General features: G+C 45.8%; 6 protein-coding genes across 34 annotated transcripts in view; 3 read left to right on the forward strand and 3 right to left on the reverse strand.

The window, feature by feature from the left end:
* LOC130457883 (zinc finger protein 624-like) overlaps nucleotides 1-7,149 on the reverse strand; it is a 10,180-nt gene extending 3,031 nt beyond the window's left edge. Inside the window, exons 1-7 of one of the 11 annotated variants that reach the window (XM_056820393.1) lie at nucleotides 5,450-5,599; nucleotides 4,784-4,871; nucleotides 3,880-4,042; nucleotides 3,247-3,373; nucleotides 2,655-2,753; nucleotides 2,439-2,561; nucleotides 1-1,737 (exon numbers count right to left, since the gene is read on the reverse strand). The exon at nucleotides 1-1,737 is cut by the window's left edge and continues 3,031 nt beyond it. In XM_056820393.1, the coding sequence (XP_056676371.1) occupies nucleotides 590-1,737; nucleotides 2,439-2,561; nucleotides 2,655-2,753; nucleotides 3,247-3,280 (1,404 nt within the window). In that variant the 5' untranslated portion in view covers nucleotides 3,281-3,373; nucleotides 3,880-4,042; nucleotides 4,784-4,871; nucleotides 5,450-5,599 and the 3' untranslated portion in view covers nucleotides 1-589. The other 10 variants (XM_056820388.1, XM_056820391.1, XM_056820390.1 and 7 more) reach the window with 10 other exon arrangements.
* Nucleotides 7,150-12,687: 5,538 nt separating this feature from the next.
* Nucleotides 12,688-20,851, reverse strand: LOC130453520 (oocyte zinc finger protein XlCOF6-like). 5 transcript variants are annotated; one of them, XM_056820372.1, is made up of 6 exons: nucleotides 19,416-19,657; nucleotides 18,486-18,573; nucleotides 16,919-17,045; nucleotides 16,327-16,425; nucleotides 16,111-16,233; nucleotides 12,688-15,405 (listed from the first exon to the last, which is right to left on the reverse strand). In XM_056820372.1, the coding sequence occupies exons 2-6, from the start codon at nucleotides 18,543-18,545 to the stop codon at nucleotides 13,598-13,600; spliced, it is 2,217 nt and encodes a 738-aa protein (XP_056676350.1). In that variant the 5' UTR covers nucleotides 18,546-18,573; nucleotides 19,416-19,657; the 3' UTR covers nucleotides 12,688-13,597. The 5 variants fall into 5 exon arrangements, with proteins under 5 accessions (XP_056676350.1, XP_056676349.1, XP_056676347.1 ...); XM_056820371.1 differs by lacking the exon at nucleotides 19,416-19,657 and adding an exon at nucleotides 19,152-19,321; XM_056820369.1 differs by lacking the exon at nucleotides 16,111-16,233 and having other exon boundaries at nucleotides 19,521-20,115.
* Nucleotides 20,852-26,389: 5,538 nt separating this feature from the next.
* LOC130457881 (oocyte zinc finger protein XlCOF6-like) lies at nucleotides 26,390-33,709 on the reverse strand. 6 transcript variants are annotated; one of them, XM_056820374.1, is made up of 5 exons: nucleotides 33,306-33,709; nucleotides 32,271-32,358; nucleotides 30,705-30,831; nucleotides 30,113-30,211; nucleotides 26,390-29,191 (listed from the first exon to the last, which is right to left on the reverse strand). In XM_056820374.1, exons 1-5 carry the CDS (start codon nucleotides 33,707-33,709, stop codon nucleotides 27,300-27,302), a joined length of 2,610 nt encoding a protein of 869 aa, XP_056676352.1. In that variant the 3' UTR covers nucleotides 26,390-27,299. The 6 variants fall into 6 exon arrangements, with proteins under 6 accessions (XP_056676352.1, XP_056676355.1, XP_056676354.1 ...); XM_056820377.1 differs by having other exon boundaries at nucleotides 33,201-33,326; XM_056820376.1 differs by lacking the exon at nucleotides 33,306-33,709 and adding an exon at nucleotides 32,937-33,086.
* Nucleotides 32,907-63,359, forward strand: LOC103105776 (zinc finger protein 345-like). 5 transcript variants are annotated; one of them, XM_056820385.1, is made up of 5 exons: nucleotides 32,907-33,004; nucleotides 36,915-37,033; nucleotides 52,286-52,412; nucleotides 57,181-57,276; nucleotides 59,161-63,359. In XM_056820385.1, the coding sequence occupies exons 2-5, from the start codon at nucleotides 37,001-37,003 to the stop codon at nucleotides 60,927-60,929; spliced, it is 2,025 nt and encodes a 674-aa protein (XP_056676363.1). In that variant the 5' UTR covers nucleotides 32,907-33,004; nucleotides 36,915-37,000; the 3' UTR covers nucleotides 60,930-63,359. The 5 variants fall into 5 exon arrangements, with proteins under 5 accessions (XP_056676363.1, XP_056676361.1, XP_056676364.1 ...); XM_056820383.1 differs by lacking the exon at nucleotides 32,907-33,004 and adding an exon at nucleotides 33,742-36,097; XM_056820384.1 differs by lacking the exon at nucleotides 32,907-33,004 and adding an exon at nucleotides 36,134-36,495.
* A 7,625-nt stretch (nucleotides 63,360-70,984) lies between these two features.
* Nucleotides 70,985-108,873, forward strand: LOC107652075 (zinc finger protein 471-like). 6 transcript variants are annotated; one of them, XM_056820411.1, is made up of 5 exons: nucleotides 70,985-72,631; nucleotides 77,591-77,717; nucleotides 80,375-80,470; nucleotides 102,148-102,274; nucleotides 102,605-102,715. In XM_056820411.1, exons 1-5 carry the CDS (start codon nucleotides 72,485-72,487, stop codon nucleotides 102,681-102,683), a joined length of 576 nt encoding a protein of 191 aa, XP_056676389.1. In that variant the 5' UTR covers nucleotides 70,985-72,484; the 3' UTR covers nucleotides 102,684-102,715. The 6 variants fall into 6 exon arrangements, with proteins under 6 accessions (XP_056676389.1, XP_056676388.1, XP_056676384.1 ...); XM_056820410.1 differs by lacking the exon at nucleotides 102,605-102,715 and adding an exon at nucleotides 103,793-108,873 and having other exon boundaries at nucleotides 70,989-72,631; XM_056820407.1 differs by lacking the exons at nucleotides 102,148-102,274; nucleotides 102,605-102,715 and adding exons at nucleotides 77,307-77,482; nucleotides 81,306-83,018 and having other exon boundaries at nucleotides 72,492-72,631.
* Nucleotides 108,874-123,821: 14,948 nt separating this feature from the next.
* Nucleotides 123,822-130,264, forward strand: LOC103099753 (gastrula zinc finger protein XlCGF57.1-like). Its single transcript, XM_056820402.1, has 4 exons — nucleotides 123,822-124,016; nucleotides 125,812-125,938; nucleotides 126,433-126,531; nucleotides 127,440-130,264. The coding sequence occupies exons 1-4, from the start codon at nucleotides 123,957-123,959 to the stop codon at nucleotides 128,990-128,992; spliced, it is 1,839 nt and encodes a 612-aa protein (XP_056676380.1). The 5' UTR covers nucleotides 123,822-123,956; the 3' UTR covers nucleotides 128,993-130,264.
* Nucleotides 130,265-140,029: the final 9,765 nt, after the last annotated feature.

The following is a 140,029-nucleotide window of genomic DNA, read 5'->3' on the forward strand; positions in this document are numbered from 1 at the left end:
TACCAACCATACTGCATTTGAAAGGAACATCATCCATCCCAGAACTATCAGTTTTTTATAGAATTATATAACATGGGGGTTGAGGCTTTTCCCTTTATTTACACAGTAAATGAAGGGTTGTAGATCCACACCTAGTCATCAAGCCAGAAGCAACAGACATATGTGGTAGAGGACCCTTGTGAACAATGGAGCATGAAGAACACAAAGGACCACCCTGAGGACCCAAGCCACAGAATCCATGACTTGGGGACAAGCCAAAAGAACAGTTCATGTCAGAACAATTCCTGGAGTTGGCAAGCCTCCTCAAGACTGATGAGTCTTAACTAAGCCACTTAATTAAGCCACATTTATCAGCTTACAGAAAACTGTCTAGATTCAATGAGATAAACCAAACCCTTTGTACCAAACCTGTACATCATTACCTTCCATTGTGAATGTGAAAAGCTTACCTAAGCTTGTTTCAGACTCTCCATATAATGGAAACGATAATCAATAAACTTTGCCTTGATTAGCTACCAGCTTATCTCTGGCCCTCCTTAACCCAAACCTATTTTCTCATCTCCCCCACCCTGTCCTGGGGTCCCTTCAATTATTTGGTAGGGCTAGTCTCTCTCATCTCTCCAGTATGAATTGTCTGGTGTAGGGTCAGTAAGCTTCTCCAGAGAAAACCTTCCCCACAAATGTTACATTGAAAAGATTTCTTTCTAGTATGAATCCTATTATGCCTGGTAAGATCTGAGTTACTGTAAAAGGCCTTTCCACATTCACTGCATTTGAAAGGTTTCTCTCCAGTATGAATTCTACTGTGATTACTAAGATCATACTTCCGAGAGAATGCTTTCCCACATACACTGCATTCATGAAGTCTTATTCCTTCATGACTACTCCTCCTGTGTCCTGAAAGGTGAGAGCTTGACCAGAATGCCTTCCCACATTCATTGCATTCATATGGTTTCTCTCCAGTATGAGATCTCTGATGTAATGTTAGGCTTGTGCTCCTAGAAAAGGCTTTCCCACATTCACGGTATTTAAAAGGTTTCTCTCCAGTATGAATTCTGTAACGTGTTTTAAGAGCCCCCTTTTCCTGGAAGGCCTTTCCACATTCATTGCATTTGTACCTTCTCTCTCTACTCTGACGATGAGAGTAAAGTTTAGCACGACCTGTCTTCCTCCATTTAGTTAACTCATTACACTCTTTCCCCCTATCAGTTGTCTGGTGTGGACCAAATTCATTAATACGAGGGAATGAATTCTCCCTTTCATGAACTGTCTCTTCAGAAAGAATTCCACGTCTTTTTATGCAGCCCAAATCATGACCCAGCACTTTCTGACATTTGTTAACCTTACGACGTTTCTTCCTGGAATGGATTTGATCTCTTTGTCCTTGGTTCAAATACATGGTGGAACGCCCTCTCTGGTTATCTCCTTTCTGGCCCTGCATAACTACAGATGCTCCCTGTTGTGGAAAAAGGCCTGGCTCTGGGCTAGGGGTCTGACTGTATTTACCATGTTCAGAAACTCCAGCCTCATTGGGAGGTTCTGCTTGGATTATTTTTATTCTTCTAGAAGGTTTCCCCTCCATGCTCTGCTTTTTCTTCAACCGGCCATGACACTCCCAGGCTTTCTCCATCTTGCAGATCCTTGGATCATCCTCCAAGAAATTTTCCTGGAATAAGACTTTCACAGAAATACTCATCTTGGGAGCTGACTCCTTGGTCTGCGGCCTTGATTCCCAACCTGAAAGAATATGAACACAGCTTTTTCGTGGATGAATCAGCTTTTGTCTAGGAGTCACTTTCCCCAATAATCAGGCTGCTACAAACACTGTCCTTGTTTTCATGTAAATGGAAATCAGTTTACGTGTCTTCTAAAATTTCTTTGCATTCACCAAGCTTATCCTTTGATATGGGTCAACAATATTAAATTAGCTGAAAGTGGGTAAACTGATGAAGGACCTCAGAATCATTGTATGTGGGGATGATTGCTGGCTGCCCTACACTATATATGAACAACATAACCTGGAACATATGTGTCTATACACGTGTATGTATACTGCTGATATCCATTACAGACAAAGACATGGACACACAAGACTGCCTCAGAAGCAGTACATAGCAACAGTTTAAGACACAAGGTAAGGATTTAAAAAGAAGAGCCCAAGGAAGGGCCGGGTCAGGAAAAGCTCTCAAGGCCAACAAGGAAGGGCTGTAAAAGGACACACAAACCTGGCAAAATCTTCACCTGAATTAGACCTCTGGAAGGAGTCATGAGAATATGATCAGGGGGTCTAAGGAAAAGAATTCATGTGTAGCTCTGACACTGAAGAATTCCATTTTGTTTTCCACAAAAGACTGAAACAACCCAGAGCTCCACCCACAGTGGAATTTCTTTTCCATACTATGAAGGTACCAGCAGAACCTGGTCATTTGTATCCATACCTTTTGAGGGAAAATCATTCAAAGTGGAGGAGGCAGAAAGGAATTCTATGTGGGATCTGTGGCAGAGAGAGGAGTTCCTGGCCCAGAAGGTCACTGAGGGGATCACCCAGGAGCCCATTCTCTCTGTGTGAGAGTGAGAGATGAATGACCAGCAGAGCTGTGTATGGGTTGTTGTGTCCTCACCAGGGTCAGGCACTCATCCACTCCCTCACTCACCTGGCCAGCAGCTTCTTAGGACACCACCAGTTGGAATCCAATGTGGTTCCCCTGACTCCAGCTCAGAGATCCTCACATCCTTGTTTGAATCAGCAAGGCCTAGTCATGGGAAAGGGCAAAGAGATGAAGAGGGAGGATGATATCTCATGCCCTTAGGAACAAGCTAGTAAAGAGCCTGGGTGCCATGGAGGTGCTTAGAGAAAACATCTCAAGGCTGCTCTGGTTTGTTTTCCTGGGAAGACACAGGACTGGAACAAGGAATGGAGAGGAGTTCTGAAAGACAAGGGTTCATTTGATCCATTCAATACTGAGGTATTGGGAGCTTGGCTGACTTCAAGTACTTCCCCTGAGCCTTGAGAAGGGCCCTGTGGCCTGAGGGAGCAGAGCTGGGCTGGGACCATGCAGTAAAGCCCTTCATCGCTAGACAAACAAAACGAGAGCCTTTCAGCCTGGCTTTTGGCCTGGTTAGCATAAGAAGTGCTCAGGCCATTACAGGCCAGAGAATCCCAGCTGCACCCTGGACAGGGCCCAAGAGAAGGAAGCAGATCCCCTTCCATGGGCAGATCCCAAGGCCCAGAGGAGCCCTCCTCACCCAGGCAGACCAGGTTCCTGTAGTTCTCCAGCATCACCTCCCAGAACAGCTCCTTCTGGGGAGGGTCCAGGAGTCTCCACTCCTCCCAGGTGAAGTCCACGGCCACATCCTTGAATGTCACGGAGGCCTGAAACAACATATAAATGGGCTCAGCCCAGGACCACAGCCCAGAGGGCCCTGGGAGGGGAAGGGAAGTGGGCAGGAAGGACAAGGGCTGATTCGGACCCCAGCCTGGGCTCCCACCCTCAGGCTGTCCTGGATGCAAAGTCAGGACACACAGAACAGCCACTGACCAGTCAGCCAGCACTGAGGGAGAGTCTGTCCTGTGCCAGGCTCTGGGTCAAGCCGTGGGCATACAAAGAAGGGCCAACACAGAGCCTGGCCTCAAGGAGCCCCCAGTCTAATGGGGAGACGCCATGCACATGACTGGTGACAGCCAAGGTCTGGCCAACACTTCTCTCACCACCCCCTCGGGAAGGCAAGTCCTCTCTTGTCCCTATTTACAAATGAGCAAACTGAGGCTCAGAAGGGGGGAGGGATTGTTCATGGTCACACAGACAGGGTCAGAGCTGGTCCCCTCCCTGACTCCAGTCCCCTCCAGAGCCCTTCCCAGCAGGCCATGCTGCCTCTCACTCAACAGCTCAGCTTCCCCTTTGGACATCTCCCAAAGGCAGCAGAATCAGCAACAGGCACTTGTGAGGGGCCAAGCACATGCCAGGCACTGAGGAACCGGATGGGGACACCAAGAGACGGGACATGGGGGTGATGGAGGGCCTCCACCAAGGCCTCAGGCTGCCTGGAAGAATACAGGAGGAGGAGGTGATGGAGGCCTGGCCATGGGGAGGCCTAAAGGAGTCTCTGTTGGGCTGTCGAGAGAGCAGAACCCAGGCTGAGGGGGACACAGGGTCAGGCGCCATTTTAGGACAATGGCTGGAGCCAGAGTGGGCTGGAGCAGCCATGGGGTATCCCGTCCTGCCTGGAAGTGTGTCCTCTGCATCTGCTCAGGAGCCCTTCTTGTCCGTGTCCTGCACTCAGGCCTGATTCTGGCCTTCAAGGCCTCGATGCCAGCTGACAGTGGGCTGTCCTAGCCTGGCCCTCGGTGGAGCCCAGAACCCAGAACCCGGCCTCGAGATCAGCTGCTCCTGCTTCCTGGACGTCCTATTTCCTCTGGGCCTCGCCATTCTGGCTTCCCCAGCCTGGCCTTAAGCCTCCCAACTGGGCCTGGGCACGTGCTGGGCCCAAAAGAGACCCGACTTCTCGGCCCAGGAGAATGGGAGAGGGGGGGGGGGGCGGAACCTGCCATCCACAGGGAAAATGCGGCCAACCAGGAAGGAGCTGCAGGTTGTCCTGAAGAGGAGGCCCAGCAGGAGCCCCAGGGGGGGCTTCAGGGAAGGGTTTGAGTTCAAAAAGGGAAATGAAAGTGACTTTGGAGCCCTAGAGAGAGAGGAGCGTCTACACCTGGGGCCTGAGCCTCCTTGTCAGGAGAGAGGAGTGTCTACACCTGGGGCCTGAGGCCAGGGGAGAGGCTGCTGCTTACATGGGGGGTCTTGCAGGGCTCTAGCCCGGTGCCCTCTCCACACTCCTCCAGGCTCTCCATCACAGATCTGAGGGTTCCCAGAAGGCAGCTGGAAGGGAAAAGATATGGATGAGGGGGCTCAGCCCCTCCTTCCAGGAAGATCCCAGAACCACCCCCTGAAAATGCCCCCAGGCCCAATGGGGGTGGGGGAGCTCCTTTGCTCCCTGCTCTCAGGTCAGCCCCAGAAGCCCTGAAGCGCCCAGAGGGTGACCTTCTGGGTTCTGGGTGCCAGAGAGGCTCATGGGAAAGAGGAGCTGAACTGTGCTAGCGTCAGAGGCTCTTGTGCAGGGGGAGAAGCCCCAGAAATGTAGGGAGGCAGGGGAGGGGTCTGGAGGAAGGGGGAGTCCCTGGTGGTAGCCACATGAGAACAAGGATTTGGGGAGCGGGAAACAGAAGGAGGAAGGGAGAGGGAAGAGTGGGACAGGATGGGGCTTAGGGGAGGGGCAAGTGGGGGAACTGTGGTTCTCTGGGGGCAGGCAAATGAGAGCAGCGACTTGGGGAGCGGGAGAGGGATGGAGCGAGGGAGAGAAGGAGGAAGTGAAGGGGAGGAGGGGTGGAAAGAATAGAGTTCGGGTGGGGGCGGGGCGGCTCCTTTCCAGAGCCCGCTCACAGGGACAGGGGCCTCACCTCCTTGGGGATAGGACAAACTGTGCAGGAGCCCAGCGCCACCGGAATCCGGGACGGGGAAAGCCAAGGTAAAGAACCCGGAAAAGCCTAGTTTAAAATCCTCAGAGCCCGCCCCCAAGCCAGCCCCGCCCCCTGCCCAGGCCACACCCCCAGATGGAGCCCGTTTTGCCACACCGACACGGGCCCCGCCCCAGGCGAGAGAATTTCCTCCCTCTTTCTCTGCTGTTCCTCCAGGCTGAGTGCTCCTATGCTGGGGTTTCTTACCCTGCCCCTCCCCCAGCCCCCACCGCGCCGTCTTCCGAGTGCTGTCTTCCGGCGCGCTGTCCCGGCCTCTGCCGGTGGGGAGGGTGCCAGAGAGGCTAATTGTACCCTGGTAGCCTCGACTCCTCCCGCTGTGGGCAAAGCGGGGCCCCCTCAGCCTCTTCCCAGGACCCGCCTTCTGGCCCCTGTTCCGTTCCGCGGCAGAATCCCCGTGACCCGACGGGGCTGTGCCGGCCTGGCTTCCTCTCGGGGGAGCTCGTCTTCCGGAAGCTCCCAGCCTGGCCCCGGGCCCCGAGGGAAGCCGAGGCCGCCCAGTCCCCCCGAGCTCCCAGGAGGGAGCTGGGAGAGCCGGCTCGCCTGAAGGACCCTCTCCGGGTTTCTGGGCTTCTCTTCTGAGACTGAGGCCTCTCCCAGCCCCTTTGCCGGCCCCCTGGGGCGCCCGTCCCCGCTTTCTCCGGTCCTCCTCCCTCAGGCGGGGGAGGAGAGCCTGAGCTCTTCGGTTCTGCGGACATCCCCAGGCACGGGCTCCCCCCAGCCCCAGGGTGTCCCAGGCTCCGAGGCTGCGTTGTGGGGGCCTCCCCCCACAGCAAGGAATCTAATGACACCAGGCCAGCATCATCTCAGCTGCTTTCACCAGCTCCCTCCTCCATCTGAATGTTTCAGAATCAGTCCTTCCTCCATCTGAATGTTTCAGAATGACTTTTAGCTCTTCTGGCGAGCTCTTATTTTTAAGGGCAAAATCTCCTTTGTCACCTCCCCTAAGTTCTTCCATCTACCAATCACTGTAGATGTTTTCCAAAAGACAGCCCATTTTGAATTCACAGCTGAGTAGATTAATCTCTTTAGTAAGTAAAAAAAAATGCTGCTCTGTCGACTAATTTCATTAAGAGAAAACCTCTGAGTGAGTTTTCACCTTTTAGGTCTAAGTAGTTTACAAGTTGCCCCACCTTTATAGGCACCTAGCATCCCATTGTATCAATTCCAAAAATAGGCATGGCTCAAAGAACTCCTTTCCTTTATAAGTATGGTTTTCAAGTACTTTCATTGTTTAGCAAGGAGTTTTCTGCCCTAAAGCATTCTTAAGTACGGGTGGAATAGAGGTCCTCCCATAGCAAGGAGTTTTCTCCCCTAAAGCAGTCCCAAGTAGGGAAGGGGTAGAGATCCTCCCATAGCAAGGGGTTTTCACATTCACCTAGAGTCCTAACTTGATTCTTGTTGAGACTCAACCAGCAGCCTTTGCTATTTTGTAATCTGAAGGCAAAGTTAAGATTTATAAGTATAATAGTGGTAGTTTTTATGTAGTTAGCATAAATTTGGGTTTGTCAGATCATGGAAGATTAGTGTAGCCAGTGAAACACAGGAGAAGCAGTTGCTTATGGAACCTGGGAGTTTATTTGGGTGGATTTAGAATCCCTTAGAATTAGAAACCCTTTATTTATCCTTATATATTTCAATAAGCATTTGATGTTTATAATAAGAGTCTCCTGAGCGTCCTTGAACCTGGACCTGAAGGGAAATTCATATTTGAGCTTCACTTTATCACTGAAGATTCCTTTGATTATCTCTATTAAAAGTATCCAAACAGTTTGAACCTGCTTGGCAAGTTAAACAGTTTTCAACCTATATTGGAACAGTTTTTCCATCTAAATCTTTTATTTTTTTATAACTCACCAAATTTTATTTTTAGAGTTTCTATTCCCACAGTTCTTCCTCTGAATGTGTATAGTATTCTTTCTCATAAATTCTGGCCATTTTAAATGAGTCTCTGTGCACAATTTGCCAATCATAGTTTTAAGTTCTTTATTCATTCTTTCAACTTAGTCAGAGCTCTGGGAATGATATGGTATATGAAATTTAGGAGTTATCCCCAAACATGAATAAATTTGCAGTAAGATTGAATCAGTAAAATGAGTTCCCCTATCCAAATCAATACATGCTGGCAGGACAAAACAAGGAATAATTTCTTTCAAAAGTACTTTGGCAACAAAAGCCACTGTGTCCTGAACAGTAGGAAATGCTTCAGGTCACTAAGTCAGCTGATTGACTATGACCAGACAAAATTTATATGAGGTAAATTTAGGGGGTTTTGACTGAAATATAAATTTAGTTGGCCACCAGGGATTAATTCAAATCCCAATAAAAATACTCAAGTCAGTTTTGAATTTTTGAGTGGTTTAATTAATATAGAGGGAAGGAATTAAGAAGAAAGAGGGGAAAAGGTATAAAATTTCTCCGGTCTAGCCTGTGCCAAGGGGAGTTCAAAGACCTCCACCACAAGGTCTCCTCAGAAGATTAGGGGCTTCCTAAGAGGATAGTGTTTTGGAAGGTAAAGGAAAAAGGAATCAGTCTAAACTACTCACCTAGCATGCCCACACCAAGACCCAAGATGCTAAACGCTACCCAACACCCCCCAAGTTGCTGACAGAGACCAACGTCTCCACTACTGGGAGACAGAGTGAGAGACATGTCTCCCTGAGAGAGCCAGAGCCACATCTTGCCAACGAGTCACGTCTCTGCAAAAAGAGGCCAGAGAGAGGAAGTGATGGGAAATATATAGAACATTTTTTACATCACTTCCTGCATCTCACATGTAGCAATGGTAGCTTAAGCTTGACTTAGGACAGTCCAGAGGGTCTGTCAGTTGTTTCTGATTTGTCATTTGCTAGCATATGTTTGTTACTGACCATCCTTCTCAACACTTAATTCTTTTTTTTTTCCATTTGAATTAATTTAGTCATTTTAGAACATTATTCCTTGGTTACAATAATCACATTATTTCCCTCCCTCCCCTCCACCCACTCTTTCCACTGCCAACGCGCAATTTCATTGGGTATTACTTGTGTCCTTGATCAGAATCTATTTCCATGTTGTTCGTTTGCACTAAGATGTTCATTTAATGTCTACATCCTCAACCAACATCCCTTCAACCCATGTATTCAAGCAGTTGTTTTTCTTTGGTGTTTTTATTCCCACAGTGTTTCCTCTGGATGTGGACAGTGGTTTTTCTCATAGATTCCTCCAAGTTGTTCAGTGTCACTGCATTGCCACCAATGGAGAAGTCCATTACATTCAATTGTACCACAGTGTATCAGTCTCTGTGTACAATGTTCTCCTGGTTCTGCTCCTCTCACTTTGCATCAATTCCTGGAGGTTGTTTCAGTGCCCATGGAATTCCTCCACTTTATTATTCCTTTGAGCACAATAGTATTCCATCACCAACATATACCACAATTTGTTCAGCCATTCTCCAATTGAAGGGAATAACCTCATTTTCCAATTTTTTGCCACCACAAAGAGCACAGCTATAAATATTTTTGTACATGTCTTTTTCCTTATTATCTCTTTGGGGTACAAACCCAGCAGTGCTATGGCTGGATCAAAGGGCAGACAGTCTTTTATCCTCCTTTGGACATAGCTCCAAATTGGCCTCCAGAATGGTTGGATCAATTCACAACTCCACCAGCAATGAATTAGTGTCCCAATTTTGCCGCATCCCTTTCAACATTTATTACATTCCTTTGCTGTTATGTTGGCCATTCTGCTAAGTGTGGGGTGATACCTCAGTGTTGTTTTGATTTGCATCTCTCTGATTATAAGAGATTTAGAACACTTTTTCATGTGCTTATTGTTTTGAGTTCTTTAACTGAAAATTGCCTATTCATGTCCCTTGCTCATTTATCAATTGGAGAATGGCTTGATTTTTTTGTACAATTGGTTTAGCTCTTTATAAATTTGAGTAATTAGACCTTTGTCAGACGTTTTTGTAATGAAGATTGTTTTCCAATTTGTTGCTTCCCTTCTAATTTTGGATGCATTTTGTTTGTACAAAAACTTTTTAATTTAATGTAATCAAAATTATTGATTTTACATTTTCTGATTTTTTTTCTAGCTCTTGCTTGCTTAACATTTAATTCTTAAGTAGGGGTGTAGACATTCCTGTTTTGTTAGTATAAGCAGGGTGGATTAAATCTAAAATTCACATTTATACTGTTCAGCTTTTGTCATAGAGATAAAATCAATTTGTAAATGCTGAAATGGTGTATAAGTGAGGATGTCCACCAAAAGCTTTGCCACAAAAGGTGTGTTGGTTAAATGCTTGGCAGGTAGAACAGGCTGTACACACTTTAGAGGCTATAGTAGTTATACCAGGGGCTTTCCATACTCTTTTAACAGAATCTACAATTCCCTGGGTGCCAAAATAGCCATTTTATGCATCGATCATCAAATTGGTTGATAAAAACTTCTAGGGAGCTGGAGTTTTCCTTCAGAAGACAACCATACTACACGAATCTATTTTGCTTTACATTTTTGCTTCCATTTTTCCATTTCCTTTTCATTATAGGAAAGTGATAAATTTAAGTCATCAATGGTTGTGAATGTTAAAATTAATTCAGGCCCTTCTATGGCCACTAGTTTTGCAGCAGAATCTTCTCAGACATTTCCCCTAGAGACAGGGTCAGTGCCAGGTGTGTACAGAGCAGTGACCAATGGCTATGTCTTCAGGGAGCTAGAGGACAGAAAGAAGTCGATTTATAAGGCCTGTGCTGGCAATACATTTTCCAGTTGATGTTAAGAATCCCCTCTGAAGCCATAGCATGCCAATGGCATGACATATGACAAATGTGTGTAGCAGAGGAGGGGGTTGAGGTAGTACAATGTGCCAGAATACAAAAGGTAAGGTGGACAGAGATAAGGACTGAAGTTTTTTCTAGACCACCTCGCTAGGTTTTTGCCCAGCAAGGGTGAGAAGGATTAAGGCAAGGTTCCTGGGCTGGGTTTAGAGGGGAGGACACCCTATAGCTGTGGTGGAAAGAGGGCTTAGCTAGGAGGGAGGACCAGGACCCCCTTTGGGTCAAAGGCTGCCTGGTAGGAGAAAAGGATCCCCGCTGGGCTGGGATTGGCAGGAAGTATAGGAAGCAAGCTAGGGTGGGTGGAAAAGACAGGTTGGGGCAGCTTACCAGAAACAGCAACAATAAGCCGCAGTAGCAGCAGGAGGAGGAGCAGGAATGGCTGCTAGGGCAGCGGCAGCTGCAGTGGAAGCCAAGCAGGGTGAGCGAGCAGGAGATAGAAGCAGTGACCGACCTCCAAACCTCTCCCGACTCCTGTGATGTGACAAGACCCCACCGCTGGACAAACTTACTGACTTCCCTGAGAGGCTGAGAAGAAATTCTGAGAATTCGTTTCCCAAAGTGGTAGGCCAAATAAGTAAGGTTAAATATTAATATCCAAATACTTCAAGTATTACGTTTTATATAGTTTATTAAATATTTGAAGAATAAGGAAAATAATCTCAGTTAAAGAAAGAAAGCTTCCCACGACCCCACTCATAGCCATCAGAGCACAGAGCGCCATCAGAAGAGAGAGAAAGGGTGGAGTTACACACAACTTATTTACCAAATGTGAGGATGTGACATGGATGAATTAAAAAGAATTCTGGGAGATGAAGTTCAAGAATTGAAGATTTCTAATTACACAATACGTCTGGCTCTCCATCTACTAAACCACACAGCTGGTGGGCTCCAGCCCCATACCAATGTATTTTCTTTTTTCTTTTTTTTTTCCCCCTCTTTAAATTTTTATTTGGTCATTTCCAAACATTATTCATTGGAAACAAAAATCATTTTCTTTTCTTCCCTCCCCCCCTCCCACCACCTCTCCCATAGCCCACACGCAATTCCACTGGGTATCACATGTGTTCTTGATTCAAACCCATTTCCATGTTGTTGGTATTTGCATTAGAGTGTTCATTTAGAGTCTCTCCTCAGTCATATCCCCTCCACCCCTGTAGTCAAGCAGTTGCTTTTCATCGGTGTTTTTACTCCCAGTTTATCTTCTGCTTGTGGATAGTGTTTTTTAGAACTCTGCAGATTGTTCAAGGACACTGCATTGCCACTAATGGAGAAGTCCATTACCTTCAATTGTACCACAATGTATCAGTCTCTGTGTACAATGTTTTCCTGGTTCTGCTCCTTTCGCTCTGCATCACTTCCTGGAGGTTGTTCCAGTCTCTATGGAATTCCTCCACTTTATTATTCCTTTTAGCACAATAGTATTCCATCACCAACATATACCACAATTTGTTCAGCCATTCCCCAATTGAAGGGCATCCCCTCATTTTCCAATTTTTGGCCACCACAAAGAGTGCAGCTATGAATATTCTTGTACAAGTCTTTTTCCTTATTATCTCTTTGGGCTACAAACCCAGCAGTGCTATGGCTGGATCAAAGGGCAGATGGTATTTTAGTGCCCTTTGGGCATAGTTCCAAATTGCCCTCCAGAATTGTTGGATCAATTCACAACTCCACCAGCAATGAATTAGTGTCCCTACTTTGCTGCATCCCCTCCAGCATTCATTACTTTCCATAGCTGTCATGTTAGCCAATCTGCTAGGTGTGAGGTGATACCTCAGAGTTGTTTTGTTTTGGATTTCTCTAATTATAAGAGATTTAGAAAGGAAAGACCCTTCTATTACTATGCTTTCTAGTGTTTTCAATAGAAATGGGTGTGAGATATTGAGATAGTCATGTGATTTTTGTCAATTTGCTTGTTAATATGGTCAATTATGTGGATGGTTTTCCTAATATTGAACCATCCTTGCATTCCTGGTATGAATCCTGCCTGGTCATCCGACCCTTGTGATGACTTGCTGGAGTCTTTTTGCTAGTATCCTATTTAAGATTTTTGCATCTATATTCATTAGGGAGATTGGTCTAGAGTTTTCTTTCTCTGTTTTTGACCTGCCTGGCTTTGGGATAAGTACCATGTTTGTGTCGAAGAATGAATTTGGTAGAACTCCTTCTTGGCCTATTCTGTCAAATAGTTTGTTTAATATTGTGATTAGTTGTTCTTTGAATGTTTGATAGAATTCATTTGTGAATCCATCTGGACCTGGGAATTTTTTCTTAGGGAGTTCTTTGATGCTTGAAGGATTCTTGCAGCTCTTCCAGGCTTATTCTCAAAGTTTCCAGATTTCTCTCTCGGCAGATCCACACTAACATCAGTTCCATCTAGCAGCGACACCCTACATGTAATAATGGATTTGGCATCTCCAGCTGCAGGAATGTGTGTAGCAGCTCGCTGGGCTTCTCTTAGACGTTCCTTCTCAGCATGCTTTCGCATTGACCGGCGCCCAAGTGTTCGACGGAAAAAACTTAACATCTTCTTTGCTGGTGGCGGCGGCCGCAGCCGCGACAAAAGAGTCCAAAGAGGCGGTGGCACAACCGGTGGGGCGGGGAGCAAGGAGATCCTGGGCCCGGAGCAGCGAGCTCCGCTCCAGGCAGGGGTCCTGGCCAGCCAGGCGCATGCGGCCTGGGGGCCACCAATGTATTTTCTTATGAAAGAAAAGACTTTTATTGTGGGTGTAGCCTTTCCACATACATCGCACTCATAATGTTTCTCCCCAAGAATATGTTTTCTGATGGGGAGAGTCAGTGCTGTTTTCTGGGGAAAGGCTTTCCCAAAGCCTCCTCATTCAAAAGATTTTTCCCCCAATATGAATAGTAGAGTGAGATGTAAGATGACTTTCGAGGAAAGATCTTTCCTCATTCACTGCACTCAGAGGTTCTCTTTCCAGCATGAGCTCTTTGATATGCAGTCAGAGCTTTTTTTTCCAGGAAAACCTTTCCCACAAACACTGCACAAAAAAGGTTTCTCTTCAATATGGGTTTTCTGATGACGGTTCAGGTTAAATTTAGAGAGAAGTACTTTTCCACAAATATCACATTGAAAAGGTTTCTCTCCAGCATGAATCCTGCTATGGTGGGTAAAATATGACTTACTGGAAAAGGCCTTCCCACATTCACTGCATTCATAGGGTTTCTCTCCAGCATGAATTCTAGTGTGAGTAGTAAGATCATACTTCCCAGAGAATGCTTTCCCACATACATCTCATTCATGAAGATTAATTCCTCCATGAATTCTCCTCTGATGACTTAAAAGGTGAGAATTTCTTCGGAATGTCTTCCCACATTCATTGCAATCAAAGGGTTTCTCTTCAGTATGAGTACTCTGATGTCGTTTTAGTGTTCCAGCCCTGGAAAAGGCTTTCCCACATTCACTGCATTTAAAAGCTTTCTCTCCAGTATGAATTCTGTAATGTATTTTAAGATCCCCCTTTTCCTGGAAGGCCTTTCCACATTCACTGCATTTAAAAGGTTTCTCTCCAGTATGAACTCTGTAATGTATTTTAAGATCCCCCTTTTGCTGGAAGGCCTTTCCACATTCACTGCATTCAAAAGGTTTCTCTCCATTATGAATTCTGTAATGTATTTTAAGATCCCCCTTTTGCTGGAAGGCCTTTCCACATTCACTACATTTAAAAGGTTTCTCTCCGGTATGAATTCTGTAATGTATTTTAAGATCCCCCTTTTCCTGGAAGGCCTTTCCACATTCACTGCATTTAAAAGGTTCCTCTCCAGTATGAATTCTGTAATGTCTTTTAAGATGCCCCTTTTGGTGGAAGGCCCTTCCACATTCACTGCATTTAAAAGGTTCCTCTCCAGTATGAATTCTGTAATGTATTTTAAGAGCCCCCTTATGTTGGAAGGCCTTTCCACATTCACTGCATTTAAAAGGTTCCTCTCCAGTATGAATTCTGTAATGTATTTTAAGATGCCCCTTTTGCTGGAAGGCCTTTCCACATTCACTGCATTTAAAAGGTTTCTCTCCAGTATGAATTCTGTAATGTCTTTTAAGATGCTCCTTTTGGTGGAAGGCCCTTCCACATTCACTGCATTTAAAAGGTTCCTCTCCAGTATGAATTCTGTAATGTATTTTAAGAGCCCCCTTATGTTGGAAGGCCTTTCCACATTCACTGCATTTAAAAGGTTTCTCTCCAGTATGAATACTGTAATGTATTTTAAGATGCCCCTTTTGCTGGAAGGCCTTTCCACATTCACTGCATTTAAAAGGTTTCTCTCCAGTATGAATTCTGTTATGTCTTTTAAGATGCTCCTTTTCCTGGAAGGCCTTTCCACATTCACTGCATTTAAAAGGTTTCTCTCCAGTATGAATTCTGTAATGTCTTTTAAGATGCCCCTTTTCCTGGAAGGCCTTTCCACATTCACTGCAGTTGTACCGTCTCTCTCTACTCTGATGATGACAATAATGTTCAGCACGACCTGTCTTCCTCCATTTAGTTAACTCATTACACTTTTTTCTCCTATCGGTTGTCTGGTGTGGACCACATTCATTAATACGAGGGAATGAATTCCCCGTTTCATGAACTTTCTCTTCAGAAAGAATTCCACGTTTTTTTATGGAGCCCAAATCATGACCCAGCACTTTCTGACATTTGTTAACCTTATGACATTTCTTCCTGGAATGGATTTGATCTCTTTGTCCTTGGTTCAAATACATGGTGGAACGCCCTCTCTGGTTATCTTCTTTCTGGCCCTGCATAACTACAGATGTTCCCTGTTGTGGAAAAAGGCCTGGCTCTGGGCTAGAGGTCTGACTGTATTTACCATGTTCAGAAACTCCAGCCTCATTGGGAGGTTCTACTTGAATTATTTTTATTCCTCTAGAAGGTTTCCCCTCCATGCTCTCCTTTTTCTTCAACCTGCCATCACACTCCCAGGTTTTCGCCATCTTGCAGATTCTTAGATCATCCTCCAAGAACTTTTCCTGGGATAAGACTTTCATAGAAATACTCATCTTGGGAGCTGACTCCTTGTTCTGAGGCCTCGATTCCCAACCTGAAAGAAAGAATATGAACAGAGCTTTTCATTGGATGAATCAGCTTTTGTCTAGGAGTCACTTTCCCCAATAATCAGGCTGTTACAAACACTGTCCTTGTTTTCATGTAAATGGAAATCAGTTTACGTGTCTTCTAAAATTTCTTTGCGTTCACCAAGCTTATCCTTTGATATGGGTCAACAATATTAAATTAGCTGAAAGTGGGTAAACTGATGAAGGACCTCAGAATCATTGTATGTGGGGATGATTGCTGGCTGCCCTACACTATATATGAACAACATAACCTGGAACATATGTGTCTATACACGTGTATGTATACTGCTGATATCCATTACAGACAAAGACATGGACACACAAGACTGCCTCAGAAGCAGTACATAGCAACAGTTTAAGACACAAGGTAAGGATTTAAAAAGAAGAGCCCAAGGAAGGGCCGGGTCAGGAAAAGCTCTCAAGGCCAACAAGGAAGGGCTGTAAAAGGACACACAAACCTGGCAAAATCTTCACCTGAATTAGACCTCTGGAAGGAGTCATGAGAATATGATCAGGGGGTCTAAGGAAAAGAATTCATGTGTAGCTCTGACACTGAAGAATTCCATTTTGTTTTCCACAAAAGACTGAAACAACCCAGAGCTCCACCCACAGTGGAATTTCTTTTCCATACTGTGAAGGTACCAGCAGAACCTGGTCATTTGTATCCATACCTTTTGAGGGAAAATCATTCAAAGTGGAGGAGGCAGAAAGGAATTCTATGTGGGATCTGTGGCAGAGAGAGGAGTTCCTGGCCCAGAAGGTCACTGAGGGGATCACCCAGGAGCCCATTCTCTCTGTGTGAGAGTGAGAGATGAATGACCAGCAGAGCTGTGTATGGGTTGTTGTGTCCTCACCAGGGTCAGGCACTCATCCACTCCCTCACTCACCTGGCCAGCAGCTTCTTAGGACACCACCAGTTGGAATCCAATGTGGTTCCCCTGACTCCAGCTCAGAGATCCTCACATCCTTGTTTGAATCAGCAAGGCCTAGTCATGGGAAAGGGCAAGGAGATGAAGAGGGAGGATGATATCTCATGCCCTTAGGAACAAGCTAGTAAAGAGCCTGGGTGCCATGGAGGTGCTTAGAGAAAACATCTCAAGGCTGCTCTGGTTTGTTTTCCTGGGAAGACACAGGACTGGAACAAGGAATGGAGAGGGGTTCTGAAAGACAAGGGTTCATTTGATCCATTCAATACTGAGGTATTGGGAGCTTGGCTGACTTCAAGTACTTCCCCTGAGCCTTGAGAAGGGCCCTGTGGCCTGAGGGAGCAGAGCTGGGCTGGGACCATGCAGTAAAGCCCTTCATCGCTAGACAAACAAAACGAGAGCCTTTCAGCCTGGCTTTTGGCCTGGTTAGCATAAGAAGTGCTCAGGCCATTACAGGCCAGAGAATCCCAGCTGCACCCTGGACAGGGCCCAAGAGAAGGAAGCAGATCCCCTTCCATGGGCAGATCCCAAGGCCCAGAGGAGCCCTCCTCACCCAGGCAGACCAGGTTCCTGTAGTTCTCCAGCATCACCTCCCAGAACAGCTCCTTCTGGGGAGGGTCCAGGAGCCTCCACTCCTCCCAGGTGAAGTACACAGCCACATCCTTGAATGTCACGGAGACCTGAAATATTATATAAATGGGCTCAGCCCAGGACCACAGCCCAGAGGGCCCTGGGAGGGGAAGGGAAGTGGGCAGGAAGGACAAGGGCTGATTCGGACCCCAGCCTGGGCTCCCACCCTCAGGCTGTCCTGCATGCTGAGTCAGGACACACAGAACAGCCACTGACCAGTCAGCCAGCACTGAGGGAGAGTCTGTCCTGTGCCAGGCTCTGGGTCAAGCCGTGGGCATACAAAGAAGGGCCAACACAGAGCCTGGCCTCAAGGAGCCCCCAGTCTAATGGGGAGACGCCATGCACATGACTGGTGACAGCCAAGGTCTGGCCAACACTTCTCTCACCACCCCCTCGGGAAGGCAAGTCCTCTCTTGTCCCTATTTACAAATGAGCAAACTGAGGCTCAGAAGGGGGGAGGGATTGTTCATGGTCACACAGACAGGGTCAGAGCTGGTCCCCTCCCTGACTCCAGTCCCCTCCAGAGCCCTTCCCAGCAGGCCATGCTGCCTCTCACTCAACAGCTCAGCTTCCCCTTTGGACATCTCCCAAAGGCAGCAGAATCAGCAACAGGCACTTGTGAGGGGCCAAGCACATGCCAGGCACTGAGGAACCGGATGGGGACACCAAGAGACGGGACATGGGGGTGATGGAGGGCCTCCACCAAGGCCTCAGGCTGCCTGGAAGAATACAGGAGGAGGAGGTGATGGAGGCCTGGCCATGGGGAGGCAGCCAGGCTGTGGAGGCCTGTGAAGGCCTAAAGGAGTCTCTGTTGGGCTGTCGAGAGAGCAGAACCCAGGCTGAGGGGGACACAGGGTCAGGCGCCATTTTAGGACAATGGCTGGAGCCAGAGTGGGCTGGAGCAGCCATGGGGTATCCCGTCCTGCCTGGAAGTGTGTCCTCTGCATCTGCTCAGGAGCCCTTCTTGTCCGTGTCCTGCACTCAGGCCTGATTCTGGCCTTCAAGGCCTCGATGCCAGCTGACAGTGGGCTGTCCTAGCCTGGCCCTCGGTGGAGCCCAGAACCCAGAACCCGGCCTCGAGATCAGCTGCTCCTGCTTCCTGGACGTCCTATTTCCTCTGGGCCTCGCCATTCTGGCTTCCCCAGCCTGGCCTTAAGCCTCCCAACTGGGCCTGGGCACGTGCTGGGCCCAAAAGAGACCCGACTTCTCGGCCCAGGAGAATGGGAGAGGGGGGGGGGGGGGGCGGAACCTGCCATCCACAGGGAAAATGCGGCCAACCAGGAAGGAGCTGCAGGTTGTCCTGAAGAGGAGGCCCAGCAGGAGCCCCAGGGGGGGCTTCAGGGAAGGGTTTGAGTTCAAAAAGGGAAATGAAAGTGACTTTGGAGCCCTAGAGAGAGAGGAGCGTCTACACCTGGGGCCTGAGCCTCCTTGTCAGGAGAGAGGAGTGTCTACACCTGGGGCCTGAGGCCAGGGGAGAGGCTGCTGCTTACATGGGGGGTCTTGCAGGGCTCTAGCCCGGTGCCCTCTCCACACTCCTCCAGGCTCTCCATCACAGATCTGAGGGTTCCCAGAAGGCAGCTGGAAGGGAAAAGATATGGATGAGGGGGCTCAGCCCCTCCTTCCAGGAAGATCCCAGAACCACCCCCTGAAAATGCCCCCAGGCCCAATGGGGGTGGGGGAGCTCCTTTGCTCCCTGCTCTCAGGTCAGCCCCAGAAGCCCTGAAGCGCCCAGAGGGTGACCTTCTGGGTTCTGGGTGCCAGAGAGGCTCATGGGAAAGAGGAGCTGAACTGTGCTAGCGTCAGAGGCTCTTGTGCAGGGGGAGAAGCCCCAGAAATGTAGGGAGGCAGGGGAGGGGTCTGGAGGAAGGGGGAGTCCCTGGTGGTAGCCACATGAGAACAAGGATTTGGGGAGCGGGAAACAGAAGGAGGAAGGGAGAGGGAAGAGTGGGACAGGATGGGGCTTAGGGGAGGGGCAAGTGGGGGAACTGTGGTTCTCTGGGGGCAGGCAAGTGAGAGCAGCGACTTGGGGAGCGGGAGAGGGATGGAGCGAGGGAGAGAAGGAGGAAGTGAAGGGGAGGAGGGGTGGAAAGAATAGAGTTCGGGTGGGGGCGGGGCGGCTCCTTTCCAGAGCCCGCTCACAGGGACAGGGGCCTCACCTCCTTGGGGATAGGACAAACTGTGCAGGAGCCCAGCGCCACCGGAATCCGGGACGGGGAAAGCCAAGGTAAAGAACCCGGAAAAGCCTAGTTTAAAATCCTCAGAGCCCGCCCCCAAGCCAGCCCCGCCCCCTGCCCAGGCCACACCCCCAGATGGAGCCCGTTTTGCCACACCGACACGGGCCCCGCCCCAGGCGAGAGAATTTCCTCCCTCTTTCTCTGCTGTTCCTCCAGGCTGAGTGCTCCTATGCTGGGGTTTCTTACCCTGCCCCTCCCCCAGCCCCCACCGCGCCGTCTTCCGAGTGCTGTCTTCCGGCGCGCTGTCCCGGCCTCTGCCGGTGGGGAGGGTGCCAGAGAGGCTAATTGTACCCTGGTAGCCTCGACTCCTCCCGCTGTGGGCAAAGCGGGGCCCCCTCAGCCTCTTCCCAGGACCCGCCTTCTGGCCCCTGTTCCGTTCCGCGGCAGAATCCCCGTGACCCGACGGGGCTGTGCCGGCCTGGCTTCCTCTCGGGGGAGCTCGTCTTCCGGAAGCTCCCAGCCTGGCCCCGGGCCCCGAGGGAAGCCGAGGCCGCCCAGTCCCCCCGAGCTCCCAGGAGGGAGCTGGGAGAGCCGGCTCGCCTGAAGGACCCTCTCCGGGTTTCTGGGCTTCTCTTCTGAGACTGAGGCCTCTCCCAGCCCCTTTGCCGGCCCCCTGGGGCGCCCGTCCCCGCTTTCTCCGGTCCTCCTCCCTCAGGCGGGGGAGGAGAGCCTGAGCTCTTCGGTTCTGCGGACATCCCCAGGCACGGGCTCCCCCCAGCCCCAGGGTGTCCCAGGCTCCGAGGCTGCGTTGTGGGGGCCTCCCCCCACAGCAAGGAATCTAATGACACCAGGCCAGCATCATCTCAGCTGCTTTCACCAGCTCCCTCCTCCATCTGAATGTTTCAGAATCAGTCCTTCCTCCATCTGAATGTTTCAGAATGACTTTTAGCTCTTCTGGCGAGCTCTTATTTTTAAGGGCAAAATCTCCTTTGTCACCTCCCCTAAGTTCTTCCATCTACCAATCACTGTAGATGTTTTCCAAAAGACAGCCCATTTTGAATTCACAGCTGAGTAGATTAATCTCTTTAGTAAGTAAAAAAAAATGCTGCTCTGTCGACTAATTTCATTAAGAGAAAACCTCTGAGTGAGTTTTCACCTTTTAGGTCTAAGTAGTTTACAAGTTGCCCCACCTTTATAGGCACCTAGCATCCCATTGTATCAATTCCAAAAATAGGCATGGCTCAAAGAACTCCTTTCCTTTATAAGTATGGTTTTCAAGTACTTTCATTGTTTAGCAAGGAGTTTTCTGCCCTAAAGCATTCTTAAGTACGGGTGGAATAGAGGTCCTCCCATAGCAAGGAGTTTTCTCCCCTAAAGCAGTCCCAAGTAGGGAAGGGGTAGAGATCCTCCCATAGCAAGGGGTTTTCACATTCACCTAGAGTCCTAACTTGATTCTTGTTGAGACTCAACCAGCAGCCTTTGCTATTTTGTAATCTGAAGGCAAAGTTAAGATTTATAAGTATAATAGTGGTAGTTTTTATGTAGTTAGCATAAATTTGGGTTTGTCAGATCATGGAAGATTAGTGTAGCCAGTGAAACACAGGAGAAGCAGTTGCTTATGGAACCTGGGAGTTTATTTGGGTGGATTTAGAATCCCTTAGAATTAGAAACCCTTTATTTATCCTTATATATTTCAATAAGCATTTGATGTTTATAATAAGAGTCTCCTGAGCGTCCTTGAACCTGGACCTGAAGGGAAATTCATATTTGAGCTTCACTTTATCACTGAAGATTCCTTTGATTATCTCTATTAAAAGTATCCAAACAGTTTGAACCTGCTTGGCAAGTTAAACAGTTTTCAACCTATATTGGAACAGTTTTTCCATCTAAATCTTTTATTTTTTTATAACTCACCAAATTTTATTTTTAGAGTTTCTATTCCCACAGTTCTTCCTCTGAATGTGTATAGTATTCTTTCTCATAAATTCTGGCCATTTTAAATGAGTCTCTGTGCACAATTTGCCAATCATAGTTTTAAGTTCTTTATTCATTCTTTCAACTTAGTCAGAGCTCTGGGATTGATATGGTATATGAAATTTAGGAGTTATCCCCAAACATGAATAAATTTGCAGTAAGATTGAATCAGTAAAATGAGTTCCCCTATCCAAATCAATACATGCTGGCAGGACAAAACAAGGAATAATTTCTTTCAAAAGTACTTTGGCAACAAAAGCCACTGTGTCCTGAACAGTAGGAAATGCTTCAGGTCACTAAGTCAGCTGATTGACTATGACCAGACAAAATTTATATGAGGTAAATTTAGGGGGTTTTGACTGAAATATAAATTTAGTTGGCCACCAGGGATTAATTCAAATCCCAATAAAAATACTCAAGTCAGTTTTGAATTTTTGAGTGGTTTAATTAATATAGAGGGAAGGAATTAAGAAGAAAGAGGGGAAAAGGTATAAAATTTCTCCGGTCTAGCCTGTGCCAAGGGGAGTTCAAAGACCTCCACCACAAGGTCTCCTCAGAAGATTAGGGGCTTCCTAAGAGGATAGTGTTTTGGAAGGTAAAGGAAAAAGGAATCAGTCTAAACTACTCACCTAGCATGCCCACACCAAGACCCAAGATGCTAAACGCTACCCAACACCCCCCAAGTTGCTGACAGAGACCAACGTCTCCACTACTGGGAGACAGAGTGAGAGACATGTCTCCCTGAGAGAGCCAGAGCCACATCTTGCCAACGAGTCACGTCTCTGCAAAAAGAGGCCAGAGAGAGGAAGTGATGGGAAATATATAGAACATTTTTTACATCACTTCCTGCATCTCACATGTAGCAATGGTAGCTTAAGCTTGACTTAGGACAGTCCAGAGGGTCTGTCAGTTGTTTCTGATTTGTCATTTGCTAGCATATGTTTGTTACTGACCATCCTTCTCAACACTTAATTCTTTTTTTTTTCCATTTGAATTAATTTAGTCATTTTAGAACATTATTCCTTGGTTACAATAATCACATTATTTCCCTCCCTCCCCTCCACCCACTCTTTCCACTGCCAACGCGCAATTTCATTGGGTATTACTTGTGTCCTTGATCAGAATCTATTTCCATGTTGTTCGTTTGCACTAAGATGTTCATTTAATGTCTACATCCTCAACCAACATCCCTTCAACCCATGTATTCAAGCAGTTGTTTTTCTTTGGTGTTTTTATTCCCACAGTGTTTCCTCTGGATGTGGACAGTGGTTTTTCTCATAGATTCCTCCAAGTTGTTCAGTGTCACTGCATTGCCACCAATGGAGAAGTCCATTACATTCAATTGTACCACAGTGTATCAGTCTCTGTGTACAATGTTCTCCTGGTTCTGCTCCTCTCACTTTGCATCAATTCCTGGAGGTTGTTTCAGTGCCCATGGAATTCCTCCACTTTATTATTCCTTTGAGCACAATAGTATTCCATCACCAACATATACCACAATTTGTTCAGCCATTCTCCAATTGAAGGGAATAACCTCATTTTCCAATTTTTTGCCACCACAAAGAGCACAGCTATAAATATTTTTGTACATGTCTTTTTCCTTATTATCTCTTTGGGGTACAAACCCAGCAGTGCTATGGCTGGATCAAAGGGCAGACAGTCTTTTATCCTCCTTTGGACATAGCTCCAAATTGGCCTCCAGAATGGTTGGATCAATTCACAACTCCACCAGCAATGAATTAGTGTCCCAATTTTGCCGCATCCCTTTCAACATTTATTACATTCCTTTGCTGTTATGTTGGCCATTCTGCTAAGTGTGGGGTGATACCTCAGTGTTGTTTTGATTTGCATCTCTCTGATTATAAGAGATTTAGAACACTTTTTCATGTGCTTATTGTTTTGAGTTCTTTAACTGAAAATTGCCTATTCATGTCCCTTGCTCATTTATCAATTGGAGAATGGCTTGATTTTTTTGTACAATTGGTTTAGCTCTTTATAAATTTGAGTAATTAGACCTTTGTCAGACGTTTTTGTAATGAAGATTGTTTTCCAATTTGTTGCTTCCCTTCTAATTTTGGATGCATTTTGTTTGTACAAAAACTTTTTAATTTAATGTAATCAAAATTATTGATTTTACATTTTCTGATTTTTTTTCTAGCTCTTGCTTGCTTAACATTTAATTCTTAAGTAGGGGTGTAGACATTCCTGTTTTGTTAGTATAAGCAGGGTGGATTAAATCTAAAATTCACATTTATACTGTTCAGCTTTTGTCATAGAGATAAAATCAATTTGTAAATGCTGAAATGGTGTATAAGTGAGGATGTCCACCAAAAGCTTTGCCACAAAAGGTGTGTTGGTTAAATGCTTGGCAGGTAGAACAGGCTGTACACACTTTAGAGGCTATAGTAGTTATACCAGGGGCTTTCCATACTCTTTTAACAGAATCTACAATTCCCTGGGTGCCAAAATAGCCATTTTATGCATCGATCATCAAATTGGTTGATAAAAACTTCTAGGGAGCTGGAGTTTTCCTTCAGAAGACAACCATACTACACGAATCTATTTTGCTTTACATTTTTGCTTCCATTTTTCCATTTCCTTTTCATTATAGGAAAGTGATAAATTTAAGTCATCAATGGTTGTGAATGTTAAAATTAATTCAGGCCCTTCTATGGCCACTAGTTTTGCAGCAGAATCTTCTCAGACATTTCCCCTAGAGACAGGGTCAGTGCCAGGTGTGTACAGAGCAGTGACCAATGGCTATGTCTTCAGGGAGCTAGAGGACAGAAAGAAGTCGATTTATAAGGCCTGTGCTGGCAATACATTTTCCAGTTGATGTTAAGAATCCCCTCTGAAGCCATAGCATGCCAATGGCATGACATATGACAAATGTGTGTAGCAGAGGAGGGGGTTGAGGTAGTACAATGTGCCAGAATACAAAAGGTAAGGTGGACAGAGATAAGGACTGAAGTTTTTTCTAGACCACCTCGCTAGGTTTTTGCCCAGCAAGGGTGAGAAGGATTAAGGCAAGGTTCCTGGGCTGGGTTTAGAGGGGAGGACACCCTATAGCTGTGGTGGAAAGAGGGCTTAGCTAGGAGGGAGGACCAGGACCCCCTTTGGGTCAAAGGCTGCCTGGTAGGAGAAAAGGATCCCCGCTGGGCTGGGATTGGCAGGAAGTATAGGAAGCAAGCTAGGGTGGGTGGAAAAGACAGGTTGGGGCAGCTTACCAGAAACAGCAACAATAAGCCGCAGTAGCAGCAGGAGGAGGAGCAGGAATGGCTGCTAGGGCAGCGGCAGCTGCAGTGGAAGCCAAGCAGGGTGAGCGAGCAGGAGATAGAAGCAGTGACCGACCTCCAAACCTCTCCCGACTCCTGTGATGTGACAAGACCCCACCGCTGGACAAACTTACTGACTTCCCTGAGAGGCTGAGAAGAAATTCTGAGAATTCGTTTCCCAAAGTGGTAGGCCAAATAAGTAAGGTTAAATATTAATATCCAAATACTTCAAGTATTACGTTTTATATAGTTTATTAAATATTTGAAGAATAAGGAAAATAATCTCAGTTAAAGAAAGAAAGCTTCCCACGACCCCACTCATAGCCATCAGAGCACAGAGCGCCATCAGAAGAGAGAGAAAGGGTGGAGTTACACACAACTTATTTACCAAATGTGAGGATGTGACATGGATGAATTAAAAAGAATTCTGGGAGATGAAGTTCAAGAATTGAAGATTTCTAATTACACAATACGTCTGGCTCTCCATCTACTAAACCACACAGCTGGTGGGCTCCAGCCCCATACCAATGTATTTTCTTTTTTCTTTTTTTTTTCCCCCTCTTTAAATTTTTATTTGGTCATTTCCAAACATTATTCATTGGAAACAAAAATCATTTTCTTTTCTTCCCTCCCCCCCTCCCACCACCTCTCCCATAGCCCACACGCAATTCCACTGGGTATCACATGTGTTCTTGATTCAAACCCATTTCCATGTTGTTGGTATTTGCATTAGAGTGTTCATTTAGAGTCTCTCCTCAGTCATATCCCCTCCACCCCTGTAGTCAAGCAGTTGCTTTTCATCGGTGTTTTTACTCCCAGTTTATCTTCTGCTTGTGGATAGTGTTTTTTAGAACTCTGCAGATTGTTCAAGGACACTGCATTGCCACTAATGGAGAAGTCCATTACCTTCAATTGTACCACAATGTATCAGTCTCTGTGTACAATGTTTTCCTGGTTCTGCTCCTTTCGCTCTGCATCACTTCCTGGAGGTTGTTCCAGTCTCTATGGAATTCCTCCACTTTATTATTCCTTTTAGCACAATAGTATTCCATCACCAACATATACCACAATTTGTTCAGCCATTCCCCAATTGAAGGGCATCCCCTCATTTTCCAATTTTTGGCCACCACAAAGAGTGCAGCTATGAATATTCTTGTACAAGTCTTTTTCCTTATTATCTCTTTGGGCTACAAACCCAGCAGTGCTATGGCTGGATCAAAGGGCAGATGGTATTTTAGTGCCCTTTGGGCATAGTTCCAAATTGCCCTCCAGAATTGTTGGATCAATTCACAACTCCACCAGCAATGAATTAGTGTCCCTACTTTGCTGCATCCCCTCCAGCATTCATTACTTTCCATAGCTGTCATGTTAGCCAATCTGCTAGGTGTGAGGTGATACCTCAGAGTTGTTTTGTTTTGGATTTCTCTAATTATAAGAGATTTAGAAAGGAAAGACCCTTCTATTACTATGCTTTCTAGTGTTTTCAATAGAAATGGGTGTGAGATATTGAGATAGTCATGTGATTTTTGTCAATTTGCTTGTTAATATGGTCAATTATGTGGATGGTTTTCCTAATATTGAACCATCCTTGCATTCCTGGTATGAATCCTGCCTGGTCATCCGACCCTTGTGATGACTTGCTGGAATCTTTTTGCTAGTATCCTATTTAAGATTTTTGCATCTATATTCATTAGGGAGATTGGTCTAGAGTTTTCTTTCTCTGTTTTTGACCTGCCTGGCTTTGGGATAAGTACCATGTTTGTGTCGAAGAATGAATTTGGTAGAACTCCTTCTTGGCCTATTCTGTCAAATAGTTTGTTTAATATTGTGATTAGTTGTTCTTTGAATGTTTGATAGAATTCATTTGTGAATCCATCTGGACCTGGGAATTTTTTCTTAGGGAGTTCTTTGATGCTTGAAGGATTCTTGCAGCTCTTCCAGGCTTATTCTCAAAGTTTCCAGATTTCTCTCTCGGCAGATCCACACTAACATCAGTTCCATCTAGCAGCGACACCCTACATGTAATAATGGATTTGGCATCTCCAGCTGCAGGAATGTGTGTAGCAGCTCGCTGGGCTTCTCTTAGACGTTCCTTCTCAGCATGCTTTCGCATTGACCGGCGCCCAAGTGTTCGACGGAAAAAACTTAACATCTTCTTTGCTGGTGGCGGCGGCCGCAGCCGCGACAAAAGAGTCCAAAGAGGCGGTGGCACAACCGGTGGGGCGGGGAGCAAGGAGATCCTGGGCCCGGAGCAGCGAGCTCCGCTCCAGGCAGGGGTCCTGGCCAGCCAGGCGCATGCGGCCTGGGGGCCACCAATGTATTTTCTTATGAAAGAAAAGACTTTTATTGTGGGTGTAGCCTTTCCACATACATCGCACTCATAATGTTTCTCCCCAAGAATATGTTTTCTGATGGGGAGAGTCAGTGCTGTTTTCTGGGGAAAGGCTTTCCCAAAGCCTCCTCATTCAAAAGATTTTTCCCCCAATATGAATAGTAGAGTGAGATGTAAGATGACTTTCGAGGAAAGATCTTTCCTCATTCACTGCACTCAGAGGTTCTCTTTCCAGCATGAGCTCTTTGATATGCAGTCAGAGCTTTTTTTTCCAGGAAAACCTTTCCCACAAACACTGCACAAAAAAGGTTTCTCTTCAATATGGGTTTTCTGATGACGGTTCAGGTTAAATTTAGAGAGAAGTACTTTTCCACAAATATCACATTGAAAAGGTTTCTCTCCAGCATGAATCCTGCTATGGTGGGTAAAATATGACTTACTGGAAAAGGCCTTCCCACATTCACTGCATTCATAGGGTTTCTCTCCAGCATGAATTCTAGTGTGAGTAGTAAGATCATACTTCCCAGAGAATGCTTTCCCACATACATCTCATTCATGAAGATTAATTCCTCCATGAATTCTCCTCTGATGACTTAAAAGGTGAGAATTTCTTCGGAATGTCTTCCCACATTCATTGCAATCAAAGGGTTTCTCTTCAGTATGAGTACTCTGATGTCGTTTTAGTGTTCCAGCCCTGGAAAAGGCTTTCCCACATTCACTGCATTTAAAAGCTTTCTCTCCAGTATGAATTCTGTAATGTATTTTAAGATCCCCCTTTTCCTGGAAGGCCTTTCCACATTCACTGCATTTAAAAGGTTTCTCTCCAGTATGAACTCTGTAATGTATTTTAAGATCCCCCTTTTGCTGGAAGGCCTTTCCACATTCACTACATTCAAAAGGTTTCTCTCCATTATGAATTCTGTAATGTATTTTAAGATCCCCCTTTTGCTGGAAGGCCTTTCCACATTCACTACATTTAAAAGGTTTCTCTCCAGTATGAATTCTGTAATGTATTTTAAGATCCCCCTTTTCCTGGAAGGCCTTTCCACATTCACTGCATTTAAAAGGTTTCTCTCCAGTATGAATTCTGTAATGTATTTTAAGATGCCCCTTTTGCTGGAAGGCCTTTCCACATTCACTGCATTTAAAAGGTTTCTCTCCAGTATGAATTCTGTAATGTCTTTTAAGATGCCCCTTTTGGTGGAAGGCCCTTCCACATTCACTGCATTTAAAAGGTTCCTCTCCAGTATGAATTCTGTAATGTATTTTAAGATCCCCCTTTTGCTGGAAGGCCTTTCCACATTCACTGCATTTAAAAGGTTTCTCTCCAGTATGAATTCTGTAATGCCTTTTAAGATGCCCCTTTTGGTGGAAGGCCCTTCCACATTCACTGCATTTAAAAGGTTCCTCTCCAGTATGAATTCTGTAATGTATTTTAAGAGCCCCCTTATGTTGGAAGGCCTTTCCACATTCACTGCATTTAAAAGGTTCCTCTCCAGTATGAATTCTGTAATGTATTTGAAAAGCCCTCTTATGTTGGAAGGCCTTTCCACATTCACTGCATTTAAAAGGTTTCTCTCCAGTATGAATTCTGTAATGTATTTTAAGATGCCCCTTTTGCTGGAAGGCCTTTCCACATTCACTGCATTTAAAAGGTTTCTCTCCAGTATGAATTCTGTTATGTCTTTTAAGATGCTCCTTTTCCTGGAAGGCCTTTCCACATTCACTGCATTTAAAAGGTTTCTCTCCAGTATGAATTCTGTAATGTCTTTTAAGATGCCCCTTTTCCTGGAAGGCCTTTCCACATTCACTGCAGTTGTACCGTCTCTCTCTACTCTGATGATGACAGTAATGTTCAGCACGACCTGTCTTCCTCCATTTAGTTAACTCATTACACTTTTTTCTCCTATCGGTTGTCTGGTGTGGACCACATTCATTAATACGAGGGAAAGAATTCCCCGTTTCATGAACTTTCTCTTCAGAAAGAATTCCACGTTTTTTTATGGAGCCCAAATCAGGACCCAGCACTTTCTGACATTTGTTAACCTTACGACATTTTTTCCTGGAATGGATTTGATCTCTTTGTCCTTGGTTCAAATACATGGTGGAACGCCCTCTCTGGTTATCTTCTTTCTGGCCCTGCATAACTACAGATGTTCCCTGTTGTGGAAAAAGGCCTGGCTCTGGGCTAGAGGTCTGACTGTATTTACCATGTTCAGAAACTCCAGCCTCATTGGGAGGTTCTACTTGAATTATTTTTATTCCTCTAGAAGGTTTCCCCTCCATGCTCTCCTTTTTCTTCAACCTGCCATCACACTCCCAGGTTTTCGCCATCTTGCAGATTCTTAGATCATTCTCCAAGAACTTTTCCTGGGATAAGACTTTCATAGAAATACTCATCTTGGGAGCTGATTCCTTGTTCTGAGGCCTCGATTCCCAACCTGAAAGAAAGAATATGAACAGAGCTTTTCATTGGATGAATCAGCTTTTGTCTAGGAGTCACTTTCCCCAATAATCAGGCTGTTACAAACACTGTCCTTGTTTTCATGTAAATGGAAATCAGTTTACGTGTCTTCTAAAATTTCTTTGCGTTCACCAAGCTTATCCTTTGATATGGGTCAACAATATTAAATTAGCTGAAAGTGGGTAAACTGATGAAGGACCTCAGAATCATTGTATGTGGGGATGATTGCTGGCTGCCCTACACTATATATGAACAACATAACCTGGAACATATGTGTCTATATACGTGTATGTATACTGCTGATATCCATTACAGACAAAGACATGGACACACAAGACTGCCTCAGAAGCAGTACATAGCAACAGTTTAAGACACAAGGTAAGGATTTAAAAAGAAGAGCCCAAGGAAGGGCCGGGTCAGGAAAAGCTCTCAAGGCCAACAAGGAAGGGCTGTAAAAGGACACACAAACCTGGCAAAATCTTCACCTGAATTAGACCTCTGGAAGGAGTCATGAGAATATGATCAGGGGGTCTAAGGAAAAGAATTCATGTGTAGCTCTGACACTGAAGAATTCCATTTTGCTTTCCACAAAAGATTAATACAACCCAGAGCTCCACCCACAATGGAATTTCTTTCCCATACTATGAAGGTACCAGCAGAACCTGGTCATTTGTATCCATACCTTTTGAGGGAAAATCATTCAAAGTGGAGGAGGCAGAAAGGAATTCTATGTGGGATCTGTGGCAGAGAGAGGAGTTCCTGGCCCAGAAGGTCACTGAGGGGATCACCCAGGAGCCCATTCTCTCTGTGTGAGAGTGAGAGATGAATGACCAGCAGAGCTGTGTATGGGTTGTTGTGTCCTCACCAGGGTCAGGCACTCATCCACTCCCTCACTCACCTGGCCAGCAGCTTCTTAGGACACCACCAGTTGGAATCCAATGTGGTTCCCTTAACTCCAGCTCAGAGATCCTCACATCCTTGTTTGAATCAGCAAGGCCTAGTCATGGGAAAGGGCAAGGAGATGAAGAGGGAGGATGATATCTCATGCCCTTAGGAACAAGCTAGTAAAGAGCCTGGGTGCCATGGAGGTGCTTAGAGAAAACATCTCAAGGCTGCTCTGGTTTGTTTTCCTGGGAAGACACAGGACTGGAACAAGGAATGGAGAGGAGTTCTGAAAGACAAGGGTTCATTTGATCCATTCAATACTGAGGTATTGGGAGCTTGGCTGACTTCAAGTACTTCCCCTGAGCCTTGAGAAGGGCCCTGTGGCCTGAGGGAGCAGAGCTGGGCTGGGACCATGCAGTAAAGCCCTTCATCGCTAGACAAACAAAACGAGAGCCTTTCAGCCTGGCTTTTGGCCTGGTTAGCATAAGAAGTGCTCAGGCCATTACAGGCCAGAGAATCCCAGCTGCACCCTGGACAGGGCCCAAGAGAAGGAAGCAGATCCCCTTCCATGGGCAGATCCCAAGGCCCAGAGGAGCCCTCCTCACCCAGGCAGACCAGGTTCCTGTAGTTCTCCAGCATCACCTCCCAGAACAGCTCCTTCTGGGGAGGGTCCAGGAGTCTCCACTCCTCCCAGGTGAAGTCCACGGCCACATCCTTGAATGTCACGGAGGCCTGAAATATCATATAAATGGGCTCAGCCCAGGACCACAGCCCAGAGGGCCCTGGGAGGGGAAGGGAAGTGGGCAGGAAGGACAAGGGCTGATTCGGACCCCAGCCTGGGCTCCCACCCTCAGGCTGTCCTGCATGCTGAGTCAGGACACACAGAACAGCCACTGACCAGTCAGCCAGCACTGAGGGAGAGTCTGTCCTGTGCCAGGCTCTGGGTCAAGCCGTGGGCATACAAAGAAGGGCCAACACAGAGCCTGGCCTCAAGGAGCCCCCAGTCTAATGGGGAGACGCCATGCACATGACTGGTGACAGCCAAGGTCTGGCCAACACTTCTCTCACCACCCCCTCGGGAAGGCAAGTCCTCTCTTGTCCCTATTTACAAATGAGCAAACTGAGGCTCAGAAGGGGGGAGGGATTGTTCATGGTCACACAGACAGGGTCAGAGCTGGTCCCCTCCCTGACTCCAGTCCCCTCCAGAGCCCTTCCCAGCAGGCCATGCTGCCTCTCACTCAACAGCTCAGCTTCCCCTTTGGACATCTCCCAAAGGCAGCAGAATCAGCAACAGGCACTTGTGAGGGGCCAAGCACATGCCAGGCACTGAGGAACCGGATGGGGACACCAAGAGACGGGACATGGGGGTGATGGAGGGCCTCCACCAAGGCCTCAGGCTGCCTGGAAGAATACAGGAGGAGGAGGTGATGGAGGCCTGGCCATGGGGAGGCAGCCAGGCTGTGGAGGCCTGTGAAGGCCTAAAGGAGTCTCTGTTGGGCTGTCGAGAGAGCAGAACCCAGGCTGAGGGGGACACAGGGTCAGGCGCCATTTTAGGACAATGGCTGGAGCCAGAGTGGGCTGGAGCAGCCATGGGGTATCCCGTCCTGCCTGGAAGTGTGTCCTCTGCATCTGCTCAGGAGCCCTTCTTGTCCGTGTCCTGCACTCAGGCCTGATTCTGGCCTTCAAGGCCTCGATGCCAGCTGACAGTGGGCTGTCCTAGCCTGGCCCTCGGTGGAGCCCAGAACCCAGAACCCGGCCTCGAGATCAGCTGCTCCTGCTTCCTGGACGTCCTATTTCCTCTGGGCCTCGCCATTCTGGCTTCCCCAGCCTGGCCTTAAGCCTCCCAACTGGGCCTGGGCACGTGCTGGGCCCAAAAGAGACCCGACTTCTCGGCCCAGGAGAATGGGAGAGGGGGGGGGGGGGGCGGAACCTGCCATCCACAGGGAAAATGCGGCCAACCAGGAAGGAGCTGCAGGTTGTCCTGAAGAGGAGGCCCAGCAGGAGCCCCAGGGGGGGCTTCAGGGAAGGGTTTGAGTTCAAAAAGGGAAATGAAAGTGACTTTGGAGCCCTAGAGAGAGAGGAGCGTCTACACCTGGGGCCTGAGCCTCCTTGTCAGGAGAGAGGAGTGTCTACACCTGGGGCCTGAGGCCAGGGGAGAGGCTGCTGCTTACATGGGGGGTCTTGCAGGGCTCTAGCCCGGTGCCCTCTCCACACTCCTCCAGGCTCTCCATCACAGATCTGAGGGTTCCCAGAAGGCAGCTGGAAGGGAAAAGATATGGATGAGGGGGCTCAGCCCCTCCTTCCAGGAAGATCCCAGAACCACCCCCTGAAAATGCCCCCAGGCCCAATGGGGGTGGGGGAGCTCCTTTGCTCCCTGCTCTCAGGTCAGCCCCAGAAGCCCTGAAGCGCCCAGAGGGTGACCTTCTGGGTTCTGGGTGCCAGAGAGGCTCATGGGAAAGAGGAGCTGAACTGTGCTAGCGTCAGAGGCTCTTGTGCAGGGGGAGAAGCCCCAGAAATGTAGGGAGGCAGGGGAGGGGTCTGGAGGAAGGGGGAGTCCCTGGTGGTAGCCACATGAGAACAAGGATTTGGGGAGCGGGAAACAGAAGGAGGAAGGGAGAGGGAAGAGTGGGACAGGATGGGGCTTAGGGGAGGGGCAAGTGGGGGAACTGTGGTTCTCTGGGGGCAGGCAAGTGAGAGCAGCGACTTGGGGAGCGGGAGAGGGATGGAGCGAGGGAGAGAAGGAGGAAGTGAAGGGGAGGAGGGGTGGAAAGAATAGAGTTCGGGTGGGGGCGGGGCGGCTCCTTTCCAGAGCCCGCTCACAGGGACAGGGGCCTCACCTCCTTGGGGATAGGACAAACTGTGCAGGAGCCCAGCGCCACCGGAATCCGGGACGGGGAAAGCCAAGGTAAAGAACCCGGAAAAGCCTAGTTTAAAATCCTCAGAGCCCGCCCCCAAGCCAGCCCCGCCCCCTGCCCAGGCCACACCCCCAGATGGAGCCCGTTTTGCCACACCGACACGGGCCCCGCCCCAGGCGAGAGAATTTCCTCCCTCTTTCTCTGCTGTTCCTCCAGGCTGAGTGCTCCTATGCTGGGGTTTCTTACCCTGCCCCTCCCCCAGCCCCCACCGCGCCGTCTTCCGAGTGCTGTCTTCCGGCGCGCTGTCCCGGCCTCTGCCGGTGGGGAGGGTGCCAGAGAGGCTAATTGTACCCTGGTAGCCTCGACTCCTCCCGCTGTGGGCAAAGCGGGGCCCCCTCAGCCTCTTCCCAGGACCCGCCTTCTGGCCCCTGTTCCGTTCCGCGGCAGAATCCCCGTGACCCGACGGGGCTGTGCCGGCCTGGCTTCCTCTCGGGGGAGCTCGTCTTCCGGAAGCTCCCAGCCTGGCCCCGGGCCCCGAGGGAAGCCGAGGCCGCCCAGTCCCCCCGAGCTCCCAGGAGGGAGCTGGGAGAGCCGGCTCGCCTGAAGGACCCTCTCCGGGTTTCTGGGCTTCTCTTCTGAGACTGAGGCCTCTCCCAGCCCCTTTGCCGGCCCCCTGGGGCGCCCGTCCCCGCTTTCTCCGGTCCTCCTCCCTCAGGCGGGGGAGGAGAGCCTGAGCTCTTCGGTTCTGCGGACATCCCCAGGCACGGGCTCCCCCCAGCCCCAGGGTGTCCCAGGCTCCGAGGCCTGTCCCGGGGCCCTCCTTGGTGGCTCTGTTTTTCTGGGGGCCGGGCCTGGGGTGCCTGCAGGAAAGAGCTCCTCCTGGGCTCTTGGGGGCTGGCAGGCCTCGGAGGGCCCCCAGAGGGTGCTGGACCCCCCCTGCTGCCTCCTCCGATGGGCCTCCCTTTAGGGCTGCCTCCCAGCTCAGCCTGGTCGGGCCCAAAGCCTGGAAGGAGAGTCTGGAGTCCAGGGAAGGGCCTGGGGGGCCCCCATCCCAGGGGAGGGCAGGCCATGCCCAGCCCAGGCCTGTGTGTTCTCCCCTCCGGAGCCCCAGAGACAACAGAGAGGAATTCAGAGCAGCAGCCCCGGGCCTGAGGCCAGCAAGGGAAGAATCCTCCAGGGAGAGAAGCCCTTCCAGGGCCTTTAGCCCCTCAGGGCCTGCTAGAGCTCAGGGTCTGGAGTCAGGGAGGCCTGAGATCCCCCCTTGCAGGACCCTAGACAACTCACGTTAGCCTACTTGCCTCAGTTTCCTCTCCTGTCCAGTGGGCTGCAGGAGGAGAGGCAAAGCCTCCCAGCCTCTGCCCAGAAAGCCCCAAAGGAGGGGAGAAGCAGCCAGGCCTGAGCAGCCTGAGCCCAGCCGCCCTGAGACACACAGACACCCCCAGACTGTCCTCTGTCCATCAGGGCTCAGAGCCTGGGCTCAGGGGCTGCTGCTGCCTTCTGTGGCCTCCCAAAGGGCAGGAGGGGGTTCCTAGGCCTTCCCCAGCCATCTAAAGGGTCTCTGGGCCTTGTGGACTGGGGGAGGGGCTCAAGGAGACAAGTCCATGGGACAATGGGGGGGGCTGATCCTCCAGGTCTGATGTTTTGGGTTTGGAGTCCAGGGCCCAAGGACAAAGGAATTTCCCTAATAATAGTTTGCCTGGGTTTCTGGGGCTGCCATGCCCCTGCCAAAGGAGACCCTCCTCAGCATCCCAGAGCCCCAGAAAACCCCGAGGAAGCATCTGCTTCCCCCCAGATGCTCTCTGGACCACCTTCCCCACAGCCCCTGGGCTCAGGCTCTTATTCTCTGGTTCTCACAATGGGGGAAACTGAGGTAAAGGCTGGGAAAGGTTCTTGGCCAGGCTTCCCCTGCTGGACAGTGTCTGAGGCCAGGTTTGAGTACAGATCTTGGGGGTTCCATGCCCGGAGGTCAGCCCCTGAGTCACCCCATTCCTCCACCAAGGAGAGTTTTGGCCCCTCCTTTGGGGAGCCTCTGGGGTCTCCCCAAAGCAGGAGTAGCAGGATGATCAGAGAGATTCCTGAAGGAGGGGAACCTGTGGGAAGGGGTCTGGGTTGTCAGTTGCTGCCCTCTGCCTCAGTTTCCTTTTCTGTCAGTGTTTTAGGGTACTAAAGTTGAACCGCTGGGGTTCAGGAGGGATATCCTTTGCAAGAATGCAAGCGCCGAAACTTAGCTTAAAAACAAAAGGAGAAATTTATTAATTTAGAAAGTAATGTTGCGCATGGCCAGGAGGGTAGCAGGGTGGGCTGCCAGAGCGGGAGCCGCTCCTTGGGAGGACATCAGTTCTGGGGATTTGAGACTCTACAACAGTGTAGAAGGGCTGCCGAGTCATGGTGACCCCAGTGAGGTAAACACTCGGGGCTCTGCCTGGAGACATTGGGGTCGCCCTCACAGTGTAGGGGGCAGATGGATGTCTGAGACACAGTCTGACGGAGGCGAGGTGCAGCCTGGAGGTGCTTCTCTCTGCCCATCTCAAATCTAAAGGAGGGTGCAAGGAGGAGAGTCCTCTCAGGAGTTGTCAGATGCTCTGGGTTAGGAGTCACGAGGACAGAAGGGAGCCAAGGACTGCCCTGCTTACACTTCGCCTGAGTTTGGGGCTACGATGCCCATGCCATCAGAAGGGGGGATCCTAGCGCCCCCTCCGCAGGCCCTGGGGAGCAGAGACCCATGGGTTGATCAGCCAGTCAAGAGACACTTATTAGGCACCTGCTGTGTGCCAGGCTGCATCCTGAGGCAGATTCTGGGCTAAGAAAAAAGCAGCCGGCAGGGCAGGAAGACGAAATGAGGGTGGGAGAAAAGGGCTACAGCCCCCAGGATGGGGCACAATACATATATATACCCCTCCCCCACCAGCCCTCTACACCCAGGCGCCCAGGTAGGACGACTCCATTTCCCAGAATGCCCCTGTCATGACATCATGCAAGCCCTAGCCCTCCTCAGTAGATGACTCCATTTCCCAGAATGCTGGTTCCCTGACTCCTCCCTATTTTTGGCTCCTCCCTGTGGCAGCCTCGGGGCATGCTGAGAACTTCATTTGAGTGGTCTCAGCTCCCGGAAGGTGTATCGCTGCTTCTTGGACCTTTGCTAGGTGAGAGGGGGAGGGGCGGGGCCGGGGCTCCCTGCTGTGGCAGTTAGGACTTTCTGGTCAGAAACTCCTGTGGCTGGGGAAGACCCCGGTGGACCAGGCCCTCATTTATGATCTGCGCATGTGCAACACGTGAGGCGGGGCTGAAGCCTGGAGCCTCAGTGTATATGCTCCTAGTGGGGGGAGGGGCTGTCTCAGTGTATATCCTTCGCTTTAAAGGCCCACAAAAAAGGAACAAACATGGAAGTCTGAGCGGCTCTGACTGGATCCGGGGCCATAGCGGGACTTTGTTCCTCCCGCAGGGGAGAGAAGGGGCAGCTGGCCCCAGAGCCAGGAACCAGCTGTGGGAGGGGGTGCATTCCCAGGATGGGGGAGATGCTAGTCCGGCTCCTGCCCCCGGGGTATGTCCTGGTCTTAACCCGCCAAGGGGAGAAGCAGCCAGTCTGAGCCTGGTCATGGTGCTTTAGGGGTGGGAGCTGCCCGTGCCTACATGCCACGGGAGGTGCCCTGGTCTTGGGCGCTGAAGAAATACCAGCCCGCTCTCTCCCTCCCTTACCTGATGCCCTTCTCTCCCCCTCCAGCCCCCCCTCTCCCCAGTAACCCCTCCCCCCAGCAGGCTTCCCCAGTGCACCCTGTGCAGTTTCTGAATGGAATGAGGCCAGAGAAGGCGGCAGACCGGCCGGGGCTTCTTCCTGGCCAGTCTGAGGCCCTCTCCCAGCCGGAGGCTCCCTGTTGCCCCCTGTAGGGGAGAGTCTGCCCTGAGGCCAGGGAAGGGCCTGGGAGCCCCTCTGACCCTCCCCCTCTTTCTTTCCCCCCCAAGCGCACACAGAGGAAGTCTCTCCCCCTCGGGCTGCCACCCCCTGAAGGACCCCAGGGTGGCCCCGCAGAGAGCCCGCAGCCAGAGGAATGGCCCCCGGGACCCCGAGTTCCCCCTCCCAGGTGAGTGCAGCCCCTCCCCGGGCCAGGCTGGAATCCAGCAGAACTCAGTGCTGGGTCCCTGCCAGGCCTCCAGGGGCGCCGTCACTGCTTGCAGACAGGGCTGGAAGGTCAGCTGAGAAGGGCTCCAGCCAGGCTCCTCCTCCAGGCCAGAGGACACGCCATGGGCTGCTTCCTGGGTCAGGCAGTGGGTCAGCCTTCCCCAGGCCTTTGGGCCTTATTAGACAGTAAGAAGAAGTGGGGGAGGGGTGGGCACTGCTGAGCACATCCAGCACCTTGTTCTGTCCTCACAGCAAAGGCAGCCTCCAGGGCAGGCCCTGAGCTTCTCCCCCACATGCCCTGCTGACAGGGCTTCAGTGGTAGGAGCAGGAAAATTGGGCAGTGACAGACAGCATTGGGCTTTCCCAGCCCCAGGAGGAAAGAGCCTGGCAGGGCTGGCATCAGGATGGGCAGAGGGGCGCCAGGGGAGAGGGCTGGGCTGGTGAGGAGAGCTGCCCCAGGGAGGAGAGCAGGCCCTGGTGGGAGCTGGGAAGGGAGTGAGGCAGGAGCCTGGCAGGAAGATGGCATCAAAGAGCACTTCTGGTTCCTGAAGGCCAGTCAGGGCCAGAGTGGCCATCTGACCTGGGTTACCCCTGGCTCTGCCCGGCCTGGTGGGATCCTGCAGTTCATCTGTGTTGTTCCCTCCATGGAGAACATTGTGAGGATCAGAGACATCTCTGGGCTGAAGATCCAAACTAGTTGTGATCAGAGGAAGCTGCAGGTGGCCCCCAGCCCTCCTAGAGCCAAGATCCCCCAGACGTGGGGCAGGTGTTTCCTGGGTGTCTGACAGACCTTTAGCGAGTCATTACCAGGCTGGAAGGCACAGAGGACGCAGCAAACAGGCATTGGGGTTTGGTCAGAGGGTTGGAACCTTTGATCCCATGTCCTGAGTTCAGCAGGAGGTTAAGAGAAGAAAATGGACTGAATCCTCCAGAGCTCTCTGACTCCCGAGGCCACAGGAGGCTCTCTGGGCCACAGTCCTCAGGGAGCCCTGAGTTGGCATGAATCTTGCCAGGCTCAAAGGGCCCCTGGACAGGCCGAGCTTGTTTCCTGGATCTCCTCAGGCCAGTGAGTCCCCCACCATTCCCAGGGAGCCCGGCTCCTCCTGCAGGGCCTTCCGCTTCCTCAGATGAGGACACACACCTGAGCTGTGATTCCTCCCACAGAAGTCTTTGATGTCCTGAATTCCTTTAATATTCTGATACCCCAGACTCCATCCCTTCCAGTACTGCGGCCCATGTTCTACTATCATAATGGATGTCTGTGGCACAGTTAGTGGCCTACCTGGGCCTCACTCTCCCTAAAATGGTCCTCATGGTGACTTCTCTAAAGGATCCTACATGATCACATGGTTTATGATCAGTGATATGGAGGCGATGAATGATTCCCCCTTGACCAGCCTGCTGGGAAGACCTGCAGAGGAGCCTCAATGAGAATTTCCTCACCCAGAGGGACGTCTGTATGAAATAGGTGCAATCCAGGACAGGCATTCTCTTATCAGGATCCAGAACACAAATACACAATCAATAATGATGTCAGATTACGTTACTTTGGAGTCAAATCCATGTGACCGCGAAAATGTGGTTTTCAAGACTTTGAATTGCCAAAACTGTAAAGATAATTTTTAGTGTCTTGAGTTAAATCAAAAATAAATGGTCGTCATGGGAAAAATTCCCAAATATGAAATACCCAAGTCAGCTAGGTTTTATGGAGATTTTAATTAATACAAATGAAGGAATTAAGGGAAGGGAGAGAGACAGAGTAAGAGGAAATAGTAGGAAAGGGCCTAGGACATTGGCCTAGGCCTTTCTCTTTTAAGAGAGACTAGTCAGTCTTTTATCAACTCACCACAAGATTTGTCCCAAGTAAAACTCCAGTCCTTCACTGAAACCCTCAACTTCTGAACTCCTGACCTACAAATCAGCTTCCAAAGCTGAACTAAGTTCAGAGGCCTCAAGCTCCTTCCTTTTAAAGAAAATTTTCTCTTGTGTCAAGTCCCCTGAATTTTCACATCTACCAATCACAGTAGACGCTTTTCCTAGGACTGCCCATTCTTAGTTTTTACCACTATTTAGTTCTTACCTTCTCTGGGTAGATTATATTTTCTGAGTACTTCACACCTCTTTGCTAAGCTTGCCCTTTGTAAATTGCTTGACCTTTTAATGATTAATTTGACTTTCATAGGTACTTAGCACCCTTTTGTATTAGATCTAAAAATAGACCTAGCTTCAGGTTTTGACTTCACGATAAGTATGAGTTAGGGACTTTTTCATTGTTCCATCAGGAGTTTACAACTTTTATCTTCCCCTAAGGCACTGTCTAAGTATGGGTGGGAGTAATGTTAAAGTTCCCAATGCATTCCTGATCAAGTACCTCCATTGTTTAAAGTGGGGAATAGCCTTAACCAACTGTTCCAAGGTAGAGTCTGAGAAAGTTTAAGATTCACAATCCCCCCTGATGATCATTTGGAGATTGGTCTCCCCATTGATCATTTAACATCATCATCTTATAGTTCTAAACACACTTCTAACTACAGATGTATGCAATATTCAGTTTTCTTAAGAGGAAATTACAGTAGTGAGGGAGGAATAGAAAAGCAAGCAAGCAAGCAAAACCAATGTTTTGCTAGGCACATTGACAGAAGGCCAAATGAGGGGCAGTCCTTTTTGGCATAAATGTGTACATTTACAATAAATGTTCAATCAAACTTCAGTTCAATCAACCATATCCAAAGTTCATTCTTGATCTTCTTGCTGTTGTGTAGGTTTTCTGGCATCTTTCTGCAACAGTTCATTCATTCTCTGAATTCAGGAGTTAACAAGCTTCTTCCTTGAATATCTTTTCTCGAACAAAATCAAAATCTTGGATTTTTATAAAAATACAATCTCAAACAAAAAAATAAAAAATCTTGCATTTTAAATTAAAATACAATCCCCCCTGAAGTAGGTGTTAAAAGACATCCAGTTTAGCTCAGGATGCAATGTTCAGTTATGGGGGTGTATGAGTCAATTATCAAAAGAAGAGAAAAACAACAAAAAATATAAGGAAAAAAATTCAAAATAGGCCTTTGTATAGGTCCAATTTAAAGTAATTTGTATCCCCACAAGTCTGTAGGACAGAATGCAGTAATATTTCACTTATCCATTTGCAGCCAAGACTACAGGAAGTTGCCATAATATAAGAAGGAAAAAGAACTAGAATTCTATTTTGATAGGGAAGTGTCATTCCCTTCTCTTCTGTTAAAGGTGTGTTTTGATTCATGGCTGGATATAATGATTGAGCTGCCTTTGGCTGATCCTCAAGTGTTTTGTAGAGAGTCTTATTCTTCTTTTTAAAAAATTTTTCAAGCTTTAAAGCATTGAATGTGACTTCAGGGCCCCATTTATCAATAACATGTCCCACAGGCTCTGTAATCCAGGACGTTCCTAGTTGAATACGTTTCTCTGGAATGGTGGGTTATTGACTTTGTGACAAGGAAATCACTTTAAAAGACTGATATATATTAATTTAAGGTCGCCAAGGAATTCAGCTATGTAATTCCTAAATGAAAACTCGAATCAGCCGTCAACCTTTTATAGAGTTTAATTACAAACAGGAGGAAGAAAGGAATTAGAGATAGAGAGAGAGAGAGAAAGGGGAGAAAAGGGAATAGGGCTTAAATACCCCTTCTGTTTAGGCTGGGCCAAAAGGCCCAAGCCCTTAGATAGCTGGGGCAAAGAAAGGAGATCAGTCCCTATTACTCACGTGACCAAAATGGAGAAACAGTCTCAGAGGCCTCCACCTCCAGCTTCCTTCAGAGCAAGCTTCTCAGAGCACCTCTCCAACCACTCAGAGCCAAAACTCTCCAACCAACCCCCTCAGTCCTCAGACCCCTCTATCTTTAAGGAAACCATCCAAGTTCCCTCCCCTCAGTTCTCACATCTACCAATCACTGTCCATCATTTTCCCTATGCCAATGGTGGCTCTAGCTTAACCCAGGACCGCCCAGAGGTCTGTGGCTTTGCACATGTCTGTTGGAGGTCATATTCTCAAATAATTAAATCTTGATCTTTTGCTACAGCCCTTCCTAAATCCTGTTACCCTGAGTAGGGTAGAGATTGGAATAATTAAGTTTTGATCTATGCTGCAGCCCTTCCTAAATCCTGTTAGGACTGAGTAGGGTGGAGATTGCAATTTCCAAGACTTGGTTCTGTCATTCCAAGTATCTCCATTGTATCAATTCTAAAATCAATCATGACTCAAAGAAATTCCTGTTCTATGCTTAAGCATAGGTCAAAGTCCTTTCCATTGTTCAGCAAAAGGTTTCTGTCCTAAAGTAATCTTAAGAAGGGAGGAGGAGGAACCTCCCATGCCAATGGGGTTCACATTCCAATAGCCAAGACCCACTATCAATAGGGAATTTTTCAAGTATGAAATTTCCCAATGGTGAAATTTCCAACATTTATAAGTCTAAGAAATTTTAAGGTTTACAACTTCATGACCAAGGACTCATCATACAACTGTAAGTGAACTCAAGACTCAAAATATTAGTAGTGACAGCCCCAAAACTGTTACCTCAAATGGCAAATCTTGCCAGTCACAGGCTAGAGCAATTTTCCAGGATTCACACACAGACAATGTATGTCATTCCATAAGTTTTATTTAATTTTTTTTAATTTAGAATTCATCCTGGTATAAGGATCAGTTGTTAGAAATCATGGCTCTGAAAACTCTTTCTGGTTTCCTTGTTATTTCATTGAAAAACTAGTGTATGCCTTTAATACACTGAAACTCTTTAATCAATTCCTTAAAATGCTTGATTGTTAGAACTTGTCAACTTTTGCTAGCAAATTGTGACATACTAAGACTAGGCAATTTTATAAACTTAAGCCTTCCCAGGCATTACAAAAGGTTTTATGATCTAAGATTGAATTTTCATTCATGGAATTTTGATTTTACATTCTCAAGAGTTTCTTAAGATCCTGCTTTTTAATAAGTTGACTCATAATTACCAGTTACCATCCCTACTTGTACTGATTCTGTGATTATATTTTACATTTCGGATCATCTTTCTTGGGTTAGTACTATGTTCAAATTTCTGTTTTGATGCAGTTGAGGAATAATTTTTTTCTGTTAATTATCTTAGGAAGTGTTATATAGTCACTTTAACTATTGTGCATTTTCTATACACTTGACCATAGTTACACATCACACTCCTATTTACTCTTATTTTAAACATCAATCTGATGATGACAAAAGTAGAGAAAAATAATGTGAGTCTGATCCAAAAAGAGATTTAAGTGATGGTTTCTTCATATGATAGAATTAGTAACATGAATGAAATACCTGTGTAAAGATTAAAATTCGGGGAGACTGAGGCAGGTAGAAATTGGTTTCTCTCTGCAAGGAGTATTATATTTTTAGAGGTTTATTAAAGGCTAAGGATTGAGAATATACAAGTAAGAAAAGGCCAGGTGTCAGGTGGTAAAATTTCACTCACATCATGAGACGAGTCTGTTTGCCAGCAGAGACAGGAAGTAAAGAGAGCCTGCCGTGGGTGGAGACCCTCTAAATAATCCTTTTGCTCTTGGCCCATTTGAGAATTCAGTGAGATTAGAGGGCATTCTGGGAGCTAGCAAGGACTTCTGGGGAATGGAGTCCAGAGTTCAAATCTCAATTTTACATTCCCCCCGTTTGATCATTTGAAAAAAATTAGTTTTTTTCCCAAAGGATCATGAAAACATAATCAATTTAAAGATTAAAATAATTTGAGGATAAGAGAAAAAAAAAAGAATAAAACCAATAATTGCTGAATGCATTGACAAAAAGCCAGTTAGGGGGCAGTCCCCTTTGGCATGAAAGTATACATACAAATAAATGTTCAATCAACTACACCCAAAGTTCATTTTTTTGTGCAGCTTGTGATCTGGAGGCTTCTTCATGGTGTCTTCTCCAACAGTTCAGTTCTGGATTCAGAGAGGTAGCATCTTTTACCTAAAATTCTTCTCAAAAGGAATTTAAACTTTGCAATTTAAATAATGATATTTTTTACATTCCCCCCATTAAGAGGGTGATTGAAAAATACAGGATCACTTAGGGATGTATGGCTGAGGTATGAGGTATATGAATCAATTGGCAAGAGATATTAAAAAGATATCAGAAAATCCAAATAAAAAAGAAAAATTTTCTGGTTGAAAATATAGACTATCAAAGTCTTATGTGTAAAAATTCCAAGTAAAGAAAAATAAATGTATAACAGGCCCTTGAATCAGGGCCCAATCAAAATGATCTAAGCAATGATGCATTTACCCAGTCAATAGCCAGGACTACAGAAAGTTACCACACTATGAAAGGCAGAAAAGGGACCAGATTATAGGAGCCAAGGTTTCGGGGATACTCATCTGTGAGTATTTTTCAGAGTGAGTGTGGACACAAGGAAAGCCTATGTCTAGCAATGATAAACACAGTAACCTCGAGTCTTTACACTAGGTTCAAGACCTTTGTATTGGCCTAGAAGTGCATCAATCCATCCTGGATTGGCTTTTCTTTGGCTCTGTGCAATGGCTCTTGTGTGTATATCTTGTCCTGGAATCAGACAGAATCATTAAGCAAAGTCCCATAATTTACTTTAATAATTAGTGGCATCATTTTTATAGTCACAAGCTTTTTGGGTATGCATTAGCAAATGTATTTTAAACTTATAGTACTGCAAAATCAAAAAGTTAAAGAAAATCTTAATGCTGGTGACATGTGCTTGAAATATAAAAAGGAGAGAAAAATAAAAAAACTGAAAAAGTATATTGCACATGCAAGAAAATAAAATAATAAAAGAGTTTTAAAAATTCAAAAATATAGCTTATAATCATTGACACACTGTGTCAGCTAAGAAAATATAAAATGCAAGGCTTTCTCACCAAAAATGAGATCCATTTCCTCTTCATGTATCTGGCCATGATCACTGTGAGTAAATGAGTTGATCAAGGTAACAATTTTTCATTTTTAAAAATACAGTAGTACAAATATGTAGATATCAATATCCCCAAAATTCTCAATAGCCCAATTAATTACAATAGCAAGCAAACACACTATCATATTTCACATAAGTTGCTCTATGGCATTTAAAAAAAAACAACCTATGAATTGATGGATATTTGTCAAAAGTTTTTACAATCTCAGCAAATCTTTCAACCTTGGTAATAAACATATTTTTTAAACAAAGTAAAACTCATCTTGGGTTAAGAACATAATCAAGAAATCTATATATCATTCTGGTGGAAGTAAAATAGTGAGCTGAAGAGTATAAATAAAGGGGTGCTCCTTTTTTGGAGGCTTATTTAGGGATACAAATGCCCTGAGATTAACTGCCCCAACTTCCATTCACATTTTTAGAAATGCGGGAAGGTTGGGGGTTATAATTGTATTTCACTTCAGCTATGGGCCTTACCTTGTGGTAGGGACAGGCAAAAATAACCAGAGATTGTTAAAAAATTTTTTTTCAAAAATCATATTTTAAAAACCCTTAAAATCATTTGAGATATTTAGCACATTAAATTTTCCAAAGGTTGTTATACAATTGTAACCAGTTCTGAAGTCCATCTATCTTCTATGTGACCATTTACAAAGGCAAAACTAGAAAAAAGGCTATTTTTTCAATATGGTTATAGGGGAAAAACAGAATATAACAGTAGTCAAAACTCAGTACATTAAAATGAACAGTATAACAGAATAATATTGAATCCAGTAATATATGAACTTAAAATCACAAAGTTATATCTGAAACAAAACAATCAGGAAAAATGCAATAGAGTACAGAGATTTTTATAACCATTGGAGTCTGAAATGCCTTAGAATATAGCCTTTAGTCTCTTCAAAGTTCTTTGGGGTTGGTTTTTTGTTTGTTTGTTTGTTTATTGTTTTTAATTATCTATTTAGATGCCTATTGTCAGAAGGCAGAGTGGTAAGGGCTAAGCAATGGGGTTTAAGGGATCTGCTCAGGGCCCCACAGCTGGGGAGTATCTGAGGCCAGATTTTAACCCAGGACCACATGTCTTTAGGCCTGGCTCTCAGTTCTCTGGGCCACCCATTTGCCCTTTCAAAGTTGAATCTTTGGGCTGAATCTTTCTTCTGGCACACAGGTGAAGTCAATGAAAGGATCAATGCAATTAAAAGATATCCTTGTAAAGTAGCCATTGCTTTTAAGTCCCTGCTTGAAAATATCTGTTTGTTCTCCTCCCTTTTCTCTCTCCCCTGCTTTGATCCACTCCGCCCACGTGGAGCCCAATCCCCTGTTACCAGCTGGTAGAAATGAGTCCTGAGCGATCTGCTCCAAGGATCTGGGTGATGAGCCGGCTGGATCGGAGGCCAGTTTTTGCTGGGCTGGGATCGGCTGGGCCAGATGGACCTGGGGTGGGTCGGGGCAGGAACACAGGGCCGGGATCAGGAGCACCAGGTGAAGATGGAAAGGGGTCAGGATTAGGGCTGCGGGCAGGAAGCGGTGGAGCCGGGTGGGGTGGGTGGCAATCGCAACATGTCCAGAGCCTGTGAGCTATCTAATGGCTAGAAGGAGCAGCAGCTTTGCAAGGGTAAAAAAAAAAACCTCAGCCAGAGAAACAGTGGATCAAAAAAAAATTTCTAGGCACTAGCTATTAAAGATTAACTAAAGATCAGAAAAGAATCAGAAGATTGAGAGTCTTTTTCTCCCATTAGGTCGCCAACTGTAAAGATTAAAATTTGGGGAGACTGAGGCAGGTAGAAATTGGTTTCTCTCTGCAAGGAGTATTATATTTTTAGAGGTTTATTAAAGGCTAAGGATTAAGAATATACAAGTAAGAAAAGGCCAGGTGTCAGGTGGCAAAATTTCACTCACATCATGAGACGAGTCTGTTTGCCAGCAGAGACAGGAAGTAAAGAGAGCCTGCCGTGGGTGGAGACCCTCTAAATAATCCTTTTGCTCTTGGCCCATTTGAGAATTCAGTGAGATTAGAGGGCATTCTGGGAGCTAGCAAGGACTCCTGGGGAATGGAGTCCAGAGTTCAAATCTCAATTTTACACCTGTTAGAGAAGAGATTAAATCTATGCCTTTGAAGGTTGAAGAAATAAATAAAAGTAGATGAAAGGTAAAATATTTGAAATTTCTTCCAATACAAAAATATTATCTTTTTGATGTAGTGTGTTCATACCTACCCAAAGAAGTCTCTTGTTTAGTATTGTGCGGGATGCTTTTATTGTTGACATTTAGTTGAATGAATTAAAAGACAGAAATTGATAGACTTAATATCTTCAAAGAATCTGTTAACCCCGGCCTTTTAGAAAAGGGTTTTCAATTCTTAAACATATCTTGATTGGTTTCCCTCTTGGTGAATTAAAATAATTCTTGACCCATGTTTTAACTTTTAAAATAATTTTCTAAGTTTTCTAAACTAAATCATTTTTATTAAATTTACTAATTTAGTAATTTTAGTAAAATATCCAGTCTGTTGATAAGAGATGTGGTAGGGTTTTCAAGTTAGAAAACATTTAAACCCTGTTTGATTTGTACAATGGTCTTAAGTAATGTCTGACATCCATTGGATAAAGCAACATGCTCAGATACAGTGTTTAAATGGCTCTGGCTTTTTTAAAGCCTGGAACCTTTGGGGTTATTGATTAGGAATTCTAGTGATAGTTTGGGTGGCTTCCAGACTATTTGGAATGATGGGGGGGGGACCAGGAATGTTGGATCTAAATAGGAAAGAGATAATTCAGGTGCAGTTTAGTGAGGGATTTTAATCCAAGTTCCAAGGGGGGACTAAACTGTTTAGAGAATCATTTTAAGTATATAGATATGAGAGGAGTGAAGAAAGTTTTTTAAAAGTTATATAGCCCATTTCCATTAATTGAGTAAACAGAGCAGGTGATTGTAAAAGGTGTGAATATTTTACTATTAATAAGATCAAACAATTCTTCTTGTGTTTTGAAGCTATGAAGAGCATCAATATTTTATGTTTGAGGTCAGTACCAAATTAGGTAGGTCAAATTATATCCAATTAATTAATGAGTTAAAATAATTTGTACAAAAAAAAATTTAGAAGTAGAACCCCTCAAAAGAATCATTTAAGAAGTATAATTTTATACTTAATACTTACCAAGTCTATGATCATCAATGACATGACATTATTGAAACTTGTATAATAATAGCAATACAGGCAGCATCTGTATCCCTATAAAATCTGATGGACAGTTTGCAAATACATAGTCCTGATTTCATATTTAGAATCAGGATGTCAAATCTGGCTCCAGGCACTTCCCAGCTGTGTGACCCTGGGCAAGTCACTTAACCTCCATTGCCTAGCCCTTACCACTCTTCTGCCTTGGAACCAATACACAGGTAAGGATTAAAAAAAAAAAGAATCTGGAAATGTATTAAGTTTAGCACAATTAAGATTTAAGATACTACTCCAAAAGAACAAACACACATTGTAATTTTGAAATAAACACCACTTAGAAATTGAGAAATTAAGCATTTCTGTCCTTGCCATCTGATTAGTTTCAATTTAGTTTTATATAAATATTTTCCTTGTTTCTGGTCTTTTTAATGTGGCCAGCAGATATTTTTATTATTTTTATTAATTGTTAATAGCCAAAACAGCTAATCAGACCAGGAAGATGCTAAGAGTAATGAATAAGACAGATATACTCAACCATGCTGGTACCAAGCACAAAAACTACAGTAAATGAGCGCATTCCCTTCATTCGCTCTCATTGGTTAAGCCGGCACCACCACTGCGATTCCTGTCTCTTAAGCTCCTCTTCAGGACACAGAACAAAAGCAGCAGCTTTTCACCAAAACGGTTCTTCTGGACAAAATCGCTGGACTTGGTCATCTGCTGCAGTCTTCTCTCCGTTCTTTTTTGTGGGGAGCCGTTTAGAGGACTGTTTCTTTCATTTAGACTGAAAAGCTGAATATGGGCTCTGGCTTTTGGCAGGTAGAAGAACTTGAAATAGATAATGGAGCTTTGTGGTTTTAGCCCATGTGGGAGGACATTTCAAGGAATTCAGCCCCAGATTTTAACGCTTAATCACTTTAAGTGAAGTATTTGACCAAAACAGTTGTTTCATGGCTTGGGAATTTATGACAGGCTTCACAGCTCAGTAGCAGAAATTCCTGAAGGTTTCTTTCCTGTTCCTTAAGAGAATTATTAGGAAATTTATATACACTATATTTCTAACTACTGGATCATAAAGCTAGCTCATCTTTTAAAAATGTTTGTAAGTATTTATAAATATATATACCTATATATGTAGCCTGTGGTTAAGATAATTTAATTTCCATATTATCAAAATCAAAGTCCTTAACTGGGTTGTTTTTTTAAACCTTTACCTTCCGTCTTGGAATCAATATTGTATATTTGTTCCAAGGCAGAAGAGTGGTAAGGGCTAGGCAATGGGGGTTAAGTGACTTGTCCAGGGTCACACAGCTGGGAAGTGCCTAAGGTCAGATTTGAACCCAGGACCTCCCATCTCTAGGCTTGGCTCTCAATCCACTGAGCTACCCAGCTGCTCCCTGAGTTTTTTCTTAAGAAAGGTGAATCCTTTGGACTAGCTAGATTATGTAAGAATAATGTGAAATGTACAGACTTCTTTTGAGGCAACGTTATCAAATGAACACCTTTAATCTTCCCTCAAAGGCAAATGATTTCCAGCTCATGAAAACAAACACTTGACACACTTGGAGAAGGTCCTGCAGAAATTTTCTCCTCTGAGAAGGAATAGAAAGAACCCGGGTACAGCCAGAGACCACCCAACTCTGGTGGGGGCACAAGACCAGCCCTGTGGGCCTCTCTCTGTCACTGTGCTCTTGGCTCACTAGAAATTGTAAAGAAAAGGACAGGAACCACACTACACCCTGACAAGACCAGACCACACAAAATAGCCCACGAGAAACATCACCCTCCTGAGATGGGGCACAGCTCAGCTCAAAGTGGGTCTTTAATGGGGAGTCAGAAAACAAAGAGCCCTAAAAGAAAAGCTGCTGAGCATCTCCAGAACTTCTTCCTGAGGGATCTCAGAATCCTGAATCCTTCCCTTAATCTCCTCACATTGACAAACTATAAAGAAATGTCCCGGCCATAATTCCGAGCTGAAGATCCAAACCTAATTGTGGTCAGTGACAGCTGGAGACGTCACCCCACCCACCAAAGGTCCCATAGAGGCGTCCAGCACTGTGTTCTGTGGGTTTCTGACAGATAAGCAGCAGGTCATTAGCAAGGCAGAAGGTACGGAGGATGTTAAGGAACACGCAGTGTGTTTGGTAACAAAGGTTTGGAGCCTTTGACTCAAAGTCCCAACTTCAGAGGAGAGAATTTCCCGAATCCTCCAGAACTTTCCTACCACTTGGGTCACAGGAACCTTTCTGGGCCACAGTGGTTTGGGCAGCTTCTAGTTGGCCTCAATCTTCAAAGGATCCAACAGGACCTGAACATGCCCAGTTTGCTTTCCTGGGATCTCCTCAGGGCAGCTGTAGACTCCCCAGTCCCAGTGAGCCCAGCTGCTCTGCTTGGCTCTCAGCTTCCCTAGATAACTGCCCAGACCTAAAGCTTTTATTCTTCCCACAGAAAGTCTTCAGTATCATTCATTGCTGTAATACGCTGATAACCCACCAAACTGCATCCCTCCCGATACTGTGGCCGGCATTCTATTATACTTGATATCTTGTACACGATTAATGGAATAACCGAGTCTAACTCTTTAACTGTCCTTGCAGTTCCTTATCCCAAGGATTCCATGTGATCCCTTGTTTCCGGATTGATCGTATAAAGGCCATAAAACAATTTTCCTTTCAATATGTATGAAATAAATTGTAGGAAGTCAAACAAAGGTGGGTCAATAAAGGTTTCTTGCAACAGATGAGATTTTCATCCAGACCTGAAGGAATCCAGCACTGAGGAGGCAGAGACTAGTGTGGACAGTAGTGAAAGCTGGGGAGGAGGGAGAGGAGTCCTGGAACAAGGTCAGGAGATGGAGAGTCTCCTGTGAGGAACTAGAAAGAGCCCAGTGTTGCTCCGGTACTAAAAGAGTATGGGAGGGACTAAGGGGAGAGGGAAGGAGAGTGAGGGGGAAGTTCTCAGGGTGACCAGCCTTGTAGATGGCTGCCCAGGTGGAATATCAAGCCCTGAGGTGGTTTAGATGCTTAGGAACTGGTGGCAGTGGCATTCCAAATAATTGAGGGCAAGTCTCAGCGTGGAAAGACAAGCAGGGTCCTGAGGTCCTCTCCTTGGGTGCCACTTGAGGACATCATTGATCTTAGGACTTCAGAGGCAGGGCATTTAAAGCAGTGAGGCCTACCAGGAACCACCCAGAGTAGATGAGTTCCAAACAAAGCTGCCTTCTTTCCTTAGAACAAGTCTCGCTGCATTCTTCCCTTTGAGCCCAGATTTCTCTGCTTTCCTTTGGGCCGGAATTCTTTCTGCCTTCTGGTACTAAGTATATCTGAATGAGAACTTTTTGCTGTCCCTGCTAGAGGTGGTGGCTGCCCTTTCTCTCTGGACCTCATCCTTCCTCTCTGAATGTCCTTTAGCTGTATCAAAAGCAATTCTTCCTGCAAGTTCTGGCTGCAGAGACTGCTTTCTGCCCCTGCTACAGTTGTGGGAGAGGGAATACTGGTGCTGGCCCAAAGAACTGTAGCTCAGACGTGTTCCTCCCAAGACATGATGGTGTCCATTGAAGGATATGCTGTATAGTGTCACCTTGGGGATGGAGAAAGTCATTATAGTGGAGTAGAATAGCCCTGTGTGGTGAAGAAGACAATGGAATGGTCCTTCTAGAGTTTCTAGTTTTTAGATTGTATTCAGGATCTGAGGAACTGTGTCTTCATATGCTTGGAAATTCAGACTTTCCTCAGACTATTTTTCCCCTGGATATCTCAGGGGCTTTCCAGGCTGAACAATAGGGAATGGGTCAGGAAGGGGTGAAATAGAAGAGTATCCAATACCATGTATAAAATATATAAGAGAGAGAGAGAGAGAGAGAGAAACAACCTGTGCTGGAGGAGAGAACTACCATATTTTTTTTTTTCTTATAGGCCATTTACCCCTAGTCTATTCCATTGATCCACTCTTCTATCCAGTATCATATTTTAATGATTACTGCTTTATTGTACAGTTTAAGATCTGGTACTGCTAGGCCACCATTGTTCACTTTTTTTTTCATTAATTTCTTTGATATTCTTGATCTTTTGTTTTTCCAGGTGAACTTTGTTATAATTTTTTCTAATTCTATAAAAACATTTTTGGGGTAGTTTGATAGGTACAGCACTGAATAAGTAAATTAATTTAGGTAAGATTGTTATTTTTATTATATTAATTTGCCCTACCCATTTTTCTTTCTTTTAGATTTTGTAGTGTCAACTGACCAATTAATAAATTATTTAAAATGAAAAAATTGTGCCTCTTGAGAATTCCAATCATTACACTGTCATTATCTTTCTTTTGAATTAACTTAATCGCCAAAATTTTATATTTTAAAAAGATGGAACATCCCTTCTTTTCCTCATCATACTCATTCTTTTTTCCATGTAATTAAATATAAAATGACTAAATATGTTCCATTCACCCATTCCGTTCATCATAAAGCAAAGATAGAATGTTTTGGCTATGGTACATCATACCCAGTGGTTCACCAAACTCAATCTACCATGAGAATGCTTTTCTTCATTCAGCTTAAATCAGAGTCTGATCCCATATAACTGTATGGAATCTTCTTTATGATTTTATCTAGATAAGAGTATTTCAGCCTTTTAGGAAATTACATAGAGAATTCCTTTTTCTTTGTTTTCTCCTCATTGATTACTGGTAATATTTCCCCCTAGAATACACAGTACATGCTACCTTCTCAGAAACTCTTCAGAAAAATATTCTTACCAGATCAACTCTGATCCTTGTGATGAGGAGGAGTTTCAGATCACCTTCTCTCTTTCTCCACAGAATCTCATACTTCACTCAGAGAGCACATCCCATCGCCCTGATTCCCCAGAGGGAAAAGTATTTAAGAGTAAGATATTTCTCCAGGTTTTACTCTTCACGACATGATTCTCACTTTAGATACAAAATGCCTTTGTCAATATTCCACTGTGCTCTGAGACTAGTCTTCCTGCTGACTTTGGGTAAATTCCCTCGTGTGCTTCAGTTTCCTTCAGGGAGTGGATGAGGATTGTACCAGATGAATTCTGAGCTCTAAATCTTGTGACTCTTGCTGGTTTAGGCGTCAATAGCATTCAAGGATGTGGCTGTGGACTTCACCCAGGAAGAGTGGTGCCTATTGGACCATTCTCAGAAAGAGCTGTACCTGGAGGTCTTGCTGGAGAATGTGCAGAATCTACTCTCTGTGGGTAAGGACCATTTCCTCTGTTAACTCTGAATCTGCCATAAAGAGAATGTCTTTATTCTAAGGCAGATACACAGGATTTTGAACCTTTGTCAATTATTAAAAAAGCAAAAGTGCTGGGTGCAACTGGGTGGCTTTGAATTGAGAGCCAGGCCCAGAGATGGGAGGTCCTAGGTTCAAATCTGGCCTCAGACACTTCCTAGCTGTGTGACCCCAGGCAAGTCACTTAACATCTTCTGCCTTGGAACCAATACCCAATATTGATTCTAAGATGGAAGGTAAGGTTTGTTTTTTCTTTTTTTCTTTTTTAAAGCAGAAGTGCTGAATGTGGGACTTTCCTTTTTTTACCCCTGAATTTGTTTCTTCTCAGTTTTAGATAGCTTCAGGTGAAAACTTAAACCAGTGTTACAGATTTATATTCCTCAAACTAATCTCAGAAGTCATCTAGTCCATCCAGTTATTTGACTTCAAATTTGTGTGTAAATTCTCTGTTTATACCCAGACAACATAGCAGAAGCAAAAACTAGACCTGCCCTGAAAATGTCAAAGCAACCTTAAAATGTGTTTTTAAATGAGTAGTCACAGAACAAACATGGTTATTGGCTCTCCTGAGGAAAACAAGTTGAAAGTTAGGCAGAAAGGGTCTATTTTGGGAAATAATGGGGGAACTGGAAGTAAAATTGCACACAGAGGAGTGCAGACAATCTAACCCATATCTATTGCTCCAGGTTCAGAACCTGGACAGAAGCCAAAGAACCAGAACCCTTCTTAAGTCTGTATTATTAGAATGTCCTAAGCCCACCCCTTGGAATATAAAGACTTGGCACAAGGCTGAATGAGGTCCCAAAGTCACTTGGCCAGTTCAAGCCTATGGTAAAGCCTGTAGCCCCAGGGCAAAGTAGCTCCCAGTCCTCTAAGCCCTGTAAGCCATCAGCTGTCCCTAGAGGAGACTAAATTAGTAGCTTTCAGAGCATCCATCCCACAGGCCATGGTGCTACCTTGGAAGAAATGAAAGTTACAGAAAACCAGAACTATAGCTAAGGGGAGCAGCAAGGAAAAACTGAAGTTTAAGAGAATACCCCCTCTACCCTGAGAACTGAGATAGATGGCAAAGTGTAAAAAAAAAAAAGAAGTCTGGAAAAATGAGCAAATAACAAAAGAAACATCTAACCATAGAAAATGTCTAATAGTTAAAGAAATTGTCTAAGATTGAAGAGGTATAAGGAATAAGAAAGGTTTTGTAACAGGGAATGGAGGAGTTAAAGGGATAGAGGGAATATAGATGCTGGTGAGGTAAAAGGAGAGAGATAACCCCTGCTGAGAGGCTATTTTTGAAAAATGGGGTTCCCAAGAAATGGGCCAACTATGATAGCCTGAGGAGATGTCTTCTCTATTGATTGATGTTGAAGATACCCCAGGGCAGATAAGCACAAACCCTCCTGAGGGGACAAGCCTCCCCCACACCCACCCAAGGTCGCCTACCAGGGGTCCGATAAGGACTATTTATGGTTGAATGGCTGTCCTTAGGTCCTTCCTCTATGTTCCCCTGAAATGATAGTTCTCTTTTCTGACTGCAGGTTATTTAACTTAAGATGACTTTAATAACAAGTTTGGATTGGGGAGGTACCAGGGTAGAGGGAAGAGGGGTTTTCTATACTTTTTCCCAGATTGGGTTTGAGTCTCTCTCAGCTTTTGAGCTGAGGCCAGGCCTCACAGGCTGTTTTATTCGTGACTATGCTAATCTATGCTAGTTTTCTTAAGTTTAAAGTCTTTAGCAGTAGATAGCACAAGGTAGAAAAGGTTCTAACTTCATGAGCTGGTTGGGCCTGTCTCTTCAGACTAGCTCCCTAAAGACCGGCCTTAAGTTCAAACGTTCCCCTTAAATTCTTTTGTTTGATGACACAATCACAGGAATCCAGGTAGAGTACACAGTTGGGAAAAATCCAGGAATAGAGGTACTTCTATCCAGAGACTAGGAGAGAGTGCTCCTTCCAGTCCCAGGCCAGAAAAGAGTGCGTCCTCAGAGCAACTGTCACTCTCCAACTCGCCCCTCCACCCTCTCTAACTGTCATCATTGTCAATATCTTCTCTCCAACATTCCACTGCTGTCTGTCCCACCTGAGTGGCAGAAAGGCCCAAAGCTTGATTCAGTTTTCCTTTCCACTTAATGAGGCAAAAAAAGAGCAAGGCACAGATTCAGGTGGGGATTGAATACAAAAGCCTCCATATGCAAAACTTCAAATAATAATGGAAATTGGACTCAGTTACTAGATGAGTTCAAAAAGGAATTGAGAAATCAAATGAGAGAAGTGGAAAGAAAATGGGGAAAAGAAATAAAAGTAATGCAAAAAGAAAATTAGACATGAAAAAATAAAATTGGTCAAGTGGCAGAAGAAGTAAAATGGACCAAATGGAAAAAGAGGATCAAGAGGTCATGGAAGGAAATCATTCTTTTTAAATTAGAATTGAGCATATAGAAGCTAATGACTTCATGAAATATCAAGAAACAATAAAACAAAATCAAAAGAAAATATGAAATATCTTACTGAAAAAAACAACCTGGAATATAGATCCAATAGACAATCAATAGTTTATTAGACTTTTTTAAAAGTCTAATATATTACTAGAAATTATCAAAGAAAACTGCCAATATTCTTTAGTCATAGGTTAAAAGAGAGATTGAAAGAATCCACAGATCACCTCCTACAATAATCCCGAAATGACAACTCCCAGGAATTTTTTAACCAATTTGTAGAAATCCCATGCTAAGGAGAAAGTATTGCATTGTCAGAAAGAAACAATTCAAATATGGAGCCCCAGTGTTGATTACATAAGATCTGGGAGCTTTTATATGAAAGGATCTAAGTGTTTGAAATATGATATTCTGGAAAGTAAGGAAATAGGGTTTACAGCCATGAATCATCCACCCATCAAGACTGACTATTCTTTCAGGGACAGAAATCATCATTTAATAACAAAGGGGTTGTCCAAGTATTCCTGATAAAAAGAGCAGAGCAAAACAGAAAAGTTGATGTCCCTATATAAAATTCAAGTGAAGCATAAAAAGGTAGAAAGAAAATTAACAAGACTCAAGGAGGTCAAATTGTTTATATGTCTAGTGGAATGATGATAGAAAGAGGTATGGTACCAAAGTGTTTAGGGAGATATGCAAAACAAAAACCAAAACCAAGAGGGTAAAAAAAGAGGATAGCACTGAGAGAAAAAAGAAGAGAGAAGTAACATGGGGTAAATTATATCAAAGAGACATGGGCAGAAAAACTATGATAGTGGAGGGGATGATGGAAGTGGTGAAAGGCAATCAGTATAACTTATTCTTGTTGGGAATAACAGACAGACTCATTGAGGTATAGAATCTTACTTTATAGAGCAGGGGTCCCCAAACTTTTTACACAGGGGGCCAGTTCATTGTCTCTCAGACCATTGGAGGGCTGGACTATTAAAAAAAACAAACTGAACAAATCTGTGTACCACTATCTGGGATAGTGGAGACTGCAGCGCTGGCTGTGATGGGCCTGTCACACCTTGCACAGGCCCATCAGTGCCAGCAGTATACACAGTGTGGAATCCTCTCCCCCAGATCGAAGCTGATGTCTTCCATTGTGCAGCCACATAATCCTTTTCGTCACTCAGAACAAGGCAACACACAAAGGATTATGTCGCTAGAAGTAGTACTATACATGAGCAATGCTGTGTTTTGCGCTTTGTGACACCACCACATACAGTGCTCCTCTCACTGACCACCAATGGAAAAGGTGCCCCTTTTGGAAGTGCGGTGGGGGCCAGATAAATGGTCTCAGGGGGCTTCAGTTTGGGGACTCCTGCTATTATAGAGAAATAGAAGGAGAATAAGAAAGGTGGTGGAGGGAGGGCAATAATATAAGGGAAATGGGGGAGGGGTGATTAAAGGGGAACTTTTGGACAGATAGTGAAAGGAGATAGCGTAGGATTAAGAGAGGAAAACAAGATGAAGGGGAATATAGAAATGGTAATCATAATTGCAATTGTAAGTGAGATGAACTCACCCATAAAATGGAAGCAGATAACAAAGTGAATTGAAAACCTGAATCTTGTGGTATATTGTTTAGAAGAAACACATTTGACATACACAAGTAGACATAAAGAGAATAAAGGTAAAAGTAATTGTTATTTCAATAATATGGGAATAACATTTTAAAAAGAAGTCTAAAACTATACCTCACATTCTGCCTAGTCTTGTGAGTTTATTCTTATTCCTCCTTCATTCTTTCCTCAAATCCCAGGCTAGATAATAGGAATGGAAAGAAAAGGAACAAGCATTTCAAAATACCTACTCTATGCCCTTTGCTGGGTAAAGTTCATAATTATCATTAATTTCACAACATCCCTGTGAGTTTGATAATCTTATTGTCTTCAATTCATAGTTGAGTCAACTGAGGCAAACATGGTAAATAACTTTCCCAGGGGTACCTATGTACCATCTTTCTAAGGTTACATTAAATTTACTTTTCTGATCTCATATCCCTTCACTACCATCTACCTTTAATTTCTATATAATGGAGGTTGTGGAATGTTTCTATCCTTCTATTACAAGAAGTAAAAAAAGATGGAATTTTCTGATTGCAAATTATTTTCATGATCTCTGCCCTCCTGCAAATATTCCAATAGTGAATACAACAAAAACCATTCTGTAGGCCTTACTTGCATGCCCCCTTTCCTTTAAGAGGACCCTATTTTTTATTTTTCTCTCATGATCCCTTTCTCCTTATGCCCAGGGCTTCCAGTTCCTAGAGAAAAATTTATCTCCTGTTTTCAGCAAGGGAATGTATCATGGCTACTAGATCGAAAAGGCCCAAGGAGCTGCTGTGCAGGTGAGTGAGTTGAAAGCAGGTGTATAAAGGCAGTTACTCAAAAAGACTTTTTATCTTGTTGTGGTGAAGAATGACTTGGGGACTGGCAGACCAATACTAAATCATGCTTTTCATTTCCTGAAAGATGGTTAAAGAGGTCCAGCCTCTCCAAAAATCTTATGTGGATTCTAATCACCTAGGGAAGGAAGCCAAAGACTGGGAAAACAAATGGGAAGGGATTTAAGAGTGGAGACATAGTAAAATCAACTTCTCTACTAGTAGCAATGCAATGATCCAGAGCAATTCTGAGGGACATATGAGAAAGAACGCAATCCACATCCAGAGGAAGAAGTGTGGGAAAAGAAACACAGAAGAAAAATAACTGCTTGATCACATGGGTCAGTGGGGCTATGAATGGGAAAGTAGACTCTAAAAGATCATCCTAATACAAATATTAATAATAAGGAAATGGATCTTGATCAATGGCACATGTTAAACCCGGTGGAATTACATGTCAGATAAGGGAGGGGGGTAAGGGGAGGGGAAGGAAGAAACATGAGTCTTGTAACCATGGAAAATTATTCTAAACCATCTAATTAAATAAAATTTTTAAAAAGAGTGGATATGCATAGAGTATATGACAGACAAAGGACATGGAGAAAGATGCAGTGTGGTGTCAGAGTGGCAAGTCAGAGAGAGTGAGTGAGTTTGTCTCTGATCTGTTTATTACATCATTTTACATCATTGGGGGTTGCAGGATATCCTTAAAACATAGGAAAAGGCAAAAGGTTCTACATAATATTACAAATCCAATTACAAAAATGATGAAAGAGGTAGTAACACAATTATTCAGCCAAGTGCCAAGGGAAATGTAATTTGAATCTCCTTCCTGACCAGTGTAAAACTTCTCTCTTCCCAGAATCCTGGTCAACACTAATTCAGATGTTAAAGGTGAACTATTGTGATTTCTTTCAGTCTGTCTGAGCCTTTCACAACTCCAGGCACAGCTACTAGAATGGTAATAGAAATTTAAAGTTTTAATCCAAGCCAAGTCTTTTGACCAAATTAGAGGATCCAGTAAAATCAACCATGTGAAATATTAATAATATATCCAGACAAGTCTGATCCAGGAACACTTTGTTCATTGGCATCAGCTTTTGAATACATTTTAACACCTTCATAATTCATCATTACTGAAACCCTTCAATGAATATGGCATGAGGCATAATTTATGGTAGATTGTAAAAAAAGATGAATCTTTAGTATGTTGGCCCTTAATGGCATTCAATCTTTGCAGCTATAGAGAAAAGAAGAAAACTTCTATTCCTCTTTGAAAATTACTGCCTAAGAGTTAAAAAAGAGTAAAGTTGTTTCTCTGCTTACCATACAACATTTATCAAGAATGACCATGTGATAGTGCATCCAAAATGATGAGAACAGAATATCTGGAAGGTTACCCAAGATTCACAAAATTAGAAGAATGAGGGACGAGTGACTTTTTAGGAAAGATAGAAAGGCAATGGAGGAAGATTGTGTAATACTGTGGACAAAACATGCTTATGCATAGAGTTTGAGTTTTAGTCTAGCTGCAAGAAAGTTGTTCAAGTCATTTCTCCATTTTTATGACATTTGGGAAGTATGAGGAGAATCTTGGGCCTGCTTATGTCACTGGTCCATTGTGGACCATTCATTTTTATTGTATATGAAAGTCTTTTTAAAATCATCCATCATGCAGATATGACCAAATGGTGTATCCAAAGACTAGTTCTTCTAAAAGCTCCTTTTTGCCTGGGAAAATAGAATAAAAATCAGTTTACTTGCTGCCATCAGAGGAAAGAACTACATTTCTCTGTGTGTGTTTGCCCTCCTTCCTTCTTTGCTTATATTATTATTTCTTTTCTTCAGAGGCAGAGAATAATTTTGAAGTGAAGGAGATGTCTACAAAGCTGAGCCTTTTTGTGAAAGGATCTGGCCCCAAAAGATGCATGACTAAGGAGCTCCATGACTTTATTTTGAGAGAAATCTGTGCCCCTAATATCAAGGTAAATAAAAATCCAAAGAGTGACAATGAATTTGATGAAACTGTTGAGAAATTCAGCCAATATTCAGCCCTAAATCAGTACATGAAATTGACCTTAGGAAATGACTGTTGTCAGGATAGCGAATATAGGAAAAGCTTTCCTGAAGAAGTAGAACTTGTTCAGTCACCCAAGGAACTGGAAATGCCTACGTATCAAGGTAACCTAGGAGGAATGGCCTTTGGCTGGAGTTTAAACCTCATTAGACATCCAAAAATTAAACATGTTGAGATAGTTTCAGTAAGTGATAAAGGTGGGAGACCTTTGAATCATAACTCTGAACTTGCCGCACATCAGAGAATCCACACTAGAGAGAAACCTTATGAATGTAAACACTGTGGAAAGGCATTTAAACGGAGAGGCCATCTTGCTGCACATCAGACTGTCCACACTGGAGAGAAACCTTATGAATGCAAACACTGTGGAAAGGCTTTCACAATGAAGAGCAATCTTGCTAAACATCAGAGAATCCACTCTGGAGAGAAACCTTATGAATGTAAACACTGTGGAAAGGCTTTCACACGTAGGGGCAATCTTGATATACATCAGAGAATCCACACAGGAGAGAAACCTTATGAATGTGAACACTGCGGAAAAGCTTTCACAGTGAGGAGCAATCTTGCTAAACACCAGAGAATCCATACTGGAGAGAAACCTTATGAATGTAAACAATGTGGAAAGGGTTTTACACAGAGTGACAGTCTTGCTGCACATCAGAGAATCCACACTGGGGAGAAACCTTATGAATGTAAGCAATGTGCAAAGGCTTTTACACAGAGGGCCCATCTTGTTGCACATCAGAGGTTCCACACTCGAGATAAACCTTATGAATGTAAACAGTGTGGAAAAGCTTTTACAGGGAGTGGCCACCTTGCTGCACATCAGAGAATCCACACTAGAGAGAAACCTTATGAATGTAATCAATGTGGAAAGGCTTTCACACAGAGGGGCCATCTTGCCAGACATCAGACAATTCACACAGGAGAGAAACCTTATGAGTGTACACAATGTGCAAAGACTTTCACAGAGAGGGGCAATCTTTTTGCACATCAGACAATCCACACAGGAGAGAAACCTTATGAATGTAATCAATGTGGAAAGGCTTTCACAGAGAGGAGCTCTCTTGCTGCACATCAGAGAATCCACACTGGAGAGAAACCTTATGAATGTAAACAATGTGGAAAAGCTTTCACAGAGAGGGGCCATCTTGCCAGACATCAGACAGTCCACACAGGAGAGAAACCTTATGAATGTAAACAATGTGCAAAGGCTTTCACCCGGGGGTACTCTCTAGCTGCACATCAGAGAATACACTCTAGAGAGAAACTTTATGAATGTAAACACTGTGGAAAGACTTTTACACAGAGGGGCCATCTTTCCAGACATCAGACAGTCCACACAGGAGAGAAACCTTATGAATGTAAACAATGTGGAAAGGCTTTCACAGAGAGGGGCTCTCTTGCTACACATCAGAGAATCCATACTGGAGAGAAACCTTATGAATGTAATCAGTGTGGAAAGGCTTTTACATGGAAGGAATCTGTTGCTAAACATCAGAATATCCACACCAGAGAAAAACCTTATTGTATGGGATAAAATCATGCATTATCCTCTAGTATACATTAATTAATATTAGTTATTTTTGATTGGCAACTTCCTGCAACAAATTAGTAATCATTAGGTGCCCTTTAGAAGGGTGACAAGAAGAGTAGATAAATTCCCCTCCCCAAGCAACTTTTAATATATACATAAATATACACCTTTAATTCATTTTTTTAATGTGGCCAAACCCCCCCCCCCATTTTTTTATTATGGATTAAGACATTAAATTCTGATCCTGTGAAGAAAATCATTGAGTGTATTGGTGCACAAGAATAGAATCCCAGCAGGAAAAAGGCAGCAATGGCGTCGAGTCATGGGGCAGGGGGATTTCCCCTGGTACTGCCCCCTAGGACCTCCCCTCTGAGTGGTCCTGGCAAAACCGGAAGTCACAGTTGCCTCCTGAGACATGCTGTGATGGAATTAGTAGGCAAAGAAAATGTTTGATAAACTGAGGCAAGAGTGGATTTTGCTCTTTTCTGGTTTTGTTGCTGGCTAGACTTCCCTGTGAGCATGGCTATGGGGCCCTAATGGTGGCCACAGAATAGCAAGCTAAATGGAGCAACCACGAAAGTAACATATCTCTCTTTCCTTTCCATTCCTCTTTTTTGAGGCCCCAAGACAAAAGGGGAAGCCACAAGGCCACTGCTCATGCTTACACTGTCATCCCCAGTACAAGATTTTCTCCCTATCACTGCCCCTAGTCCTCAGAGACCCTACTCCCTGGTCAAGGAGTCCACAGGCCAGCACATCGCCTCCTACGGGCTAACAACAAAAATATAGGCAAGTTAAAAATAAATAAACAAGGCAAAATAAAATTTAAAAAATTAAACATAAAATTAAATAAAAGAAAAATTAATAAAATTAAATATAATCAATAAAATACATAAAATTAATTAATTGGATATACCAATTCTGTAATCCATCATTTCAAAAGTTAATGCCTTTCATTCATTTCTTATTTAGCCCTAACACCAACGTCCAACTTTGTTGTCTTTTAAAATAAACTTAAAGGAAGTTGTGTCTGCATTTTTAATTTAAGTATTCAAATGTTTTGGCTATTAAATTATTGGATTTTGTAGAGCTCCTTACTGGACCCTAGGCCCAGTACCACATAGCTACTGCTGGGTCCATAACTTAACTCCCCCCTCTCCTAAATTAGGGTTTCTTTTCCTAAGCAGCAACAGCCATAGCAGGTACCCCAAACAGATAGTGAAGAAAGACAAGGTATTTTTCTCAATTTGGGGAACAAAAGCAGTAACTTCTGACCAGATAATCTACTAAGTCCTTCTTATATTATGGGGGATATTGCTATGAAGAAGTCAAGTAATATTCCCCAGGACTTGCCATTGTATAAATTACTAAGAAGTTGGGATGAACCAGGATTTCCCAAGAAGCACTGGATGTCAAGGAAGGAAACAGAGGCTGTGCAAAGTCTGGACACTGAAGCCTTTTACCAGGCCCCTCTTTGACTCTTCTGACTTTAAAATTCTAAAAGAATTGAAAGCAATCATTGGCAGCAAGGATTCCAGAGGATATTCCAACTTGTGGCTCTGGGCATATCACCTTGATGGTTCAACCAAGCCGAGTACTAGCAATAACCTCTTGGTTAAATCTGAAAAAACTGACCCCCCTGGCTTCTCACCTGACAAGAGGCTACTCCATCTCGCGATCCAAGCCATCCTGACTCCTTCGGCACCACCCCTACCACCCCCGACATGCCTCTCTCACCTGGCAGCCCACCTTTGGTACCATCTCTTTGCCTCCCCTTACTGGCTAACTCATGTACTATCTACCCTTGCTCTTGCCATGCCCAGCCTGTGCCATTCCTTGCCCAGCTTTTCCCTCCCCACGGCCCAGCCTCCCACTCCTGCCACTTAGTCTCCCCTTCTCCCCTTTCTCCAGTTTCTCCCCCTCCCTGACCAACCTCCACTTTAACCAACTTCTCCCTCTCTTTCTCTCCTTTCCCTGCCCAACCCCTCCTCCCCTGGACCTCTCTCACTACCTCTCCTCCCCCTTCCCCACCACACCCCAACATTGTGCTTGCCCCCTCCCGAAAACAAGCTAAGCACCAGGAACCACAGACAAGTCCAATACAGTCCTTTTCCCCCAGGGATGTTCTCATTTATTATTAATGAGATCATTAGTCAATATTAGACATCTTACACTTTTTTCTCCACAAGATTTGAGAGATTCATTGAAAAAACTCCTGCCTTTGGAGGCACCTATGGTGCTGTTTAAGAAGTTTGAAAGTCTATTTAGGACATATAACCCAAATTGGGCAGATGTTACAGAATTGCGTTACTAGAAGATGAGAGGCAAATGGTCCTTTCCTTTGTGATTTGGTCCCAAAATATTTCCCAATACAAGGAATTATCATATTTTTGTTAGACTAAAAAGTTAGTTAACCGAGGTAATTTTACCTAACATCTTGATTTGTTTGTGTTTATTTTGTTTTCAAAACACTTGCTTTCCATTTTAGAATCAATCCTATATAGTGATTGAAAGGGAAAAGAAGAATTAGGGTTAGACAATGGAATTTCAGTACCTTGCCCAGGATGATCCAGCTGGGAAGTTTCTGAAAACAGATTTGAACCCAGGACTTCCCACCTGTAAGCCTGACTCAAACCTCTGAACCTCCTAACTGCCTCCCTAACACCCTGTTTCTATTCCAAATAGCAGGGGATCTAGTTGCCTCAGTCCATGCTGAAACTTGTATTCAGAATTTCCAATTATTAAGAGCTAACTCTCTCCTCCCTTTATCTCTCCATTTCTGATCTTTATCTCTTTCTTGTCTTTATCTCTCTCCTCTGTCTTTATTTCTGGTCTTTATCTCTCTCGTTTGTTTTTCTCTCTTCTGTTTCTTGTTTTTCCGTTTCTTTTCTTTATCTCTCTTTTTCTGCCTCTGGTCTCTCTCTCTGTCTCTTGTCCTTCTGTCTGTCTTTGTGTCTCTCCCTCTTTCCTCCCCCCCCGCCCCCCCCCCTGGATTTTAGACAGAGGGCAAAGTGTCTTCTCTTAAATTAATCAAACCTAGGAAGACAAGTAACTACAGAGAAGTCCTACCCACAGCCTTGGCTTCCTGAGACTCTGCAGGGCTCCCTAGTGTCCACATCTCCGAAGTCACTGGTGCAGGAAAGTCTCAGGAACCATCACTTCATTCGCCACTCTCGGGACCTTTCTGCCACCCATCCTCCCCAGCCCAGTACTGGTTTGGGCTTCCTTTGCCCTCCAGCCCTTTCTCTCTTTTCTCCAGATCAGCTCACAACTAAGAACAAACCACCTTGATCCTGGCCCTGATGAGGGATGTCAGTCTCTGCCTTGATAGCCCCTTCCCCATCTCTTGACCAAGAACTTTTCCCACCCAAAGCTCCCTCGATACCTCTCATCTCTGGAAGCTCAGCTGCTGAGCACAGGGAATGTCTTACTTTGGGATGGATGTAGCTGTGCTGTTTGTGTTTTCCTTAGCTCTGGCCTGGGCATGAGGAAGAATCTCCTCAATGATTTCTAGGCAGCAAAGGTCCAGACCCCTTCCCCATCCTCTCCCCTCTGCCTCCTCATTCCCTCCTCTCTCAGCCCTCCCAGTCCAGCCTCCTGGGTGGGATCCTGAGGCACAATCACACAGGAAGTGGCTCATCCTAGATCCCCTCTGAGGTCCTCTGTTGAGGGAGGAAAGGAGGTGGCTGGTCATCCTGAAGGCCAGGCATTCCCCTCCCTGCTTTTCCCCATGAGGGATTCTTTCAGAGGCCCTGGGTTCAGATTCTGCCTCTGACACATGTCTGTCTCTTCTGGGGCCTCAGTGTGTTCTGTGAAACACAGGAGTCAGCCCAGGTGACATCCAACATCCCTTCCAGGGTTAACCCCTGCTGCACTAGGAAGAGTGAATTGGAGTCCTCAGGGACTGCATCTAAACCCCTAGAAGGGAAACACGGATTGAATCAAGATCCAAGTTGGAATCGCCCCTGAGATACTTGGTGGCTATGTGACCTTGGAAGAGTCATTTCATCTTTGCCTCACTTTCCCCATTTTTGCATCTACTCAGCAAGGTGCTAGTGATGAATCCCTGAGGGCCCTAGAAATGCTGGCTGTGATGATTTCTTTCCTGTGGAATAAAACATACAAAAATGCTTCCTGAAACTGGGAGAGAAGAGAGATAGAATGAAGTTGGGCTCTAAAAGGAGAGTGTGGACAAAGGGCTAAGCTGGGCAGGGCTGCTCAGGACCAGGAAGGAGCAGACTCCAAGGCAGTGACCAGCAGCCTGGGGTCAGGGGCTGAGCCAGAGGAGGGGAGGGTTTGGGGTGACCTGCTGGCCCTCTCCCTGATATCTCTGCTTTTCCCACCTCCTCATGGTCCCCTCACCAGACTCCCTGTCCTTGCCCTTTCTCCCCTCAGCCCCTGCCATGTGTCCCACTCTCTCCCCTACCCTGGAGCTCCTCTGAGTGCATCCGCAGGCCCCCTTTGCCCCTATCCTCAGGGAGCTGCCCCCTCCCTCTACACTGTTCCTCCTCCCCAGGCAGGTCCTTCCTCCACTCTCCCACCTTCAGAGGGGTTCACATCTCTTCCAGACCAAGGAGGGGGTTGGACTCCATCTCCAAGCTGAGCAAACATTTAGAGAAGACTTCCTGGGTTCCAGGTACCATGCTCAGGGCTTCACCATGACCATCTCAGTGGCCCTGGGCCAGTCACTTAACCTGCTTCTCTCTGGTCTTCCCTGTCTACAATGGGGTGTTGAGAGCAGCTGCCTCTCAGGGTTGGGGGTGGATTCTGTGAGAGAATGTAAGACGCTGTGCGAGCCTTCAGTCCTGTGGAAATGCTGGCTTTGCTGTGAGGATTCCTCCTTGGAGCACACGTGACCTAGGAAAGACAGTAGAGGACACAGACACTGTAGGGGCCTCCTTTTTCATTCAAACTGATATTCAGGGAAGAGTAGAGGAAGGCAGGAGCTGGGAGGGATCTGCTGGGCTGAGAAGTGGGGCCAACAGGGCTGCGCACACGGCCTCCGGGGCTTCCTGCTCTTATACTGAAATGTCTTGAGATGGATTTGGGGTCGGAAGTCTCCGTTCATTGATTGTGCCAGTTTATCGGTCAGACAGGCATCACCCATATGAAGTCACAGGGAGGTCAGCGGCCCTCTCGAATGACCAGAGACCCCGATCTTGCTCAGGCAGTTGAACAAATCTTTTGAGGAGCTCATTATTCAGCCCCTCCTTTGAACACCCCAAGACGTCTGTACCTGCTGAATGCGTGATTAGGAGACGCTTCCTCAGACCCTCAGTCCTTGCCACAGACAGGGTGGACAAGAAGGACCAGAATCTCTCCCCGAGGAGCAGGACTCATTCCTCAGGATGCGGGCCTGAGAGATGAGAGATCACTTCAAACAATCAGGAGCCATGAGAGGGGAAGAATTCCTCCGCCCGGGGGGAGAGGGTTGCAGAAGATAAAGTGAGCAATTTTTACTTGTCGGGTGAAGAAAGACTGGAATGTGAGGGCCAGGTGTTGGGGCAGAACCCACACAGAGAGTCAGCTTATAAGGAGGCCAGCTCTGTATAAGAAGAAAAACAGAAATAGAGACAGAAGAATGGGAAAAGAAAGAACAGGCTCTTGCGGGTTTGAGAGAGGCTTTGAGTAGAATGGCCACAGCACTCTTGTTGAGAGCTATGAAAATTCATGTATTATGACAAAGACAAGTTTTGACCCTTTTTCCTTCTCTGGTAATGAGCATGGAGGCCGCCCTGGGATGCAGCTTTCCCACCTGGGAGATGGCCCTAAGTTCTCTCTCCCTGGAAACTGCCCTGAAGGAATGCTAGAGCTCAGAGCCTTGTAGTAAGAAGTGGCGGCCATGGAGACCCTTTGATCCCAGCTGCCTGGGACGGGAATATTGGCCTTTATTGAGAGATCTTTGTGCTTTCTCCTAAAAGGTGATGGGTCCTAATGAGTCCAAGAAGTGGATTTGATAGAAACCACCTAACATGGAGGCACCCTGCATCCTGAATTCTCCCCTGATACAAGTGGAAGTAGCCTCCTTTGACTGGCTGAGTAGCCAGAGCATGCTTTGTCATTTTTGTTTTTTATTTTTTAATTTAAACCCTTACCTTCTGTCTTGGAATTAAGATTGTGTATTGGTTCCAAGGCCACAATGTGGTAAGGGCTAGGCAATGAGCTAGGAAGTGTCTTAGGCCAGATTTGGACCTAGGACCTCCCATCTCTAAGCTTGGCTCTCCATCCACTAAGCCACCCAGCTGCCTCCATGCCAAACTGAGAGAGTCAGTATCTTTCCCATTATTTCCAGAGGACGAAGATCAGTTGTAATTCATCCCCATTGAAGGTGCCGTGAATTGAAATGGAAAGAAGAAATAGTTTCCCTCTTCTCTCTCCTTTTATCCCATGGCTTTGAGAAATTGTCCAGGGGTGTTTCTATTTCTTTTTTGTCTCATTTGTTCTTCCCAGTTTAACGTTCAAGGGGTCATCACCATTGAACTTCCAAGGAGTTGGAGTCATGGTGACACTGAAGCCAGGATTCCAGGCAGGATGCTAGGGCCGGCTTCCTAACCAGGATGAATCGGCATTGAGGAAACTGGAAGTATGTATTGCTCTCCTTTTATCCAGAAATCACTGGCGCTCTGCTCTTCCTCCAAGCTCAGTGCCATGAGCCACTGTTGTAGTCACATTGCTGAGACATGACGGTGAAGGTCATCAGCAATGGATTTGGCTAGTTTGGATGCTTTCAACACCACAGCAATAGACATTGAGGCCATCAATGATGCCTTCATGAAAGTCAACCACATTATGTTCAAATAGTTCATCTATGGCAGGTGCAAGGGCACAATCAAGGCTGAGAATGGAAAGTGGCTGACCGATGGAAAAATCCTTACCATATTCCAGGAGAGGGATCCCACAAATAATAAATGGGGAGCTGCTGGGACTGAGTCTATCTTAGCATCATGGAAAATGTCCGGGCTTACGTGAAGAGTGGGTCCTTATGCCTGCCCCTTCTGCGGATGCCCCAGTGTTTGTTATGGGAACGAACCATAACAAATCCCATAATTCCCTTAAGATGGTCAGGAATGCCTCTTCCTCCTACTGCTTGGCTCCTTTGGCCAGTTATTTTTGGCACATTTGGCATTATGGAGGCATTCGTGACCTCAGGCCATGCCATTACTAAGGGTAGATGGCCCCTCTGGCAAGCTTTGCTGAAATATGCCTTGTGCTGAATGAGGAACTCACAGGCTTGGCCTTTCCCCTCTGGCGCTCTGACATTCTTCCCGCACTTCTGGGTGTTCCCATCTGGCCTCAGCAAGATCACCCAACACTTGGGAATGAAGATGCAGCCCAGTAAGCCAGCACCGGAGGCCAGGATGGAGAAGATCTCCCCCACCACCACGGCTTTGCCCTTGGTGCTCTGGTAGGTGGGCAGGAAGGAGGCCCACACAGGGCAGAAACGAATGAACTTGGCTTCATTGATGGTGTCGGGCCGGCTCCTGCCAGGAAAGCCACCGTGAAGCTCCCCAGGGCTAAGAGTCCAACGTAGCCCAAGACGCGGTAGAAACCCAGGACGGAGCCCTCATTACATGCAATGAGGATCTCATCAGGTTGGGGATGTGTGTCTGTGTCGGGACAGGGAGTCACTTGGACCCCAGAGCAAAGGAGCACAGCGCTGCTGGGAGCTCCGGGTGGTAGCCATCTCTTACTCCTGCTCCCTGGGGCTGCAGCCTCAGAGGCCACAATGACCAGAAGGCTTTGGGCTAAAGCGGAAGAAACAGCCCCAGTGAACACAAGCCCAAATGTCGTGTCTTGGAGGAGGCAGGTGGCTGCAGTGGGGCCACCAAGGAAGAGCCAGGAGCAGAGGAAACAAGGTGAGGAAGACGAGGAGAGTGTAGCTGAGGGCCGGTTATTGGCTTTCACTAGGGGGGATCTTCAGAAACACCCCAAGAATCAGAGCTGGCAACACAGAGAAGAAAGGCGCCCCGAAGGCCAGAGCCGTTCCCAGAGGTTCTTCGATATCCAGGAAGGTGATACTGTGGGGAGGCGACGATCCCTCTCCTTATTGGGATGCTCATCTTCGTGGCACTCCCTATCTGGAGGGGACAAGAAACACCTCATTGTTTTATGTTCCACATTCTCCTTCCCTGACACGGAAACGCCCAGACCAGCTCTGACCAGAGGGCGGAAGGTGCCCCGCGAGTTGTACACACAAGAGCACGTGGGGCCAAAACCCTTTATAATTTAGACATTGTTGATCGCCTTATTTCTTTTTTACAGCCTTATTTCTGTCTTAAAATCACTACCGAGCATCCGATCCAAGACCTAAGAGCAGTAAGGGAGAGGCAATTGTGGTGAAGTGACTTGCCCAGGGTCACACAGCAAGGCAGTCTGAGTCTAGATTTGAACCCAGGACCTCCTTTTTTGCAGGCCAGGCTTTCTAACCATTGATCCCCCTCACTGCCCCACATAATGTTATTCCTCAGTATTTTTCTTTCACAGTTGAAGAAAATGGTTCCTTAGCCTCTCTATTCTCCCACTGCATGGGTGCTCGCTGCTAATTCCCCAGCATTAATCGTGATCATATTGATAATAATCGCTAGCATTTATACAGCACTAATCATGTGCCAGTTATTGTGCCAAGGGATGTCCAATGATTATTTCATTGGCTCTCCCCAGAACCCTGGGATGGAGGTATTCCCATTTCATAGGAGGGGAAACTGAGGCAAGCATACATTCAATGACTTGTCCAGGGTCACACAGCCAGGAAGCATCTGAGGTTGGAACTCGGGTCTTCCCGACTCCAGCTCCAGAACTCTGAAAAAGAATGCGGAGCCCTGAATCCTTTCCCTCCCCGCACTGGGCTCACCACCCCTCCTGGCCATGGCTGGGCATCTGTTCCCACCTCCGCCCCCTTGTGGAAGAAACGGGAAGAACGCGAGTGACGCGGAGGATCCTCGGCCTCCACCGGCCCTTCTCGGGAGCAGGCAGCCCTTTCTGTCCCGACTCCTGTGCGATGGTTTGGGCCATTGCAGTGCCCCAAACAGCTCCATCATGGCCCTGGTCCTCCCCGGGACGGTATCGAGGCTGTGGCGGACGTTCTGCGGGTTCTGCTCCCATCACACTGCATCAGGCCGGCTCAGGCGTGGCAGGTTTCCCAGAATTCCTCCCGCTCGTCCTTCCTCCCAGCATCCCCTCTCCAGGAGAGCCGGACGGACCCCTCCAGGCCCCCGTAGGGGCAGACACCCTCCCGCCCGGCCTCTCACCCCCACCCCGAGCCGCAGCGGAGCGCTTTGTCCCCGGATGCGTCCTTTTCCTCGCCCGGGATGCAGAGCCCGGAGTGGTGTCGCTGCCCGAAGCCTGTGGAGGCTCTCCGAGCCCGTTGAGCGTCGTCACTCCAGATCGCGCTCCACAATGGCGGAATCCCTGCGGGACTCCCAGCAGGGCCTTCGTGGCTCACAAAAAGCCCTTTTTCTTCCCAGCGGCCGTGGCGGGGCGGGGGAGTCGGGGCTCGTCGGGGAGGTCCGGGCTGGGAAACCCAGCTGGGATGAGACCCAGGGGGGAGCTGGGGGAGGGGCAGAGCCAGGCTTCTGGGGGGTGCCTGCAGGAAAGAGGTCCTTCTGGGGCCTGGCAGGCCTCGAAGGGCCCCCCCAGGGTGCTGGACCCCCCCTGCTGCCTCCCCCTCTGGGCCTCCCTTTAGGGCTGCCTCCCAGCTCAGCCTGGACAGGCCCAAAGCCTGGAAGGAGAGTCTGGAGACCAGGGAAGGGCCTGGGGGGCCCCCAACGTCCCCATCCCAGGGGAGGGCAGGCCATGCCCAGCCCAGGCCTGTGTATTCTCCCCTCCTGAGCCCCAGAGACAGCAGAGAGGAATTCAGAGCAGCAGCCCCGGGCCTGAGACCAGGAAAGGAAGAATCCTCCAGGGAGAGAAGCCCTCCCAGGGCCTTTAGCCCCTCAGGGCCTGCTAGAGCTCAGGGCCTGGAGTCAGGGAGGCCTGAATTCTCCCCCTGCAGGACCCTGGACAAGTCACTTCACCTTGCTTGCCTCAGTTTCCTCCCCTGTCCAGTGGGCTGCATGAGGAGAGGCAAAGCCGCCCAGCCTCTGCCCAGAAAGCCCCAAAGGAGGGGAGAAGCAGCCAGGCCTGAGCAGCCTGAGCCCAGCAGCTCTGCAGACAGACACACAGACACCCCCAGACTGTCCTCTGTCCATCAGGGCTCAGAGTCTGGGCTCAGGGGCTGCTGCTGCCTTCTGTGGCCTCCCCAAGGGCAGGAGGGGGTTCCTGGGCCTCCCCCAGGCCTCTGAAGGGTCTCTGGGCCTTGTGGGCTGGGGGAGGTGCTGAGGGAGACCCTCCTCAGCTGACCCAGAGGCCCAGGAGACCCCGAGGAAGCAGCTGTTTCCCCCCAGATCCCCTCTGGACCAGCTTCCCCACAGCCCCTGGGCTCAGGCTCTGATTCTCTGGATTCCACAGTGGGGAAACTGAGGCAAAGGCTGGGGAGGGCCTTGGCCAGGCTTCCCCCTGCTGGGCAGTGTCCGAGGCCACGTTTGATTCCAGGCCCAAGAGGGCAGCCCCCGAGTCACCCCATTCTTCCCCCTGGGGAGAGGACAGGCCCCTCCTTTGAGGGAGCCCCTGGGGTCCTCGCAAAGCAGGAGCAGCAGGATGTTCAGAGAGATCCCTGGAGGAGGGGAATCTGGGAGGGGGGCCTGGGCTGTCAGCTGCTGCTTTCTGCAGTTTCCTTCTCTGTCAGAAGGGGGGATCCTAGCACTATATCCCCCGGCCCTGGGGAGCAGAGATTCATGGATTGGTCAGTCAGTCAGTCAGTCAATCAGTAGACACTAATTAGGCACCTACTGTGTGCCAGGCTCTTGCCTTAGGCAGCTTCCAGCCTAAAGAAGCAGCTGGCAGGTCAGGAAGGGCAAGTGGGGTTGGGAGGAGAAGGCTGCAGCCCCCCAGGGTGGGGAACAATTCCTTTACATCCCTCCCCCACCAAGCCTCTACAGCCAGGAGCCCCGGCAGGACGACTTCATTTCCCAGAATGCCCTGTCATGACATCATAGAAGTCTTGACTCTCCCCTGGGCAGGACTCCATTTCCCAGAATGCCGGTTCCCTGATTCCTCCCTAGTCTTGGCCCCTCCTCCCGGTGGCCGCCTCCGGGCTTGCTGGGCACCTCCTGCGGGTGGGCTCAGCTGTTGGAAGGTGCACAGCTGTGCTTCTTGGACCTTTGTTGGGGGAGGGGGGAGGGGCGGCGTCGGGGCTCCCTGCAGTGCCGCTGAGACTTTCTCTTCCCAAATTCCTGGGGCAGACCCGGGTGGGCCCGTTCCGGGTTTTTGAGCTGAGAGGCGGGACTGGAGCCCGGAGCCGGGGGTGAATGCTGGGGGCGGGGCGGGGGCGGGGGCGGGGGCGGCGGCGGCTGTCTCTGTAGGGCTCGGTTTCTGAGTATAGAAAAGGGACAAACTGGGAAGGGCCCGCTTCAGGCCTCTGACTGCACCCGGAGCCATGGCGGGGCTTTGCCCTTCCGCAGGGGAGAGAGAAGGGGCCGCCAGCCCCGGACTCCGGAGGCAGCTGGGGGTGCAGTGACGGGATGCGGGAGGGCCTGGGAGCCCTCCTGAGCCCGCCCCCCAGGCGCACCCTGCTCCGGGCTGCCACCCCCGGAAGGACCCCAGGGTGGCCCCGCAGAGAGCCCGCAGCCAGAGGAATGGCCCCGGGGGCCCCGAGGCCCCCCTCCCAGGTGAGTGCAGCCCCTCCCCCGGCCAGGCTGGAATCCAGCAGAACTCAGAGCTGGGTCCCTGCCAGGCCTCCAGGGGCGCCGTCACTGCTTGTGCTCAGGGGGAGCTCCAGGGTCCGCCCTGGCTGCCCCCCATCCACGCTTTCCCAGCCTTGGTAGCCCCTGCCTGGATGAGCCCCCCAGCTTCCACCAGTCAGGCCCAGGCGCTGCCATTCCTTCCTCGCCCCCCTCACCCTGTGACCCCCCCCCTCCCTCAGCGGGGTGGCCCAGGGACAGGCTCTGCTCCTGCCCTCCAGGCCCCGGGCTTGGGCGGGTCAGTCAGGCCTGCCAGGGGGGCTTCGGAAGGAGTTTGAGGGAGATCAGGTGAGGCCCAGCTGGAGCGTTTTTAGCCCAAGGAAAGCGCTGGGTGAGGCGGGCAGGCTGGAAGGTCTGCTGAGAAGGGCTCCAGCCAGGCTCCTCCTCCAGGCCAGAGGACACGCCATGGGGCTGCTTCCTGGGTCAGGCAGTGCGTCAGCCTCGCCAGGCCTTTGAGTTCAAATCCACCTCCTGTTAATGGCCTGTTTTGGTTCATGGCTGGATATACTGATTGAGCTGCCTTTGGCTGATGCTCGAGGGTTTTGTAGAGTCTTGTTCACCTTTTTTAATTTTTTTGAAACTTTTTCAAGAATTGGAAATGGCTTCAGGGCCCCATTTATCAATAACACACCCCACAGGCTCTGGAACCCTGGACATTCCTAGTTGAATACATTTCTTTCTTTCTTTTTTTGTTAAACCCTCACTTTCCATCTTGGAGTCAATACTGTGTATTGGTTCCAAGGCAGAAGAGTGGTCAGGGCTAGGCCATGGGGGTCAAGTGACTTGCCCAGGGTCACACAGCTGGGAAGTGGCTGAGGCCAGATTTGAACCCAGGACCTCCCCTCTCTAGGCCTGGCTCTCCATCCACTGAGCTACCCAGCTGCCCCCGGGTCAGTACTATGTTTAAGTTTCTATTTTGATGCAGTTTAGAAATAAGTTTTTCCTGTTCATTATCTTTGGAAGTGTTATAAAGTCACTTTAACTATTGTGCATTTTCTAGACGCTTGACCATAGTTACATCACGCTCCTTTTTACTCTCATTTTAAACATCGTTCTGCTCATGGCAGCAGTAGAGAAAAATATAGATGTGTCTGATCCAAAAAGAGATAGAAATGATGGCTTCTTCGTATGGTAGAATTTATAATGTGAATGAAACACCTGTTAGAGAAGAGATTAAGTCCGTATCTTTGAAGGTTTAAGAAATAAATAGAAACATTTGGGTGAAAGGCAAAGTCTCTTCAGTTCTTCTGAGAGACCACTTAGCTTTCTGAGCACCCTTGTGACAGCCATCGGGGGATGTATTGTTAGGTGTATACACGTAGCACAATCCTCCCATCATAGCACAAACTCCTCCTTTCCAAGGGTCATGTCCGAGGCAATTCTATTATCCCGTGTCACCCAACTGCTTGCATCCAGGTGCTGAGTTAAACCTATGATTGCTTCTGTAGATTAGTTTATGAATCTCTGTGGGTTGTAGTAAATTTAATCCAGTTCACATAGTTACCCACCAGAATAGAGATTCCACACCAGCAGTGATCTCATTTCTAGCCTTGAACTTCTATGGGACACCTCTGGGTACCCCATTAATATCCAGGACACTGAAGGATCACTTGAGCCCCAAGGGGCATCTCTTCTGCCTTTCCTTCCTTCGTCCTGGCTCTGATTCAGACACTTGATGGTGAAGGGAATGGCTAGTTTCACATACCCATCCAGTGTACCAAGACCTTCCTCAGCCCAGGTTCTCTGCAGGGCCACGAGAGATCCACCCTCAGTCTCTACCTCGGGTTTGCTCATTCAGACCCGTCAGTTAAATCCCATCTATGTGGGCCAGAGGCACCTCCTTTGCGTCGTGAGATACACTCTGTGTTCCCAGTGAGCCTGCCTCGCCAAGAACGTTCTTAGCCCCCAGAGTCACGGGAGGGCAGAGGCCCAGCAGTGCTCTGCATTTGAATTCGGCCTTATACTTATCTCGCCCTGCTGGGAATGGAGCCCGTGTGTGCTCTAGGCCTTCTGCTTATGAAGATGTAACAATGCAGCGTTCCCAGATTACCAGCAGTATATCTGACCCATTCCCACCGGGCATTGGAGTCTGTATATCCTGTTTGTGTCTCAGTGACTCATCTTGGACCTCAGCCGTTGACACATCAGGCTTAACCCAGAGACAACCTGGAAAAGGCATCAGCTGAACACTCTCTGGGGCCGTCATTTGCTGCTCAGTCTTCCAGCACTGGAGTCATCAGAAATCTACCAAAATAGTCCTATCCATATTGAGCATCTGGGGAATTGTGCTTTTGCATGCTTAGAAACTCAACCTTCCCGCAGACTATTCTCCCCTGGATGTCCATGGGGCGTTCCAGGATGAAAAATAGGGAATGGGGCAGGAAGGGGTGAAATGAAAGGATATCCAGGACCACGTCTACCCTGTGTTTTCCATGGAGCAGGTTGGAAAAGTCGAAGAGCCCTGCCAAGAAGTATGATATTGTCAGATCTGGCCACTGCCTTGGCAGTTATTCCTCCGTCAGCCTCTTAACTACTTCTCTTGACCTTCAATCCCCAGATTTTCATAGTTACAGGCCTACCTTAGATCCTGTTTGCTGTCCTCTTCCTCCCCGGTTATGAAACTAAGGGAGAATCTCCCTTCATTTGTTAAGCTAAAAGGACTAGGAAACCATGGTGAACCTTGGCATATCCTGAGAGTGTGCTGGGCCAGCCACAAGGCCTGGGAAAGCTTGAACTGACACTTTTCTTATATGGACAAGGACCTGCTTCTCCTGTGATGAAGTAATGAGGGAGGAGTTGAGATCTCCTAATCCCCCCTCCTCAGTGGTTATTTATGAGTCTGAGATCTCAGGGGATGTCCAGGGGAGAGGGAGAGGGAGAGGTAAGGACAAGAACAAGAGGCAGAGAAAGAGAGAGATGAAGACAAAAGACTTGTGCTGGAGGAGAGAACTGTCATTTTTCTTTCTTTTACGTCATTTGCCCATAGTCTTCATTCCATTTACCTACTCTTCTATTTCTTAGCCAGTACTATATTGTTGTTAGATTCAAATTAATAGCTCCAGGTTCTTATTTTCCATAGTTGATTAACAATCATTTGAAACAAAGAAAGAAATAAAGGCTTAAAGTCTTAATTTTCTACTCTAAGTCAAACCACATGTTGATCCTCCTGCGTGGCTCCCTGTCTGCCTCGTGTGCCATGTTCAAGGAAGTAGAGAGACCTCAGCATGTCCCACAGCCTTCCTATATTCCTCCCTGTCCCCACATCACACAACACGCAATGTAGGAACGCAATACAGGATGCAGTCAGCCAACAATCCAGGAAGGGGAGGGGATAAAATTCCCTTAATACAATCTCCCCCTGTGATTCTATTGGGAGATGAGCATGTCGAAATCTCCCAGATTTACATGTCTAGTCTCCTCATTTCACATAACTAGTTTATATCTCTAAAGATCTTCTGGCTAGAGGTGTATAACATGTTGTACTTTACAACAATAAGAGGGAAAGAAAAGAGAAAGAAAAAAATTATTGATAGATGCATTGACAAAATACCAATTAGGGGGCATCCCCCCTTGGCAGAAGAGTTTACATTCAGAATAAGTATGTTCAACTCCCTTCAGTTCAATTCATTATATCCCAAAGTTCACTGTGGATCTTTTGATGCAGTGTGTGATTTCTGCAGGTAACCTTATGGTACCTTCTCCAAAAGATCTGCTTTCTTGATTTGGGATATTGGCAAGTTTCTTTTCTGAAAAATTTCTCCAAAAGATTTTAAACTTTGGATTTTAGGATATTTATATATTGTTTTGACGATTACTGCTTTATAGTGAAGTTTAAGATCTGGTACTGCTAGGCCACCATCAGTCACTTTTTTTTTTCCATTTGTTCTCTTAATATTCTTGATATTTTCCTTCTTCCAGATGAACTTTGTTATAATTTTTTTCTAATTCTTTAAAAAAGTTTTTTGGTAGTTTGATAGGGATGGCACTGAATAAGTAAATTAATGTAGGTACGATTGTCATTTTTATTATATTAGCTTGTCTTACCTGTTTTTCTTCCTTTTGGATTTTGGAGAGGGTCAACTGACCACATGAAATGAAGAGTCAGTTAATAAATTATTTAAAATGAAGAAATGGTGCCTCTTGCAAATTCAATCATTACCCTGTCAGTGTCTTTCTTTTGAGTTAGCTCTATCAACAACATATTATACTTTACATTCCAGTAACAAATAGCATGCATCATAAAGCAAAGACAGAATGTTTTGGCTATGACAGATCGATCATACCCAGTGGTTCTGGAAAGTCAGTTTGACACAAGACTGCTCTTCTTCACTTAGCTGAAATCAGAGACTGCATCCTTATAATTCTATGGAATCCTCTTCATGCTTTCATCTAGATAAGAATATTTCAGCCATTTAGGAAATTAAGTAGAGAATTCCTTTTTCTTTGTTTTTTTTTCCTCATTGATCACTAGTAATATTTTCCTTTAGACTATACAGTATGCTACCTTCTCAGAAACTCTTCAAAAAACTGTTCTTATCAGATCAACTCTGACTCTTGTGATGAGAAGGAATTTTAGATCATCTTCTCTCTTTCTCCTCCACAGCATCTCATACTTCACCCAGAGAGTACTTCTCATCTCCCTGATTCCACAGGGAAAAGCATTTCAAAGATACTTCTCCAGGTTTTGTCCTTCACAACATGATTCACAAAATGCCTTTGTCAGTATTCCATTGGAACCTGAATGACTGGTCGTCAGTGCTGGCTCTGATACCCTTCAAGGTTAGGAGTTTGGGTAAATCCCCTGGGTGTTTCAGTTTCCTCCAGTCAGTGGATAAGGGATGAAATTTGAAGGTTCAGCCCTAAATCTTGTGTTTTTTGCTGATTTAGGAGTCAATAACATTCAAGGATGTGGCTGTGAACTTTACCCAGGAGGAGTGGTGCCTATTGGACCATTCTCAAAAAGAGCTGTACCTGGAAGTTGTGCTGGAGAACATGCAGAATCTATTCTCTGTGGGTAAGGACCATTTTCTCTATTGTCTCTGAATCTGCCATTAAGGGAATGTCTTCATTCCAAGCCAAATGTACAGGATTTTGAACCTTTGTCAATGATTAAAAAAGGAAATGTACTGATCTCTGCCCACGGAACCCTCCTTTCTGCTTTTTATTTTAAAAGTCTTTGAATTATGTGATAGGAGGCTGGGATTTTACTTTCTTGCCCTTGAAATTATTTCTCTTCTGTTTTCAATAGCTTCAGGTGAAAAATTAAACCAGTGTTACAGATTTACATTCATGAAGCTAATCTCAGAAATCATCTAGTTCAGCCGCTAATTAGACCTGAAATTTGTGTGCAAATTCTTTTTATACCCAGAAATCTTTTCTGTGAAGATGGATATTGATGGGAACCCTCTACCTTCCAAGGCAGCTCCTTCCCCTTTGGGCTGGGTCTGGTCTTTAGAAAAGATTTCTTGTTATTAAGTATTAATAGAGGAGGCAAATCCAAGAAAGAGAAAATTTATAAAACTCAAGAAGATCAAATTATTTGTATGCCTAGTGGAAAGATGATATTTCTAACTCTTAAAATTGCTCTCCTTATAGTAGTTAGAAGTAGTGTACATAGACAAAGTGTGTATACATAGACTAAACTGTTTAGGAAGATATGAAAAAAAATCAAGAGGTGAAAAAGGATAGCACTGAGAGAAAAAAGAAGAGAGAAATAACATGGGGTAAATTATATTAAATAAAGAGACATGGGAAGAAAAACTATTACAGTGGAGGGGACAATGAGGGAGGTGACAGGCAATCAGTAAAACATTCTCATTGGGAATAATAGACTCATTGGGGTATAGAATCTTATCTTACTCTATACAGCTATGGAAGAAAAATAAGAAAAGTTGTGGAGGGAGGGAAATAATATAAGAGAGATGGAATAGGGGGAATGATTAAAAGACCCTATACAGAAGTAGGAGGAGAATAATAAGGGTGGTGTAGGGAAGGGAATAATATAAGGGAGGGAAAATGGGGGTGGTGATTAAAGGAGAACTGTGTGGACAGACAGTGAAAGGAGATATCGTAGGATTGAAAGAGGAAAATAAGATGGAAGGGAATACAGAGATGGTAATCATAGTTGCAATTGTAAATGAGATGAATTCACCCACAAAATGGAAGCAGATAGCAGAGTGAATTAAAAACCTGAATCCTATGATATGTTGTTTACAAAAAACACATTTAACATACATAAGTAGACATTCAAAGAGTAAAGGTAAGGGGATTGTTATTTCCATAACAATATGGGAATGTGTGACAGAGGTTGGCACATAAGAAAAGTGCCAGGCTGAAGAGTGTATGAAACTGATCACATTGAGTGGGGGGGGGGGGGGGGGGCGGGGCAAGAGTTTGGAATCTGGAGGAGGAAGACTCTGGCTGGTAGAGGAGTTGGTCTCTCAATCTTGAGAAGCTGAAGAGAGAAGGTTGGAAACTTTCCCACTATCATTTCTCATTATTTCCCTGCCCGTTATTCCTTTTGTATTACCTGATTGAGTTGACATTAAAATAGTTATCTGTTCCCCAAGCTGTGAATAAGTGTGAGTGAATGGATCAAGGGGAGACCCTTTGGTCTCAAGTAGTGAAGAGGAGACAAGCGGGACAAGAGCGAATCTGGAAGAGCAGCGTTTTCTAAGGAGGGAAGGCAGAAGAGGGAAAATCTTCCCCCCCCAAAAAAAAACCCTCAATCCCCACCCCTGAGAAATAATGAGAAAGGATAGTAGGAAAAAGGGGTCCCTGTCTCTATCTAAACCCTAACCCTCCTCTAGTTTGGGGAAACTCAGGCCTTGGCAGCCTGAGCCCCCTGAGAGAAAGTCAGGTTGACTCACCCTGGGTTTGACCCCTTGGCCACAGTTCAGACTCAGGGCAACAGGAGCTGAAATAAAGCCAGACAGAGATTTAAAATGTCTTTCTCAGGTTTCCTCTTCAATAGTCTTTTTAATTGGGTAATGTTGGGGGGAAAGATTTCTAATCACCAGCAGGAAAAGTGGGTAACACTCAGGAGAAAGTCTTTTTCTCTGTCACAAACGGAATAAATATAAAGAAGTCTAAAGCTGAACCTCAACAGCCCCTAATTCTGCCTAGTCTAGAAAGTTTATTCTTTTTCCTACTTCATTTTCCCCCCAAATCCCAGGCCATATGATAGGAATGGAAAGGAAGGGAATAAGCATTTTTAAATGCCTGCTTTATGACTTCTACTAGGTAAAGGAGCTCTTAATTATCATTAATTCTACAACATCCCTATGAACTTCATAGTCTTCTTGTCCTTAATTTATAGTTGAAGCAACTGAGGTAAACAAAGGTTAAGTAATTTGCCCAGGGACACCTACTTACTGGCTCTCTGAGGCTGGGTTAAAATTGCTTTTCTGACTCCAAGTTCTGATCTCATCCCTTCTCTACTAGCTGCTTTTAATTTCTAGATAATGCAGATTGTGGAATGTGCCCATCCGTCTATTACAAGAGATAAAGATGGAATTTTCTGATTGCAAATGGTTTCCATGAACTCTACCCTCCTGCAAACCTTCCAACAGTGAATACAATAAAAGCCATTGTGTAGTCCTTACTTGCATGTCACCTTTCCTTTAAGAAGACCATATTTTTCTCTCCTCATCCCTTCCTTCTTATGCCCAGGGCTTCCTGTTTCTATGGAACATTTTATCTCCTGTTTTCAGCAAGGGAAAGCACCATGGCTGCTAGAACAAAAAGGCCCAAGGAGCTCCTGCCCAGGTAAGTGAGAAGAAAGCAGGTGTATAAGAGATGTTATCCCAAAAGCCTTTTTATCAGTTGTAGTGAAGGGAATGCATGAATTGAGGCTGGCAGACCAGTGCTGAATCATGCAGTTCATTTCTATAGAAATGGAGGAGGGACTCAGTATAGGACATGAGACATAATTTATGGTAGATTGTGAAATAAGATAAATCTTTAGTATGCCTACCCTTAATGGCATACAATTTTTGCATCCATAGAGAAAAGAAGAAAACTTCTATTCCTCTTTGAAAATTACTGCATGAGAGTTAAAAAGAATGAAATCGTTTCTCTGTTTAGCATAAAAATTTTACAAAAAATTATTATGTGATAATGCATTCAAAATGATGAGAACAGAATATCTGGAAGGTTACCCAAGATTCACAAAATTATAAGAATAATGGAGAGTAACTTTTTAGGAAAGATAGAAAGGACAATGGAGAAAGATTGTGCACTGGACAATGCTCATGCACAGGGTTTGAGTTGTAGTCTAGCTGCAATGAAGTTGTTCAGGTCATTTCTCTATTCTTTATTCATGATATGAGTTGGGAAGTATGTTGAAAATCTTGGGCCTGCCTGTGTCACAGGTCCATTGTAAGGTTTCATTGTTATTGTATGTGAAAATCTTAATAAAGTCATCCATCATACAGATATGACCAAATGGTGTATCCAAAGACTGGTTCTATTAGTTTATGTTTGAAAATTCCTTTTTGCCTGGGGAAATAGAATAAAAATCAGTTTAATTGCTGTCATCAGAGGAAAGAACTTATATTGCTCTGTGTCTGTGAGTTTGTTCTCCTTCCTTCTGTGTTTATAGCATTGTTGTCTTCAGAGGCAAAGACTAATTTTGAAGTGAAGGAGATGTCTACAAAGCTGAGCCTTTTTGTGAAAGGATCTGGCCCCAAAAGATGCATGACTGAGGATTTCCATGACTTTATTTTGAAAGAAATCTGTGGCTCTATTATTATCAATAATCCAAAGAATGACAGTGACTTTGATGAAACTGCCAAGAAATTCAGCCAATATTCAGTCCTAAATCAGTATATGAAATTGACCTCAGGAAATGACTGTTGTCAGGATAGCAAAAATAGGAAAAGCTTTCCTGAAGAAGTACAACTTATTCAGCCACATGGGAATCTTCCTGAAATTCCCATGTATCAAGGTAACCTGGGGGGAATGGCCTTTGGCAGGAATTTAGACCTCATTAGACATCCAAAAAGTAAACCTGTTGAGATGGTTTCTGTGAGTGATAAAGGTGGGAGACCTTTCAGTCAGAACTCTGAGCTTGCTGCACATCAGAGAATCCATACTAGAGAGAAACTTTATGAATGTAAACAATGTGGAAAGGCTTTCACACAGAGGGTCCATCTTGTTACACATCAGAGAATCCACACTGGAGAGAAACCATATGAATGTAAACACTGTGGAAAGGCTTTCACACAGAGGGGTCATCTTGCTATACATCAGAGAATCCACACTGGAGAGAAACCGTATGAATGTAAACACTGTGGAAAGGCTTTTACAGAGACGAAATCTTGCTGCACATCAGAGAATCCACACTGGAGAGAAACCTTATGAATGTAAACAATGTGGAAAGGCTTTCACTGAGAGAGGATCTCTTGCTAAACATCAGAGAATCCACACTGGAGAGAAACCTTATGAATGTAAACAGTGTGGAAAGGCTTTCATACGGAGGGACTATCTTGCTGCACATCAAACTGTCCACACTGGAGAGAAACCATTTGAATGTAAACAATGTGGAAAGGCTTTTACATTGAAGGTCTCTCTTGCTAAACATCAAGGAATCCACACTGGAGAGAAACCTTATGAATGTAAACAATGTGGAAAAGCTTTTACAGAAAGGGGCAATCTTGCTACACATCAGAGAATCCACACTGGAGAGAAACCGTATGAATGTAAACAGTGTGGAAAGGCTTTTATAGGGAGAGGACATCTTGTTACACATCAGAGAATCCACACTGGAGAGAAACCTTATGAATGTAAACAATGTGGAAAGGCTTTTACACAGAGGGGCTCTCTTGCTGCACATCAGAGAATCCATACTGGAGAGAAACCTTATGAATGTAAATACTGTGGAAAGGCTTTTACAGAGAGGGGATCTCTTGGGAAACATCAGAGAAATCACACTGGAGAGAAACCTTATGAATGTAAATACTGTGGAAAAGTTTTCACACGAAGGGGCCATCTTGCTGCACATCAGAGACTCCACACTCGAGAGAAACCATATTGTATGGGATAAAATCATGCATTATTCTCTAGTGTACATTAATACCTTTTAGTAATCTTTGAATGTCAACTTCCTATAGAAAATTAATAAAAGTTAGGTACCCTTCAGATGGGAGATGATAATCTCTCCTTATGAAGAGTAGAGAAACTTCTCTTCCCAAGCAGCTTTTTATATATACATAAATATACACTTTCAATTCTTTTCTAGTGTGACCAAAATACCCCCCCTTCTCCCCCTTTTTTTTTATTGTTGTGGATTAATAAAATTAACAGATTAATAAAAGCCTAGTGAACCTGCAGTCCACCAGTCAGACTTATGGGACATAAGATCTGGGGTTCAAGACCAGATAGCCCCGTTCCCAGGATCCAAGGGCAGTGAATTTGTGGCCTGATGGGTAGGGTCTGCTAGGGCCTTGGTACATGGTATTGAGTATAAGGATACTGGGTCATCCTTTGGCTTTCATGCTTCCACCCTGCTCACCTTATTGGGGAGCATTAGCCTTGAGTTCTGGGCCCCAAGAACAACTGCATCTCTGGTGTGGTCTCAGGTTCATAGTAAGAGACAAGATATGGTGGGTCACCCAACTTTGTCCACAGGACCCAGAGCACAGCTGGAGGATGAGGGAATCTTGGCTACCTCCCGGCAAGTGCTCCAGAATTAAGTATTTGTGGCCTTATCATTGCCTTGGAGGGTCTAGAGAAGCTCAGTCTGGTAACTGTATGATGATGGTGATAAAGTGGTGACCCCAGCTCATTAACCAAAACACAACTGACTAGGGCATGTCCTTGGCTCTGTTAGAGGGGCAATAAGCTACCTTGATCTGATGATCAGACCATAGTGATCTCACTGAGGAAATTCTTGGCTCATATCAGGCAAGCCAGCCAGAGGCTGAAGGAGGCTGGGGAGGTGTAGGGGCCCAAGGCCAGTTATGTTTGCCATTGTTCTGGGCAAGGCTGAGCCATGGCTGGGGGTATTACAGTGTTATCCTGGCAGAATGTGGCTCTGATTCCATGTTTGATCCTGAAGTCCTGAAGAGTCAATGGCAGAGGACTATCCTAAATTTTAATAGCAAGGATAAAGTTTTTCCATGACTCAGGGTAGTCCCCATGGCCTGGGCTTGTGGCTACAGGGGCAGGGGCAGGACTAGGACTCATTGACTTTTAATCTGAGCCCAGTTCCCCTACATTGGGGTGCATGGGGCCTTGGTGCTCACAGTAGGCGTTACAGGATCTGATGAGTCTCTGAATACCATCCTGCTTATTGAGCTTTTGGTACCCAAGGTAAGGTGACCTCAGACTCTTTCCTCTATTTTGGACTGGTTCTGGGCATCCCAAGGCCCAACTCTGGGAAGGAACCATCAGGATTTGGAGTTTGTGACATATTCTGGGGCAGGTGTACACATGGCCTGCTAGCAGCAAGGGATGGTGCAACAGATGTGGCCTTGACCTGTTCATCAGAGAAGGGAGGCCTGGGCTCTGCCTGAAGACCCAACGTGGCCCCACAACCACTCCATGGGGGCTTGGGGAGGCTTGCTCAGGGCAGGCACAGTCTTGTCCTCAGGATCCAAGGAGAGTGAAGTTGTGGCCGAATGGCTGAGGTCTGCCAGAGCCTTGGGCTCATCGCTTTGGGTGAAATACCTCTTTGGCCCTGCGATCTGGGACCAAAACGGTTTCTCCTTTTTGGTCGTTGTCTTGGTCCTGAGGTCAGGGACTGAGTGAAGCTGCAGTTTGTAGCTGTGGGAGGGCTGGAGCCCAGCTTTGGCCTGACCTCCCCAATGGGGTGGGGACAGCCAGGGCCTGCCAGGGGGATAGCACCCCCATGAAGTCTCACCCTCAGGGCCTTCCTCAACACCAAGTCGTCGTCTGGTGGCAGTATGATGACGGTGACACAGTGTGGGGGGCTGGGGGAATGAGGGTCAGGGGGGCCACACACCCTGTTCTCGGGTTTGGCGGCCCAGGGCCCCCACCTTCTCATGGTCAGGTCCCAGGGACCTTGGGGGTGGATGATGGGGCCTCAGGTCAGGGCTGAGCCATCAGAGAGTTCGGGGAAGGCCCAGCCCCAGTCAGGGCATCATCCTTCATCCTTACCCAGCTGTCAGGCCAAGGAGGCCACAGATATAGGAATCTGAGAGTCAGGGTGGGAGATCCTGACTCCAAGATGACCTCCCGGCTGCTCCAGAGGTGCCACGTGGGCCCAGTTACTTATGTGTTGTCTCCTCCTCTAGAATGTGAGTTCCCTGAGGGCTGCACGTGTCCCCAGTGCCTAGCACAGTGCCTGGCACACAGGGAGCGCTTAATAAATGTTTGTTGACTGAGTGCTCTTCCAGACCCATGGTGGGATAGACACAGCCTGGCCAAATGCGGGCTCTTTGTCGGGCTGCCTGTGCTTCTATGTGTTTGGACAGTGGACGTGCCTCCAGCAGGTCTAGAGGAATTGAGGGACGACAAGTCTTGGAGGTTCCTGAGTGTTCTTGGGCTCATGTCCCAGACCCAGTGAGGCCCAGCCCAGCATGGAAGCAGGGTGGAATGGCACTGCAGGCATGGGAGCTAAGCACAAGCTCCCCGAGCTTTCTGGCCCCCAGGGTCAGTGCCGGATTGGTCGTGGACAGGGTGAGGTGCCGGTGATGCCCTGGTTCCATTTTCCTCCCCTGAACCCCCTTTGGAGGAGATCAAGTCATTCATCAAGCCCTCAGCCTGAGGAAGCCTTGGTCCTTCCTCTGGCTCCCCAAGAAGACTCGGGGTTGGCCAGCTTGAACCCCCACCCCTACCCCAGATGGAGCCAGAGCAGGAAGGGCAGGTTCCATGCAGCCTTCCATCACCCAGTGGTGGCAAGAGGGGAAGGTCTACCAGAGCCAAGAGGCACTAGCTCAGGCGAGGCACTCCTTGACTCGAGCCCAAAGCAGCTTCTGCTTTTTGGTCACTGTCTGGTGGAGTGCTGGCTCCTTGGTCTGGGCCCAAACCACAAGGGGGCTGGCAGGGTGGCAGAGCAGCTCAGGCTAAGAGGCAAGAGCGGAGGGTGGTCAGGGCTCCTTGTTGGCCTTCTTGCAGAGAACTGAGCCATCAGAAGGCGGAGAAGACGCCCTTGTCCTAGAGGCCCCAAGTGCCTGGGAAGGCTCCATCAGGATGGGCACAGTTGTGGCCTCCCCTGCTGCCCGGGGCATGGCCAACATGTGGATTTGTGGTTGAGACGTCGTACCTCCTCAGCCCTGGGCTTGGTTCCTTTGCATGGTTCCTTGTTCTGAGAGTAACTGAACAAGAATGAGGTGCCATGCAAAGGATTATGTGGCTGCACAATGGAAGATATCAGCATGGGGGAGGGGATTCCGCAATGTGTATACTGCTGCTCAGTATAGTGGTGGCAGTGATGGGCCTGTGCAAGGTGTGACAGGCCCATCCCAGCCAGTGCTGCAGCCTCTGCTATCCCAGACAGTGGTATACAGTGTCACAGGCCCAGCACCACCTCCAGTACTGTATACAGGCATCGGATAGCCGTGATCTGACCTGTGACATCAGTGGTGGGCCTCTACTGTGAGAAGCCCACTACAGCTACTGGGTGTTTTATAAGACACCCCCTGTTTTGGGGAGGTCAAATTAATCTAAGACAGTGTCTTATTTTCGGGGAAACATGGTACTACAATGGCCCCCATACTCCCCCAGATGCACAACATAATAGGGGCCATTATCTGGGGGAGTATGGTTGCCATTGTACAACATGGGGGGAATGAGGCATGTGTTTTTTGTATTACAGTGTATAATTACAGATCCATAAATATGGGCCACAAGAGGACATACACTTCATTTTTCCTGCTGTGGAATGTGATCGCATGGGTAAGACCCATGCGACCAGATTCCTGTGTGAGTTCACAGATCTCAGTGTGGTTTGCACAGGGTAGCGTGAATTGGAAAAGTGGTGAAGGAACTGGCTCTGTAATCATGCTGGTTCCTGCATCAAACCAGTGTGAGCCTGAGGTAAAAGTGGAGTTCCACCAATATGGCCACAGGTGAGGCTGAAATGTGGACTGGGAAGGCTGCATTGATGGACACATATTAGACTGCATTGATGGGCAGTGCAGTCTGTATGCCTTTGTATTGGTAAAATTATTGTTGGTGTATTGTTTTTGTAGGGCTGTGTGTGTGTGTGTGTGTGTGTGTGTGTGTGTGTAGGTAGGTATTTTACTAATAGCAATTTGGAATCCCTAAGAAACAATGATGTCACGAAAGAAAAAAATTGACTCGGGAGTGTAGGATAGTCAAAGAACAGTGGACTTATGATTACTTTTTCATGCAGTACAAGGAAAGAGCTGTGTGTTTGATATGCTAGAATATAGTGTCTGTGTTCAAAGAATACAATTTGCATCAATACTGCCAAACTCAACATAAAGATAAATATCGAGATGTGAGAAAAGATAAAATATTCAAACTGGAAAATACATTGACAGCTCAGCAAAATATTTTTGTGAAGCAGAAGCAGCTAAATATTTCATCACTGCGAGCAAGTTTTTAAATTGCCAAGCTAATAGTATGCACTGGCAGACCATTCATGGAGGGAGAATTTGTTAAAGAGTGCCATCTTTCTGTTGCCAAAGAGATGTGGCCAGAAAAGGCAGAGTCATTTAGTACGGTCAGTCTTTCAGAATCTACAATTACACAAAGGATTGAAGAAATGGGAGACAATTTGCTTCAGCATTTGCAAAACTTCGCAAGAAAACTTTCCTATTTTTCCATGGCACTCGATGAGAGCAATGATGTTCGTGATTCTGCACAATTTCTAATTTTTATTTGTGGGACGAATGACAATTTCAAAGTCACAAAAGAGCTTGCTGCACTGCAAAGCATCAAAGGAACAACTACAGGAGACAATATCTATGTAAAGGCTTCCCAAACTATGATGGATTTGGAGCTGGACTGGGCTAAACTAGCCAGTGTAACAACTGATGGTGCTCCTAGCATGGTGGGGTCTAAGAAAGGAGTAAATGCTTGCATTAACCAAGAGATGGACAAATGTAACCATTCTCATCCAATAGCCATACACTGCCTCATCCACTAACCAGTGCTGCTATGTAGTAAATCACTTAAGTGGGACTCTGTTATGAAAATTGTGGTATCTTGTGTTAACTACATTTATAGCTAATGCGCTAAACCACAGACAATTTCAGAAATTTCTGTCTTAGCTAACTGTTGCCTCTGAAGATGTTCTGTACCACACAGAAGTCCATTGACTGAATTGAGGGAGAGTTATAAGACATTTCTATGACTTGCTTCTACAGATTACAGCTTTTATGCTTTCAAAAAACAAAGAAGTACCAGAGCTCAATGATGCAGAATGGAAATGGCACCTCACCTTTCTGACAGATGTGACAGAGCTACTCAACAGTTTCAATGTGCAACTTCAAGGAAAAGGAAAACTCATCTGTGATATGCAATCATATGTGAAAGCATTTGAAGTAAAATTAGACCTTCTTATCAAACAAGTGAAGGAGGAAATTTCTATCTCCCCTGAACTCAAAATGTTAATGGAAAAACCCTTGATTGCATTCCCAAAAGAAATATGTGTGGATTCATTGGAAAAGTTGCAAAAGGAGTTCCAATTCAGATTTAAAGAGCTTCATCTTCATGAACAAAACATACAGCTTTTCCCATAATCCATTTTTTTGACATTGAAAATGTGGATACAATTTACCAAATGGAACTGGCTGAACTGCAGAATTGTGACTCTCTGAAAGATGCATTCAAGTCAAGCAGCTTGCCTAATTTGTATGCATATCTTCCCTCTGAGACATATCCTAATCTCAGGAACCATACACTCAAAATGGTAACCATCTTTGGCAGCACTTATGTCTGTGAACAGACTTTTTCCAGAATGAGACATCTGAAATCTCCAATCAGATCTAGACTAACTTATGCACACTTGCATCACTTGTTATAGCTAGCAGTGACAAATATGGAACCAGACATTGACCATTTCATTAGCCAAAAGCAGGCCCATAGTTCCCATTGGAATACTGGTCAGTTTGTTGATTTAAATTTACTTGTTCTTTATTTTAAATATTGTAGTTGTTCGTTTTTGTTGTTGTTGTTGTTGTTGTTTTTGCTTTAAAATAAGTTATGGGCAGTGTGCATAGGGATTTGTTCATAGTTTTGTTTTGTTTTTTTTATAGTTCAGCCCTCCAACAGTCTGAGAGACAGTGAATTGACCCCCTGTATAAAAAGTTTGGGTACCCCTGCTCTAGGGCTTTGACTATGACAGGGTCTAGATGACACTCCATTCCAGGCCACTTATTAGTGCTCATTGGAAGTGAGGTTTAGTGGCTGGAGTAAGCAGCCATCTTATCCTGGGACCGAAAGGCAGGTGCTGTGATCCCTATTTTATGGCCAAAGAAACTGCAACAGACTGAATAATAACCTCCAATGAGAAAAAAACCCACTCTCTCCTGATGCAATCCATCCCATTGGGGACTGTTAGTATAATGGTAATAACCAACAATTTCATGGCATTTACTATGTTCCAGGCCCTTTATCATTATTTCATTTGATCTTCACAACAATCCTGGGAGGTAAGTGCTATTACAAGGCATATAGGGATTGAATGACTTACCCAGAGTCATACTCCTCATTGAATTCACACAACAGCCTCTTCTGGTCAATTCATCGCTTGTGTGGAACTTGAGGGTTCTTTGTTTTTCCTCTAAGACAAGGGATCGGGAGTGAGGGGGAAAGAGACCGGGAGGACTGTGGGCGATTGAGAAATGAGACTTGGAAGAAAGCTAAGGAAGACCTGGGCGGGCTTTGCAAGTGCATCTAAATGATGCGCCTCCCCGAGGTAAGGCCTGATTCTTGTCTGTTACCAAGCAAGTGATCACGAGGTGACGTTATAGAAGGAGGTAAAATAACAAACTGATGTTGGGGTGACAAAGGCTGGACATTTAACAAGAAATACTGAGAAAGGGGCGGAATCAAACCTAGAGGATGTCATTTAATCCTGACTAGAATCCTGGAAGGAACCCGCCATCATGGCGGCTCTCATCCCCATTCTACAGATTTGGAAACCATGGCAGACAGGAGCCAAGGGACTCTTCCAGTTACAAAGGCTGTAAGTGCCCAAGACAGGATTAGAACTCTCTGGTCTAATGCACGAATGATGCACACTGATTCAGGAACTTTTCCAGCCTATTGGTTGAATTTGGCCAGAAGGCTGTCATCCCTCAGCACACATTTCTGGGTCCGAGATGGAGCCTTGTTCTTTTCGCTCCAGTCAGAGATGGAGATGGCCTTCTCCTTGGGAGCCCCTGAGCCCGCTCTCTCCAGCTAGCTAGGGCTGCTTTTCCTGGCAATTGCCGGTATTGAGTGTCTGACTTGCAGTTGCCTCCCACCCTCGGCCCTCCTGACCAGGACAAACCCCTCTGAAGGCCCTACTCTCCCCTCCGGCTCCTTTAACAGTCATTGTCCCGATGGCGCCCAGCCCAGAAGCCATAATCTGTTCCTGAGGCATCCTCCACCAAGGAAGGACAAAGGTATCCCAATCAATCGAAGGAGGTTCATCAGCGGCCTGCACAGGGAGGCATCTTCCCGACCATGGGAACAGAAGATTGAGTTTGTGTTGCTTTCTCAGGACAGAAACCAAGGGGGACGGGCCAAGTGACTTCGAGACTCCTGGGGGAGGTGCTTGGACCTCAAGGACGGTGACTCTGGGGGAGGGTTGCAGGTGGGCCATGGGGGTCTATCAGGGAGAGATTCAAGTCTCAGAAGGGGGGACCACGTGCACCATCTTTATCTGCTTCTCGTGGCCATCAGGGTGGGTTCTCCTTTCTTTGTCCCCTGGAACCGCACTCCGTTGCCCCCTCTTTATTTGTGGGTCCCACTTCATAATTAGTAGCATCAGGACATGAAAAACAAGTCTTTAATTGGGACTCAGAAGACTAATGATCACCTGTGGGGAAAACTTATCAGCCAGCAGAAACAGCAATAATGTAACCCTGAGCCTGGGGCTACTATTATCCCCAATTTACGGATGAGAAGACTGAGGCAAAGAGAGGTGAAGGGACTCCTCCACAGCCTCACAGAAGGAAAAGAAAAAGAGGAAGCTTCCATCCTAACAGGGGAGGTGTTGTACATATCAATCAGCACAGACCAGGAAAAAGAATGACCAGAGGCAACAAAGCCTTCTTGGAGGAGGCAGCTGGGAGCCTGGAAGCACCTTCCCACAGGAGGGGGCTTCTGAGTGGCCTCTTCCAGGAATCCCCCAGGATTGCAGGAGGTACAGGGGAGGAGAGGCTTAATGGTGACCAGGGGAAAAACAACCAGGACCAACATGAAAACAGGAGATAGGGGTCATGGAGAGCTTCCACCAAGGCCTTGGGCTGCCCGAAAGAATATAGGGTGGAGGAGGTGATGGAGGCCTGGCCATGGGGAGGCAGCCAGGCTGTGGAGGGCTCTGAAGGCCCAAAGGAGTCTCTGTTGGGCTGTCAAGAGAACAGCACCCAGGCCTGGGGGGGACATGGGGTCAGGCGCCATTTTAAGACAATGACTGGAGCCAGACTGGGCAGGAGCAGCCATGGGGGATCCCCCTCCTCTGCATCTACTCAGGAGCCCTTCTTGTTTGTCTCTTCCACTTGGGCCTGATTCTGGCTTTGAAGGCCTTGATGCCTCCTCATGGTGGGCCGACCCAGGGGCACCCTTGGTAGAGCCCAGAACCCGGGCCTCGATGGAGGTCTCAGGATGGTCCCTGCCCAGTGAGGTGAGATCTGCTGCTCCTGCTTCCTGGACATCCTCCTTCCTCTGGGCCTGGCCATTCTGGCTTCCCTAGCCTGGCCTGAAGCCTCCCAGATGGGTCTGGGCATGTGCAGGGCCCAAAAGAGACCCGACTTCATGAAATTTTTATCAGTGTCATGAGATAATATAGGTATGTGAAGAGAGAATTAGACTCTTAGTTTATTTCTAATGTAATCAATCAGCAACCTTTAATTTAATCAGATCAAGAATTTGAAATGCTCCTACTTAGTTTTGACCCCTGGTGAACCAGGGCTTTGCTCACCCAGCATGTGAAGACTGCTTCGGAGGAACAGGCGGAAGAAACCATTAGGAAGGTTCAACGGCTGAGATGGCGACGCAGCAAAGCACTGTGGAGTGCTCAGGATGTGTTAGAGCACAAAAGACAACACAGCCATCCAAAGCAGCTGAGGAATTCTCCAGACGTAACAATTTTTCGTGCCACTGGACCCAGGCTTCCAACGTCGAGAGAGTGGGACTGTCTCTGTGCATCGACTTTTCCACTTAAATCTCTTTCACGCACAAGTATCTTTGTGCACACTCATCTAGCCTAACCCCGTCCACCCTCTTCAAGACCTGTGGTGATGGGGGAGTGGCGATGCAACAGGTGGAGGTGACCACTGGCAGTTGTAGTCACGATCCTGCACGTAGGTGGCCCATGGACCAGTGGTCGCTTGGCCCTGTAGGGCAGCAGGGAAGTTTGGCAGCATCCTGAGTAACTGAGCAGCCCTCTCTAGGACAGCACTGCTCACCCTAATCAAGGGAGGGGACTAGAAAAGGTGTCCCAAACATTGCCTGCCCTACAAACTCCCGGTCAGCTCACCACGGCTGGCGGGTCATCCCTTTAAGAGGTCAAAATCAAAAGAAACAAAATACAAAGAAACTCCTACTAGGAACATGGAACATCAGAACATTACTTAATAGAGAGAATACCCCAAGACCTGAGAGAAGAACAGCTCTAATTGGTAAAGAACTGGTGCAATATAACATCGACATCACAGCATTAAGTGAAACATGCTTACCAGAAGAGGGATCACTCAGTGAACCCACCACTGGATACACCTTCTGGAAACGTAGAGCCACAAATGAAGACAGAATCCACGGTGTTGGCCTGGCTATCAAGACCAGTTTGCTCAAACAGCTGCCAGACTTGTCTGTGGGCATCAGCAAGAGCCTCATGAAGATCCATTTACCTCTCAGCAAAGACCAGTATGCCACAATCATCAGCGCATATGCCCCTACACTGACCAGCACAGAGGAGACCATCGAGCAGTTCTACTCTGACCTGAGTGCCGTCCTGCACTCAGTGCCCACCAATGACAAGCTGATACTACTGGGAGACTTCAATGCCCGCGTTGGCCAGGACCATAAAAGATGGAAAGGAGTGCTCGGCAAACATGGCATGGGCAAAATGAACAACAATGGCCTACTGCTACTCAGCAAATGCTCAGAGTTCGAACTCACCATCACAAACACTGTGTTCAGAATGGCGAACAAATATAAAACAACGTGGATGCACCCACGATAAAAGCAGTGGCATCTCATTGACTACATCATTGTACGCTGGCGAGACCTCCAGGATGTACAGATTACTAGAGCCATGAGAGGAGCTGAATGCTGGACAGACCACCAATTGGTTAGAGTGACTCTTCAAATGCGCATTGCGCCTCGCCATCCAAAATGCACCCAGACATTTTACATTTTACAATGTGAGTCGTCTTAGCGATCCATCTTATTTGCAAACATTCCAGTCCTGCCTGGTCAACAAGCTGTCTGCCAAGGGACCACTCACTGGAAGCTCAACCGAGAAATGGAACCAGTTCAGAGACACAGTGAAGGAAACATCAAAGGCAGTCTTAGGCCCCAAACAACAACGCAACCACCAGGACTGGTTCAATGAGAAAAACACTGCTATTGAAGACCTATTGAACAAAAAGAACAAAGCCTTTATGGAATGGCAAAATAACCCAAACTCTGCTCCTAAAAAGGACAGATTCAAGTCTCTCCAAGCCATGGCACAGTGTGAGATCAGGAAAATGCAAGACCAATGGTGGAAAAAAAAGGCAGAAGAAATCCAGCGTTTTGTTGATACGAAAAACTACAAACAATTTTTCAGTGCCCTCAAGACTGTCTATGGGCCATTAAAACCCACCACCACTCCCTTGCTATCCTCTGACGATGACATTCTCATAAAAGATAAAAAAGGCATCAGCAACAGGTGGAAAGAACACTTCAGTCAGCTTCTCAACTGACCCTCTCCAGTCAACCAAAGTGCCCTTGACCAGATCCCCAAAATTCGCAACACTAAACAACTTGACGTCCCTCCTTCAATAGAGGAAGTCCAAAAAGCCATTAAACAAATGAGTGCAGGCAAGGCACCCGATAAAGACAGGATTCCCAACTGAGGTGTACAAGGCCTTAAATGGAAAGGCGCTCCAGGCATTCCACATAGTGCTGACCAGCATATGGGAAGCGGAAGACATTCCCCCAGAACTCAGAGATGCCTCCATCGTAGCTCTATACAAGAACAAAGGCTCACGAGCAGCCTGTGACAACTACAGAGGCATCTCACTACTCTCCACTGCCGGAAAGATCCTCGCCCGTGTTATACTCAACAGACTCCTGTCATCTGTTTCAGAGCAGAACCTGCCTGAATCACAATGTGGCTTCCGACCAAGTCGCAGCACCATTGACATGGTCTTCATGGTGAGGCAAATGCAGGAAAAATGCCTTGAGCAGAACCTAAGTCTCTACATTGTCTTCATAGACCTGACAAAGGCGTTCGACACAGTGAACAGGGACGCATTGTGGGTGATCCTCAGCAAGCTCAGTTGCCCAGAAAAATTCGTCAAACTGATCCAGCTCTTTCATGTCGACATGACAGGGGAAGTCCTATCTGGTGGAGAGACTTCCGATCGCTTCAACATCTCCAATGGTGTGAAACAAGGCTGTGTCCTCGCTCCGGTACTATTCAACCTATACTTCACCCAAGTATTATGACATGCTGTGATGGATCTAGACCTGGGCGTCTACATCAAATACTGACTGGATGGCTCACTATTTAGTTATTATTAGTCAGGCTTGCCACCTGACTGCAAAAACAAAGACAACAGAGAGACTCATCCTGGAAGCTCTCTTCGTAGATGACTGTGCTCTCATGGCCCACCAAGAAAATCATCTTCAAACCATTGTGGACAGGTTCTCCACCTCAACAAAACTGTTGGGCCTGACTATCAGCCTCAGCAAAACAGAGGTGCTGTTCCAACCTGCACCAGGGAGGCCAACTCACCAGCCGTGCATTACAATCGACGGCACACGGCTTTCTAACGACAACACTTTCAAGTACCTGGGCAGCACCATCGCCAACGACGGGTCCCTAGACCACGAGATGAATGCCAGGAATCAAAAGGCCAGCCAGGCACTCGGGCGACTGCACTGCAAAGTCCTCCAACACAGCGGTGTAAGCACTGCGACGAAGCTCAAAGTGTACAACGCAGGGTCCTCAGCTCACTCCTGTACGGTGTGAGACATGGACACTGTACCGGAAGCACATGAAACAGTTGGAGCAATTCCACCAACGCTCCCTCCGGTCAATCATGAGGATCCGATGGCAGGACCGAATCACCCACCAGGAAGTCCTCGACAGAGCCAACTCCACCAGCATCGAAGTCCTGGTCCTCAAAACCCAGCTACGGTGGTCTGGACACGTCATCCGCATGGACCCACAGCGAATACCAAGACAGGTATTCTATGGTGAACTGTCAGCTGGACTCGGGAAACAAGGCCGACCAAAGAAAAGATTCAAGGATCAGCTAAAGTCCAACTTGAAGTGGGCTGGCATGACACCAAAGCAACTAGAACTCGCTGCCTCTGACAGAAGCAGCTGGCGAGCCCACATTAACCAGGCCGCCGCCATCTTTGAAGATGAGCGACGTCGACGTCTTGCTGCTGCGCGTGAATGCTGACACCAGGCCACAACCGCACCTCCGTACAACTGGCGTCCCAGGCCCCATGTGCCACAAACTGTGCGCCTCAGCCTTTGGACTGCAAAGCCACATGAGGGTACACCGGAGATGAAACTGCACAAAGACAATCGTCATTCTCGGTCACCAAGAGACTACCACTACTACTACTTAGTATTTGGTAATTTGCGATCAAACACTTCACTTAAAGCTATTAAGCCAAGATTAAGAGGCTCCCCGGGGGACTCCCCCGGCAGCCCCTCCTCTCCTCTGTGAACAGCCACAGCCTAGAGCCGGAAGGTGGCACTTGGAGGAAGTTGGAGTGGGGGGGGGGGGTCTGGGGGAGGGGCAGGGTAAAAGAGAGGAAATTCTCTCACCAAGGGGCGGGGCCAGGACTTGTGCGGCAAAATGGGGCTCCGCCTGGGGGTGTGGCCTCGACTGGGGGCGGGCTCTGAGGATTTAAAACTAGGCTTTTCCCAGTTCTTTACCTTTGCTTTCCAATCACCGAGTCCCCTGGCGCTGGGCTCCAGCGCAGCTTCTCCTGTCCCCAAGGAGGGGAGGCCTCTGTCCCTGTGGGCTGGCCCTAGAAAGGGGACCGCCCCGCCCCCACTTGAACCTAAACCCTCTTCCCACTCCTGGCCTTCACTTCCTTTCCCTCGCCCCATCCCCACCCCCATCTGTCTTCCGCTCCCCAAATCCCTATTCTCACGTGACTGTTCCCACAAGCTCCCCCCCTTCCTCCAGGCCTCTCCCCTGCCCCCCATTTCTGGTCCCCCCGAGTCTGGGAACATTTCCAAGCAGGGATTCTGGGAGGTGGCAGGAAAGAGGGGCCGAGCCCCCTCATGGGTCCCATTTCCCTTCCAGCTCTGCCTTCTGGGACGCCCAGGTCGAGGAGTGTGGAGCATGGAGGAGTGTGGAGAGGGCGCTGTGCTGGAGCCCTGCAGGCCCCCCCCAGGTAAACAGCAGCAGCCTCTCCTCTGACATGGAGGCTCAGGCCCAGGTGTAGACACTCCTCTCACTCCTGACATGGAGGCTCAGGCCCAGGTGTAGACACTCCTCTCTCCTGACATGGAGACTCAGGCCCAGGTGTAGACACTCCTCTCTCCTGACATGAAGACTCAGGCCCAGGTGTAGATGCTCCTCTCTCCTGACATGGAGACTCAGGCCCAGGTGTAGATGCTCCTCTCTCCTGACATGGAGACTCAGGCCCAGGTGTAGACACTCCTCTCTCCTGACATGGAGACTCAGGCCCAGGTGTAGACACTCCTCTCTCCTGACATGGAGACTCAGGCCCAGGTGTAGACACTCCTCTCACTCCTGACATGGAGGCTCAGGCCCAGGTGTAGACACTCCTCTCTCCTGACATGGAGACTCAGGCCCAGGTGTAGACACTCCTCTCTCCTGACATGGAGACTCAGGCCCAGGTGTAGACACTCCTCTCACTCCTGACATGGAGGCTCAGGCCCAGGTGTAGACACTCCTCTCTCCTGACATGGAGACTCAGGCCCAGGTGTAGACACTCCTCTCTCCTGACATGGAGACTCAGGCCCAGGTGTAGACGCTCCTCTCTCTCCTGACATGGAGACTCAGGCCCAGGTGTAGATGCTCCTCTCTCTCCAGGGCTCCAAAGTCACTTTTGTTTCCCTTTTTCAACTCAAACCCTTCCCTGAAGCCCCGTCCTGGGGCTCCTGCTGGGCCTCTTCTTCAGGACAACCTGCAGCTCCTTCCTGGTTGGCTGCTTCTCCCATCTGAATGGCAGGTTCCGGGTCTCTTTTGGGCCCAGCACATGCCCAGGCCCAGTTGGAAGGTTTCAGACCAGGCCCAGAGGAAGGAGGACGTCCAGGAAGTAGGAGCAGCAGATCTCACCTCACTCTGAGCAGAGACCATCCTGAGGCCTCCATTGAGGCCCGGGTTCTGGGTTCCACCAAGGGCCCAGCTGGGATAACCCACCGTGAGGAGGCATCAAGGCCTTTAAAGCCAGAATCAGACCTGAGTGGAGGAGACAAACAAGAAGGGCTCCTCAGCAGATGCAAAGGACACATTTCTGGGGAGGACAGGAATCCCCCATGGCTGCTCCAGCCCAGTCTGGCTCTAGTCATCGTCCTACAATGGTGCCTGACCCCGTGCCCCCCCCCCCCTCCAGCCTGGGTTCTGTTCTCTTGACAGCCCAACAGAGACTCCTTTGGGCCTTCAGAGGCCTTCATAGCCTGGCCGCCTCCCCATGGCCAGGCCTCCATCACCTCCTCCCCTTGTATTCTTCCAGGTAGCTACAGGTCTTGGTAGAGGCCCTCCATGACCCCCATCTCCTGTCTCCATGTTGGTCCTGGCTGTTTTTCCCCAGCCACCATCTAACCCCTCCTCCCCTGTACCTCCTACAATCCTGGGAGCTTCCTGGAAGAGGCTGCTCAGGGGTGTGAATCTTAAAATTTCTCAGACTTGTGAATGTCAAAACTTATCAGACTGTACCTTAGAACATTTGGTTAAGACTATTCCCCATTTAAACAATGGAGGTACTTGATCAGGAATGTGAGAACTTTACATTACTTCACCCATACTTAAGCATACTGTAGGGGAAGATAAAGTTGCAAACTACTTAGTGAACAATGAAGGTACTTAACTCTTGTGAGGCAAAAGCCTTTAAGCTAAGTCTATTTTTATATCTAATAGAAAAAGGTGCTAAGTACCTATGAAGGTCAAATTAATCACTAAAAGGTCAGGCAACTTGCAAGGGACAAAGAGCTGTGAACTTACTCAGAAGTTTTAGTCTACCCAGAGAAGTTGAGAACTAAAGAAGATGTGAATTAAGAATGGTCAGTCCTGTGAAAACGGCTGCTGTGATTGGTAGATGTGAGAACTTAGGGGAGGTGACGTAGGAGAAATTTTTCTTTAAAAGGAAGAGGTTTAGGCCTCTGAGAGAGGTTCAGCTTGCCAAAGCTAAATTGGAGAGCTTGGTGGCAGAACTTAGTGGAGCTGAGGAGCTGAACTGGAGGGTCTCTCTGAACACTAGAATCTTGCTTGGGACAAATCTTGTGTTGAGTGGATTAAGGACTGACTGATCTCTCTCTTGGGGCTTAGGCCTAGGCTGGACTAGCCCTTTTCTCATTATTTCCTCTTACTCTCCTCTCTCCCTTTCCTTAATTACTTAATTTGTATTAATTAAAATCTTCATAAAACCCAGCTGACTTGGGTATATTTAATATTTGGGAATTTTCCCATGGCGACCACTATATTTTTTATTTGAAACCATATTTCCGCAGTCTCAGTTTAAGGCAAACAATCTTTTAACTGTTACAGGGGCCCCCTCCTGTGGCAAGTGTAAAGATAATTTTAGGATTGTGGCCTAAAATGTAAATTAATTGGTCGCCAGGGAAAAATCCCAAATAATATACTCAAGTCAGTCTGGAAATTTATGTTAATTTTAATTAATATAGAGGGGCTAGACAATGGGGAGTAAGGGGACTATCCAGGGTCACACAGCTAGGAAATGTCAGTGGCCAGATTGGAATCCAGGACTTCCTGTCTCAGGGCATGGCTCTAACTCCTGAGCCACTGAGCCTCCCCTTTTCTAGGCTTTTCTCATGATCCTCATCCCCATACACTCTACTATCCAGCTTGATGTATCTCCCTCAGGGTGTGCCATCTATCCATGCCTTTGTACCTCCTGACTTCCCCCCAGGCCAGGAGTCCTGTGATTTTTAAATTTCCTCCATCTTGCTTGGTCTAGCACCCAAGAATGTGCACACCCACACTACATAGGCATGTGCTAGCTAATGACAAATCAGAAACAACTAATTGCCCCCCTAAGCCAAGCTTGAGCCACCATTGGTATATGTGAGACACAGGAAGTGAGGTAGAGAACAGCCTCTGGAGTTCGCTCACTTCCTGTGGAAAGGGCTAGACGCCAGTTCGATCCTGGAGCTGGAGAAGATTGAGTTAACCTCTTTCCTTCTCTCTCTCTCCCTCTCTCCCCCTAATAATCTCCTCTCCTGTTGTAACTAAATTCCATAAAACTCCATTCTGACTTGAGTGTTTCATTTAGGATTTTATAAGTGAAATCCTTGGTGACCTATAATTGATATATTCAGTCTGTAATCCTAAAATTAACATTAACAGTCCCTACTCCCAATTCCTCTCTAGCACCATCTCTGGCTTCCTCTGAGACTTAGATGAAGTGGCACCTCCTCCAAGAGGCCTTTTCCATTCCCCACTTAGGCTGGTTTGGCTTTTTCTTGGTGTCCCCATCCAGTTCCTCAGTGCCTGGCATGTGCTTGGCCCCTCACAAGTACCCATTGCTGGGTTCTGCTGCCTTTGGGAGAAGATATCCACTGGGGAACCTGAGCTGTTGAGTGGGAAGCAGCATGGCCTGCTGGGAAGGGCTATGAAGAGACCTGGAGACAGGGAGGAGCCCAGCTATGACCCTATCTGTGTGACCATGAACAATCCCCCCAGCCCTTCTGAGCCTCAGTTTGCTCATCTGTAAATAGGGACAAGGAGAACTTGCCTTCCCAAGGGGGTGGTGAGAAAAGTGTTGGCCAGACCTTGGCTGTCACCAGTCATGTGCATGGCATCTCCCCATTAGACTTAGCTCCTTGAGGCCAGGCTCTGCGTTGACCCTTCTTTGTATGCCCAAGGCTTGGCCCAGAGCCTGGCACAGGACAGACTCTCCCTCAGTGCTGGCTGACTGGTCAGTGGCTGTTCTGTGTGTCCTCACTCAGAATCCAGGCCAGCCTGAGGGTGGGAGCAAATCCTGGTAGAGTTTGTCTTTGATCACTGGGAGCCCAGGTTGGGGTCCGAATCAGCCCTTGTCCTTCCTGCCCACTTCCCCTCCTTTCTCAGGGCCTTTTGGCCTATGATCCCAGACTGAGATGCTGGAGAACTACAGGAACCTGGTCTGCCTGGGTGAGGAGGGCTCCTCTGGGGCCTTGGGATCTGCCCATTACTGGGAGCCATCAGGCCACGATGCCTTGACAGTCACTTGTGGTAGCTAAGGAGGCCAGAGTGGCCCTGGCAAAATGAGACTGCCCGCTCAGTCCCCCTTGCATGACCTCTCTCATCAATACCCCTGGAATTGACATGACTACTCACCCCCTAGTCTCAGGAGGAGTATTGCAACAGCAAAATGCCTGTACCCTCATTCTCTAAAAGGTCACCAAAAGATCAGACGCTCAAGCCCAATCTCAAAAGACTATCATGGGTTAACTTTTACTTAGGTACATAATCCCCAGTGAAACTGCAACTACAGACCAAGCCCAAAACTTTCCCACTCACAGAAACCTATTCTCATGGAAGTAACACACAAATCAATCATAAAGGCATACAAAACATACAGGTACACCAAGCTTCAATATGCCTCAGTGACTCGACTTCACAAACTCAGAAACTCACCAGTAAACCCTGAAAAATGATCAGTCATGTTAAATTTGAATTGTGTTCACAGTACCCCTCAACCTCAATGATAGGACTGTTGAATTGTCTTTTTTTAAAAACTGTTGATTAATTATAACATTAAAATCAATAAGTAATTTCCCTTGATTGTTTGTAAGCTCAAAACTCGTCACAGAGTAATGAGAAAATTAAGCCACCTGTGACAAAATCACTTATCTTGTGTGAAACCTTTTATTCTGTCTAATCAATACAAGAATACAGAATGTTAATCAAGTGATTTATTAGAAGTTAATGTATCACTTTTATAATTACCTCTTTGGACATGTGTCTTGGGTAATGTATCTGTGTGCCAAGAAAATGGGTATAAAAATCAGGCCCGAGTGCAAGACATGGACAAGAAGGGCTCCTGAGCAGATGCAGAGGACACACTTCCAGGCAGGACGGGGATCCCCCATGGCTGCTCCAGCCCAGTCTGGCTCCAGCCGTTGTCCTAAAATGGCGCCTGACTCCGTGTCCACCCCCAGCCTGGGTTCTGCTCTCTCGACAGCCCAACAGAGACTCCTTTGGGCCTTCACAGGCCTCCACAGCCTGGCTGCCTCCCCATGGCCAGGCCTCCATCACCTCCTCCTCCTGTATTCTTCCAGGCAGCCTGAGGCCTTGGTGGAGGCCCTCCATCACCCCCATGTCCCGTCTCTTGTTCCTCAGTGCCTGGCATGTGCTCGGCCCCTCACAAGTGCCTGTTGCTGATTCTGCTGCCTTTGGGAGATGTCCAAAGGGGAAGCTGAGCTGTTGAGTGGGAGGCAGCATGGCCTGCTGGGAAGGGCTGTGGACGGGCCTGGAGTCAGGGAGGGGACCAGCTCTGACCCTGTCTGTGTGACCATGAACAATCCCTCCCCCCTTCTGAGCCTCAGTTTGCTCATCTGTAAATAGGGACAAGAGAGGACTTGACTTCCCGAGGGGGTGGTGAGAGAAGTGTTGGCCAGACCTTGGCTGTCACCAGTTATGTGCATGGCGTCTCCCCATTAGACTGGGGGCTCCTTGAGGCCAGGCTCTGTGTTGGCCCTTCTTTGTATGCCCACGGCTTGACCCAGAGCCTGGCACAGGACAGACTCTCCCTCAGTGCTGGCTGACTGGTCAGTGGCTGTTCTGTGTGTCCTGACTCAGCATCCAGGCCAGCCTGAGGGTGGGAGCCCAGGCTGGGGTCAGAATCAGCCCTTGTCCTTCCTGCCCACTTCCCTTCCCCTCCAAGGACCCTCTGGGCTGTGGTCCCGGACTGAGGCCATTTATATGTTGTTTCAGGCCTCCGTGACATTCAAGGATGTGGCCGTGGACTTCACCTGGGAGGAGTGGAGGCTCCTGGACCCTCCCCAGAAGGAGCTGTTCTGGGAGGTGATGCTGGAGAACTACAGGAACCTGGTCTGCCTGGGTGAGGAGGGCTCCTCTGGGCCTTGGGATCTGCCCATGGAAGGGGATCTGCTTCCTTCTCCTGGGCCCTATCCAGGGTGCAGCTGGGATTCTCTGGCCTGTAATGGCCTGAGCACTTCTTATGCTAACCAGGCCAAAAGCCAGGCTGTCCCTGCTGTGAAAGGCTCTTGTTATGTTTGTCTAGCAATGAAGGGCTTTACTGCGTGGTCCCAGCCCAGCTCTGCTCCCTCAGGCCACAGGGCCCTTCTCAAGGCTCAGGGGAAGTACTTGAAGTCAGCCAAGCTCCCAATACCTCAGTATTGAATGGATCAAATGAACCCTTGTCTTTCAGAACTCCTCTCCATTCCTTGTTCCAGTCCTGTGTCTTCCCAGGAAAACAAACCAGAGCAGCCTTGAGATGTTTTCTCTAAGCACCTCCATGGCACCCAGGCTCCTTTACTAGCTTGTTCCTAAGGGCTTGGGAGATCATCCTCCCTCTTCATCTCTTTGCCCTTTCCCATGACTAGGCCTTGCTGATTCAAATAAGGATGTGAGGATCTCTGAGCTAGAGTCAGAGGAACCACGTTGGATTCCAACTGGTGGTGTCCTAAGAAGCTGCTGGCCAGGTGAGTGAGGGAGTAGATGAGTGCCTGACCCTGGTGAGGACGCAACAACCCATACACAGCTCTGCTGGTCATTCATCTCTCAGCCCACCGAGAATAGGCTCCTGGGTGATCCCCTCAGTGACCTTCTGGGCCAGGAACTCCTCTCTCTGCCACAGATCCCACATAGAATTCCTTTCTGCCTCCTCCACTTTGAATGATTTTCCCTCAAAAGGTATGGATAGAAATGACCAGGTTCTGCTGGTACCTTCATAGTATGGGAAAGAAATTCCACTGTGGGTGGAGCTCTGGGTTCTTTTAATCTTTTGTGGAAAGCAAAATGGAATTCTTCAGTGTCAGAGCTACACATGAATTCTTTTCCTTAGACCCCCTGATCATATTCTCATGACTCCTTCCAGAGGTCTAATTCAGGTGAAGATTTTGCCAGGTGTGTGTGTCCTTTTACAGCCCTTCTTTGTCGGTCTTGAGAGTTTTTCCTGACCCGGCCCTTCCTTGGCCTCTTCTTTTTAAATCTTTACCTTGTGTCTTAAATTGTTGCTATGTACTGCTTCTGAGGCAGTCTTTTGTGTCCATGTCTTTGTCTATAATGGATATTAATAGTATACATAAAGATGTATAGACACATATATTCCAGGTTACGTTCATACATGGTGTAGGGCAGTCAGCAGTCATCCCCACCTGTAATGATTCTGAGGTCCCTGCATCAGTTTTCCCACCTTCAGCTAATTTAATATTATTGACCCATATCAAAGGATAAGCTTGGTGAATGCAAAGAAATTTTAGAAGACACGTAAACTGATTTCCATTTACATGAAAACAAGGACAGTGTTTGTAGCAGCCTGATTATTGGGGAAAGTGACTCCTAGACAAAAGCTGATTCATCCACGGAAAAACTGTGTTCATATTCTTTCTTTCAGGTTGGGAATTGAGGCTGCAGACCAAGGAGTCAGCTCCCAAGATGAGTATTTCTATGAAAGTCTTATCACAGGAAAAGTTCTTGGAGGATGATCCAAGAATCTGCAAGATGGAGAAAGCCTGGGAGTGTGATGGCAGATTGAAGAGAAAGCAGAGCATGGAGGGGAAACCTTCTAGAGGAATAAAAATAATCCAAGCAGAACCTCCCAGTGAGGCTGGAGGCTCTGCATATGATAAATACAGTCAGACCTCTAGCCCAGAACCAGGACTTTTTCCACAACAGGGAGCATCTGTAGTTATGCAGGGCCAGAAAGGAGATAACCAGAGAGGGCGTTCCACCAGGTATTTGAACCAAGGACAAAGTGATCAAATCCATTCCAGGAAGAAACTTCGTAAGGTTAACAAATGTCAGAAAGTGCTGGGTCCTGATTTGGGCTGCATAAAAAAATGTGGAATTCTTTCTGAAGAGAAAGTTCATGAAAGGGGGAATTCTTTCCCTAGTATTAATGAACTTGGTCCACACCAGACAACTGATAGGGGAAAAAAGTGTAATGAATTAACTAAACAGAGAAAGACAGGTCGTGCTAAACAATACTCTCATTGTCAGAGTAGAGAGAGACGGTACAACTGCAATGAATGTGGAAAGGCCTTCCAGGAAAAGGGGCATCTTAAAGCACATTACAGAATCCATACTGGAGAGAAACCATATGAATGCAGTGAATGTGGGAAGACATTCCGGTCAAGCTCTCACCTTTCAGACCACCAAAAGAGTACTCATGCAGGAACAGGACTTCATGAATGCAATGTATGTGGGAAAGCATTTTCTGGGAAGTATGAACTTAGTAATCACAGTAGAATTCATACTGGAGAGAAACCTTTTCAATGCAACCTTTGTGGGAAAGGTTTTCCCTGGAGAAGCTGACTGACTCTACACCAGACAATTCTTACTGCAGAAATGAGAGAGACTGGCTCTACCAAGTAATTGAAGGGACCCCAGGACAGGTTGGGGGAGATGAGAAAATAGGTTTGGGTTAAGGAGGGCCAGAGATAAGCTGGTAGCTAATCAAGGCAAAGTTTATTGATTATGCTTTCCATTATATAGAGAGTCTGAAACAGGCTAAGGTCTTGGGTGAGCTTCTTATATTCTCAGTGGAAGGTAATGATTTACAAGTTTGGTACAAAGGGTTTGATTAACCTCATTGAATGTAGACAGTTTTCTATAGGCTGATAAATCAAGGTCAATATGTAACTACCTACCTGAGATTGCCAGAGAATACTTGCATCAGTAGTTTTTGGAAGAACATGCAGTTACAGCAGGAGGGGTGGGAAAGGAGGGGTTTGAAGCCTCAGTCTACATGTCTAACTTTAGCTGAGCTATGGTTTCAGTTTTACTGAGGGTCTGCTTCGTCCCGAGCTTTGCTTTTAAGGTCTCGGGTTTTTTGCCTCCTACATCTCTCTTTTTACCTAAATTAGACAGGAGGATAAACTGAATAAATGCTTGATTACGTTTTTGCTTTCTGAGGTGGAAGCAGGGTATAGACATTTGGGTCTGAATACCAGGGACCAGGAGTATGTACTGAAAGAATGACAAGGAATAGGGTTGTGGAGGGGGAATGATATCAGTTACAGATGCAATGGATGGGGATCCTTGGAGTAGTTGGACTGGGGTAAAACAAAGGGTGAGGCAGCCACTTATTAACATAAAATTGGGAAAATGTTTAATGGAAAAGTGGCTTAGTTAAGATTCATCAGTCTTGGGAGGCTTGCCAACTCCAGGAATTGTTCTGACATATGCACTATTCTTATGGCTTGTCCCCAAGTCATGGGTTCTGTGGCTTGGGTCCTCAGGGTGGTCATTTGTGTTCTTCATACTCCATTGTTCACAAAGGTCCTCTGTCACATATGTCTGTTGCTTCTGGCTTTATGACTTGGTGTGGATCCAGTATTAGGAAAAACCTCAACCCCCATGTTATATAATTCTATAAAAAACTGATAGTTCTGGGATTTGGTGATGTTCCTTTCAAACCCAGTGTGGTTGGTATAGATTTAGTATGGTATTCCTTTTTTTTTCTGATCAATTTGCCTAGTCTCTGTTTACTCTAAAAAGAATCATTTTTCCAGCTTGTTAGTGACTTGGAAGAGAACCAATATCATCCTTATACTGTGAATCTTAAAATTTCTCAGACACTACCTTAAAAGGTTAGGGTTATTCCCCATTTAAACAATGGAGGTAATTGATCTGGAATGTATTGAGAACTTAACCTTACTCCACCCATACTTAGGTATACCTTAGGGGAAGATAAAGTTGTAAAACTCCTTACTGAACAATGAAAAAGTCCCCAACCCATATTTATAGTGAGGCCAAGCCCTTAAGCTAGGTCTATTTTTAGATCTAATACAAAAAGGTGCTAAGTACCTATGAAGGTCAAATTAATCACTAAAATGTCAAGCAAGCTTAGCAAGAGGTGTGAGGATTTAGTCTACACAGAGAAGGTGATAACAAAATGTGAATTAGGTATGGTCAGTCCTTTGGAAAACGTCTACTGTGGTTGGTAGATGTGAAAATTTAGGGGATGTGACATAGGAGAAAATTCTCTTTAAAAGGAGGTCAGAGGCCTCTGAAGTAATTCTGCTTTGGAGCTGAATTGTAGGTCAGGAGTCACAGAAGGCTGCTGGGGGCTCTCTCGGTGGCTGAACTTAGTTCAACTTCCTGAGCTAAACTGGAGGGTCTCTGAACACTAGAGTTTTGCTTGGAAGGATCTTGTGGTGAGTGATTAGAGACTGACTTTTCTCTCTTAAGGAGAAAGGCCTAGGCCATTGGCATAGGCCCAAGCCCTTTTCCTATAATTTCCTCTTACTCTGTCTCTCTCCCTTTCTTTAATTCCTTAATTTGTGTTCATTAAAATCTCCATAAAACCCAGCTGACTTGAGTATTTCATATTTGGGAGTTTTTCCTATGGCAACCACTTTATTTTTTAATATAAAATCAAGACACAAAATTATCTTTACAGTTTTGGCAATTCAAAGTCTTGAAACCATATTTTCGCAACCACTGTTTTGTCTGTAACAATACATAATATAAATTTTTTGAACACTGTCATAACCCATTTACCTTAAACTTTTAGTTCATAGTACAAGTCATAAAACACATTTTCAGTTTTTGTAGACTCATGCTTGCACGCGGTATGCTTTGATAACACTCAATATATAACAATTTAGTCAAAAACATTTTCTTTTTTAAGTAGTTATACCTATGACATGTTAATTACAGATTAATCAGAGTCTTGGTGGCCAAAAGTCATTGTTAAAATCATTTTTGAGTCTGCTTTGTTCAAAAATTTGGAGATGTTTATTGTACAATTGCATTTGGAATAAAGACACATTCTAGATTTTTTCCATAAAATGTATAATCTTTCATTTCTGCTATTTCCATATAGGTGTTGAGTAGTTTAATCAACTGCTAATGTTTATTTAAATTTGTTTTTTTTATTGATATGTGCCATTTAAAAAATTTCAGTTTACTTTTGCCTTGGTTACAGTATTATTTTTTTATAACAGATCAAAATTTTATGAAGCTGCCAATTAGCACCTTAGGTTTTAATTTTCTGCTTACTGTGAAGACAGGGTTAATAAGTTTGGGGGGGGGGCAGCTGGGAATCTCAGTGGATTGAGAGCCAGGCCTAGAGATGGGAGGTTCTAGGTTCAAATCTGGCCTCAGAAACTTCCCAGCTGTGTGACCCTGAACAAGTCACTTGACCCCCATTACCTAGCCCTTACCACTCTTCTACCTTGGAACCAATATACACTATTAATTCCAAGATGGAAGGTAAAGTTTTTTTTTTTAAAGTTTATAGGAAATTCTGAGTCTTTAGCAATATTATCTAAAAGTTGTCCTGCTGGTGATTTTATCTTGGCTTCATATCCCAGTTGTTAATGTTAAATTTAATGGTTGGACTTAAATTATATGGAAATAACGAGGACACTGAAATTATGATATCAAGACTGAAGTGTATTTACCCAAATAGAGGGCAAACAATAAAATAGAAAAATGTGAAAGAGTTTAGAGAAAATACCTATATTAGTCCTCAGCCAGGAGGGCTAATAGTAAGTAACCACAAGGCCTCCTCCAAGATGGAAACGAGGAAGGGATTCAGCCTTTTCACTCACTCAACAAAGTAGTCCAGGAGCCAGAATCTAAATTGAAGTCATGACCCAAGCCACAGAGTTCAGGGTGAAGTTCCCTTGAAGACTATCTCCAGGAGACTCTACTTTAGGAGACTGACCCAGCAGAAGGATTTCCTGGCTTTTTGGGTGGTTTCCTGTTCCTGTCTTTCTTCACAGGGACCAAACACAATTTCCAAATTGTGCAGCCCTGCCCAAGGTCAGTGTATGTGGGATTGACTTCTCACCTCTAGAGGTGTTAACTCTCCTCCTAGGAATTCTGAGTTGTCACCTAGTTGTGGGTTGCAAACCAATGTAATGGAGGAGATAAGTGGAAGGAGGGAGAGGAGAGAGAAGGGTAAGGAGAGTTTCTGAGTTGTCACCTACTTTAGCACATGGGTTGCAGACATCCCCTCACTTATGGTTAAGTAGGATTTAGGGTTTCAGTTATAATGAATCATGAAGATATTAAAGACATTTTCAAAAGCTGACTACTGAGCAAAGTGCTCATGGATGTATTCTAATATTTCTCAGGATTCATTTCTGAATCCTTCAATTGGTTGGGTATTAAATTTTGCTGAACTTAGAAATCAAGCCTTTACTGTGATCTGCAGTCTGGAAGGCTGGCATGTGATTTCAATAGCTTCTTTGTAATGTCAAAGACCTAAACTTATCATCCAAATGAGATGGTGCCAGTGTTCTGAAGGAAGGACTTTCAAATGAGCTTCTGGTCTGGATACTGGCTGTGCCATTGTGTTGGTATCTGTTCCTTTATCTTGTTGATGGCCAATATGATGCTAATATTTCTGACATGACACCTGTTTGATTGACATGCCACAACCCCCATTCCTACTTTCCTGAATAAAGGCAATTCAGCTGAGTCACTCTGGAACCTCTGACAGGCTGACCTGATGACACCACACTTATGTCTAGTCTGTGTTTCTTGTTTCTCTGACTCTTTCATGTCTCATTCTCTCTAATGTATAAGCTTACCCTGTTACTTTGCAGCTGCCAACTATAACATTTAAAAGAGTTGGAGCCATAAACTATTACAGATAAAGAGTGGTTTGTTTAAATTGTGACTGCAGAAAATATGTTTTCAAGACAGTGTCTGTTTTTAAATCAAATATAAGGTGGTTGCCAGGGAAAAATTCCCAATTATTAAATATACCCAATCCAGCTGGGTTTTATAGAGATTTTAATTAATACAAATGAGGAATTAATGAAAGAGAGAGAGAGAGAGAGAGAGAGAGAGAGAGAGAGAGAGAGAGAGAGAGAGAGAGAGAGAGAGAGAGAGAGAGAGAAAGGGAAATAATGAGAAAAGGGGTAGGCCAGCTTAAGCCAGCCTCAGCCCAAGAAAGATCAGTCAGTCTTCAATTCACTCACCACAAGATTTGTCCCAGGCACAATTCTAGTGTTCAGAGAGAGACACCAGTTCAGCTTTGGTCAGCTCAACTAAGTCCAGCCACCAAGGCTGCATCCTCCTAACTAACTCCTACTGGTTCAGACATTCTCCTTTTAAAGAGAATTTTCTCCTATGTCACTTCCCCTAAGTTCTCACATCTACCAATCACAGTAGACGTTTTCCAAAGGACATTCCATTCTTAATTCACACCTAAGTAGTCTAAACTTTTGAGTAATTCACACCTGAGTAAGTTCTCACCTCTTTGCCACTTGCAAGTTCACAAGTTGCCTGACCTTTATAGGTACTTAGCACCCTTTTGTATTAGATCTACTGTAAGTATGGGTTTAAGTATTTTTCATTGTTCATCAAGGAGTTTCTTCCCCTAAAGCAGGCTTAAGTAAGGGTGGAGTAGAGATCTCACATTCCTGATCTAAGTTCCTTCATTGTTTAAAATGGGGAATGGTCTTAACCAAATCTTATGAAGTAGGGTCTGAGAATTTTTAAGATTCACACAACCTCCCTTCACCCACACAAGAAATTTATGTATGAGCTGAACTCTACAAAAATCAAAATGCGTATGTGATTTAAATATAAATAGTGATATTATAAGTGCGGCCTCTCGGGCGAGAGAAGCCACACAGTAGAAAGATAGAGGAAGGTTGGAAGTTTTGGATACCGCGAGGGGCGTGGTGGAGCCAAGTTAAAGATATGAGATGGCAGAAATGAGTCAGAAAACCAGGCCTTATTGATTATAATGGAGCCATAGTGAAACTCCGATCTATCAGGATAACACAAGGCAACAGTCATCCAGTGATCCCAAATTTATACCACACAGGTTGGAGACATGATAGAGAAAAGAAAGTGCCTGGCCGAAGGCCAGGTCCCAGGTGAGAGAGATAGAGAAGAAAAGGAATTAAAGATAGAGCTTGGTGAGAAGCCAAGCTCCAGCAAGGACAGGCATCAGTGAGAGCTGAGATCCAAGAGAGGGCGGAGATTGCTGTGGCTGCTTTTAATGTCTTTGATATGCAGATATACACAATACATAGGTATGACTATCATTGGTTAACGACAAAGTATAGGTGTGGTTTATCTTAGCCAGGTGAACACAAAGAAACCTGTTTTCCCACTTAACCTGGGGGGGCACTGGGATCAAGGGCCAGAGGCTTTCCTAGCCATGCGCAAGACTGAGCATGCTCTCTTCTAAGCCACTCTGTACATACTAACTGTTTCCCTTGCCCATAGCTAGGTGTGGACTGCTACAATAAGTAAATTAGGGGAACATAAAATACCTTACCAGTTATATCTGTGGAAAAGAGAATAGAGATCATAATAAAATGGATAATTTTGATTATTATTATTTTGATAAGGTTTTGTACAAACAACCAATGCAACCAAGATTAGAAGGGAAATATCAAACTGGAGGAAAATTATTATTTCTCTGACAAATGCCTCATTTCTCAAATATATAAAGAAGTAATTAAAACTTATAAGAATCCAAGTCATTCCCCAGTTGATAAATGGTCAAAGTTTATGAATAGGCAGTTTTCAGAGTAAAAAAATCAAAGCTATCAATAATCATATGAAAAATATTTTAAATCCTGCTTCATTTGAGAAATGTAAATTAAAACAACTCTGAAGTACCACCTCGCACCTATCAGATTGACCAATATCACAGTAAAGAGCAATGATAAATGTTGGAGGGGATGTGTGCAAAATTGGGACACTAATACATTGCTGTTGTAGTTGTGAACTGATCCACCATTCTCTAGGACAATTTTGAATTATGCCCCCTGAAAAATGGAAACTTTTTGATCCAGTCATACCACTAATAGGTTCATATGCCAAAAAGAATTTTTAAAAATGGGTTCGTACCAAGTACTTATAGCTGCTACTTCTGTGGTGGCAAAGAATTGGAAACTAAAGAGATGTCCCTCAAATGTGAAATGATTGAACAAACTGGTATGTGATGGTGATGGAATACTATTAAGCTCTAAGGAATGATGAACAGGATGGCTTTAGAAAGAGTTAAGTGAAATGATGCAGAGTGAAATCAGCAGAACCAGGAAAACATATCCAATAATTCCAATATTATGGAACAATCAAATGTGATAGACCTTGGTACTAACCACAAAACAATGATCCAGGACAATTCTGAAGGACTTCTGAAAAAGAATACTCTCCATCTCTAAAGAAAGAACTATTGGAGCACAAATGAAGATGAAAATATATGACTTATCACTTGTTTATTTGGGTACCTGATTTTGGGGGTTTGGATTTATAGAACTGTTCACGTATAAGAATTAATAATATGGAGATATGAAAAGAAGAGAACATTTCAAGATATAAAATGAATAATTATGTTTAAATTAATGTTGTACAAATAAAGCCAATACAAGCAGGTTTAGTTGGGAAACAACAAACTGGGGGAAATTTATAACAAATTTCTCTGATAAAGGTCTAATTTCTCAAAAATATGAATAAGTAAAATTTATAAGAATCCAAGCCATTCCCCCAATTGACAAATGGTCCAAGGATATCAATAGGCAAGAATTGGCTAAAATGAAAGAGAAAATTGCTAGTGGATGCTTAATATCTGGGTATTCAGGAACCAAAGTCCCAGGTGGAGAATGCCTCCAATGCTTTTTCCCAAAGATGCCACCATCATAAGTAGCATGGGGTCTGGGACTTTCTAAGCCAAATGTCACTTAAACTGAGAGGTGTCTGAAGTGACTCTCAATGACCTAAAACATTGCTTCTCAAAGTATGTTCCATGGGGGAGGGGGGTCTCTGTGTGGTGAAAATGTATTATCAGACACCAAAAAGTAAAACAAATTCTCCAAGCCAAAAAGAAATAGGCTTATTGAGTGTAGGCCCATCTCACAATAAAACTGGGTTCCAGTTAGCAACAGAAGACCCAGAGCCTGTGAGTGGCCTCTTTATATAGCACTGTTTTACAGAGGTGATGTCAGTAAGAAAGTGCTATCTGGCTCAAGTAAATTCTCCAGTGAGTTGGTCTTGTGTCTTGGTCCCTCCAAGCCATTGCCAGTCATGCCATTGATGTAACTTCCACCTTTATCATGAATGTCCTGTGTGCTATGGTGATTCAGCAGAGGCCTGCTTAGAGATAGCGGTTCTGAATTGGTATGAGGCAGAAACCTGTGGATTAAACCTAAAGGTCTCTGGCCCAATGTCATACCAGAACAGATGAAAAGGAAATCCATCTTAGCCAGCTAGGATGGGCAATGTCAGTAGAAAATAGCTATAGAGTATTATAGAACTATAGAATATATAAAATACAGTATCAATTTATAAGGAACTAAGTCAATTGTACAAAAAAATCAAGCCATTCCCCAATTGACAAGGGACATGAATAGGCAGTTTTCAGCTAAAGAAATCAAAATTATCAATAAGCACATGAAAAAGTGTTCTAAATCTTTCATAATTAGAGAAATGAAAATCAAAATAATGCTGTTACCACCTTACACCTAGTAAATTGATCCATATGACAGTAAAGGAAAATGATAAATATTGGAGGGGTTGTTACAAAATTTGGACAGTAATGCATTTCTGGTGGAGTTGTGAATTGATCTAACCATTCTGGCAGACAATTTGGAATTATGCCCAAAGGGCTTTAAAAGCCTCCCTGCCCTTTGGTCCAACAATGCCACTACTAGGTTTGTACTACAAAGATATAATAATGAAAAATATTTGTACAAAAATATTCATAGCCATGCTTTTTGTGATGTCAAAAAAATGGGGTAGCTCAGTGGATTAAGAGCCAGACCGAGAGACAGGAGTTCCTGGGTTCAAATATGGCCTCAGACACTTCCCAGTGTGGAAAGGAAACTAAAAGAAGTTCTGGACTTTCTGCCACTGTGTTGCAACAAGCAACAGTGTAAATATTAGAGAGAAGACTGACAGTTGGTGGGGGAAGGGGCAACTGGGAGTGACAGTAGGTCTTGTGACTAGCATTTCCTTCCTGGTGTTGGATGTGGGAGGAGCTTGGCTGCCCAGTCTCTGGATAGAGGTGCCTCAACTTTCTTCAGCCTGAAGAGACAGGCCCAGCCAGCTCTGAAAGTCAGAACTTTTCTTGATGCTTGCTGTCTACTGCTAAGATTTTGAAATTAAGAAAACTAGCACACATATAGCATAGACAGGAATAAGAGAAACCCTCCACTAGCCTGTGAGGCCTGGCCTCAGCTCCAAAGCTGAGAAAGACTCCAACCTTATTTAGGGACATCCCTCTTCCCTCTTCCCTGATACCTCTCCAGCCTGAATTGGTTATTAAAATTTATCTTATTTGGATATCACAGCTAGATAAGTGGACTATCTTTACTTGGGCATAGAGGGAGCTGAACCTCAGTTTAGTCATCCAACTACAAACGGTCCTTATCTGACCCCTGCTGGATGACGAAAGTCTGGGGAAAGGCTTGTCCCATAGTAGGGTCTGTGTTTAACCTGCTATGGGGCATCTTTGGCATCAATCCATAGAGAAGACATCCTTGCAGGCTATCATAAGTGGTTCATTTCTTGGACACCCCATTTTGTTCAAAAATGGCCTCTCAGCAGGGGACATGTCTCTCCTTTGCCTCACCGGCAGCCATATTCCCTCTCCCCCTTCAACTCCTCCATTCCCTGCTACAAACCTTCCATATGCCCTGTTATTCATACACATCCATCTTAACTATAAATATTACACCAACTGTGTGACCCTGGGCAAGTCACTTAACCCCCATTGCCTAGCCCATACCTAGGGCTAGGTAATGGGGAAAATGGGGATCTTTAAAAGTTCTAGATTTTCCTTCCTTTTTTCCACTGGATAACCCAATCAAACAGGAAAAGGCACTGCTATGGGTTTAAATGGTGCTGCAGCATGGTAAACACTCATATAGTCCTATTCAACTTTAATCTTTGTTGTCTTAGGGGTTGGAACCTGTTTTCTGTTCTCTCCCCTTTTTTATTGCTCTCTGTTGTAAATGTATTTAGAACTTGCAGGTCCAAGGCAGGTGAGAAGATTGTGGCCAAAGTGCTCAGCCACTATTGAATGCTCATTTCATGAGTCTTTGTCTCTAAAGCTGCCAGAACTCTCTCTATATATATTTCCTTTATTACTAGACTCAGAATCAGCTGTCATTGCTTGTGTTGATACTGAGCAGATTCCATTCACTGTTCCTGATTTGGTTTAGGCTAAAATCCTCTCATCATGTGGGACTTTTAAAATCAGATATTTCCATTACTATTGAAGTAAAAGATAGTCCTCCTCTCTCCAATCCACAATATCCACTGTTGAAAGAATCTATAGTGGGGATTGAACCTATAATGAATGCATTAATTGATCAAGGAATTTTAATTCCATGTAAATCAGCATACAACACTCCTATATTTCTTGTTAAGCAACCTAAGCCAGCTCATGACGGCAAACCTGCATATCATTTTGTACAAGATCTTTATGCTATTAATCGTTATGTTATTCCCAGATATCCAGTAGTTCCCAATCTGGCCACCATTGTCTCCACCATTCCATGTACAGCCAAATGCTTCACTGTCACTGATTTAAGTTCAGCTTTTTTCTGTATTCCAATTTGTGAATCTGCCCAAGTTTTCTTTGGGTTCATCTGGAAAGTGACTCAATACACCTATACAAGACTTCCTTTAAAGTTTGTAGAGTAATGGACTTCTCCATTAGTGTCAGTGCAGTGATCCTGAACAACCTGCAGGGATCTACGAGAAAAATCACTATCCACAAGCAGAGGACAAACTGTGGGAACAAAATCACCGAAGAAAGGCAACTGCTTGAATACAGGGGCCAAGGAGACATCATTGGGGATCGAGACTCTAAATGAAACATCCTAGCGCAAATACCAACCCATGGAAATGGGTTCAGAACAAAGACACATATGATACCCAGTGGAATTGTGTGTCAGCTATCGTCAGCTAGGGGAGGGGTAGCGGGAGGGGAGGGAGGAAAAGAAAATGATTTTTGTATTCAATGAATAATGTTTGAAATTGACCAAATAAAATGTTTAAATTGAAAAAAAAAAGAGTTTGTAGAAAGCCCAACTGTCTTCTCCCAAATTCTGCAACAAGACCTCTCTTTTACAATACATTGGTGATTTACTATTAACTCTCCAGAGGATGAAATTTGTGAAGAGGACAACATTCACCAGGTATTATAACTGCATGAAAGAGGCCATAATATTTCCAAGTCTACAGTCCAATGATGTCTCCTTAAGTTGAGTATTCAGGCTTTCTTCAATCAGGAAACTCCATACAAGAGTCACTAGAGTGTGTCCAAGCCACGCAGAAATTGGAAAACCCAAAGACAAAGAAGCAGCTACAGGTCATCTTGGGCATTGCCAGTTATATTTGTCATTGGGTTCCATCTTTGGAGAGATTTGTGAAGAGTGAATCAAACTCTCTTTGTCTATCAATCAGCAACTTTTAAGTTAATCAATAAAAATCTAAAGTATCTCTACTTAGTACCTTACCAGTCACTAAGTATGAGAGTTCACAAGTCACTTTCTAGAGTAGGTGACAACTTCAGAGGCCCCTGCCCCACCCCTTGGGCTGTGCTAGGGAAATTGAAAGACTGCGATTGGTTCCCATAAAATGGGGGAGTGACGGGAAGTGACATCAGGAAAACTGCTTTAAAAAGGCCAGCATTGGTGAGCTGAACTGAAGGAAGAGACGCCCTGGATCCTGTGCTGGCTTGCTGGGTGATCAACTGGCCTTCCTTTCCTGGCTTCTGGACAGATTAGTTCTAGAGATTCCTGCCTTGGCTTTGGAGGAGGCTGAAATGGTGGAACCCTGGCTGAAGACACCACTGGGACTTCTGGTTGAGGATTTTTGGGAAAATCCACATGGAGACAGAATTTTGGGGAAGCCCTGCTGGAGCTGAGCCTGGCTTCTCAGGAGAAGGACTGGTAGGCTTATTAGAATCTGTCTCTTTATCTACATTTTTCTACTTTCACTATTTCCACTTCTTTGTAAATAAAGCTACTAAAAGTCATTTTGACTTAAACTGTAATATTTTTAAATTGATTACCACAATATTATTTTATAATTCTCACATTTAGCATAAAACCTAAATTTAAATTCTTACAGATTGTTAAACCATGAAGTGCCTTAACTCAGGACTCTCTGGCAGAGCCTTTGCCTTTGCAGCAATAATACCTAACACCTATACACACTCTCAAAATAATCTCTCCTCTCAGCATCTGCTTTATGCCTCCCAGATCAGAGTGAATCTTTTTTCTCTTTGTCTATAAGCAGAAAGTTGTGACATCTGGAGAACTTGCCCACTATCTCTGGCCATCCCTTCACCCTGCTGGCTCTTATTCCTTCCAGCTAGATGTTGTTGCCTTGGGGATACCTCCAGTCTATGGCAGCTGCTGCTCTCCTGGTGGACAAGGCCTGTGAGCTGGTTTGGGGCTCGTTGCTTTCTGTGATGTGCCATCATGAAGGGGATATTGCTGATACACTATCCTTAGGCTTTCTCTTACCAAAGACTTGTTTGATATGAGATAACCTTGCTAGGCAAAAAGAATGTTATCATCAAAAGGTGTTTTATCCTTAACACTGTCACACTCCAATTAGAACTTCCTTCATCAGGTGACATGCTTCCTTTGCATAATTCTAACCTTGTGGTTGATATGCCTGAGGGACCCTAACAAGATCTCACTGATGTCCCACTTCCTGATCCAGACCTAACTCTCTACCCTGATGGCTCTTCCTTTAGGAGGAATGGTATCCATTACATTGGTGCTCCAGTGGTTTCTGATTCATACCTTCTCTGTTTCCCAACAATCTCACATCAGAAAGGGTGGCAGATTGCCCTAAGGCAGAATGCATGGCAAGTGTCCTAAATGATGCAAGCAAAGCATGGGTGTAAGAACAGAAATTTTATAATTCTGACACAATATCCCTCTCCCTTCTTGTCCAACCCCCTTGTTGGAAGGGGGGCCTATGATGTACAGTCTTCAGCATGTGATTTTTAATACATAAAAGGATTGCATATATCTCCCCAAATTTTTATCCCCTCCAAGGAAAGTTTCATTCTGCCATGGTGCCTACTGCTAGGCCAGCTAGAGAGGTTATTGTGGGTCGGAAAACAGGGTGGGAAAGATGAATTGGTTTTCTGGGATCAGGAGGACCACAAGACACTGTTGGTGAATCATGGCAAAGTTTATTCATCACAGCTAGTATTTTATAGAGAAATTTTTTAAAATATATTTTATTTGATCATTTCCAAGCATTATTCGTTAAAGACATAGATCATTTTCTTTTCCTCCCCCCCACCCCCCATAGCCGACGAGTAAGTCCACTGGGCATTAGATGTTTTCTTGATTTGAACCCATTGCTTTGTTGATAGTATTTGCATTAGAGTGTTCATTTAGAGTCTCTCCTCTGTCATGTCCCCTCAACTTCTGTATTCAGGCAGTTGCTTTTCCTCAGTGTTTCCACTCCCATAGTTTATCATTTGCTTATGAATGGTGTTTTTTTCTCCTGGATCCCTGTAAGTTGTTCAGGGACATTACACCACTACTAATGGAGAAGTCCATTACGTTCGATTATACCACAGTGTATTAGTCTCTGTGTACAATGTTTTCCTGGTTCTGCTCCTTTCACTCTGCATCACTTCCTGGAGGTTGTTCCAGTCTCCATGGAACTCCTCCACTTTATTATTCCTTTTAGCACAATAGTATTCCATCACCAACATATACCACAGTTTGTTCAGCCATTCCACAATTGATGGGCATCCCCTCATTTTCCAGTTTTTGGCCACCACAAAGAGCGCAGCTATGAATATTTTTGTACAAGTCCTTTTGTCCACCATCTCTTTGGGGTACAGACCCAGCAGTGCTATGGCTGGATCAAAGGGTAGACATTCTTTTGTTGCCCTTTCGGCATAGTTCCAAATTGCCTTCCAGAATGGTTGGATCAGTTCACAACTCCACTAGCAATGAATTAATGTCCCTACTTTGCCACATCCACTCTAGCATTCATTACTTTCCTTTGCTATCATGCTAGCCAGGCTGCTTGGTGTGAGGTGATACCTCAGAGTTGTTTTGATTTGCATCTCTCTGATTATAAGAGATGTAGAGCACTTCTTCATGTGCTTGTTAATAGTTTTGATTTCTTTATCTGAGAACTGCCTATCCATGTCCCTCGCCCATTTATCAATTGGAGAATGGCTTGATTTTTTGTACAATTGATTTAGCTCTTTATAAATATGAGTAATTAAACCTTTGACAGAGGTTTCTATGAAGATTTTTTCCCAATTTGTTGTTTCCCTTCTGATTTTAGTTACATTGGTTTTGTTTGTACAAAAGCTTTTTAGTTTGATATAGTCAAAATTATTTATTTTACATTTTGTGATTCTTTCTATATCTTGCTTGGTTTTAAAGTCTTTCCCCTCCCAAAGGTCTGACATGTATACTATTCTGTGTTTACCCAATTTACTTATGGTTTCCTTCTTTATGTTTAAGTCACTCACCCATTTTGAATTTATCTTGGTGTAGGGTGTGAGGTGTTGATCTATTCCTAGTCTCTCCCACACTGTCTTCCAATTTTCCCAACAGTTTTTATCGAATAGTGGATTTTTGTCCCAAAAGCTGGGGTCTTTCGGTTTATCGTATACTGTCTTGCTGAGGTCGCTTTCCCCCAGTCTATTCCACTGATCTTCCTTTCTGTTTCTTAGCCAGTACCAAATTGTTTTGATGACTGCTGCTTTGTAATATAGTTTAAGGTCAGGGACTGCAAGGCCCCCATCATATGTGTTTTTTTTTTATTATTTCCCTGGATATCCTTGATCTTTTGTTCTTCCAAATGAACTTTGTTATGGTTTTTTCTAAATCAGTGAAGAAGTATTTTGGTAGTTCAATGGGTATGGCACTAAATAGATAAATAAGTTTGGGTAGGATGGTCATTTTTATTATATTGGCTCATCCTATCCATGAGCAGTTAATGTTTTTCCATTTGCTCAAGTCTAGTTTTAGTTGTGTGGCGAGTGTTTTGTAGTTGTGTTCATATAGTTCCTGTGTTTGTCTTGGGAGGTAGATTCCTAGGTATTTTATTTTGTCTAAGGTGATTTTGAATGGGATTTCTCTTTCTAGTTCTTGCTGCTGAGATGTGTTGGAGATATATAGAAAAGCTGATGATTTATGTGGGTTTATTTTGTATCCTGCAACTTTGCAAAGGGTTTAAAATTTTTTGGAGAAATTTCAGGAAAGGAAATTTGCCAACACTCAAAATCAAGAAAGTAGATCCTTTTGGAGAAGGTGCTATAAAGATGCCTGAAGAAGCTACACATTGCATCAAAAGATCCAGAATGAACTTTGGGATATAATGAACTGAATTAAAGGGGGTTGAACATACTTATTCTGAATGTAAACTCTTATGCCAAAGGGGACTGCCCCCTCCTTGGCATTTTGTCAATGCGCCTATCAATCAGTTTTTGTATTTTACTCCCATCTCTAACTATTGTAACTCCCTCTTAGAAAAATGCAATAACAGGGGCAGCTGGGTAGCTCAGTGGATTGAGAGCCAGTTCTAGAGATGGGAAGTCCTAGGTTCAAAGTTGGCCTCAGACACTTCCTAGCTGTGTGACGCTGGGCAAGTCACTTGACCCCCATTACCTAGCCCTTACCACTCTTCTGCCTTGGAGCCAATATTGACAGTATTGACTCCAAGACAGAAGGTAAGGGTTTACAAAAATGCAATATTGTATGTACTTTTAGCTAGAAGGTATTTAGAGTTACAAGATAGTTATATTTAAATGTTCCACTGGGGAGATGGATCTCCCAAAGAATCACAGGGGGGTTGGTGTCGAAGAATCCCCTCCCCCTTTCTCAGTAACTTTATATGTCTATCAAACATTCCTGACATACCACAGTTGCGCCAGGGTTGTGTTGGTGCAGGTTCTGAAGGTCAATAAAAGTTAAGGTTTGGGGCAGAACCTGGGGAAGGAAGAGAAGACCATGAGGGAACCAAAGGAGAAGAGACAGAGTAGGAGGTGAGGGGGAACAAGGAAGAAACTGGTAGGCTAGGCAGCATGTAGCCAGGTTACTTAGGAATGATTGTCTAGCCTCACACCCTACACCCTACACCAAGACAAGATTCACAGAAGGGAAAGATTTTAAAACCAAGCAAGACTTAGAAAGAGTCACAAAATGCAAAATAAATAATTTGGAATACATCAAATTAAAAAGTTTTTGTACAAACAAAACCAATGTAACTAAAATCAGAAGGAAAGCAACAAATTGGGAAGCAATCTTCACAAAAACCTCTGACAAAGATTTAATTACTCAAATTTACAAGGAGCTAAATCAATGGTACAAAAAATCAAGCCATTCTCCAATTGATAAATGGGCAAGGGACAAGAACAGGCAGTTCTCAGCCAAAGAAATCAAAACTATTAATAAGCACTTGAAAAAGTGCTCTACATCCCTTATCAGAGAGATGCAAATCAAAACAACTCTGAGGTATCACCTCACACCTAGCAGATTGGCTAACATGACAGCTATGGAAAGTAATGAATGCTGGAGGGGATGTGGCAAAGTAGGGACACTGATTCATTGCTGGTGGAGTTGTGAATTGATCCAACCATTCTGGAGGGCAATTTGGAACTATGCCCAAAGGGCAATAAGAGACCCTTTGATCCAACCATAGCACTGCTGGGTCTGTACCCCAAAGAGATAATAAGTAAAAAAATCGTGTACAAGAATATTCATAGCTGTGCTCTTTGTGGTGGCCAAAAATTGGAAAACGAGGGGATGCCCTTCCATTGGGGAATGGCTGAGCAAATTGTGGTATATGTTGGTGATGGAATACTATTGTGCTCAAAGGAATGATGAACTGGAGGAATTCCATGGAGACTGGAACAACCTCCAGGAAGTAATGCAGAGTGAAAGGAGCAGAACCAGGAAAACATTGTACACAGAGACTAATACACTGTGGTATAATCGAACGTAATGGACTTCTCCATTAGTGGCGGTGTAATGGCCCGGAACAATCTGCAGGAATCTAAAAAACACTATCCACAAGCAGAGGATAAACTGAGAGTAAAAACACTGATGAAAAGCAACTGCTTGACTACAGGGGTGGAGGGGATACGACTGAGGAGAGACTCTAAATGAACACTCTAATGCAAATACCAACAACAGGGAAATGGGTTCCAGTCAAGAAAACATGTGATACCCAGTGGAATTGCATGTGGGCTATGGGAGAGGTGTTGGGAGGGGGTGGGGAGGAAAAGAAAATGATTTTTGTTTCCAATGAATAATGTTTGGAAATGACCAATTAAAATAATGTTTTTTAAAAAAAGAAATAATGAAGAGGATGATTTCAAAAAAACCTAGGAAGACTGGTATGAACTGATGCAGAGTGAAATTAGCAGAACCAAGAGAACAAACTAAATGAAATAGAAAGGACCTCTTTCCTAAGACAATTATTTTAACTCCTTTGTAGAAATACAATGGAGAGAATTCTTGGAAAGAGATTTTATTGGCTTCTTGAGAGAGCTAAATGTTTCCAGAATTGAGAATTAGTAGAATATTCTTGCTCTGTGATCCTTCTTAGAGCTAACATAGTAAACATTTATTATCATTAGATACATTGTAAACAATTACTTATATCATTATTTTATTGTTTGTTGCAGGTAATAAAATACAGGGACCTGTGAGAAAATTTATTCTTGCTTTCTCAAAATTTTGTATACATAGATTTTTGATATTTTTATACTTCTTTTGAATTCTTCTTTAATATATATATATATATATATAACGAATTATTTTTTCCCTTTTTTTGTTTTTTGATTTTGTTTTTGTTTTTGTTTTCCTTTTGGATTAACTCACACACCTCCATAACTAAACCTTGCATCCTCTGATGGACTCGGTGTTTTTTCAACACTTTCTTCTGGGGGGAAATGTGGCCTCAGACACTGCCCACCAGGGAATCCTGGCCAAGAACCTTATCCAGCCTTTACCTCAGTTTCTCCCATTGTGAGAACCAGAGAATAAGAGCCTGAGCCCAGGGGCTGTGGGGAAGGTGGTCCAGAGAGGATCTGGGGGGAAGCAGATGCTTCCTCAGGGTCTTCTGGGGCTCTGGGATGCTGAGGAGGGTCTCCTTTGGCAGGGGCATGGCAGCCCCAGAAACCCAGGCAAACTATTATTAGGGAAATTCCTTTGTCCTTGGGCCCTGGACTCCAAACCCAAAACATGAGACCTGGAGGATCAGCCCCCCCTGATTGTCCCATGGACTTGTCTCCTTGAGCCCCTCCCCCAGTCCACAAGGCCCAGAGACCCTTTAGATGGCTGGGGAAGGCCTAGGAACCCCCTCCTGCCCTTTGGGAGGCCACAGAAGGCAGCAGCAGCCCCTGAGCCCAGGCTCTGAGCCCTGATGGACAGAGGACAGTCTGGGGATGTCTGTGTGTCTGTCTGCAGAGCTGCTGGGCTCACGCTGTTCAGGTCTGGTTGCCTCTTCCCCTCCTTTGGGGCTTTCTGGGCAGAGGCTGGGAGGCTTTGCCTCTCCTCCTGCAGCCCACTGGACAGGAGAGGAAACTGAGGCACGGAGGCTAAAATGAGTTGTCCAGGGTCCTGCAGGGGGAGATCTCAGGCCTCCCTGACTCCAGGCCCTGAGCTCTAGCAAGCACTGAGGGGCTAAAGGCCCTGGAAGGGCTTCTCTCCCTGGAGGATTCTTCCCTTGCTGGCCTCAGGCCCGGGGCTGCTGCTCTGAATTCCTCTCTGCTGTCTCTGGGGCTCAGGAGGGGAGAACACATAGGTCTGGGCTGGGCATGGCCTGCCCTCCCCTGGGATGGGGGCGTTTGGGGCCCCCCAGGCCCTTCCCTGGATTCCAGCCTCTCCTTCCAGGCTTTGGGCCTGTCCAGGCTGAGCTGGGAGGCAGCCCTAAAGGGAGGCCCAGAGGGGGAGGCAGCAGGGGGGGTCCAGCACCCTCTGGGGGCCCTCCGAGGCCTGCCAGGCCCCAGGAGCCCAGGAGGAGCTCTTTCCTGCAGGCATCCCAAGGCCCAGCCCCCAGAAGCCTGGCTCTGCCCTCCCCCAGCAGGGGCTACAGGAGAGAGCATTCTGCTCCAGCTCTGAGGCCAGGAGACAGCTGGGAGGAGGCGGGAATTCCCTGAGGGGTGGATGACAAGCAGGGAGGGGCAGCCCCAAAGCCAGGGTCCCTCCTAACAAAGGCTTCTGGGAAGGGACGGGGTGGTGAAGGAAGGGGTGGGGCCTGGGCGTAGGGGAGGGACGTCGCGGGCGGAGCCTAACAGAGGGGCGGGGCTCAGGCAAGGAGGCGGTGTCTGGGAGGGCCGTGGCAGGAGCGGAATGGAGGCGGGGCGGAGCGGTAATGGGTGGGGCCTAAAGCAAGGTGAGGTTGAGCTACTGTCTGCGGCAGAGGGAGGTGCACGCGGCAGGCGGGGCGGGCTCCAGCGAGGGGTGTGGCCTGGTCAGGGGCGGGGCCTAGGCTGGGGCGGGCTTTCCGGGTTTTAAACTTGGCTTCCTCCATCCCGCCCTCTCCTGCTCGTGGGCTCCTGCGCATACTGTGCCGTCCCGGAGGAGGTGAGGCGTCTGTCCTTCAGGGATCCCCCCAGACCTGGCATGGAGAGCTTGGAGGAGTGCGGAGAGGACGCCGCGCTGGAGCCCTGCAGGACCCCCCAGGTAAGCAGCAGCGGCTTCTCCTGATGGGGAGGCTCAGGCAGCGGGTGTAGACACTCCTCTCTCTCCTAACATTGAGGCTCAGGCCCAGGTGTAGACGCTCCTCTCTCACCTAACATGGAGGCTCAGGCCCCAGGTGTAGACGCTCCTCTCTCCTAACATGGAGACTCAGGCCCAGGTGTAGACACTCCTCTCTCTCCTAACATTGAGGCTCAGGCAAGACGCTCCTCTCTCTCCTAACATGGAGGCTCAGGCCCCAGGTGTAGACACTCCTCTCTCCCCTAACATGGAGGCTCAGGCCCAGGTGTAGACACTCCTCTCTCTCCTAACATTGAGGCTCAGGCAAGACGCTCCTCTCTCTCCTAACATGGAGGCTCAGGCCCCAGGTGTAGACACTCCTCTCTCCCCTAACATGGAGGCTCAGGCCCAGGTGTAGACACTCCTCTCTCTCCTGGGCCCCAAAGTCACTCGTTTCCCTTCTTGAACTCAAACCCTTCCCTGAAGTCCTGTCCTGGGGCTCCTGCTGGGCCTCTTCTTCAGGACAACCTGCAGCTCCTTCCTGGTTGGCTGCTTCTCCCCTGTGGACGGCAGGTTCCGGCTCCGGCCCGGCTCCCTCCCTTCCTCCTGGGCCGAGAAGTCGGGTCTCTTTTGGGCCCAGCACATGCCCAGGCCCAGTTGGGATGCTTCAGGCCAGGCTGTGGAAGCCAGAATGGCGAGGCCCAGAGGGAGGAGGATGTCCAGGAAGCAGGAGCAGCTGGTCTCGAGACTGGGTTCTGGGTTCTGGGTTCTGGGCTCCACCGAGGACCCAGCTGGGACAGCCCACCGTCAGCTGGCATCGAGGCCTTGAAGGCCAGAATCAGGCCCGAGTGCAGGACATGGACAAGAAGGGCTCCTGAGCAGATGCAGAGGACACACTTCCAGGCAGGACGGGGATCCCCCATGGCTGCTCCAGCCCAGGCTGGCTCCAGCCATTGTCCTAAAATGGCGCCTGACCCCGTGTCCCCCTCAGCCTGGGTTCTGCTCTCTCGACAGCCCAACAGAGACTCCTTTGGGCCTTCACAGGCCTCCACAGCCTGGCTGCCTCCCCATGGTCAGGCCTCTATCACCTCCTCCTCCTGTATTCTTCCAGGCAGCCTGAGGCCTTGGTGGAGGCCCTCCATCACCCCCATGTCCCGTCTCTTGGTGTCCCCATCCGGTTCCTCAGTGCCTGGCATGTGCTTGGCCCCTCACAAGTGCCTGTTGCTGGTTCTGCTGCCTTTGGGAGATGTCCAAAGGGGAAGCTGAGCTGTTGAGTGGGAGGCAGCATGGCCTGCTGGGACGGGCTGTGGACGGGCCTGGAGTCAGGGAGGGGACCAGCTCTGACCCTGTCTGTGTGACCATGAACAATCCCTCCCCCCTTCTGAGCCTCAGTTTGCTCATTTGTAAATAGGGACAAGAGAGGACTTGCCTTCCCGAGGGGGTGGTGAGAGAAGTGTTGGCCAGACCTTGGATTTCACCAGTTATGTGCATGGCGTCTCCCGATTAGACTGGGGGCTCCTTGAGGCCAGGCTCTGTGTTGGCCCTTCTTTTTATGCCCAGGGCTTGGCCCAGAGCCTGGCACAGGACAGACTCTCCCTCAGTGCTGGCTGACTGATCAGTGGCTGTTCTGTGTGTCCTGACTCTGCATGCAGGACAGCCTGAGGGTGGGAGCTCAGGCTGGGGTCTGAATCAGCCCTTGTCCTTCCTGCCCACTTCCCTTCCCCTCCAAGGACCCTCTGGGCTGTGGTCCCGGGCTGAGCCCATTTATATGATATTTCAGGCCTCCGTGACATTCAAGGATGTGGCCGTGGACTTCACCTGGGAGGAGTGGAGGCTCCTGGACCCTCCCCAGAAGGAGCTGTTTTGGGAGGTGATGCTGGAGAACTACAGGAACCTGGTCTGCCTGGGTGAGGAGGGCTCCTCTGGGCCTTGGGATCTGCCCATGGAAGGGGATCTGCTTCCTTCTCCTGGGCCCTATCCAGTGTGCAGCTGGGATTCTCTGGCCTGTAATGGCCTGAGCACTTCTTATGCTAACCAGGCCAAAAGCCAGGCTGAAAGGCTCTCGTTTTGTTTGTCTAGTGATGAAGGGCTTTACTGCATGGTCCCAGCCCAGCTCTGCTCCCTCAGGCCACAGGGGCCTTCTCAAGACTCAGGGGAAGTACTTGACGTCAGCCAAGCTCCCAATACCTCAGTATTGAATGGATCAAATGAACCCTTGTCTTTCAGAACCCCCCTCCATTCCTTGTTCCAGTCCTGTGTCTTCCCAGGGAAACAAACCAGAGCAGCCTTGAGATGTTTTCTCTAAGCACCTCCATGGCACCCAGGCTCCTTTACTAGCTTGTTCCTAAGGGCATGAGAGATCATCCTCCCTCTTCATCTCTTTGCCCTTTCCCATGACTAGGCCTTGCTGATTCAAACAAGGATGTGAGGATCTCTGAGCTGGAGTCAGGGGAACCACATTGGATTCCAACTGGTGGTGTCCTAAGAAGCTGCTGGCCAGGTGAGTGAGGGAGTGGATGAGTGTCTGACCCTGGTGAGGACACAACAACCCATACACAGCTCTGCTGGTCATTCATCTCTCAGCCCACCGAGAATGGGCTCCTGGGTCATCCCCTCAGTGACCTTCTGGGCCAGGAACTCCTCTCTCTGCCACAGATCCCACATAGAATTCCTTCCTGCTTTCTCCACTTTGAATGATTTTGTCTCAAAAGGTATGGATAGAAATAACCAGGTTCTGCTGGTACCTTCATAGTATGGGAAAGAAATTCTACTGTGGGTGGAGCTCTGGGTTGTATTAATCTTTTGTGGAAAGCAAAATCGAATTCTTCAGTGTCAGGGCTACACGTGAATTCTTTTCCTTAGACCCCCTGATCATATTCTCATGACTCCTTCCAGAGGTCTAATTCAGGTGAAGATTTTGCCAGGTGTGTGTGTCTTTTTACAGCCCTTCCTTGTTGGCCTTGAGAGCTTTTCCTGACCCGGCCCTTCCTTGGACTCTTCTTTTTAAATCCTTACCTTGTGTCTTAAATTGTTGCTATGTACTGCTTCTGAGGCAGTCTTGTGTGTCCATGTCTTTGTCTATAATGGATATCTATACACATGTATAGACACATATGTTCCAGATTATGTTGTTCATATATAGTGTAGGGCAGCCAGCAATCATCCCCACGTACAATGATTCTGAGGTCCCTGCATCAGTTTACCCACCTTTAGCTAATTTAATATTGTTGACCCATATCAAAGGATAAGCTTGGTGAATGCAAAGAAATTTTAGAAGACACGTAAACTGATTTCCATTTACATGAAAACAAGGACAGTGTTTGTAACAGCCTGATTATTGGGGAAAGTGAGTCCTAGACAAAAGCTGATTCATCCAAGAAAAAGCTCTGTTCATATTCTTTCTTTCAGGTTGGGAATCCAGGCCTCAGAACAAGGAGTCAGCTCCCAAGATGAGTATTTCTGTGAAAGTCTTATCCCAGGAAAAGTTCTTGGAGGATGATCTAAGAATCTGCAAGATGGCGAAAGCCTGGGAGTGTGATGGCAGGTTGAAGAAAAAGCAGAACATTGAAGGGAAACCTTCTAGAGGAATAAAAATAATCCAAGCAGAACCTCCCAGTGAGGCTGGAGTTTCTGAACATGGTAAATACCTTCAGACCTCTAGCCCAGAGCCAGGCCTTTTTCCACAACAGGGAACATCTGTAGTTATGCAGGGCCAAAAAGGAGATAACCAGAGAGGGCGATCCACCATGTATTTGAACCAAGGACAAAGAGATCAAATCCATTCCAGGAAGAAACGTCGTAAGGTTAACAAATGTCAGAAAGTGCTGGGCCATGATTTGGGCTCCATAAAAAGACGTGGAATTCTTTCTGAAGAGGAAGTTCATGAAAGGGAGAATTCATTCCCTCGTATTAATGAATGTGGTCCACACCAGACAACCGATAGGGGGAAAAAGTGTAATGAGTTAACTAAATGGAGGAAGACAGGTCATGCTGAACATTACTGTCATCATCAGAGTAGAGAGAGACGGTACAACTGCAGTGAATGTGGAAAGGCCTTCCAGGAAAAGGGGCATCTTAAAGCACATTACAGAATCCATACTGGAGAGAAACCTTTTAAATGCAGTGAATGTGGAAAGGCCTTCCAGAAAAAGGGGAATCTTAAAGCACATTACAGAATCCATACTGGAGAGAAACCTTGTAAATGCAGTGAATGTGGAAAGGCCTTCCTGCAAAAGGGGGATCTTAAAAAACATTACAGAATCCATACTGGAGAGAAACCTTTTAAATGCAGTGAATGTGGAAAGGCCTTCCCGCAAAAGGGGGATCTTAAAAAACATTACAGAATCCATACTGGAGAGAAACCTGTTAAATGCAGTGAATGTGGAAAGGCCTTCCTGCAAAAGGGGGATCTTAAAAGACATTACAGAAGTCATACTGGAGAGAAACCTTTTAAATGCAGTGAATGTGGAAGGGCCTTCCAGCAAAGGTGGGATCTTAAAATACATTACAGAATTCATATTGGAGAGAAACCTTTTAAATGCAGTGAATGTGGAAGGGCCTTCCAGCAAAGGTGGGATCTTAAAATACATTACAGAATTCATACTGGAGAGAAACCTTTTAAATGCAGTGAATGTGGGAAAGCCTTTTCCAGAGCTGGAACACTAAAAGGACATCAGAGTACTCATACTGGAGAGAAACCTTTTAATTGCAGTGAATGTGGGAAGACATTCCAAAGAAATTCTTACCTTTTAAGTCATCAGAGGAGAATTCATGGAGGAATTCATCTTCATGAATGCGATGTATGTGGGAAAGCATTCTATGGGAAGCATGAACTTACTATTCACAGTAGAATACATACTGGAGAGAAACCCTATGAATGCAGTGAATGTGGGAAGGCCTTTTCCAATAAGTCATGTCTTACCCACCATAGCAGGATTCATGCTGGAGAGTGTAAACCTTAAAATTTCTTAGACTTATAAATGTTGGAAATTTCACCATTGGGAAATTTCATACTTGAAAAATTTCCTACTGATAGTCTATTGGAATGTGAACCCCTTTGGCATGGGAGGGTCCTTCTCCTCCCTACCTAAGACTACTTTAGGACAGAAACCTTTTGCTGAACAATGGAAAGGGCTTTGACCTATCCTTAAGCATAGAACAGGAATTTCTTTGAGTCATGATTGATTTTAGAATTGATACAATGGAGATACTTGGAATGACAGAACCAGGTCTTGGAAATTGCAATCTCCACCCTACTCAGTCCTAACAGGATTTAGGAAGGGCTGCAGCATAGATCAAAATTATTCTAATCTCTACCCTACTCAGGGTAATAGGATTTAGGAAGGGCTGTAGCAAAAGATCAAGATTTAATTATTTGAGAATATGACCTTCAACAGACATGTGCAAAGCCACAGACCTCTGGGCGGTCCTGGGTTAAGCTAGAGCCACCATTGGCATAGGGAAAATGATGGACAGTGATTGGTAGATGTGAGAACTGAGGGGAGGGAACTTGGATGGTTTCCTTAAAGATAGAGGGGTCTGAGGACTGAGGGGGTTGGTTGGAGAGTTTTGGCTCTGAGTGGTTGGAGAGGTGCTCTGAGAAGCTTGCTCTGAAGGAAGCTGGAGGTGGAGGACCTTCAGACTGTTTCTCCATTTTGGTCACATGAGTAATAGGGACTGATCTCCTTCCTTTGCCCCAGCTATCTAAGGGCTTGGGCCTTTTGGCCCAGCCTAAACAGAAGGGGTATTTAAGCCCTATTCCCTTCTCTCCCCTTCTCTCTCTCTCTCTCTCTCTCTCTCTCTCTCTCTCTCTCTCTCTCTCTCTCTCTCTCTAATTCCTTTCTTCCTCCTGTTTGTAATTAAACTCTATAAAAGTTGACGGCTGACTTGAGTTTTCATTTAGGAATTACATAGCTGAATTCCTTGGCAACCTTAAATTAATATATATCAGTCTTTTAAAGTGATTTCCTTGTCACAAGAGAAACCTTTTCAATGTGATATTTGAGGAAAAGTTCTGAAGGAAGGACTTTCAAATGAGCTTCTGGTCTGGATACTGGCTGTGCCATTGTGTTGGTATCTGTTCCTTTATCTTGTTGATGGCCAATATGATGCTAATATTTCTGCCATGACACCTGTTTGATTGACATGCCACAACCCCCATTCCTACTTTCCTGAATAAAGGCAATTCAGCTGAGTCACTCTGGAACCTCTGACAGGCTGACCTGATGACACCACATTTATGTCTAGTCTGTGTTTCTTGTTTCTCTGACTCTTTCATGTCTCATTCTCTCTAATGTATAAGCTTACCCTGTTACTTTGCAGCTGCCAACTATAACATTTTTAAAAGAGTTGGAGCCATAAACTATTACAGAGAAACAGGGTGGGAAAGATGAATTGGTTTTCTGGGATCAGGAGGACCACAAGACACTGTTGGTGAATCATGGCAAAGTTTATTCATCACAGCTAGTATTTTATAGAGAATTTTTTAAAAATATATTTTATTTGATCATTTCCAAGCATTATTCGTTAAAGACATAGATCATTTTCTTTTCCTCCCCCCCAACCCCCATAGCCGACGAGTAAGTCCACTGGGCATTAGATGTTTTCTTGATTTGAACCTATTGCTTTTTTGATAGTATTTGCATTAGAGTGTTCATTTAGAGTCTCTCCTCTGTCATGTCCCCTCAACCTCTGTATTCAGGCAGTTGCTTTTCCTCGGTGTTTCCACTCCCATAGTTTATCCTTTGCTTATGAATGGTGTTTTTTTTTTTCTCCTGGATCCCTGCAAATTGTTCAGGGACATTACACCACCATTTATGGAGAAGTCCATTACGTTCGATTATACCACAGTGTATTAGTCTCTGTGTACAATGTTCTCCTGGTTCTGCTCCTCTCGCTCTGCATCACTTCCTGGAGGTTGTTCCAGTCTCCATAGAACTCCTCCACTTTATTATTCCTGTATTCCATCACCAACATATACCACAATTTGTTCAGCCATTCCCCAATTGATGGGCATCCCCTCATTTTCCATTTTTTGGCCACCACAAAGAGCGCAGCTATGAATATTTTTGTACAAGTCCTTTTGTCCACCATCTCTTTGGGGTACAGACCCAGCAGTGCTATGGCTGGATCAAAGGGTAGACATTCTTTTGTTGCCCTTTCGGCATAGTTCTAAATTGCCTTCCAGAATGGTTGGATCAGTTCACAACTCCACTAGCAATGAATTAATGTCCCTACTTTGCCACATCCACTCTAGCATTCATTACTTTCCTTTGCTATCATGCTAGCCAGGCTGCTTGGTGTGAGGTGATACCTCAGAGTTGTTTTGATTTGCATCTCTCTGATTATAAGAGATTTAGAACACTTCTTCATGTGCTTGTTAATAGTTTTGATTTCTTCATCTGAGAACTGCCTATCCATGTCCCTTGCCCATTTATCAATTGGAGAATGGCTTGATTTTTTGTACAATTGATTTAGCTCTTTATAAATATGAGTAATTAAACCTTTGTCAGAGGTTTCTATGAAGATTTTTTCCCAATTTGTTGTTTCCCTTCTGATTTTAGTTACATTGGTTTTGTTTGTACAAAAGCTTTTTAGTTTGATATAGTCAAAATTATTTATTTTACATTTTGTGATTCTTTCTATATCTTGCTTGGTTTTAAAGCCTTTCCCCTCCCAAAGGTCTGACATGTATACTATTCTGTGTTTACCCAATTTACTTATGGTTTCCTTCTTTATGTTTAAGTCACTCACCCATTTTGAATTTATCTTGGTGTAGGGTGTGAGGTGTTGATCTATTCCTAGTCTCTCCCACACTGTCTTCCAATTTTCCCAACAGTTTTTATCGAATAGTGGATTTTTGTCCCAAAAGCTGGGGTCTTTCGGTTTATCGTATACTGTTTTGCTGAGGTCGCTTTCCCCCAGTCTATTCCACTGATCTTCGTTTCTGTTTCTTAGCCAGTACCAAATTGTTTTGATGACTGCTGCTTTGTAATATAGTTTTATGTCAGGGACTGCAAGGCCCCCATCATGTGGTTTTTTTTTCATTATTTTCCTGGATATCCTTGATCTTTTGTTCTTCCAAATGAACTTTGTTATGGTTTTTTCTAAATCAGTGAAGAAGTATTTTGGTAGTTCAATGGGTATGGCACTAAATAGATAAATAAGTTTGGGTAGGATGGTCATTTTTATTATATTGGCTCGTCCTATCCATGAGCAATTAATGTTTTTCCATTTGCTCAAGTCTAGTTTTAGTTGTGTGGCGAGTGTTTTGTAGTTGTGTTCATATAGTTCCTGTGTTTGTCTTGGGAGGTAGATTCCTAGGTATTTTATTTTGTCTAAGGTGATTTTGAATGTGTAGCAGCCCAGCCCATAGACACTATGGGGAGACAAGGAATGTGAGTGAGCACATAGCCATCCTGTGCATGGCAATAAATTTTATTGCCAGCGTGGCTGAAGTTTAGGCGCGAAACCTGGCTTTCCTTTGTCTCACTCTCCCGGGGATAATAACCCCACCTTCACCTTGTCATAAGTTGTATTATCCAATGGGAATACCCCAGGTAACTCATCCATATGTATTGAGGTATCATATAACTGTTCAATATGTATTGAGCTGTCAAGACTATAAATAAACGAGCCCCAGTAAGCTCCCCCCACTTGAAGAGCATCCCCAGGTTTGATAAGAAGCATCTTCTCCCCTGTCTCTCTCTCTCTTCTCTATCTTTCTCACTAAGGCCTGGCCTAAGGCCTGCCTTACTTCCTCTCTTCCTCCTAATGCTACCTAGCATTATCTACTTCCTGCAGTTTCTGATCTCCTTTCCATCTGAGCTAGCTTTATCCTCTGACCAGTATGGTGTTAAGTTGAGATCATTGGGTGGTTTTAGCCTGAATAATTACACTCAGTGGTCAGAGCTTAGCTGTGGCTCATACAAATAATATTTGTCTACTGACTCGGTTATTCACATCTCTAAAGTCGGCTCGTTCACGCCCTTCGCAGGATCAAAACTTCTACTCTATCTCTATCCTCTCTTTCTCCCCTTGCAGCCTCTCGCAGGCCGGGAGGCTGCATCTGGCGGCCACGTGCCTAGGACCTACACCTGGCACTTTCTCGTGGCATTCTACCTTTATTTCTCACAGCAATAGGGAGGGTGCGCCCCGAGACGCGAAGGATTTCTCAGGCTAGGCTGAACGAAGCCAGAAGACAAGCCCTTCGAGTCTGGCCAACGGAAGGTGAGTTGTTCTCAGAGATGGGTTTGACTATTTCCTCCCACGCAGGTTATATACGACTCCTCATGTCGTTAATTGAGCAGGGAGGTAGGAAGGTCTCCATAGCGCAGATCAAAGCCTTGCTACAAGTAATTCAAAAGGCTTTCCCAGCCTTCCCAGCCGCGGGGACGCTAGAAGTTGCGCAATGGGACCGAATCGGACAGTCCTTAAAGGACTATCAAAAGGAAGGTAACAGAGTCAGGAAAACGGTATTTAACACCTGGTCAATTATCAGAACTATTCTAGAGGATTTAGCTATTCAAACCTCTAATGCAGGGGAGAAGGAATCTCCACAGACTCAGGAATTTAAAAAGCAGGATCTCAAACGCACTGCTCCTGAGGAGACTGATGGGGGAAGGGAAGGAGAGTGTTCAGGATGGTCTGGGGATCCTCCAGAGGCCCCAGGCTATAATTCAAAGGAGAGTAAAACAAAAGAGTCATTTACAACTCTAAAGCTGTATCCTTCTTTAAACACTCTGACCCCTCCCCCTCCCACCCCTCCCCCAGACTATGGGTTGGCTTCACGAGCCTCTCTCGTGGCCACCCCACCCCCACCTTGCTCGCCTGAAGTTTCTAAGCCTTATTCACCCAGGAATGAGCCGATCCCGCCTACTCAAAAAGGCGAGGAGGGCATTTCTGCTTTCCCAGTCAGGTATATAGAGGACCGTGAGGATGCCAACAGACGCATTGCTCAGCATAAGCCCATAGACTGTAAGGTCTTGAAAATGCTCAGAAGCAGCGTATTGAAAAACGGGGCAATCGCGCCATTCACACTAGCGCTCCTCAGTAACCTGGCTCAACAGACACTCACACCGGCTGACTGGTACCTGGCAGCCGAGTCCGCCCTCAGCGGAGGTGACTATCTGACCTGGAAACTGAAATTCCATGATCTATGTTCCCTGCAGGCCTCCGAGAACAGGCAGGCAGGAATCAATGTGCCCTTTGAACAATTGGTAGGGCAAGGAGAATTCGAACCTGTTGCTAGGCAAATCGCAGCCACAGAGCAGGTTTTTAGCCAGATAGCCAGCGCTGCCACTAGGGCATGGAGAGCCCTACCCGGGAAGGATTCAGAGAGCCTGTACACAGAGATTATCCAAAAGCAAAAAGAATCTTTTGCTGACTTTGTGGATAGGCTCAGTACAGAAGTCCGCAGACATATCCCTCATGAAGATGCAGCTAAGGTTCTCATTAGGGACCTTGCTTTTTTAAATGCTAATGAACAGGCCAGGAGAGCTTTAGCTCCCATTAAAGCTACAGGGACCCTGACAGATTTTTTAAGAGCTTGCCAAGACATAGGCATGGGTGAGACATGAACTGTTTTAGCAGTGAGTGAGCAGCCGGGAATGCTTAGAGGGCAATGCCATGCATGCAGCAGGAAAGGTCACTATCGTAGAGCATGTCCAAATAAAAGAACAGGAAAGACTCCGGATATCTGCCCCAAATGCAGAAAGGGCAGGCACTGGGCTTCCGCGTGCAGAGCTAGCAATAAGCGAAGTCTTCCCAACACAGGGTCTAACACCCAGTTAAACTAGACTTCGGGCCAGCCTTGAGCCCAGGAGTAAATCAGGGCAGAACCATGAGGTATTCTTTTCGATTCCCTATAATTGCAGCCGAAAGCGTAGTACTAAAAGAGAACTCAGAGCCTACTTGGATTCCAGCTAGCTTTCGTTTCCCAGTACCTCAAGGTGCTAAAGGGTTGATACTAGGCGACCCTGACCTCATTGAAAAGGGTTTAGAAATCTTTCCCACATTGTTTCAGGATGAGGAGACCAATGGGCTCCACATCCTGGCTGCTGCAAGGCCAGCATTTTGCACTTCAAAGGACACTAATCTAGCCTACCTGACCATATTCCCTGAAGCTGATTTCCCTCTAAAGAGCAAGCTTCAAAAAAGCAGCCTTGACTCCACAGCCCATGGATTGTTTTGGTCTCAAAAAGTGACTCAGGATAGGATGATAATGTCTTTATTTGTAGAAGACAGGGTTATATCAGGCATCCTGGATTCTGGAGCAGACATCTCGGTGATCTCTGCTACGGATTGGCCAGAGTCATGGGAAGTCATTGAACCTCACCAGAAGGTAATCTCTAAGGAAAAGATTCAAACCATGCCCCCTTACAAGTACCTAGGAACGCTAGTGTATGATCAACAGATCCGACCACAGAAAATTGAGATTCGTAGAGATTCCCTGAATACGTTGAATGATTTCCAGAGGTTGTTAGGTGATATTAATTGGCTCAGACCTTTTCTAAAAATCTCTACAGGACAGTTGGAAAACCTGTATGCCACTTTAAAGGGAGATGCTGCTTTATCATCCCCTAGAACGCTGTCTCCCAAAGCGGAGGAGGAGGAGTTAAAGGTAGTGGAAGAAGCGGTGTCAAAAGCCAGATTGTATAGAATTGATCCATCATTACCCTTAATAGCGTCTGTTCTACAGACAAGGTATACTCCCACAGGTGCTTTACATCAGGACCAACACATCATAGAATGGATTCATTTAGCCAATCAACAAACTAAATCCCTCACTAGCTATCTAGAACTTATCATTTTGCTGATAACTCAGATCAGAAAAAGGGCAAGACAGTTAACTGGCATAGATCCTAGTACAATTCATGTGCCTATAACAAGAGAGCAAGTTCAGAATTTATTTGCACAGTCTTTGCCATGGCAAATTGCTTTTGCAGATTATACAGGACAGATAGATAATCACATTCCTGCTAATAAGATACTGCAGTTTGTAAAATTGACTCCTATTATTTTTCCAAGAATGACATCCATGCATCCCCTTGTAGATGCTGTGAACGTTTTTACAGATGCATCAAAACAGGGGAGAGCAGGAGCTGTAGTCCAGGATAGTACAATGTTATTAGACACTACTTATGGCTCTCCACAAAAAGCTGAATTAGCTGCAGTTCGCAGTGTGCTAAGGGATGTAGTACAACCTTGTAATATAATCTGTGATTCATTATATGTGGTTAATTTGGTTAATTCGCTGGAAACAGCAAAGATTAAACCTGTACCTGATGAGGAGTTATATCTCTTGTTCCGTACCACCCAGATGGTGATATGGCAGAGGCAGAACAAATTTTTTATAACACATATTCGTTCACATACTAACCTCCCTGGTCCTCTCTCGGAGGGAAACGCTAAGGTGGATACCTTAGTGGCATCTGCTTTTCAAGATGCAGTTAGATCACATTCTTTATTGCACCAAAATGCAAAATCTCTCAAATGCCAATTTGACATGACTAAAAGACAGGCACAGGAGATAATCCAGCAATGCGGCTCGTGTGCCCGGTTCTCCTCTACACCTCTTCCCCCAGGAGCTAATCCCCGAGGACTCAAAGCGAACCAGCTTTGGCAGATGGATGTGGCTCAATATGCTCCTTTTGGAAGGTGGAAGTATGTGCATGTGGCAATTGACACATACTCGAGGGTCATATGGGCCACGGCACAAACGGGAGAAAAAGTTTCTCATGTCATTGCACACTTGCTGGAAGCATTTGCGCATTTGGGCATTCCAAGTCAGATAAAAACTGACAATGGTACTGCATACAGCAGCAAAAGGTTTGCAGAATTTTGCAAACTGTGGAATATAAACCACAAAACTGGAATTCCAGGTAACTCCACGGGTCAAGCAATAGTGGAGAGAGCTAACAGGACTCTCAAGAACCAGATACAAAAACAAAAAGGAGAGTACCTGACAATTTATGAGGGTGATATCTCTAAACCCAAACCTATTATTCCTAACAAACTGTTAAGGATAGTGCTTTTAACTCTCAATCATTTCTCCATCCCAGAAGGGCTGAAGGCTACACCTATGCAGACGCATTTTGAGTGTCATGACACAATGGACACGGTGCAGCAGCCCTGGGTTTTTTGGAGATTGCCAGGAGACAAAGATTACAGAGGTCCGAACAGACTAATAACGATGGGTCGAGGCTATGCTTGTGTTTCCACAGATGATGGAGAGATCTGGACTCCCAGTAAGCACCTCAAACCGTGGAAGGGACCGCTTCCAGATGCAAGGGGAGCAGAGGAACAGGATCACCAGTCTAGCACCGCACCGACTGCCCGAGACCAGGACGAGAAGCAGACGAGCATCGCTGCTGTCTCCAGTCAGCTACCTGATGGTCAAGCGCAGGGCACCGGGATCGAAGGCAACACTGGTGAATGCACGCACTCTGAACACTGACATTACATTTACTCTGATGACATTCACTATTTTGACTTTGCTGAACATCTGTCATGCTGAAGTCTACTGGTCCATCGTGCCCAAACCTCCTATTTTGAGAATGTTAACTTGGAGGGACAAGCCCCCTCTGGTATATGTTAACAACACGGACTGGCTACCACACCCTATTCTAGCCAAACGTGTTCCTCTAGAGTCTGAAGGAGCTCTGTACAATTATTCAGGATCTACTGTGTATCCTCCATTCTGTATGTCTTTTAGAAATTCGTTTATTGGTAATTCTTTCTGTGTACCACGCAGACATCAAGCGTGGATTGTCAAAAATGCCACTGACAACAGTTATGTAGGGGTTGGCATGGGTGTGATAGGAATGGGAGATGAGTTAGCACGTAAGACGTTCCAACCTAAACACCCTGCTAACAAGTACCTATGTCCAAATCAGATAGGCACGGCACAAAAGGAGTTGCCATGGACAGATTGCTCTGTCCGAGTTCCCAGAAAGGTTAAGATGCCGGCGACCACAGACTTTAACATCTACAATTGGGCACCCAGGTTACGCTGTGGTCGCTCTGAACAACTGACGCGATTAGGCAAATACACTGACTATGAGAAATGGCACCTGCCATGTCAGGATCTTCAGAAAATTGAGGACTTACTAGAAGTAGACATGGCTGGTTCTAGACTTGCTATTGAGGCAGGTCCTATACAGAACACGCAGTGGAAGATAGTGGCTGCCACGCAGCCGATATACAAGTTTAAGGTCAAGGTGAAGAACTCAGGACTTGATCTTGAGTATGACAGTCACATCAATGTCACAGCATGTGTTTTTGCTCCTTATGTAATGCTAGTGGGTAACAGCCTTCGAATTTCTAAGAATGAGCGAGGTCTATATGAGATCAACTGCACAAAATGCCGCCTACATCAATGCCTTAGTCCTAAACACCAAGATTCATGTTGCCATTATGTATCATCCACCTTTAATGTGGGTACCTGTCGACTTGACAGAGACGTGGGCATCTACGCCTACTGTGCACATTGTTCAAAAGGCATTTAACATGGTTATACACAGGTCCAAGAGAATGGTCTTTGCACTTGTAGGAGCCGTAGTCTCAGTAATTGCCATGATCACATCACTAACCACGGCAACATTGGCATTAACTTCCTCTATCCAGAACCATGAGTTCATACAGGAAGTGATGTCTAACTCTTCCAAATTATGGCACACTCAGCTGAGTATTGACTTAGCTTACAGAGATGAGCTGGACAGTCTAAAAGATGCTGTGTTTTGGTTAGGTAAAGAGGTTGAAGCTTTACACACAAGGATTACTTATCCCTGTCATTACAATCAAACGGGTTATTGTATTACTCCGTTGCCATATGATAATGTGTCATATGAATGGCAACTGGTCGTTCAGCACATCAAGGGTGCTTGGGGAAGCCATAACAGCACCTTGGACATTATTAAATTGCAACAGCAGATCAACAAATTAGACCAAATTGTATATGAGAATGAAGCTGCAAATATAGCTGCAAATTGCGAAGCAACTGGGAATGGCTGAACAAATTGTGGTATATGTTGGTGATGGAATACTATTGTGCTCAAAGGAATGATGAACTGGAGGAATTCCATGGAGACTGGAACAACCTCCAGGAAGTGATGCAGAGCGAGAGGAGCAGAACCAGGAGAACATTGTACACAGAGACTAATACACTGTGGTATAATCGAACGTAATGGACTTCTCCATTAGTGGCGGTGTAATGTCCCTGAACAATCTGCAGGGATCTAAAAAACACTATCCACAAGCAGAGGATAAACTGAGAGTAAAAACACTGATGAAAAGCAACTGCTTGACTACAGGGGTGGAGGGGATATCACTGAGGAGAGACTCTAAATGAACACTCTAATGCAAATACCAACAACAGGGAAATGGGTTCCAGTCAAGAAAACATGTGATACCCAGTGGAATTGCATGTGGGCTATGGGAGAGGTGTTGGGAGGGGGTGGGCAGGAAAAGAAAATGATTTTTGTTTCCAATGAATAATGTTTGGAAATGACCAATTAAAATAATGTTTTTTAAAAAAAGAAATAATGAAGAGGATGATTTCAAAAAAACCTAGGAAGACTGGTATGAACTGATGCAGAGTGAAATTAGCAGAACCAAGAGAACAAACTAAATGAAATAGAAAGGACCTCTTTCCTAAGACAATTATTTTAACTCCTTTGTAGAAATACAATGGAGAGAATTCTTGGAAAGAGATTTTATTGGCTTCTTGAGAGAGCTAAATGTTTCCAGAATTGAGAAGTTAGTAGAATATTCTTGCTCTGTGATCCTTCTTAGAGCTAACATAGTAAACATTTATTATCATTAGATACATTGTAAACAATTACTTATATCATTATTTTATTGTTTGTTGCAGGTAATAAAATACAGGGACCTGTGAGAAAATTTATTCTTGCTTTCTCAAAATTTTGTATACATAGATTTTTGATATTTTTATACTTCTTTTGAATTCTTCTTTAATATATATATATATATATATAAAC

This window comes from Monodelphis domestica, chromosome 3 (genome assembly GCF_027887165.1).
Source record: "Monodelphis domestica isolate mMonDom1 chromosome 3, mMonDom1.pri, whole genome shotgun sequence".
NCBI classification, from domain to species: Eukaryota; Metazoa; Chordata; class Mammalia; order Didelphimorphia; family Didelphidae; genus Monodelphis; species Monodelphis domestica.

Bases quoted from the DNA above. Each gene is read 5' to 3' on its own strand.
- LOC130453520 (XM_056820369.1), bottom strand. From the start codon at position 19,924: ATGTCCGCAGAACCGAAGAGCTCAGGCTCTCCTCCCCCGCCTGAGGGA. The intron at 16,426-16,918 runs GTGAGGAGGGCT...TCCCATGACTAG, and splicing joins CAGGAACCTGGTCTGCCTGG to GCCTTGCTGATTCAAACAAG. The intron at 15,406-16,326 runs GTGAGTGAGGGA...TCTTTCTTTCAG, and splicing joins CCTAAGAAGCTGCTGGCCAG to GTTGGGAATCGAGGCCTCAG.
- LOC130457881 (XM_056820374.1), bottom strand. From the start codon at position 33,709: ATGTCCGCAGAACCGAAGAGCTCAGGCTCTCCTCCCCCGCCTGAGGGA. The intron at 30,832-32,270 runs GTAAGCAGCAGC...ATGATATTTCAG, and splicing joins AGCCCTGCAAGACCCCCCAT to GCCTCCGTGACATTCAAGGA. The intron at 30,212-30,704 runs GTGAGGAGGGCT...TCCCATGACTAG, and splicing joins CAGGAACCTGGTCTGCCTGG to GCCTTGCTGATTCAAACAAG.
- LOC103105776 (XM_056820381.1), top strand. From the start codon at position 51,968: ATGAGGAGGAGTTTCAGATCACCTTCTCTCTTTCTCCACAGAATCTCA. The intron at 52,076-52,285 runs GTAAGATATTTC...TTGCTGGTTTAG, and splicing joins AGAGGGAAAAGTATTTAAGA to GCGTCAATAGCATTCAAGGA. The intron at 52,413-57,180 runs GTAAGGACCATT...CCTTATGCCCAG, and splicing joins GCAGAATCTACTCTCTGTGG to GGCTTCCAGTTCCTAGAGAA.
- LOC107652075 (XM_056820406.1), top strand. From the start codon at position 72,485: ATGCGGGAGGGCCTGGGAGCCCTCCTGAGCCCGCCCCCCAGGCGCACC. The intron at 72,632-77,590 runs GTGAGTGCAGCC...TTGCTGATTTAG, and splicing joins CCCCGAGGCCCCCCTCCCAG to GAGTCAATAACATTCAAGGA. The intron at 80,471-81,305 runs GTAAGTGAGAAG...CTGTGTTTATAG, and splicing joins CCCAAGGAGCTCCTGCCCAG to CATTGTTGTCTTCAGAGGCA.
- LOC103099753 (XM_056820402.1), top strand. From the start codon at position 123,957: ATGGAGAGCTTGGAGGAGTGCGGAGAGGACGCCGCGCTGGAGCCCTGC. The intron at 124,017-125,811 runs GTAAGCAGCAGC...ATGATATTTCAG, and splicing joins AGCCCTGCAGGACCCCCCAG to GCCTCCGTGACATTCAAGGA. The intron at 125,939-126,432 runs GTGAGGAGGGCT...TCCCATGACTAG, and splicing joins CAGGAACCTGGTCTGCCTGG to GCCTTGCTGATTCAAACAAG.